The 144,179-nt window shown below is 38.0% G+C and overlaps 2 protein-coding genes and 1 pseudogene across 4 annotated transcripts in view; 2 read left to right on the top strand and 1 right to left on the bottom strand.

Moving 5' to 3' along the window:
- ANO5 (anoctamin 5) overlaps positions 1-17,902 on the top strand; it is an 89,770-nt gene extending 71,868 nt beyond the window's left edge. Inside the window, exons 15-21 of the mRNA XM_049649224.1 lie at positions 1,186-1,355; positions 2,032-2,129; positions 5,607-5,737; positions 8,451-8,656; positions 11,005-11,183; positions 12,710-12,815; positions 15,773-17,902. Of these exons, the coding sequence (XP_049505181.1) occupies positions 1,186-1,355; positions 2,032-2,129; positions 5,607-5,737; positions 8,451-8,656; positions 11,005-11,183; positions 12,710-12,815; positions 15,773-15,994 (1,112 nt within the window). The 3' untranslated portion in view covers positions 15,995-17,902. The remainder of the gene's footprint in view (positions 1-1,185; positions 1,356-2,031; positions 2,130-5,606; positions 5,738-8,450; positions 8,657-11,004; positions 11,184-12,709; positions 12,816-15,772) is intronic.
- A 25,163-nt stretch (positions 17,903-43,065) lies between these two features.
- On the top strand, positions 43,066-83,244 carry SLC17A6 (solute carrier family 17 member 6). 3 transcript variants are annotated; one of them, XM_049649232.1, is made up of 12 exons: positions 43,066-43,191; positions 45,951-46,203; positions 47,717-47,835; positions 64,357-64,471; positions 65,419-65,506; positions 66,047-66,133; positions 68,857-68,999; positions 72,638-72,787; positions 79,130-79,262; positions 79,666-79,776; positions 80,313-80,440; positions 81,169-83,244. In XM_049649232.1, the coding sequence occupies exons 1-12, from the start codon at positions 43,106-43,108 to the stop codon at positions 81,502-81,504; spliced, it is 1,749 nt and encodes a 582-aa protein (XP_049505189.1). In that variant the 5' UTR covers positions 43,066-43,105; the 3' UTR covers positions 81,505-83,244. The 3 variants fall into 3 exon arrangements, with proteins under 3 accessions (XP_049505189.1, XP_049505192.1, XP_049505199.1); XM_049649235.1 differs by having other exon boundaries at positions 66,047-66,137; positions 68,861-68,999; XM_049649242.1 differs by lacking the exon at positions 72,638-72,787 and having other exon boundaries at positions 66,047-66,137; positions 68,861-68,999.
- A 2,659-nt stretch (positions 83,245-85,903) lies between these two features.
- Positions 85,904-132,701, bottom strand: LOC125929022 (60S ribosomal protein L14-like; annotated as a pseudogene).
- Positions 132,702-144,179: the final 11,478 nt, after the last annotated feature.

Below are 144,179 nucleotides of genomic sequence, written 5' to 3'. Positions count from 1 at the left end.
ATGGTAAAGGCGTCACAGGTGAAATGGAGATTTAGTCCAGAAGAGGAGTACAGAGCACAGTTGTTTCTGGTCTTGCCCCCCAGCAAGTTGGAAATGAGATCGGAGATCCCTCTCCAGACCTCAGCTTTTCCCCTGTGCACTCAGCTCCCTCCTCTAAGTCAGGACACCATCACTGTGCGCAGCAATAACCAGAAAGAGCACAGTATTCACCGAGCACCGGAGTACGCACTAGGAAGCAACTTTAATTAAATGCTATCCTCAAATTTGTAGTTCTTTCTCAATTTTACTGCTTTTTTTCTGCTAATAACAACAACAAAATATCTAGCAGATAGCACTTAAAAACAAAGCATCTAAAAAATCAGTTTTCAGTGAGAAAAATTACTTGTGTTCATATTAGAGATTTTTTAGCAATGCAGAGGAATTATCTGTGTCTTTAGAATAATATATGTTACTATTTCAGTATTATTGAAGCTGTCACCAATTTGGCTGGAACAGCTCATCCTGTTGGGAGATAATCAGCTCAGAAAAACATGCTCTCTGACTCTTTTACACCTACTGATGCTTCTCTGTGGTGTGAAGGGAATTTTATATTTATATATCTTTGGAATTCAGGATATATGATATATAAGGGGGCTTATGCTCGCCGTTCTGATAAGGGTTTAAATGCCATATGCTGACTGTGTGATTCCAGGCAAGTATTTTACCCATCTAAATAAAGTAATGACTGCTTCCTAGGCTTCTCCAGTGATTAGATTAATACAAAGTCTCTGATAGAAAGCTGAACACAAGGGGTGCCTGGGTGGCTCAGTCGGTTAAGTGTCAACTTTGGCCCAGGTCATGATCTCACGGTCCATGAGTTCGAGCCCTGTGTCGGGCTCTGTGCTGACAGCTCGAAGCCTGGAGCCTGCTTCAGATTCTGTGTCTCCCTCTCTCTCTGACCCTCCCCTGTTCATGCTCTGTCTCTCTCTGCCTCAAAAATAAATAAGTGTTAAAAAAAAAATTAAAAAAAAAAAAAGAAAGCCGAGCACAAATCTTGATATTGGTCTGTTAGAATGAAGAGTGGGTCACATTTCAACAGGTTCTCTGAATAATGTGACTAATAATATGACTTGAACCAGGGAATACAGAATTTAAAGAGAAACAGGAAGGCACATAATTTAACCTTGGTGTTTTATTTCTTAACAGAAATTCCTCGAACTTACCAGGAATATGAGAGCAGTCTTACCTTGAAAATGTTCCTGTTTCAGTTTGTAAATTTTTACTCGTCCTGCTTCTACGTAGCTTTCTTTAAAGGGAAGTTCGTGGGCTATCCCGGAAAATACACATATTTGTTTAATGTGTGGAGAAGTGAAGAGGTAGGGATTCTCTTGAGAGGTTTGTGGCTTTAGTAACTCAATAATTAACTACATACTTTTTGTGTGTCCAGCACTAACTCAGATTTTATCAGGATTGAAGAGAAGTCTAAGACACCAACTCTCTCCACAGAAAGTATTGGTCTCACAATCCTGTCATCTGATAGACTTTCCAATTCCTTTTGGGCAAGAAGTGATATTGTACCTATTGTTTAGTAGTAAATATGAGCTATAAAATGGGATAAGTATGTTTTATATTCCTGAAGATTTCCTGCAAAGGATGAATGACAGTGTTCCACAAGTATAGCAGAAATGGCTCCACCATGGGTTACAGAGTTAGACCAGTAGGTGGTTTCCATACATGGTTGTGTATCTAAATCATGTGGAGAAAATAACAACTTCCAGCCCCAATTCAAATATAAAGATTCAGATATAAATATATAAAGAATCTTCTAAGAGTAAGACCAGAAATCTGAATCTAATGCAGCTATCTCATAACTGGTTAATGAACATGCTTGAAACTGTTGAGCTAAATATCTCTTTATACCCCTTTAATATCCATTCCCATTAAAATCTTTAGGTTGTAGTCTTTTGGTTTGAGATTTTTTTTTTTTTTTTTTTTTTTTTCCCAAAGTCTATCTTTCATCATTCACTCTTTTTTCTTCTTGCCTCTGACTAGTGTGATCCTGGAGGCTGTCTAATAGAATTGACAACCCAGTTGACCATCATAATGACTGGGAAACAGATCTTTGGAAACATTAAAGAAGCCATTTATCCGTATGTATGACTTACAAGTTTTTCCTAAATAACCATAAGAGCTTTCTTCTGGAAGAAGATGGAATTCTTTGATTATCATGGTATCTTTGTTAACAAATGCTTAAGTCAACAACAACAACAACAAAAACTCACTTTTAATCAATAGTAATGCATTTAGGTAACACAGGCTTTTAAATATGGATTTTTATTGCTTGAGTGAAGTTGAGGGAAAGGTATTATCCCTCTCTCCTGTGGAGATTCATTTGGGAAATCTAAATATTGTATCCTCTGTATATTATTCTATATGTCACATATTATTTCTCAAGATTACTAAACGTTACACTCTGTTAAAAATATCCATGTGAGGGGCACCTGAGTGGCTCAGTCAGTTAAGTGTCCCACTCTTGATTTTTGCTCGGGTCATGATTTCATGGTTCATGAGTTCAAGCCTTATGTCGGGCTCTCTCTCTTTCCCTCTCTCTTTTCCCTCCCTCCCCCCCCCAAAATAAATAAATAAATTTTGTGACATGGACACACTTAGGCACAAAAATTGGTCATGAATGAAGTTTTAGTATATGAAGGAATTGCTCCCTGGTCCAAAAGCATAGCAATAATGAATACATTATCAAAAGAGAAAACCAGAATGACAGTTGATCTCAAATATAAGTTGAAAATTTCCATGGATAAAAAGAGAAAGAAACATAAGCCTGTAATCTTGCAGGTCTCCCAGTTAGGAAATGACAGTGCCAAGGTTAACACCTATAGTGTCAAGTGGACTAAAGTGCCCCACTTAGGACTAGGGCTTGGCCAGTGTAACTGTACTTGATGTTAGGGATTGGGTTTATTCTCACTTCTTATATGAAAAAGTTGAAAACACCCTCCCCTTCTGCTCCTACTTCTCCCTACAGTTCTGTAGCACTCCTGGGGTTCTATTTCATGTGCTGACAAAGGAAGAACATAGACTTATCTTTTCAAACAGTATTTGATGCACTGCATCCCAATTGCCCCAGGGAAATAACTCTAAGCTGCTCTTTTAAGTCCTAGCTGTAAACTGAGATCTGGAGGGCAGAATGGGGATAACCCCTAAACCAAACACAAGAGGAGAATAAATACAGAGAGGAAAGGAGACAGACACACAAGGAAGTAAAAGAAAAAATAAACAAGTAAAATTAAACCTACAGAAACCAAAATTCCATAACTTATGATAAAATTTAATGCTACAGAGACTGCTAACAAAATCAAGTTTTAGAAAGTGAACTTACTCTAGCTAGAAGCTTCTGGCAAAGCCTAAAAGCATAAAAGGAAGTGATACTGTCATTTAGAAGGATCAGGAAAGAATTTAAATAAAAACATATAAATGAAATAAAAATAAATTGACAGTAAAAAGAATCAATTATACATAAATGAAAAAAAAATTGTACTTTAAATAAAGAGTACAATAGGTGACATCAATTGCAGACTGGACACAATTGAAGAGTGAATTAATGAATTGGAAAATAGTACTGAGACACTCCCACGTTATACAAATGGCAATAGAGTGGCAATGAGATTAAAAAAATAAAGTGACAGGAGACTATATTAGGAGGCTTCCACATCAACTTAGTAGTAGTTCCAGAAAAAAGAGAATGGGTAAATGGTGGGAGGGAAAAATTCTTTGACTAGGTAATTGCTGATAATTTTCCAAAACTGAAGGAAAACATGAGTTTCAGAAATGAAAACAAATTCGGAGTATGAAGTAAGATAAATAAAATTAAATTCACACCCAGACATGCTATGGTGGAACTCCAGAACATGAGAGGTAAACAATCTTAAAATCTTCCAGAAGAAAAAAGAGTATCATCTACACTGACAACAGATTTTTTACTCATAGCACTGGATACAGAGGACGGTAGAGTCGTTTCAAGATTTGGAGTAAAATTAATGCACACCTTAGATTTCTAGAACCAGTTTAACTGTTTTATAAAGTGCAGGTGAAATAAAGACACTTTTAGACATCAAAACAAGAATTTACATTTATAGACCTTCAATGGAAGAACTACTGAAAGGTGTAGTTGAGCAAGAAAAGAGCACAAAATCAAAGTATGGGAAGCAAAAATCATCGATCAGTACAGAAAGAGTAAGCACCAAAATAAAATGAAATAACTGGTACAAATTTTTAAAATATATGGGATTTATATGCTGAAAACTACAGATCCTGGTGGAAAAAAAATTATTTGGGGAGAAATGTGCTCACAGATTGGAAGACTCAAATTAGTAATGACGCCAGTTATCCCCAAATTGATATATAGATTTGTTATTCCAATCAGAATATCAGCAGAATTTCTATAGTTATAGACAAGCAGATTCTAAAATTGACATAGAGGGCAAAGGAACTAAAACAGGCCAAACAATTCTGATAAAAAATAAAGTTGGAAGAATTGCACCCACTCGATTTTAAGGATTATTATGAAACTATATTAATCAAGATGGTGAGATTGGTGAAGGAATGCATGTATGGATCAGTGGAACTGAGTAGAGATTGCAGAAATAAATCCATGCAAATGTAGCCATTTAATTTTTGACAAAGGTGCAAAAGCAGTTCATTGAAGAAGCTGCTGGAACAATGTAGACCTTACACCTCATTTAAAAATAAAAAAGATATTGTCGTATCTTTATCCCTTTATCAGAGAAGCCATATGCATATCCTCTCCTATTCAGTAGGCTGTCTTTTGGTTTGTTAGTTGTTTCCTTTGCTGTGACTTTCCCTTATTCAGGATGATGTTCACCCCAGGATTTTGGTAGATGCTTTTGATCCAATTGAAGTAATTTCCTTCTTTTCCTACTTTTATGTCATATAGAGGTTTTAATAGGTGCTTGAAATGTATCAAATGAATTTTTCTGCATTTGTCAACGTGATTTTATCTTTTTCTACTTAAATCTGCTAATGTGACTTATTACATTGATTGATTTTCTAATAAAAAAGCCCTTTTGTTCCTTAAAGTAATCTAACATCATAATATATTATTTTGTAAATAATATGGAATTTAGTTAGGCAATATTTTGTTTGGGATTATTGCATTTATTTTCACATATTAGATAAGCCTCTTTGTTTCCTTTGTCATATATTTTCTCTTGTAACCAATTTCTCATTTCCTTGAGCATTCTTCATGACAACATAAAGGTTAATAAATTAAATAGAAAAAAAAAAAAGGTGCTATGGTGACCCTCTTGTCCACATGCTCTTTAACAGAACTGTCTCTGAGTAAATATATCTTCATAGGGGAGAGTCAGGGTTGTCTTATTTTCTTTATCATCCCAATAAAGAACTTTGACCGCAGCCTGTGTTATGAAAAGAACTCTAGATTTTTATTTCAACTTTAGCTATAGTCATCTCTCCTTGCTCTGTGATCTTAAGTTACCTACCCTGTCTTACTGCCAATTTCTAGATCTAACCCCCTTATTCTCTGACCCCTTACTTTTAAATTCTAATCATGTATTTACTTTTATCACTTCCAACAGTATGGTTCTGAATTGGTGGAGACGTCGAAAAGCTCGGACCAATTCCGAAAAGCTATACAGTCGATGGGAGCAGGATCATGACCTTGAAACTTTTGGATCTCTTGGGCTGTTCTATGAGTACTTAGAAACAGGTAATTTTTAACCACTGTCTTGAAACATAGAGTCAGGTTGAGTAGAGTAAGTGTTTTTCCAACTCTTTATATTTCTTCCTGCCTTGCACATGGTAGGTGTCCAATAAATTATTGGATGGTAGGTTAAAAGACACATGGATGGATATGGAAAAGATTGGTTCAGTATTTATATCCTTACCAAATAGAATGCAGAATGAAGTTTAATTTCAAAACACCAATGGTAGAGATGTTTTTCCTATCAATTGAACATTAAGATTGTTGAACCACATAAAGTACGGATTACTTTTAAATTCCTATCTCAGGGGCGCCTGGGTGGCTTAGTCGGTTGAGTGGCCGACTTCGGCTCAGGTCACGATCTCGCAGTCCATGAGTTCGAGCCCTGCGTCGGGCTCTGGGCTGATGGCTCGGAGCCTGGAGCCTGCTTCCAATTTTGTGTCTCCCGCTCTCTCTGACCCTCCCCCGTTCATGCTCTGTCTCTCTCTGTCTCAAAAATAAATAAACGTTAAAAAAAAAAATTTTAAATTCCTATCTCAGATTAGCTTGCATGGCTGTCCTGTTTGCCACACCGACAGCCCAGAGAGAGAATAAGTTGAAAGATGTTTCCAGAGTCTGGCATACATTTAGGTAAGTTCTTTATTTCAGGCTGAAAAGAAGCAGGCTAAAAACAGTTGTGCAAGGGAAGCTCACATTGAATACAAGAATGCATAAAAATGCTAAGGATTGAACAGAGAAGAGATTTTGAGGTGAAATTTTAGGAAGGATGATTGCTGAGGACTACTTATAAAGTCTACTTGAGTGTTTCCCCTCTTTTTTTTTAAATATATGAAGTTTATTGTCAAATTGGTTTCCATACAACACCCAGTGTTCATCCCAACAGGTGCCCTCCTCAATACCCATCACCCACCCTCCCCTCCCTCCCACCTCCCATCAGCCCTCAGTTTGTTCTCAGTTTTTAAGAGTCTCTTATGCTTTGGCTCTCTCCCACTCTAACCTCTGAGTGTTTCCTCTCAAGTTACCCTCTCTGCTTCTCTGGTGGAATAATATTCTTCACTTACTCTCTAATCCCATAATGATAGAATGAAAAAATGACCTGAAATTGTTATTGATTCTCCACTGTGATACATACACATGATACCTGGGTTGAAATAGGTAAATTTAAGACAAATTGAGAGAAGTCTGTTTCATATAGCTGACTGTAAAATTGGGCAGTCCTTGCTTTAGGGGTGATGAGGCTGTAATTTTTAATTAAATTTGTAAGTATCAAATGCATTTGTGCATAGATGCGTTAGGGATTATCACTGAAATTTAAAAAAAATGAAATCAAGGTGTCATAAGAAAATTAATTACCATTTATTGAGACACAGCTAAGAGTTAGTTTATTCTGGTTGTTTAATGAACATTATCCCTAATCTTGAAACGTTCTGCAGAGGAGTCATTATTCACTGCATTTTGTTTTAGAGGATACCGAAATTTGGATAGGATAATTTGTGTTATGGGCTGAAAGATTTTAGGTAAAAACCTGGGATTTGAACCCAGAAAATTCAAGCTGTTTCTACATAACACTTCCTCTGAATTTTCTGTCTCTTAGTTCAGTAGAGGTGTTCAGTAGATTTAGTAAATGGCAAGACTGATTATTTTGAGAATTTTTTGTGATAAAAGTTGAAATTCAGAAACACTTGGGATTCATCTAAAAATAGAGGACTCGTAGAAGAGTCTTTTTTTTTTTCCCTTTAGTGGAAAGCCATTCCTGTTCTCTTATTACATTTTTCACTCACGGGAAGCCCAAACTGCCAGTTGAATGGATTCTTGTACCTTAATCGTTGTTGGAAGCAAACAAAAATAGGAAGAGAAGCTAACTTACATAGATGCTAAGTCTTAAGACTTAGAAAAGAGAAGAGAATAAAATTTATTTAGAAAGATGTCAAGATAGTATAGAGGATCAGGACCTTAACCAACCTTAAATAATGTATTCATTCATAAGGCTTATTATAGTTGAGTATGTTTTTTTTTTTTAATTTTTTTTCAACGTTTTTTATTTATTTTTGGGACAGAGAGAGACAGAGCGTGAACGGGGGAGGGGCAGAGAGAGAGGGAGACACAGAATCGGAAACAGGCTCCAGGCTCCGAGCCATCAGCCCAGAGCCCGACGCGGGGCTCGAACTCACAGACTGCAAGATCGTGACCTGGCTGAAGTCGGACGCTTAACCGACTGCGCCACCCAGGCGCCCCTGAGTATGTTTATATACCCAACACATGCTGGCTCTTGGAAGCGTATAAATGAATCAGTCCTTATCCCTGATCTCACAGATTTAGCAAGATAGAAAAACTTGATTACCCCACTAATGTGCCAATACCAGTGTAAAGCCTGGGCCAGCATAGGCATAAACATAGCCCAAAATAAAAGGCTATGTTTAAAAAGAATAAAGAGAATCTCTTATCTGACAAGAGGAGATGCTTTCTTCAGAGAAGCAGATGTCAAAAGAAACAGCCAGGAAAGAACTGAGTTGTACATGCTCAGTTTCTCCTTTCTATTCTAGTAAGCAAACAAGTCACTAGGCTTCCAATGAGGAGGAAGGAGTAGGCAGATGGAAAGAGGCCTGGAGGGTTTTGCTGGTGTAGATCCCTCTAAAAGGAGGGAGTTGGAGGTGTTGGGCAGAATGTTCCCCTTTTTCTCTTTCATAATAATGACTTCACTATTTTTTTTTCCCTACAGTTATCCAATTTGGATTTGTCACATTATTTGTGGCCTCTTTTCCTTTGGCTCCTCTTCTTGCTCTCTTGAATAATATTATAGAGATCCGAGTAGATGCCTGGAAACTTACAACTCAGTACAGGAGACCGGTAGCTGCTAAAGCTCATAGCATAGGTGTTTGGCAAGACATTCTTTATGGAATGGCTGTCCTTTCTGTTGCAACTAATGTAAGTGGACCCATTTTGGTTGGACGGCTTCGTATTTTATTTCGTTTTCTTGGGGTTGGGGAGATGTGAATGATGCTTAACTCAATATGTATTTATGTTGCTTTCATCATGGTGACAGTCCATAATGATAAACCATCCCCACACTTTTATGCACTGAACAACATAGAGAAATTTATGACATGCAAACTCTTAGAAATACAAAGAAAATTGTAAAACCACTGTCCTTAAAATACCATGATATAGTTTCATAACATGTGACAGAGTAGACAGAAAATATGTAATGGCATAAAAGATTTGAATAACACAATTAAAGCTTAATTATACAAGGAGTTGTCTACTACAAATAGAGAATATAAAACATTAATGTGTTTTGCTTATGGAGCACTTATTAAAAAATGATAATGAGGGGCTCCTGTGTGGCCCAGTCGGTTGTTTCCAACTTCAGCTCAGGTCATGATCTCACGATTCGCAAGTTCAACCCCTGCATGGGGCTCTGTGCTGACAGCTCAGAGCCTGGAGCCTGCTTCATATTCTGTCTCCTTCTCTCTCTGCCCTTCCCCCACTCATACTCTGTCTCTCAAAAATAAATAAACATTAAAAACATTTTTTAAATGATAATGAAACTAAATTCTCCAAAGCAGAAATTTTATAACACTTATTTGTATATAATAATGTTATAAAAATTGAAGTCGATAATAAAGATAATTTTTAAAAATCTACCTAACATTCACACTCCCAAGTAAACTTTATTGTATAAAATGGAGGCAAAATTCAAATTATAGAGAGCTTAATTAAAATGAAACCCTATAGGAATTAGCTAAAACTATAGTTACAGAAAAATTCATAGCAATAAATGCTTTTGTTATTTTTTTAAGTTTATTTTGAGAGAGAGAGATTGAAAGAATATGTGTGTGAGCAGGGGAGGGGCAGAGAGAGATTGGAAGAAAGAGAGAATCCCAAGCAGACTCTGTGCTGTCAGTGTGCAGCCCAATGTCAGGCTCAGTCTCTAGAACCATGAGACCATGACCTGAGCCAAAGTCAAGAGTCAGACACTTAACTGCCTGAGCCACCCAGGTACCCCTGAATGCTTTTATTATTAAAAAAGAAGACTTGAAAGCATAAGCTGAGCACATAAATTCAGAAGCTAAAGAAAAACATAAAACTAATCAACAAAAAGTAATAGGAAAGAGTTTATAGAGATGCAATCAGAAATAATCAAAATAGAAAATAAATTAAAAAAGCAATATAATTCCTATGTGAATCAAGAGCTGGTTCATTGAAAAGACATATAAAACTCTGACAATCTCAAACAAGAAAAAAGTTATACAGGTAAGAAAATTGTGAAATGGTTATATATGTGCCTTTATTCAAATAAATTATAAAATCTATTTGAAATTGTCACCTTTTTAGAAAATAAAAACTGCCAAAGTTTATTCAGTAAGTGGTAGAAAACCTGAATGGACCAGTAGCTATAGAAGTAATATTAAAAGTTTTTAGGGGCACCTGGGTGGCTCAGTTGACAGACTTGGGCTCAGGTCATGATCTCTTGGTTCATGAATTCGAGCCCCACATCAGGCTCTGTGCTGACAGCTCAGAGCCTGGAGCCTGCTTCACATTTTGTGTCTCCCTCTCTCTTTGCCCTCCACTTGTGCTTTGTCTCTCTCTCTCTCTCTCTCTCTCAAAAATAAATAAACATAAGTAACTAGCTAACTAACTAACTAACTAACTAAAGTTTTTTTAAGCATCTACACTAACAATGTAGATGGCAGAGCCAGATGGTTTTAAATGGACTTACCTAACCTAAAAGAAACAGGAATTCCAGAGCTTAGGTAAGAATGGGAAAATACCATTCCTATAGAATTAAATACTAAGATTAATTACCCTGAACTTTGGGCAATTTACCATCACATGGTCTTCTATCTCTCCTTTGCTTCCCACCAGCCACCAATAGTGCACACATGTGTGCAAACTCACACCGATGCAGGCACGCACACTGTCCTAGCTTACAGAGTTGATTCAGCCAAATGAATTTGGTTAGGGACAGTAGAACTATGCTGTGAAATAAATGGAAGAAATAACAAGGCATTGTGGAAAGAGCATGGTTTTTGGAGCTAGATGCATTTAGGTTCACTTTTCACCTTAGCCACTTTCTAGCTGTGAAATCTTGGAATACTAATCATATGCTTTAAAAGGCCTATTTCACGTTTTAGGCCAAAGACTCATTTATTAACATGATTTGTAATGGCATTTTAATCATTTGTATCCATATAGAACTGAGACATATGCAAATTAGATATTCTTAAAATGAAATTGTTAGCTCAAAATCTCCCTCTTACTTTGTTCTTTAGGCTTTTATTGTTGCATTTACCTCGGACATCATTCCCCGTTTAGTTTACTACTATGCCTACTCAAAGGATGCCACTGCACCCATGAAAGGATATGTCAATGACAGCCTGTCAACATTCCTGATAGCTGATTTTCCAAACCACACTGCACCTTGGGAGAAACGAGACTTCACCACTTGCAGGTTCCTTCTTACGTTCTTAGCTTTTAATTTTGCTTTTTAAATGTATTTTTTAAATTCTCCATTTTCTTCCTGTCTTACAATGTGAAGGATTTATTTGGGGCAATAAAAATCCTGGGTAAAGTGCGTCAATTTTGGAATTCACTCATCATATGAATCTGGTTTGGAAAAGTAGAATGTCCAAAAGTAAAAGAATATCATGGGTAAAGATATCAATTTTGAATTGTTTCTTATTTTTTAAATTTATTGGAAAGACTTCTGACCAACAAATACATCTTGGTCCCAAAATGTAGTATCTATAGATCATACAGCATGATCATATTATATATGCATTTAACCTACTTGAATTTAACTATGTGTCCTTAAAAAGAGAGTGAGAAAGGGAGAAATATGATAAGTTCGCCATCCATCCCACTTTAAGGGTTTCTTCCGTGTAGGAAGCATGAAATTAGATTTGTGAATGTATTTCCACATTCAGTGTCTCATGTACTGTGAGGGTCTTTTTACCCTATGACTTAAAGATTATATATAATAAATATATATGACATAAATGTATGTATATATAAATATATATGTATACATATGTATATATGTATATATATATATGTATACATATGTATATATGTATACATATGTATATATACATATATATGTGTATATATATAACGTATACATATATATGTATATAATATATACATATATATACACATATATATACGTATACATACACACACACACACACACACACACACACACACACACACCCCACTTAACTTAAACCTTAAGCCAGCTACTTCATCTGGGATTCCAACAAAGAAACAGCAAAATGTTGATAGACCAGTAGACAAAACCATTGTTATATTTTAGATTTGCATATAGAGGAATCATAGTATACTGTTTAAGAGCATAGATGTGGGTCAGTTTTCTTCATTTCATCACTTCCTAGTTGGACTAAATCTTTGAAGAACATCAATCTCTAGCAACTTTGTAGAAAACAATGAGCCCCCAAGGTTGAGCACTAAGAAAAGTCCAGAAGAATAGTAACAAAAACAAAAACAATGCAGTGTCAAATAAGCCAAAAGAAAATAGAGTTTCAAAAAATAGAAATGGTCAACAATGTCAAGTCCTACCGTCTAAAGATCAAAAAAGATGAGGATTAGCGTGTTTCTTCAGTTTAAGGATAGGAGACAATGCATTTCAGGGAAGTGGTGCATAGAACTGCATTAAAGAGTAGGAAGAGGGGGAACAGAGACAGCATCATTTTGGTAACTCTTTTGAGAAATTTGACTTTGAAAGTCAGGTGAGAAGCTTCACTTGTGTCTTCTGCTACACCAAACTAGATACAAGTAATATGTGGCCATGATTTTTATCTGTGCTAAAAAGAAACATTTCATAACAGGAGTTATCTTCCTATGACTTGACTTTTGTAGTCAGTTAAAAATGTCTCTTAAGAGAAATAGTAAGAATTTATGCTAGGTCTCCATTGGAAATCATACCTAATTTTTTTGGCATTTACTTCTGTTTTTCAGGTACAGGGATTACAGATATCCACCTGATCATGACCAGAAATATTTTCATAATATGCAGTACTGGCACGTCCTTGCTGCCAAGATGACTTTCATCATTGTTATGGAAGTAAGCCTTTCTTAACTTGCATTCCAGCTAGTCTGTCTTCTGCCTTCAGGTTTCTAAAGGTGTCTGCTCAGCAAAAAATTATCTCAGGAAATTATTTTGAAGGAAGTATTTGTTGTCCTAAAAAGCAACTTAGGGATATTTTCAGTACAATGGGTTGCCCTATTATTCACCTACTATTGTTGAAGATATCAAGGTGACATAAAAGAAAAAAAGAAAAAATATGCCCTCTTCTCTCAAGGTCGATAAAAGGACACAGAACTCATTGATGTTACTGAGTTTCTATTATATAGTGATTCCAGACACTATAATAATAACCCTGTAAGTTAGACTTTATTAGTGACTCTTGAGAAATAAATCTGAGACTCAGCAGAATTAGCAGTGGTTTTAAAGATAATCAGCTAATATTGGAGCTGAGTTTCATTGCCAGCTATATCACTCCCAAGCATCTGCTCTGTCCACTGTATTATGTTTCCCCCTTTGTGGATTATCCATTCTTGTTATGGATATAAGGCATGCGTTCAAAGAGAACAAATACAGAGGGGGGATTTGGGTAAGTTACATATTGAGTGTTCTACATCATAAGATGTGAAGGCCAATAAGAGAGAGAAATAAAGGTGAGGCACTTTTTCACTCTGCTGTGAAATCTAATAACACACAAGTCTAATGCAAGCAGACACAGATTCTACATGATAAAAAAGAGAGCAGTCTTATGTGTATCCCTCCCCATGTTTTTCTTCTCTTTCTCTCAGTTCTTTATGACTTTATCACTGTTTCATTCCCATATTTTACATCATCAGTTTAGCTCACCATTCAGTCTGGTCATTTGCACCAGGATTTTTTTTCATTTTTGAGTTTTGTTTATTATTCTTATTAATGTTTTTAATCATCCAGCTCTGATGACCAGTTTTTAATCTGGTGAGCTCTGACTCACCATCATCCTGGGACTTCTTTTCACCTTCTCTTGTATTGAATTCTATATGCTACATTATCTGCAGTCTATGTTTCTCCCATTCTTGGTTTACTAGCTTATTTAGGTGAAGTACATTTTTCAGTAATTTTCTGAGGAAAATTATGGGTGGTCAATTTTTGAGACCTTGAATATTGAAAATTTCTTTTCTTTCCACACAGATGACTAAGTGGTATAGAATTGAAGACTGAAAGTTAGTTCCCTGAAAAATTTTCAACCAACTTTATTTAGGTATTCCTGACACTTTTTAAAAGATTTATTTATTATTTGAGAAAGAGAAAGAGAGAGCACGCACGTATGGGAGGTGCAGAGAAAGAGGGAGAGAGAGAATCCCAAGCAGGCTGTGCTGTCACACCATGAAGCCTGACGTGGGGCTCTATCTCATGACCATGATTGTGACTGAGCCGAAACCAAGAGGTGACTGCTTAACCAACTGAGCCACCCAGGCACCCCGGGTATTCCTGACATTTTTGGAGACATTGCACCATTTTCTGTCAGCTTCAATGTCAGCATTCCAATTCCCCAGTCTTTGTTTCTGATCTTTTATTAAATCAATAAGCTTTAAGGATTCTCCCACTAGTCCTCTTCTATGAAACATTACAAGACAGCTTCTTGTTATTGGACAGTATTCATTTTTCTGGACACTTTGCTGGACTTTATAAATCTGAAAACATACTTACCCTTCAGGGTGAGAAAATTTGCTTGTATGTATTATTATTATTTTTTATTCTTTCTTTCTTTTCTCTGTTCTGTCTTTCTGGAACTTCTGTTACTCAGGTGTTATGCTTTCTGTTTTAAAATTCTTATTATTTCTCTCCTATAAGTAGTTGGTCTCCTATTTTTTGTCTTTTTGTTCTGTTCTTTTGTTCCTTCATTATTTCTGTTGCCTCTTAGTTCCCATTTGTCTGTTTCAAACTTTTTCTTTTACATTAGAGACTTTCTTACATAATGGGTGATTCTTGCCAACCTGCTCATATTTAAGAGTGAATAAATGAAAGCTGATTATAAGCTTTGTGTGCATACAAGAAGAATGTCACTTGGTGGGTTTCACTATAGGGTGACGAGTTAGGGAGGGGGACCTTTTCATTTGAAGCCTACAAAATTTTGATATCAACCATTCTAATTTCACAGACTGGTTACCCTCCCCAAAGAAAAATCCTCTGAACTCTTTTCTGTTGAGCTATTTTATGGCTACCTGTATTCCGAGAGCTGAGCAAGACAGAAGAAGACTAGGGATCGTAGGATTCACTGAATTTCACTTAGTTGCCCTGTTTTCAGAATGCTGCCACTTCTCCATTCTCTGGTGTCTCTGGTGCTCCTGAGTTCACAGCTTTCTGTTTTGATTTCTACAGAAAGTAAATTACTCAACTGCTGCCAGGGTGAGGTTGGAGAGAAGTAGTACCTGGATGAAGGTGGGAGAGAGGTCCTGAAAATTCACCTGCTCCTCCTTATACCAAATTTTGGCTAGTCCTCTTGTTTTCAACTCCACCCACATGCATGCTTTCCAAGTTCATAAGACCATCTTTCCTGATATTTATTGAAGATCTAAAATAAAGTTGGTTTTTGTCTTCTTGGTTTTTACCATCACCATATCACCAATTGCAAGTTTAAGCACCAGCTTTCTTCCATCTCTGGAATCTATTCCTACTGTTTCCTCCTTTTTTTTTTTTTTTTTGGTCTTTGTGAGTTACACCATTTTTCAAAATTCCTTTACAAATATGTATTGGGTTTTCAGGAGTGAGTATAGAAAAAAGTATATTCAATAACCATGATCAACTTAAATGTCTATAATTACACATTTTAGTATATATTCATTTGCTTAAGGTTTGTCTTTCTGGGAAAGTTCTGGGACAACGACCGTATCTTTTGCCTTTTCCTCATACTTCTGTGTTGAGCACAGTTTATTGAATGATTAAAGTGGTTTGTAAGAACTTCCTGCTGAACATTTGACAATTCTAATGTCCTTGATTTTCTTTTATTTTTCCTCCAGCACGTTGTGTTTTTAGTTAAATTTTTGTTGGCCTGGATGATTCCTGATGTTCCAAAAGATGTTCTGGAGAGAATCAAGAGAGAAAAGTTAATGACTATCAAGATTCTCCATGACTTTGAGCTTAACAAATTAAAAGAGAACTTGAGAGCTAATTCAAGTGAACTTGCCAAAGAAGTCCTGATTCAGGAAAACAAAACACAACTGGCTAAATCAACAGTATAATCAACATAATGAACAAGCCACTGGTTGCCTGTTAGGCTTCACAATTTTCTGTGGATTTTCAGGCCAGAGGCCAGAAGCCACATGTCAGTTTCACCCTGCCTCCTCCTCCTCCTTCTTCTTTTTTAACTGAGAGTTTTCTGTACCCTTTTACAGAGGCCAACTTTGTGAGGTTGGAAGAATACCACTTGTCTGCTTCCTTGCCTGAGCCCTCTGCAGATATTGTTTTCTGGAGTTCTAGAAATGATTGTTAAGAGTGCATATCAAATCAGAATAGTGGAAAATCATGGGATGTTGCAGTTTAGAATTAAACACCGGACTTGGGCTATCCCATCATGTTCCAGTGCATCTGCACATTTTCATGGTCTCCTATTGGGTTGTTTTATAACTTCTTCCCATCAAGAAAAATGTTGGGACATGGAGAAAAGAAGTGAAGAGGCCTACTGAGCCATCTATATCCTGCCATCTTCGACCATGTGAATGAAACCCCCAAATTAAACGACTTAAGAAAACTCACTTATTAAATGCGTTGAGTAAATATCATGGCAGGGATTTGTCCTTGAAATCATCCTGAATAAGGTAAACTTCCATCAGAATCCCAGATAGCCCTTCCAGGTCAATGCAGAATTGATTTTTCAAGAGACTGGACATTTGGGTTTCAGCAAAAGTCTAACATCTCAGTTCTTTAAAGACGACATTTTGGTAACGGCAATTTCAAGTGTGGATTGTTATCTGGAAAACAGCATTAAGTTGTTAGGTTGCTTCAGTTCTTCAAGTAAATGAAAGATATTGTAGAGAAGTAAATGTGTCTTCTTACTAGTTAACAAACACAAGACAATGAATATTGATTAATTTGTTGAGCTTAATCTAAAAATAATCGTTGAATTTTTAAAAATCATTTTTCTTCTACAATGTGTATTTTGCATCATGAAACCTGTTTGAGCATTAGCTCTTTGTATAAGTTAGGTACAAGTTGTTTATGAAATTTGATCTCTCTGTTTAAAGCGATCTCAAGTCTTTTAATGGGTTTACACTGTTTCCTATTGATGCATTCATTGCTCCATACAGTGCTCAGTGCCTTGTCCCTATGCCTTTGACACACAAGAAGTGGTTGTGCTGTTCATCTGATGTGATGTAACATCTCAAATGTTAGCTTCTTTTAGAGAAATTGTCAATTTAACATTAGTCACGGAGTTTAACACCAAAAGTAGATCAACCAAGGAAGAAGGGGGTGATGGATTTGATAGCTAAGTGAGAAAAAATTAACTGAATGATTTCTCTCATATGGAGGCCTATGGCACATGTACACCTGTTCTTCTTTCTCTTAAAAATACTTCATCCATATTTTTAACATTATGGAGTGAGAGATACAGTTCAGTTATATACTATTTGCGTCCGTAGCTTCAAATTACACTTCAGTTCCAATAAAATGGTGTTTTTTTTAATTGTATACAAAAGGAGAAACTTTATCACAAGATTTTTTTTAGGTAGTATTTCATTATTTGATCCTAATACATTTTTGTAGAATTGCCAATATTAAGTATATGGCAGGTGGTATTAACTGGTGTTCAGTATTAAGCATTTAGAAATGAGGATTATGAATTTTATAAAACCATGAGACAGTTACCCCAATATTGGCAGTAATGATTTGGCATCCACTGGGTATATTTTATAAAAAACATTTTTGTGTAATTTAAAATGATCTCATTATTGAAAAAAGGATTTCATATGAAGAGGAGACCTATTTTTTGCTTGAGAACACCAGTCAATGTTACTATGAAATAAGCCACAGATGCAGTATCTGTGGCTTGTGAAATCAAACTCTTTGTTACTACAGTGTTGTCCCTTGTGCACAGCTCATACATATTGCTTTCTTCCAGGTGCTAATAAAAATAAGGAAGAGTGTGGAAATTGGTTTCTTGGATATAAGTTTTAGTTTGTAGGGCTTAACAGTATTTATAGATTGAGAGTGTTAAATAAAGACAAATCAAACTCATAAAATTATCTGTACACTGCAATCTTAAAACAAAATCAACTCAAGTGTCAGGTTTCTAGAATGTATGGAGAAACTAGCAAGAGAGGAAATCATTTGAAGACAAGTGAATAGTTCCAATGATTGGTAGAATCATTGTGTTATTAATGGAGGGCTGAATTTAGAGACTACCAAGTGTAGGTTGAGATTTATCAGCATGGCTGATGTTTTCATCATCCAGTCAAACCCAAACTTTCTTTTTTTCCAGAAATGTTCCAGGAAACACTTGAGATTTTATTTGAAATAATTTTAAGTGCAAAAGCCAAAAAAATTACATAACTCTTTTCAAATGTCATCTCTAATCCTTGCCTTCATCAGTTTTTCTTTGCACACAAGAAGCAAAATCCACCTCAAAACATTTATTTTAGAGGAATCCATCAAGAAGGGAGTATCTTAATTAAATGGGCTGCTGTCTTATCTTTGTTGCATCTCACGATTTCTCTTGGCTTTAACATTCTTCTCTCAGCTAAGCCATTAAGCAGCTTATCAAGGAGAAGATGCAAAGAAGATGATAATGAAGAGGAGGGGCAGAGGAAGAAGGAGATAAAATAGTGTTCTCTCCTTGTGAAGCTGTGCATGCTTCCATGGGGAGAGGCGCAGTGAGGCAGGATGGTGCAGCTGTGGGTAGTGAGAGGAATGTCTCTCCTAAGCCATCTCAGTGAGGATGAGAGAAAAGCCAAAGAAGTTTCAAGCTGAAAACTACTAGGTGTCAAGAGTAAAACTTGGATTCCAAAGTGCCTGTGTAGCATCAGCTGCTATGGGTAGCCCTGGATCTCTGTTGATGGACTCCAGTTGAGGGTGAGGAGTTTGTATCACTCATTCAACAGGGGAGTCTGTTTTGAAAGAACCTCTCTATAATAGTTGTTTTTAATTAGCAATAGTTATTATGTTATCAAAGAATGTTAATAGGGAACAGAGCATTGCCAGAGTACCATTGACTAGACTTTGAAGTCTGCCACCGTCATTGACTATAACTATTACGTTATTTTTTTTCTGGACAGATTTTTACTCTTCTGCTTTATGTATGATAATTCGGGTATGTCAGCTATTCCAGCATTATGTAAAAATTCATGGGGATATTAAAAAGAATAGCAAAAATTCATGAGAATATTAAAAAGAATAGCATAGTTCAAAGTATATGAGATTCCAGCTTCAGCTCCCCCACCCCCATATTTGACTAGCATATCTTTCCTGTGAGTGATTCTGTGCCATGGTGTTAACCAAGAAAATGGGTACTCCTTTTTCTTTTCTTTTGTCTGTTTTCCCTCCCCCAGGAGGTGTGAATGGAGGTATACAGGGAAAGTTGCTCTTAAGTAACCTGTACATCAATCTCAAGAGATTCAAACTCATGCAGTGAATAAATACTTTGACATGAACTCAATTTATTCTTCCAGTAAAACATTGATATGATTCCTCTGAATTTGAGTACCCTAAGAGATTTTTAAGTCTTGTTTTTGTTTAGAAACCTTAAGATGCATTACATGTAAAGTGATTACTTCACAAAATTCCATGTTTGTCACATTTAGAGATGCAAATTCCTTAAACTAAGAGGCTGTTATGGTCCAGAAAATTTGGAGAAGGTGGTACTTTTTTTGTTTTGTCTCTTTATTTTTTTTCTCCTTTGGGAGGTGATAAAGGTGAAATCTCCCAAGTAATGTTTTGGTGGGTATAAGAATTGAGAATTTCCTAAGAATGCCAAATTCCTAGCCTAAAGCATTTTCATACTAACTCTCAAACTTATTTCAACCCATGAGGGAAGTATGTCAGGGCATGTGAACTCAGGATTTCCAAATGTGTAGAACTGTCCTAATTCTGCAGTGTGCAGAGGTAACTGAAATCTTATACCCTAAGAGCCCTAGACTTATAGTTTCTATTTAATTTTAAAAAAAAGAGAGAGAGTGAGAGAGAGATATTTGCCTTTACTAACATATTCAAGAAAACAAAAGTGCATGCTGGCCAGAGATTGAGATGAATACATCACATTCTGTATGTGAAAGACACATTCTAGGTTGAAAGAATAAACAGATTTTCAGGGTTTAATCAGGACAGCAAAACTATGAATATTGTAGAATAAAGGGTTTGTTATAGAAAATAGGCCTTTGAAACTGGAAGAAACTGGGAAGTCATGGTCTGGAAGGGCTGAAGGGTCAGAGAAAGGCACTATTCACCTCTCCTGAAACACTGCCATAGGTGGAAAACTGGAGAACATATGGATTTTCAAGGGCGGAAATGAGACTAGGCAGGAAGACTCATGAAGAAGTCTGTAGAAGGCCATTGCTTCTGTATAGCTACTTACTTCTGTGAGTTTGCAACCAAGTTTCACCGCTGGTCAGGAAGATCTGGAAATGAAGTGGAACAGAGTGAGGACAAGCCCAACTGGAGCCCCGTCTGTGTGTCCTTCATATATCTGGCTGCAAAGACCTCCACAGAGAATTAGCTGCTGCTTCACTTATGTTTGCCTCTTTTGCAAATAGAACCTGACACCCTGTAAGGAAAAAAGAAAATTTCTGGGAAATACAGCTCCAGCTTAACCAAAACTACCATATAAACAAAATTTTACAAAATTAATGAAACTATTGATCATTTGAACAATGTGATTAAAGAATAGAGTCAATTTGCCTTCATAAAATGTTGTATTCAATAACTAAGAATAGGAATCTTTTTTCAGGAACATTCTAAACTCTTACAAAATCTGACCAAATACAAGGACATTAAAATAAGAAATTTTCAAATAACTATGGATCCAAAAATTTATCAAAGTTGATTTTAGAAGATAATTCTAATTACATGGAACCAAAAGTACTGTGCAGCTCACATTTTGTGAGTACACTAAATACTTCTTGTGGGTTCTTTTTTTTTTTTTTAAGTTTATTTATTTATTTTGAGAGAGAGTGAAAAAACATGCACAAGCAGGGGAGGGGCAGGGAGAAGGAGAGAATCCCAAGCAGGCTTCCAGCCATCAGCACAGAGCCTGATGCAGGGCTTGAACTGATGAACTGTGAGATCATGACTTGAGTCAAGATCAAGAGTTGGACACTTAACCCACTGAGCCACCCAGGTGCCCCAATTCTTTTTTTTTTTTTTTAAGTTTAGTTCTGAGAGGGAGAGAGAGCACCAGGGGAGTGGGGGAGGGGCAGAGAGGTGGAGAGAAAGAGAATCCGAAGCAGGCTCAGCACTGTCAGCACAGAACCCAAAGCAGGCCTCCAATCCAGGAATCATGAGCTTAATGCATTGAGCCACCCAGGCTCCCGTTTTGTCGGTTGCTTTTAGGGGAAATGTATAGTCTTCATTTGGCTATTCAAAAAGAACAAAAGAATATAAGCTAAGCATCCAAAGTTAGACAATGGCAATATAAACAAAAAAGAAAGGAAAAGGTATTTAAGTGGAGAAATTAATGAAAAACTGAACAGAAAACATTTATTAATGGGAACATGTTAGACACCCCTTTTATATTCAGCAACAAGAAATTACACTTCCAGTAATAATAGCCTGGGTTTTGTTCAAGTCATTGAAACTCTGAGAACAACCAGAAAAATTGGGTAAAATGTTTAAAAAATTGAAAATACCAGAAAATTACAAAGCAAAGGGGGACTTGCAGCCTTCTAGAATCAGTATTTAGGAGACGTAAGCCTGCTTTTGTGGTGATTTTTCTCCTTGAGGAAATTTAAAAAATATCTGTAAATTAAACAACATAGTTCTCAATGCCATATGGATTAGGGGAAAAAAACTCAATGGATATTAGATAACATTTTTAAATGAAAATATTGACATTTCATGATTTGTGGGAGGCAGCTAAACCACTGCTTTAAGAAAAAAATATATGGATTGTAATGCATACATTAGACAAAATTATAAAAATCAATTAAACTTCTATCTCAAATATATAGGAAGAAAATAAGCAACATAAACCCAAAGAATGGAGGAAAGAGAAAATAACAAAAGTTAAATAGAAAGCAACCATACAATAGAGAAAACTAACAAAGACAAAAGTCTGTTCTTTGAAAAAGCTAACAAAATTGATAACTACCTTGCAAGAAATGATAAAGAAAAAAAAGAAATCACAAATTACCAAACTCAGGAGAGTATCTTCATGACTTGGGCTAGGCAAAACAATAACCATTAAAGAAATGATAGATACATTAACTTCTTCAAAATTAGGAAATTCTATTCAATAAAAGACAACATTAAGAGTGTGAAAACATATGCCACAGATAAAGAGAAAGTAGTTCCAAAATGACTCATACCCAGAATATATAAATAAGTTCTGTAAATGAAATTAAAACACAGCCCTATTTTAAAAGTGGGCAAAGCACTGTAAACAGACATTTTACAAAAGAAGTCCAAATTACCAATAAACTATAGAAAGGTGAACAGCATTGTTGGTCATAAGAGAAATTCCAGAAACGCTAGTATACCCATACCTGATGGCAAATATGAAATGACTGATAATACAAGTGTTAGAAAGGAGAGGAGCAAGTGGAATTCTCATCTATTGCTGATGGGACTGAAAATTATTACCAACACTTTGAAAATTGTTCAGCGTGAGCGATTAAATCTTATAAGCATTACGCTATGACTTACCCTATGACTGAACAATTTTTAAATACTTCTGTCCATCAAAAGACATGTAAAGAATGCCAACAGCAGCCTTATTCATTGTATTCCAAACTAGCTGTAATCTGAAAATCTACAATGCAATGGAGAATTAAACTATGCTATATTAATTAAGTAGAATACTAACAACAATGAAATAATGCAGTATCATTGATTAGATTTCACAGAGCTTAAAAGAAGCTTAACCGAAAGGAGCACACTTGCATGTCTAATGGACATGTTTTTGATGTATATAAAGTTTAAAAACATGGTAAAATGAACCTGTGATAGAAAGTTCAGAATAATGGTCACTTTTGGGGGGAGGTGTCATTTGGGAAGATGCATGAAGAAACTTCCGGTGCTACTGAAAATGTGTTCTATTTTCATTCGAGTTGTGGTTACACAGGTACGTACAGAGTACACCTGTGGTTGTAATTGTGGTTGCGGTTGTGGTTACACAAGTGTATACATAACTGTGAATTCATTAAGCTGCATATACTTGTTCACTGTATTCTATCAATATTATACATCAATAAAAAAAATTGAAATTGTAACCATGGAATGGGAAAAGATATTTACAACATACATTTCTGACAAAGACATATCCACAATATTTTGGGAAACTGCTACAAATTTATAAGAGAAAGACAGACAACCTGTTATTGAAAATGGTGAAGAGGCTTGAACACACAATATAAAAAGAATCTTCAAGTGGCCAATAAACACGTGGCAAAGTGCTCAACTTCATTATTATGCAGGAAAATTAGGATGCAAATTGTGTACACCACAACCAAGTGGGACTCGTCCCAGGAATGCCAGACTGGTTCAATCTTCACAAACAATTAGTTAATCCGTCACATCAGATCAACAGGCTAATGAAGAAAAATGACATAATCATATCAATAGATGCAGAAAAAGCATTTGATGAAATCCAATACCCGTTCATAATAAAAACTTTCAGAAAAACTTTTTCATCTTAAAATGGATGATATGGCATGATAATGATATTATTTCTATAATTTTGAGAGTATATATTCTTTAGAGAAATATCCTAAATATTTGTGGGTGAAATGACATAATGATTATATCCTTCAAAATAAGCCTTGATGGGGGAGGAGAAGTTGAATGGGAGGAGATATAAGTAAAACAGGATTGCCAGGTGTGAGAACATACATGTTTTGAGAGCTCTTCTTTCTGCTTTGGTATATGTCTGAAAATTTTTCACAATTAACAGTCAAAAACAACAAACTACAAACTGTCCAACCAGCAACTTAACTCTAGAAATTTATGTACAGAAATAACAAAACAAAAAAATTGTAAACTGCAGAGAGAGAAATTTTTTTCGAAAGTTGATAGTTCAAGAATATTCTTTTCACTGGGAAATATAATGTGATAATATAATTCACTGTTTATGAGAGGCAAAAATTAGAAATAACCTGAAAGTAGTTAGTAAAGATTAAATGAGTTAACATTATAGGATATAGCACAGTATTTATATTAAAATTAATATGGAGATTCTACACAACAGTATTTTCATTTTATACAGTTGAGTTCACAATTTGAGTCACATTAGAAGCTGAGATAAGCAACAAGAATATGGTTTTTGTCTGTAATTACTCTTAGCTTGATCGCCACCTGCTGATAGCAAGGAGAAATATAATTTTTAACCAGTATCCGGTTTCCAAGTTAGTTGGATCCAAAGAAGTAAACAGTACCTTTAGGTGAGTCTCAGTAATTCCTGGATAAAAATGCTCAGCCTCTCAGGGAGCCTGTCTTCCCTCTTATTTCTACAGCAAAGATGGTGTCCCAGTTTGTTCATGGAAGGAAATGTGGCATGGGAGAAGTGTCTCTGGTCTCACACTGATTTTGGAGTGTGTGTGCTGCTCTCTACTGTCTTTTGGCAAATAAACCTCATAGGTCTGGGCCCTGGGAGCACTGGTGGCATCCTGTGGCAAGTAAACCTGTGATATCGGCTTGTATAATACACCTCAGGAGGAGCAGCTATCTTACACTTGCCAGCTCTGTTTGCTCTCAGGTTTTGCTGGCTAACTGCCTCTCAGTTTCTGTCATAGTGCCCTCTAGATCCTGGCCCAGGGGCCCACTAACCTCTGCTGGATAGTGCTCTCAGTCTTCCAGGTGCACTACATGCCAGCTTCACAGATTCTCAGCTTAGGATCCACTATACATAACAACTGAGGAGGCTTGAGGAGGACAGCTGTCTGATCACGCTCATCCACTCTTGGTTATTATGTTGGGCTGGTCCACATTAGGGCAGAGTCCACTATATAACTTCCTAGTTTCCTCCTGGAGACTCTAACTGGCTATCGGGGCAAGCACTTCCTGCTTTCAGTGTTCCCCTGCTTATTGCAGAGAATGCAATAAGGATTTGGGTGACGTACTGTCTTTAGGATGTGATTCGAGGGAGTGAGATGATAAGACTGGGGATAAAGCATATGTTTATCAGTGGGCTACCATTATGAGAAACCAGAGTTCAGACTCACTGAGAATCCTCAGAGAGACTGTTGAAAACAAAGCTCAGAATTGTTACACTGAGGGAGGGACGAGATGGGGTCTTTCTCTACCAACTCCCATCGCTCGTTGATTAAAGGTTACTTCTAGAAATAACTCTTACGAAGTTCTACCTGCCCCTGCAAGCCGAGAACACTCCCGCAGCTAGGAAAATCATTCCGCAAGAAGTAAAGAGATGCAGGCATTGGGGGTGCGATGCCAACAATATGGAAATTGTCCACTGAAGCTGCAGGTAAACTCTGAGTGAGGAACAGTGGGTGGGGTACCAGCGCATCTCCTTGCATCCCTTCACCTTATTAGGATACATTTTCCTCTCTGAACTGAAGCCTAGGAAGAGGAAATTGAAATTCATGTCTGATTTATATGCTTTCCTCCTTCTGATTTCGTCCTCTTGTCACGATCCTCCAAAGCAGTGAGATTTCCCACTTGTCATACCTTGCCTTTCCCCAGTTCTAAATCCATTCTTGTCGAAGATTTTTTAAAATAGCAAACAGAGACTTTTTTCTTTGCACTAGAAGAACTCTATGGGTGGCACCTCTAAGCTTAGCTCTTGGTTTGCCGATGAAGACAAATGTGCTTATTTTTTTTAAAAAAACAGTTTTATTGAAACATAAATGTATAGTATACAACTCGTTTAAGTGTGCAGTTCGGTGGTTTTTAGTACATTCACAGATATATGATGACTGAATAATTTGCTAAATGTTGAATTATTGCCACTGCAAACTGAAAGGTGGGCAGGTGAGGGAGAACAGTAGCTATCAACACCACCATTCATGACTTTATGCTAGAAGACTCACACATGTGAGTATTAAATTCCAGTGTAATACTCACATATAATTAAGACCCTATGAGGTGCACTTCTGCTTCTGGCAGATCAGAGTAACTGGTCCTTGACTTGTCTGCAAACAGTAAACAACGAGACTTCACTGGCTTGGGCTTCTTGAGAGAAGGGGAAGGAATAGAGACAACCCTCCTATCACTTGGGCTGTCCACCCGGAGGCACTTACACAGCTGAATAATAGGAAAAGGAAGCCCAAGCAGGGCCTGGCTTATTGAGTGGAGGCAACAGATGGGTCCAGGGAGCTTGGGAGGCTGATATTTGTAGGATGTAATACTGGAAATGAAGGATTTATGTAGGAGAAAGAGTTTCAGAAATCTGTACCGGAACTCGCTTGATTCTGTTGCCAACTTCAAAATTGTGTGTGAGATCAGGCAAATAATTACCAGACAACTGCAAACTGAACAGTTCTCAAAGCTCATGTTGGCATGAGAGATAGCAGAGTTCTGTGTAGGGTGGAAAGAATTTGTGAACACCTGTGGCAATCAGCAGAGATCCTAGGATGCCTTAGAGCTGTCTCCTGTGAGACAGATTTAAATTAGCCCTAGATTATAGGCTACTCTTAAGCCAACTTAACAATGCTTAAAAATAAGTCATGAAAGAATCACATGGATTTATAATAACTGCATTTCAAAGACACTTTATAAAGGAAGAAAGAAGAATCTAGACATTCAACAGTGTAACATTTACAAAGCTCAGCATGTAATAAAAAATGATCAGACATGTAATGAAGTGGGAAACTATGATCCATAACAAAAGTCAACCTAGTCAACAGAAACAGATGCAGAAATGATGCAGATGATTAAATTATTGGTTATTGACCTTATAATGGCTAATATCTCTAGTATCTATCCATCCATCTCTCTCTCTCTTTATCTATCTATATCTATCCATCTATCATTAATCTATCTATCTATCTATCTATCCATCCATCCATCCGAGGACTTAAAGGAGAGTCTGCTTCCAACTCATTATGAGGCCAACGTTACTCTGATACCAAAATCAAAAGGCAATATTACAAGAAAGTAAAAGCACAAGCGTATATTCTTCATGAAGCTAAACACAAAAATCTTTAAATTGATGTTAGACCAAATGGGGTTTATCCCAAAGAGGCAAAGCAAATTTGGTTTCATATTCGATACTTAAAATAATGGGTCTCATTTAAATAATAAAGGAGAAAAATCAGGCAATCATGTTATTTAAAATTTTGGAGGGGAAAAAAGTGACAATTCAATATGTATTCATGACAAAAACACTCGGCACACTGGTAACAAAAGAGAATTTTTACAACTTGATAAAGGGAATCAACAAAAAACTACACTAACATCAAACTTGGGAAAAATTTTGGGAACAAAACCAGGGTTTTTGCTTTAATCTACTTCTATTCAACGTTGTGCTGAAGATCCTAATCAGTGTATAAGGCAATCAAAAAGAAATAAAGAAAATAGAGATTGGAAAGCAAATAATAAAACTGTATTTATTTGTCAGTGGCATGATTGTGTATGTAGAACAACTTAGTGAATATGCAAAAAAGTCAACAAATTAATACTTGAATTTAGCGAGGTCATTTAAAGTCAGAACATAAAAATACATTTTAATGAATGGTTGGAAAATGACTAAACAATCTTCAAGTTCTAAAATTACATTTCTCAGCAAAAAGAATTGTCATTGTTTCAGCTTCCTCTATTTAAGGAAATATAAATGACTTCAGCCATCAAACTGTCAGCCCCTAAAAAGTAGATTTAAAACCTGTGTGATTCATGACTCACTTAAAAAAAAAAAAAAAGTGACATTTCCATCAGAGTTTTAAACCAGGCCAGTCTGATGGCAAAGCTGTACCACTAAATTGTCTCTACTGCTGTAAAGGCAAGGCAAAAATAATACTGCATACTCTTCAATGGGCATATCCATTGAGGAATGCCAATTTCTTCTTAGGGTAGTGACTACTCTTATTTAAAACTTTAAAGCTGCCTTTTTACATTCACACAGCATTGTTGTTGTTTTCCTAGACTATAGAGAAGCACATTAAAAGCTGCAAAGTCCTGATGGGTTTCTGTTCCTCCTTACTCTCCCTTCACCTGATAAGGAACTAGGCTTTAGGCTTGCTTTACCCTGAGTTTTCACTGCCCTTCCAGAGGCCTTGCTCCACCTCCAAAAGACCACCCTAGGGCTAGAAAGAAATTGGATTCTCTGAACATTTTTTTTTTAATTCTGGTTCTAAATGGGATTGTGAAGGCTATAAGAGAGGAAATTATTTGAGGGCAGTGATGTTAGGCAGCCCTTCCCTTGGGCTTTCTAGCTCCGTTGGTTAGAGAAAATCTCTAATGAAGACAAGGTCACTGGAAACTATTGAATTGCCACACTATTCTGTGGCACAGATTGTATTCCTAGATTTGATGAATAACTTGGCTCATGGCTCATTCTTTCATTTAACTAAATGCCAGAAGCTGAAAAAACAAAATACTGATTAGCAATTTTTAAGCACCTAGCATGTAAACTATGTGTTTTACATACAGCATCTCATTGAAACCTCACAACAACAATTACTTGAGGTGATTCATGTTGTTAAAGTCATTTCATGTGAGGAAACACTTGGGCAGATGGAAGAGCTTGGCCAAGAAGGAAGAGTTAAGGGGCCAGATCTTTATCCCAGGCAATCTGAGGCCCCATCAAACTAGACAGAGTTCTTGTCTCTGTGGAGCATATACCTCCAAGGGGAGCCAGCTATCAAATGTTAATTCCCTGAAGTGCATTCAACTATTGTTTGTAATAGTCAATCATTATAAGATTGTAATAAGGTCTGAGAAAAGGGGGGCTATTGAATTCCATTGAGGATGTTAGAGGTTGCCACCCCATGGAAGTAAACCTTAAGCTGAGACACGAGTGTTTAGAAGTTAGGTAGAAAGTGGCAAGGTGGTTGAGCCTTCCAGGCAGAGACACGCCCTGTAAAACTAAAAGAATAAATCAGTAAAATAAGAAGCAAACATTTATTGATTGATTAATGACAACCAGATTGTATTAAGCCCTTTGTAAGGATTCTTTATTTTACTTCACACAGAAACTCTTTAATATAGATATTATTATTATCCTCATTTCACTTATATAGAAAATGAGACTTGGCATAGCTAAGTAATGTAACCAAAGCCACATATCCCATAAAGGACAGGGCCTGTGCCAATGCAGTGTAGTTCTAAAATTTGTTATAAAAAAGAATGAGACTGGAACATACTTGTGATGGATTGAATAGTGTCTCCTCTGAATTCAAGTCTACCTGAACCTCAGACTGTGACCTTATTTGGGCCTTAAGATGAATCAATCTGACTTCAGGGTAGGCCCTAAATCCAATGACCAAAGTCCTCGTGAGAAGAGAGGACACAGAGACATAGAGAAGAAAGCACTGTGAAGACAGAGGCAGAGATTGGAGTGACCCATCTACAGGCTAAGAAAGTACAAGGATTGCCACCAACGACTAGAAGCTAGGAGACAGACACGAGATGATTTCTCCCTCACAGAAGGATCCAATCCTGTTGACACCTTGAATTTGGACTTCTAGCTTCCTAAACTGTAAGAGAATAAATTTCTGTAATTTTAAGCCCCTCAGTATGTGGTACTTTGTTATGACAGCCCTAGGAAACTAATATAGTACCTTTGCCACAAGCAGAACCTAGTAATAAAGTTTAGGAGTATATGTTTATTCAACCTTGTCTACTGTTTGCCTGTGTGGCAAAAGTTATGGAAAATACATATAATGCAAATATGAGCTCCATTTTCAAAAGACTGCAGGGTTGAAAATGACATTTCATATAAGAGTTTTAGATATATCATCATCATCAACAACATCATCATCATATTAATAAATACTTTCATGTGCCAGGTGCTGTGAGAGATGGCTTACATGAATTATTTAATTTCACTTGCAAAAGGCAGGTATAGCTCATTCCATTTGAAATATAACGAAACCGAGGCTTGATGAGTTTTTTTTTTTTTTTTTAGTATTTATTTATTCTTGAGAGAGAGAGACAGAGTGCAAGCGGGGGAGGGGCAGAGAGAGAGGAAGACACAAAATCTGAAGCAGGTTCCAGGCTCTGAGCTGTCAGCACAGAGCCCGATGTGGGGCTCGAACTCACAGACTGCGAGATCGCCCAATGTGGGGCTCGATCTCACAGAGTGAGAGATCATGACCTGAGCCAAAGTCGGATGCTTAACTGACTGAGTCACCCAGGCACCCCAAGGCTTGATGAGTTTAAATTGTCTTCTCCGAGGTTGTTCATTTCTTCCAATGACAGGGTTGGATCTCACTTTCCAGTTAGGGGAGAAAGGAAGAACTTCATTAAAAAGCATGCATTTGATCTGGGTGTGGAATGATGAACCATGCTGGGCACTGGTGAATGGAGACAAGGGAAATGGCATTATGAGTGAGTGGGAGTGAGCATATAGCCAGAAGAGCAGGCAGTGGGGCTCTTGTGGGTAATAGCGGGCTTCAATTTGTTGGAGTGTGTAGAACACTAAAAAGGAAAAGTGGGAAATCAGTTTGGAAATCAGATTCAGACCAGCTATTGACTAATGAGCAAATTTCAGGAGGAACTATGAAATGATTTTTAAAAGAAATTAAAGTTCTGAAAGATTTTGCTAAAACAGGTGGAAAGCTCTGAGTGTTGCTTCAGGCAGGTAAGTCCCAAAAGAGTGTGAAAAATGGAGTGGAGACCGGTAAAGAATAGTGACCAAGGATCTATTTAGGAGCCATGTTATAAGAGAGGGCAGAATCCATTCACATTCCTCAGAAAACAACTCTAAGTTCAAACACCATTTACTCACTTATTCAAAAATACTGGCTGAATCTTTCTGTGCTATCCAAACAGCACTCTGTCTATATGGCAAAGTCCTGGGTTTCCGTCCCTACTTAAAGGGAAATGTTCACAATGTGTGGAGCCCAGATAGCTTATGAGTGAAGAAGGATGTCCTCAAATTTCTTGCAGCAGGAGCCCACTCCAGTGGCACCAATGTTGACTTCCAATAACCATACATCTATGGAAAGAAATTCATGACGTGATGTGATGGTATCTATATCATAAATCTGAAAAGGACCTGGAAACAGGTCTGCTGATGGCTCATGCCATTGTTGCCATTGAAAATCCGGCTGATGTTGGTGTCACATCCTCCAGGAATACTGGCCAGGGGGATGGGCTGAAGTTTGCTGCTGCTACCGCAGCCACTCTACTGTTGGCTGCTTGGCTTCTGGAACCTCACAAACCAGATCTAGGCAGCCTCCCAGGAGATAAGTCGTCTTGATGGTTACTGATCCCAGGGATGACCACCACTTTCTCAAAGACATGTGTATGCCAACCTGTCTACATCACTCTATGCAACATAGACGACCCTCTGCACTATGTGGACATGCCATTCTGTGCAACAACAGAAGTTCTGATGTGGTGAATGCTGACCCAGGAAATTCCAAGTGCGTGTACTTGGAGAATAGGTTCTCCCTGTGAGAACCCATGGGAGGTCATGCCTGATCCCTACTTCTACATGTATCCTGAAGAGATTGAAAAGGAAGATCAAGTTGTTGCTAAAAAGGCTATGCCCAAGGAGGAAGTTCAGGGTGAGTGTGCTTCTCCAGCTCCTGAGTTTACTACTATTCAACCCAAGGTCTAAAGGCATCCAGGTGCCCTCTATGCCTATCTAGCAGTTCCCTGGTGAGGACTGGAGTGTTCAGCCTGCCACTGGGGACTGGTCTGTAGGCCACTGAATGGATATGGACAGCAATGTGTGGTCTTAAGCTGTTCTTCCATAGGCTCTAATGCAGAAAAATAAAAATGTGGTTGACTGAATATATTGTTTTTTTTTTCCTTTCTCTTTATTTATTTATTTATTTATTTATTTATTGTTTTAAATTTACATCCAAGTTAGTTAGCATATAGTGCAACAATGATTTCAGGAGTAGATTCCTTAATGCCCCTTACCCATTTAGCCCATCTCCCCTCCCCAACCCCTCCAGTAACCCTCTGTTTGTTCTCCATATTTAAAAGTCTCTTATATTCTGTCCCCCCTCTCTGTTTTTGTATTATTTTTGTTTCCCTTCCCTTGTGTTCATCTGCTTTGTATCTTAAAGTCCTCAGATGAGTGAAGTTATATATTTTTCTTTCTCTAATTTCATTTAGCATAATACCCTCTAGTTCCATCCACGTAGCTGCACATGGCAAGATTTCATTCTTTTTGATTGCCAAGTATTACTCCATTGTGTGTGTGTGTATACACATAATATATATATTATTATATTATGCACATTATATTATACACATATATTATACACACATATATACACACACATATACACATATATATATATTATATTATACACATATATATACACATAATACACAATGGAGTATTACTCATATATATATATATATATATGTGTGTGTGTGTGTGTGTGTATTACTCATATATATACCACATCTTTATCCATTCCATCCATCGATGGACATATGGGGTCTTTCCATACTTTGGCTATTGTTGATAGTGCTGCTATAAACATTGGTGTGCATGTGCCCTTTCGAAACAGCATTCCTGTATCCCTTGGATAAATGCCTAGTAGTGCAATTGCTGGGTCGTAGGGTGGTTCTGTTTTTAGTTTTCTGAGAAACCTCCATACTGTTTTCCAGAGTGGCTGCACCAGCTTGCATTCCCACCAACAATGCAAAAGAGATCCTCTTTCTCCGCATCCTCGCCAACTAAACATGTTTTTTAAAAACAATGGATAACAAGAACAACAAAAAAACCTATTGAGGACCTTCTTTGTGGCAGGAGTATTTTGGTTGCCAGGAATAGAAGTGAAAATAAAATAGGCACAGTTTCTGCCATTTAGGAGTTTTCTCTAGCTGGCTTAGAAAGGTACAACAAAACACAAAACAAAGAACCAGTGGATACTATGACAGGCCAGTTGAAAGATGTTCTTGTCAAAACCCACAGAACTTGTTAATATGTTTTCTTCTAGAAGCTAGAGAAGACAAGGAATGCCTTCTCCCCTATAGTGTCCAGAAGAATGCCGCTCTCCTAACACCTTGAGTTTGGCTTAGTGAAACCTGTGTCAGACTTCCAGCTACAGATCTCTAAGATAATAAATGTGTGCTGTTGTAAGCCACTAAGCTTATGGTCACTTGTTACAGTGGTAATAGGGAACTAAAAAAACAGAGAGTAAACAGAAAATTAAGTAAGATAGCTTTTTGTAGTGATATGATCAGGAATGAAGAGAATTTTTAAAAAAGATAATATGATAGTAAGCCAGTGAATAGTCCCTAAGACAAAAACGCACTTATGTAACTTGTGTTACACTGTGTTCATGGTGCATATAGAACAAGAATGAGATTAGTTAAGATGAAGGTTGAGAGACAGGCTTCACTGGGGAGGATTCAGCTAATCTTGATCAGAATGGTATAAGTTGAAATATTAGAGTTTTTTCCATGATAAATATGTTCTGTTTTTTCTATTCCTGAACCAGAGAAACATGAGACCTGCTTCAAGGTTTACACTATAGTCTCTTTTAAAAAAATTAAGACCTATTTTTTTTTAAGAGAAGTTTAAGGTTCATAGCAAAATTGAGGAAAAACACAGAGATCTCGTATATGCCCCCATTCCCCACAGCGGATACCAACAACCCCAACTAGAGGAGTGCATTTGTTATAACTGACCTACATGGACACCTCATAATCCCCCAAAGTCTGTAGTTGATGTTAGAGTTGACTCTTGCTCTTGCACATTCTGTGCGTTTAGACAAATGTGTAATGACATGTATCCATCAGTGTGGTATCATATTTCCACTGCCGGAAAAATCTTCCACGACCCACCTATTCATCCTTCCCCTCCCCGCCCTGCACCCCCCCACAACCCCTGACAACCACTGATCTTTTCACTCTCTTCATAATTTGGCCTTTTCCAGAATGTCATATAATTGGAATCATATAGCATGTGGTTTTTCCAGACTGGCTTCTTTCACTTAGTAATATGCATTTAAAGTGCCCCCATGTCTTTTCACGGCTTGATAGTTCATTTCTTTTGTAAGTTCTGAATAATACTCTGTTGTCTGAATGTATCACAGTTTGGTAATCCATTCACCCACTACAGGCATCTCAGTTGCTTCCAAGTTTGGGCAATTATAAATTGCGCTGCAATAAACATCCATGTGTAGGTTTTTGTGTGGACATAAGTTTCCAATTGTCTATAAAATAGACACTGATTTCCATTTAAGTCTAGATGGTTGAACATATAGCTTATGTCCACTTTTTCCTAGGGTTTCTCTGAAATGATAGTAAAGCATTTTTTTAAAGGTGTCCAAGTAGAAGGAGAAGGAAACATGAAATTCTGATAGTTAGGGGATATTAACAAGATTTTAGAAGATGGAAAGCTGATGGACAATTGGAAAGTGGTCCAGATAGTGGGGAAAGATGAAGTTTAAATGCCTTTCCCTGGGAAGCCAACAGGAGGCAAACCCTGGAAAAAACTTGGGAATTGGAGTGACCAGGTAACCCTGAAAGCAGGATTTTGGGCCTAGGGTTAAAAATAGATGGTTTGCTGCAATTCCATATAAAGAGGATTTAGACCTACTGCAGCCTGTACAGATAGGCAAATATACCTCACCTGTTCAGAATATGGAAATTTATCTCTGCAGTATGAATTGTGCCTCAGTGAAGGCAGGCACAGCTGAGATCTGAGGTGAAATGTCTTACAAAAATCAGGAGGAAGATGAAAGTTTGCATACTGAATAACAAGACTCTATATCTGTCTCCTTTGTCTACTCAGCTTCTAGAATACTGGTTGCCAGATGTGTAATCTTCTTTAGGAAAAATATTGGAGGACTCCTATATAGAGAAGCTCATGGAAGCAAGAAAAAAGGTATATTGTTGCTATCCAGAACCCACAACTGAAGGGGGGAGTTTTTGTGTGAACTCAGTTGGTAAGCCCCATACCCACAGTGCCTTACTCTTGGATACAAGTGCACCACTGGTGACCCTTAGCTGTTTAAGGAAAGAGTCTAAAAGAGTCTAAAACAGAGTGAAAAAGAGGAAATTAACAGAAAAACAAGGGCAAAGAGAAAACTAAAAATAGTAACAGCCTTCTGAAAGTATTAATATTAGCTGCTATTATTTTTAGTAACAGCTGGATCATGCTTTGGGAAAAAAAAGACTAATTTTTATAATATTTCACCAGATACACTATTGCAATATTGTTTTCTGAACTGAGAATGCTACCTGCATCTTCCCTCCACAGCTTACCACGTCATTGCCTGATTAAACTTCTAGGAATGTTACCCTGGTTATTTATAAGAAAAAAACCACAAATTTTTAAATTAAAATCTGAGTTCTCTGAGAGCAAGATCTGTGTATTATTTTTCCACTTCCCTGGTATCCAGCAAAAGACCTAGCACATAATCATAACTTAGAAATATTGAATACAAATGTAATGGAATTAACTTGAAACGCGAAACTTTTTTGTCTTATCCTATTCTGCCTTTCTAGTAACCACATGCGAAGTAACCGCTTGAGCTAAAGCCGACCCTATTCTGCCTTTCTAATATGTTGTTCTCTAATTACTTTTATATGACCCCTTTCTCATTCCAGTGTTTTTAATTTATATTCTAGACCTCAAACCTATCTATTCATCCTTTTTTTTTTCCTATTCATCTATTTATCTATCTATGAAGTACTTTTAAGGTGATAAATCTTAAACTATATTCTCTCAGTTACAAGTAATGAAAACCCCAATTCAAACTGGTTTAAATATTAATTAAAAGGAACTCAGTGGCTCCAAATTTTGGAAAGTCGGTCTACATAGAGAGTAGGCTTCAGATGTGGTTTGATCAGATCTCTGACTCTGTTTCTCTACAATGAATGAGCAAAAGGATAGGCACTCAATATCCAAAGTGTCAGCAAATGACCGTAGCCTCTTCTTTTTACACAATAAGATCTACTCACCACCGTCCTCACCACAGCATAATGGTGTCTTTACCATTACCATATTTCCATAGGCTGACATAAAAATGTTGTTTAAGTTGTGACACAATTTTTCAGTGCTAGCTAATCGGTGCCATTTTACTCTTTGTACTAGGGAAAACCCCCACACAAATACTATTAATGTTATTTAAGACATGTTTACCGGCTGATTTTAAAATAATTTAAATCAGCATGCTTTAGGTTAGCCTTTTTAACTCAAAGAAATCATTTTCTTTTTCACCACTAGAGGGCAGAGCTTAGAAAAATAGCCCCCACTGTATTTCTTTACATTTCTGTTGCTATTGTTATTGCTGTTGTTTTTACTTCTCCAAACTTGTGATAGGGTATGCTTACAACAATGAAATATTCTGTATTTTAAATATTCTGTCCTATTAAAAACTATGTACTCATATCCTTATTTTGGAAAATGTCACTCTACATATTCTAGAAGTGAAATTACCCTACCTTCTGCCTCTGCTAGCTTAAGTCACTTAGAAAATATGAATAATTTAAAAACAAAATATCTAGATGTTTGAAGCCACGTGGAAGATATCAATAATGTTAGATGCTTTCCTTGAAGGAAGATAATATTCCACAATCTAGAATGACAAACATATGGTATTCAAAGGGAGGGAATCAGTAACCTAGGCTGATGATCCCTACAGGATCCAAAGAGAGAGGAAGACATTTCAATTAGGTAAGATTTCATCAGACTCTAAGAATGTTACATATCACTCATCTCTTAATCTCTTTATTTATCTGTAAAATATCTTGAGTCATGGTGATCTCTGCCTTGGTCTTCTTTATATTGAAGTGCTTATTTCCTTTATTCTCTTTACAAGTTGCATTTCTTTTCTGTCCTAATTTCTCCCAATATTCCTTTATACAATCACACTTTTACTTTAAGAAAATATTTTTGAGAGTTTAAAGAGAGTTAAAAGCCCTTCTATAATTTATCACATTACTCTAGATCTAGAGTATGGGATTCAAAATTAGAAATACTTTTGGGGCATTAGACTAACAGTACTTGGTCTCCAATTACTTTAAGCTTGGATTTCCCTAAGACATAATGATGTGTAGTGAATAAGAATTGTTTTCTCTGAGTACAGAAAGAAAGGACTGGAAAAGATGTATAAATCTTTCTAATGGTAGATTATACAGGGTAAAATGCACACAAAAAGAAGAACACATTGCATCAATGATTATACACATACATTTTTGGTAGTTAAAATCTATATTTAAGATTACAAGTTGTTTTATTTAAAACTTACAGCTTCTAGTTTTTTAATCAAACAGATCATAGGGAAATCAAAAGATGTTTTATACTAGGCCACTAAATATAGCAGTGCAACATATTGGGTTATGCACACAGATGTGGATAAGACAAACTAAATTATATCTTCTATCTCTGGCACTCAAGAAATTGTATAATCATAATTTCTTGGAAATATCTTTGAGGCTAACACTGCAAAGTAAAGTCAAATAAAGCTGAACAAAACACTGTCCACTTAAGAAGCCTTGATAAGAAACAAGTCACAGATGAATCCTAGAGCTTATTTGTATAGCCTCAACCTGAAAGATGTGTGTAATTATTAGAATGAATGTTGATTTAGGAATTCAAGTCAAATAATAAGTGATACTGTAAAAAAAAAAAAAGAAAAAACCTTTTCAAAGCACCTTTTTTCTTCATATATACTCCCTATGTCTATTATAAAAACCATAATACTTCATTGGGTTACATATTGCAGAAAAGGGCCTAGCCCACCAGACATGCAAATTATCTGTTAAATGAGTATTTGTAAAAAAATAAATAGAAAATGTTGTATTTAAAATAGCCTCAGAATTAGACACCTTGAAGAATTTTTTGAAATAAAATTGTCTTGAAAGTGCTCTAGCAAAATTTATGAATAGCATTAAATATGATGCCTCTAAAATATATTTTTTTGGTAATGGAGAAGGAAACTTATCAAACTTATATTACTATTCCAAAATATTTATAAGATTATCACAATTAATTCTAGGGATTAGAATATTAACTCATTTACCCCCTGTGTGATTACCATACCATATATAAATCTTAATAGAGTTAAATTTCCTTATAATAACTCTTTGGTTAACTGATTCTTACATAATCAACTTATTTCTAAAGACATGTATACTTGCTCAGGCAATTGTAAGTATATTGGGCACAAACGTGACTTCATATTTTTAGTTGTAGATATTAATTTAACAAGTACTGAAAAGAGAGGGAGAGAGAGAGAATTGAGAGAAAGAGAGATTGAGAGAAAGAAAGGAAATAGTAGTTTTAATGACATAATTAAGGACAATTGCTTCTAAAATAATTGTATATCCTTCCACCAGAGGGCAACATTTGCAAGTCATTTAAAGGATCTCTCAAATGTATTTCCTCACAAGGATATAAACAAATGCAAACCTATCACATTGTTATTGGGTAATATCTTCTATAAATTTTAAAGAATACTACAAAGACAATTATTTAAACAATTGCATATAAAACTCAATAACCAGTCATAGTAAAATAAGCAATAAATTTATTCTTCTTTCAATATGTAAGAAGATACAACTTTCAGAAAGAAGTAGGGTTTTCTATAGTATTGGCATTTTTCTCTTTTCATTATTAACCATTTAGCTCAAATACAATAGAACAATCTTATGGTGGAATAAACAAGGGAATTGTGGCTTTACATCAATGAATAAATTAACAAAAAAAGTCATAAAATTTTACAAGTAGAAGGTATAATAGAAACCACTTACTATAAACCTTCATTTACACAATTAAGGAACCGAAATTTATTGAATTAAATGATTGATTAAAAATTATAAGGATGAGGGGCACCTGGCTGGCTCAGTCGGTTAAGTGTTTGACTTCAGCTCAGGTCATGATCTCGTGGTTTGTGAGTTGGAGCCCCACGTCGGGCTCTGTGCTCAGAGCCTGGAGCCTGCTTTAGATTGTGTGTGTGTGTGTGTGTGTGTGTGTGTGCGTGTGTGTCTGCCCCTCCCCTGCTTGTGCATTCGCTTTCTCTCTCTCTCTCTCTCTCTCTCTCTCTCTCTCTCTCTCTCTTTCTCTCTCTCAAAAATAAACATTAAAAAAAAAGTTACAAGGATGATAATCCACAAAATCAAGACCCAAACCCAGGTCAGCACATTTCACCTTTCATACTCTACACTGTCAATAGTCAAAGTGTGATTTATGAGCAAGTAGTCTTGAAAACTTGTTAAAACTGCTGAATCTTGGGCTCCACTTTAGACCTATTGAATCAGAATCTGTGTTTTCTTAAATTGCGAGAAACTACACTAACTCATGCTCCTTCTTCATCACTGTTTGCATGTCTTCAGGCAATTCATTAAATCTAATTTTTCTTCTCAATAAATGGGAATAAAATTAGTCTGAAGAATACAAGGAATAAATGAGATCATGTAAATCAAAGTCATTCATAATTTGTAATATGCTACACACATTAAATAAATTCAAAGAAATCTTTTATTTTTAATAATTTTTCATAGCTTATATATTTTGAGGGGGAGGTAGGATCAGAAAGAAGGAGAGAGAGAGAGAATCCCAAGCAAGCTGTGCACTGTCAGCACAGAACACAATGTGGGGCTCAAACTCAGGAACCGTGAGATCATGACCTGAGCCAAAAACCAAGAGTTGGATGCTTAACCGACTGAGCCACCCAGGCACCCCGAAAGCTTTTATTTTTAAGAGTGCTTGGGTAGAGGGGACAATTCCTCTATAAGAAGACTTGTCTAATAATTCCATTTAAAGCACTGTTAAAATTGGCTGGAAGAAGATGGAAGAGGTAAGGGAGGTAAGGGAGTAAGGAGGTAAGGGAGGTGTCCACAAAAAGGAAGTCTTTTCCATATGACTAAATTAATACCATATGTGTAACTACTACTATTTTTGCATAAAGAGAAATCTGGTGATATTAAGGTCACAAAAGTACATGTTCAGTGTTTGAATTTGGGGATCACACATGAAGAGAATCTATTAGATATGTAAATAGTGCCTGAATATTTGTCTCTTATATTGGGAGCTATTAATTCAAGAAAAGCCTACATGGCATTCTTTGGTCTCAGGTGGCCTAGTAACAATTCTTGTAATTTTCCACATACAATATTTTTCCCTTGTTTATGACTTTGCTCAAGATGTCCCCTCAGGCTGGGATGCTCTCCAAGTATCACCACCCCTCCTCACCCAATTCCACTAGGCTACCATCACCTTCTTGGAGCTAAGTTTCTCTTAAAGTATTAAGACAGACAAGGAAACATCATTTCCTAGTTTCTCTTCCATATACTTTCACTCCCAGGCTGGGTCATCTTCTTGTCCAATTTCATCCATAATTATTTGTAATTGTATTTATGTGTCTATTTCCCATAGCTTGTGAGATCTTTCTGGGAATATTCTCAGAATCTAGTACAATTCTTGGCACTAAATGAGTATTTTTAGAATGAATAAATCAATATTAGCAATAATTCTGATTCAAGTACTTGCCCTGTTATCAAGAGAATGGAGGAACCAGATGACATTAATTTCAATAAGGTGAATGTAATTACTTTACTCTAGAAACAATGTTTTCATGTTGGATTTATATTGCTTGGTGCCCCACAGATAATCTATAGTGCAGAGTTAGCAATTAAGTTTATTGGTGGTTTAGATCTCTAGTTATTTGAGGTGAAATGTAAGCAGGAGTGCTGAGGAGAATCAGTTTTATATCACCTTCCTAGCTTCACAGATATTTATTTAACTTCTATTTTTTGCATCACTTCTCAGAATTTCAAAATCATGGATATCCCTAAATGAATTTGGTCTATTGAACTTGTTCACTAAAGATTTGAAAAACATACATATTTTGAAAAGCACCCTAGATGAGTAAGGTCCTAATTAACTTGAATCTTTTATTTGGAAGGAGGTAGATTAGTGGGTTTTTTTTTCCCCTTCTTATACTTGATCATCTTTGGGGATAGATACTATCTTGAGGCATTCTGGAGTTTAAGAAAAATCTGGTCCACTGTTTTATAGGGATATATATTTTAATACATGTTTATAAAAATGAGAGAAAGATGCCTCTAATATTCTTTTCATCATTATAATTCATAATGAAATATAATATGACAACTATCAAATTTAATAATGACAGATGGTTTTAGCTACTTTTGATAATCTTTTTTTTTTTGGCTATCCATTCAGTGTATACACATCCATAGTATAATTTGTCCTATTCAGGGAACATTCTTACATGATTCTCTATTTAGATCCATACTTTTGAGATTTGGTCCCAAAATCCCTAAGAAAAATCTACTCCCCCTGTTGGCCTAAATAAAATCCAAGGATTTTGACCTTGGCAATGTGACTCAAGGGCAATCAGTTTTGTAATCATTTGGCTGAATTGCATCTAAGAGGTTTGTGATTCATGTTAAATGCATTAATAATTAACATTAAGCTAGCATAGCTTTTTGGCTTTGCTTAATGAAATAGATTCATTGATGCTGTACCTATGTATGTGAAAACAAATGTCTTACATGAATGTCTCTCTATAATTCTGTTTTAGGGGAAGATGGTACAAGGAAAAAAATCACATTTTAAAGAAATGTAAGCAATTTCAAATAAATCATGAAAATATTAATGATAATTTGTTGACAAGCACAAGATACAGCCACAAATTTTGTCAGTATATTGATATTTCCATCGTGTGCTGCAAATTAGTTAAGCAAAGAATCAAAAAAATTCCAAGGAATTTATATTAAACTGCCTATATTTTATTTAACCAAGGGCAATGAGGTTGCAGCTTGTCTTTTCTTTCTTTCTCTCCCCTCCTCCTTCCCTTTCTGCTTTCCTCCTCTCTTTTTCTTTCCTTTCTTTTCTTTCTGTTTTTCTTTCTCTTTTCCTTCCTTCCTTCCTTCCTTCCTTCTTTCCTTCCTTCTTCCCTTCTTATCAGGAATTAAAACAAAACACAACACATGAACAATGTAATTATGCATTCTGTGTGCATATGTTTTATATCCAAGAGAGCCCAAATGCCCCAGAATTCCACAAACATAAATGAAACATGTACTCTTCCTTCCCTGCAACATTGTCAGAGCTGGCGGTAGTGTGCTGGGCAAAACGTAGGAAACTAGAAGTAACTTGTCAATTTTTAATTAAGTCTTCCTCCCTTGAAGAGTCAAATGCACCATTCTCCCTGCAAACTCTGGAGATGATGACATATTTCCACTTGGTTCCCATAGCATCCATTCCTGAAGATCCCCAGAATGGTCTTTGGTCAGGGCGACCACCCAGCTTCCCAAAAAGTTGGCAACCTGGCCAGCCAAAAGCAGCTTTCCCTTTTCCGGAAACTTACTCTGTCCGTGGTGCTGAACAATTCTGCCGAGACGCGCCCTGAGGAGCGCTGTCAGCCGCGCTGAAAAAATCTTCCCTGACGCTGCCCAAATCAGAACTGTGTATCTGTTATTTACTCACGTCCTCAAAGAGCAGCAAGCTTTCTCCATCTTAATTCGACACTACCGCAGAGCAGAGTTGCGCCGGCGTGATAGGAGGAGATCATAGGCAAGGAGGAAAAACTAACATCAGCATTGCTCACCTGAGACCTCAGATGCTCCCATGAGTTTGGAAGTGCTCTGCTCCCTACAGCAAAGACACCATTAAAAAAAATACTATTCTTCTGACTTTGCTTTTACACAAAGGTTCTGTGGTATTTCCGCCTTTCGTTTAAAAGCCAGAAGATTTGGCAGCAATAAGGTTTTCAAAATCGGGAATTTGCATTGTTTTTCAGTGGACTGACTTCCAGGACAAGGACTCATCTGCACCCGCCCAAATACCATGGCACTGCGTGCGCCCTTTGCCACCGGATCCTCCCCTTCCAATGAGACTTTCTGATTGTGTCTACCAACTCTCCTATTAGGAAACCCGTGGGTTGCATGCAGCTATTCTGTTGTATTCTCTTTCTCACTCCCTCCCCTCTCTCACTCACACTCTTGCTGGAGGCACACCAATACCGTTCTGCTGAGAAGAAAAAGCCCACAACTACCTTAAGCGATTAAGACAATATGCGCAACTCTCGCCTTTCATAGCGATCACTATACAAATCTGGCAAGAGCCAACACCAGTCTTTGCAAGAATGGAGTCGGTAAAACAAAGGATTTTGACCCCAGGAAAAGAGGGGCTAAAGAATTTTGCTGGAAAATCCCTTGGCCAGATCTACAGGTAAGAGAAACCCATATTTGCCTGGGCAAACCCATATTTGCCTGGGGCTCAGCATGAAAAAATCTGCAGGGCTATTTCCGTAAACCCTGCTTGCTTTGAGAGGTTGTAATATGATCGGAAAGTCTTTTTTTTGTTGGTTGCTGCTATTGCTCAAGCAGGGCTGCTCTGGAAACCTGCTTATTAATTCAGGAATGTTGCACTAAATGAACCTGTGTGCTGTGTGTGTGTGTGTGTGTGTGTGTGGTTTTTGTTTTGGTACCTGCAGATTCTCATCCTTTCCTACCCGGGATTTACCCTCTTTACAATTGAGAAATGACCAGCACCTGTTCAAAGAATCTTTCTTTCGGTGCTCATAGTGACAACAAATTCCTTTAATGCAGACACATGAATTTAGAAAATACAACCCTCAAAGAAATCAACCAAGAAACTCCAAAGAGTAATGGCAGAAAGAAATTTAGACCTCAGCTTTAAAACAACTCAAGTAGATAATCTCCCAGTGGAATCTTCCTTCTGTGCTGAAGGAGGAAGAATCAAAATATATCAATAATTAATAGCTGAAGCATTTCCTCTATCCAAATCCAAAACAATATATATGTGCTTTAATTATTTGACTTTTCTGAGAAGTCTATGTCTTGCATGGCAAATGTCAGTGTTTATAAGAAAAAGCATAATGACTTTGAAAGTACTGGCAATGATTTAATTTTTTATCGTCCCTGTAGTCAATGTACTAATTATGCTGAAAATTTTACAACTTTAAATTATTTTAAGAATATTATATGAGTACACTTTCCTTAATAATATGAGCAAAATCAATAAGAGAGGGCAGAAACAGCAGGATAAACGATTCCAAGAGAGCGCTAATTTTCACATTTGGGAAAATGAAGCCCTTAGAAGTGTAGAGAAAATGTACACAAAATGACCAATGCACTTCCTGATTTTCCAAATCTCTTTGGATCTGGTGGGCTTCATGTAGGCACCCCATCATGCACCTATGCGGCAATAGATACTGCAAGGGCCCTGCAGTCCTGCAGCTGCCCTGGAAAAAAGCTCTTCTTTCCCAGCTCAATTGCCATCAGATGGGGAGTTCAGGTGCATAGTCCAACTTTGCATATAACAGCCTAGGAAGCCAATGTAAAAAAAAAAAAATTGAAAAGAAAGAAAGAAAGAAAGAAATCACATTAGTTGAATTTTTTCTCCCAGAATAAATTGCCATGTGTTCTGACTTTGGGATTGAACTTTAAAAATACGAATTAACATAGCTGCAAAAACCTTTATGACTTATTCCCCAGGTGGTATTTTGTAAAATTTGGAAGTCTGACATTTTTTTTTTTCTGGTAGCCTCAAATTGTTTGGCAGTCAGCTCCTAACCTGTGCATTCTTGGAATTGATCTTAAAATTTCATTTGCTTTACTCCCATGTATGAAAATAATTGTGCGTGAATATATCACTTAAAAGGGCACACAGAAAAATGAACTATACAGTGGATTGAAAAACATCTGCAAACTGTAAACGGAGAGGTTCTTTGTTTAAATATCGAAGTATCCATCCCAAGAGTCCACAGTAATTGTACTGTTCACATTCATTCTCTCTCTCTCTTTTTAATAGACATTTCACAGATATATCGTGGACTAGCATAACAGCCTCAGCTTTTAGCAAAACCATTCCATCACTCCCCATTCCCCTTCTCCCTTCCTCCTCCCCTCAAGGACGAAAACCTTAAAGGAACTGAATTTTAAGGGTGAAATCTTGTGAAATACTGTGCAGATTAAAAAACACAAAACAAAGCAAAAATTTGAGATCTACTGTGGTGTGGGACATCTTACCAGAGTTGATTTGGGGGACGTCCGTGTATCTGGAAGTCGCATTTTACGTCTTTGGAAATGTGCCCAAGCCATTTTTCGGTGTTTGTAACCGAGATAGTAATGACGCAAGATTGTGAATAATTAATTATTCATGTTCTGGCAGTAGGAAGCTTAGGTGTCGGCCATATGCTGCGGAGGCCTTTGTTTCAAACTCGAGTAACAAGGAGAAGAAAGTAAGATGTGTAACGGGAGAGTAAACGGTGAACAGGCACCCTGGGACTGGAGGAATGGGCAATAGAATGCGTGCGTGACACTCTCAGAGAGCGCTCACAAGACCTTCTCGGCGTGGGCGCCGGTCAGGAGCGGCCTTAGTCCCTGGGGGTCCCCGCGCTCAGCTAGGAGGCAGGATCGCGTGTCTTTAACCCAGAAGGTTCAACTTAGCTGTGAAGGAAGGGGTAGCGCGGGTGCAGGTCTGAGCTGGGCTGGCCTGCAGAGCACCGGCCCTCAAGAAGCTAGTGGCTGGATAAAACCGACCATCGCCGGGGGTAAAGCACTGCAGGTGGGAGAAGTCTACACGGTTGCTGACGAGGCGCCGCTCCAGTAACCCACTCCCTCCCAAACCACAGACCCTCAGAGAAAGTTAGGCCCCAATTGCCTGTGTCTGTTAATCCAACCCGCTGCGGGGTGGATCCCGAGGGAATGCGGGCTGGGTGCCACGGGCCAGACGGCATTAAAGTTGAAGAGATGCTGCGGCAGGGAGGGGGGCTAGCAGGAGGCTGGAGAGCCGGGGAGGTCCCGAAGCCTGGTGGCGCCCTAGCACCCTAACTCCTGAAGGAGTCGAGCGAGGCAGCGCCCCTCCCCGCCCCCAGCCCTGACGGGTCCTGGGAACTGGGATGGGTCGGCGTCGGGGGTGCCTAACCCGCCGCGTCCTTGCCTTTCCCCTGCTCTGCCACGCAGGGTGCTGGAGAAGAAGCAAGACACTGGGGAGACCATCGAGCTGACGGAGGATGGGAAGCCCCTGGAGGTGCCCGAGAAAAAGGCTCCACTGTGCGATTGCACCTGCTTCGGCCTGCCGCGCCGCTACATCATCGCCATCATGAGCGGCCTGGGCTTCTGCATCTCCTTCGGCATCCGCTGCAACCTGGGCGTGGCCATCGTGGACATGGTCAACAACAGCACCATCCACCGAGGGGGCAAGGTCATCAAGGAGGTGGGCAGCCGCTGGCCGTGTGGGTTCGCAAAGCCGCCTCACCTATTTGAGCTCCATTCCCCCCCATGAAAGAGGAAGGCCTGAATGCTCGCCAGCCCCCTGCTAGCGGTGCGCTTCTAGAATAGGAATAGACCGCGATAGCCCTTAAGGCCTCCCTTTTCGCTTCCGCTCTCTGGGCCTTCCTTTTCTCACCTGCACTAGCTTCTTGTCAAGAGTGACTCCATACCAGAAGTTGGTGCTTACTAATGTACGCTAAATTTAAATCGAAATATTTTTCTTTCACTCGGAGGAAGGAGTAAGGCAGCATATCAGTGATAATGTCTCCCTGATTTCCTCCAATTCCTGCCAAACAGTCTTAATAATAAAAATGAAACAAAACCGAAATCAGATCAACTGTGAGCATATGGGCAGTTTCCACCCAAGGGCCTTTAGGAGTTGTCCACTTAACTGGTGGAGAGAAAAGCCAAGCTCAGCAGTGCCTTGAAGTCACCGGTCATCCAGTCCGGTAATCTCCTGAAGGGTGTGTTGGGGTGATGGGTAGGGAGAGGAAGGTCAATGTCAAAGTCACTGAAACCTGTGGGTCTAGACGTCCAGTTCAGGGATCTGAGCGACAATTAACAAGGCAGAGCCGGGGTAGTGGGGAGAGAAATTCGGGAACTCACTGTGGATGCGAAGCTGTGAGTGCCGCTGGTCCCCGGGTATTCCCAGAGACCCCGCAAAGCAGATTTAGTTTCAAAATACTACTCAAAGAGACGAAAAGGAGCCTCTATTCCTCAGGAGGTATAAGCCCTCCTCCGCCTTTCCGATGCAGATACTTAAAGGTTCACCCAGGCTGGCGAGGGCGGAGTTAGGCCTTGACCTTCACACACACCCCTCTCCAGCTTTTCTGACCACCCCTGAGGAAATCCTCCTCTCCACTGACCGCCCCCACCCATTCCCCAGGCTACTCCAAATCTTGCCCGCCTACGCCCATCCCATTTTGCCTGGAGGATCCTTTCCTCTAGCTCCTCCGACCTCCTCACCTTCCATCCCAAATTCCCCACCTTCCTTCCTCAGAATTTCCCTGGTTGGATTTCATTCTGGAAGAGACCCCACTACTGCTTTAGTACTGGCTGGCATCGGTTAAACGGACCCCGGTCAGGGGTCTCTGTCCCCAGCCAGCAAATGGAATCTCTTCCTGAGGAGTTCTAATTTTCAAAACTGGAGCCCGGAGGACTCCTCATTCATCGAGGTGATCAGATCTGGCTGACAGTAGTTGGGGAGCAAAGCCAGGGCGTCCAGCTTCGCCATTAACTGCAATACATTTCAAACGAACAGTTTTTCAGTTAAAAGAAGCATTTCTTCTCCATAAGAAGGTATAGATTCAATTTTGTTAGAAAACGAAAATTCAGCCATCTCCAACCCCAGAATGCAGGGAGCACCCGGGGGATTGAGGGCTCCTGAGCGTGAGTCTGCAGCCCAAACACTGACTCTCCTCTTTCCCTCCACCCCGTTTCCCCTGTACCCCCCATAGAAGGCCAAATTCAACTGGGACCCAGAAACCGTGGGGATGATCCACGGTTCCTTCTTTTGGGGCTACATCATCACCCAGATTCCGGGCGGCTACATCGCGTCTCGGCTGGCAGCCAACAGGTAACGCGTCCCCAGGGCGGGGGGTAATGGGGCTTGTACCCTCACAAGGGGCATCAGAGGCTGGGGGCAGGGACCACAGCCCCGCGGGGACTGGAACTCTTGGGCGAGGTCTTCTGGTCCGCCGGCACCCCATCTCTCCGGGCTGGAACTGTTCGTGCCTCGTTCCAGAATTAGGCACCCAAGAGGATTTGGGATCGCCAGGCAGGGCCCTAGTTGCCGCTTTCTCTCTGCCTTGGCTGAGCCAGCTTTTCGCCAAATGGTCTTCGTGCCTTAAGGCCTGTAAGAGCTGAGGCCAGGCGGGGTGTGGCCGGGCCGGGACTGAGCGGCTGGGTGCACAAAGGCGAGTGTGTTGGGGGGCGTCACGTGCTGCGCTCTCGTCAGGGCGTCCCTCGGGTGCCCCGGCTCCCTGTGGTGCTGACCTCCCGGCAGGGCGAATCGAACGCCGGGCCACCGAGCTCGCCCAGATGGTGCTCTGGGTCTGAAGGATTTGTTTCTATGGAGGCAGGCGGGATTTCAGGCGCCGGGGGTGCGATTCCACCTGTTAATGAGCTCCAGCGAACAGGGGCGGGGGTGGGGAGGGCGCTCAGCTGAGTCCCGCGGCCTCCAGCAATGCAGCGGTGGCTGCAGTCGAGCTCCTAGCACCAGCTCTGGGAATGCCGTCGGGGTCAGCTGCAGAGACACCCCAAAATATGGGGCATAAGGACTGATAAGGTTTGGGATACCAAGGAGCACAGCCTGGCCACTGGAGGGTGAAAGGCAGGTTTATTTGTTTCCTTGTGTATATTAAGATGAATAAAACCAAGTGCTCCCTAAGTCTGAATTGGAAAACTGACAACGCAAGCACTCACGTTTTCAGGTATTGCTTCGTCGAGACTCCAAGTAAAGACTTCCGGTCTTTCTTCAGACCTTGTATCTATGACTTCACCTTTCTCCCTCCCCTCCAAACTCAGATTTTCTGAGGAAGAAATCTTGAACGGGGCACCTCTCCAGTCTTGATCTCTTCTTTGCTTTTGTAAACTGGTCCCTCCTCATTTCTCAGTAAAATCTCCCACGCCTCTTCTAGTGGCTTTTGTCACCTCCAATTCCATTCACCAGCTGTGACTTCCTGCCCAAGACTTTTCAGTCTGCTCCAGAGCCTAGGGAAGAATTCTTGGAAATTTATTTTAGGTTTAACAATCCTTGGACCAGAATTTTTGAACATTTTTTCAAACTGTCAAAAGAAGAGGGCAAAAGATTAGGAATAGTACCTTTTGAATATCATCTTTACCTTGACACCACGATGGTTAGTACTCAGACCCAACAGGAGACAAACCAGTCTTTTAAAAAAGGGATCAGTGTAAAATTAAAATCATTAACTATTTACAAAACCCAATTCTATAGATGAGATAAATCGAATTGAAGAAAATATGTCATTAAATAGTACTGGTAATGTAGTAATGAGCATGTTACATTTTTGGCTTTCGTATCCCTAATGTATAATGTCTTGAATCTTTTTTCCCCTAAAATTTTTTTTAAAACAATATAAACTTCCCAGAAAGATAATCCAAACATACATATATAAGTATTTTCACTTGAGGGGAAAAACAACCGAAAATTCACACACACACACACACACACACACACACAAATGATACAGCAAACTCAATGTAATGTGAAGTGAAACTATATTATGACTGTGCCTTTAAGTTTTTTTTAGAGTCAAAACCTTCAGCTTGCCAATTGTTAAAATGCTAACATTTTCCTGCCAGGAAAAAACACCAGGGATGCCCCAGCTTTCCCTCTTTGTAACACTGGGAGGTCAGTAAACAGGTTTTTCTGGTTAACAAAAAAAACCAAACCAAACAAAACAAAACAAAACAAAAAACAAAAAAACAAGCTCATTGCTATCATTTGTGTTATGTGTATTAAAGACTAATGCTAACGCAGGTTCTAATTGACTTGGTAGATTTTCCTTAAAGGAAACAATAGTGAACTTTAGAAGTCCTATTTGGATCTGAAATGGATATTCAAGGAAGAGAAACTTAATATTTTCAATGTCTTATGTCCTCCAAGACTGAGAAAATGAAGTTAAAATTTATTGTAAAATACTACAAACATATGGAAAATATAGAGTAACTTCCTTATCAGATCTTAGGATTTTGACATATTTGCTTCATTTAAAAAATATAACAAAACATTACAAATACAGTGGAAATTTTCTGTGAAAACAGGTCTAAAAGATATATAACATTTTCTTTTCTGATGAGAAAACTACTGTATAATAGGTAATGAAAATATATAAAAAATAAAATGTAATAAAAATCATAAATAATTTAATCACACCGAGACCCTATTGTTAATATGGTGGTAAATGTCCACGTAGTCCTATATATGCTACATGGAATTTTATTTTGGAAAAATTTTTTTTAAACATAAAATCTGAAAGACTTTTATAATTGTTTTGAAAGATGTACATTTCCTATGATGTTACCTTTTCAAAAACAGTAAAAACAACCCAGCGAGACCAGTTTTCCACCTACAGATATCATGTGCCCATTCAAATAAGCCTCTCCCTATAGATCATCTAATAGTAGAACAAGATTTCCCTTGGGGGGGGTGGGTACGGGGATAGAGTCCTGTCTGTCTGTTTGTCATCACAGTCATGGGCAGGACTAGAGTAGAGGAACTGAGGTATGTGGAGACTGCTCCTCTAGAGAGAAGAGCTCCTGGCTATGCCCCCTGGCAAATTTCTCAATGAAAAACCCACAGCAGTGATTTTGCCTCTCCATTTTGTGCTTTAAACAAAAGCAGCAACACCCTTGGTCAGAATACAGATACTTGGTCCCTTTCTGGTCAAATTTCAAGTATTCCTGTTTTCCTCCTCATTGAGAGACAAAGCCAGGGGAGTCAAGGGGAGAGAAAGGACTCTTGCATCATTTTTTCCTTTGTCGTTGTCTTAAAGGGCTATTGCACATTGTGGGCAGGAAAATTTGGTCACCTCCATGGAGGGCTTTGGGGTGAGGAAGCCAAGGAGGAATCCTTACAAAATCTGTGGTGTTTTTAGATGAGAACATACTTACTACACGGATAAAAATGCATCGGGGACAAATTCATTTTACCTTTAAACAGTCCAAGACATGGTCTTGCAGTAATCCGGATAATTACAAATGTGGAATTGCTAAGGGTTATTTTTTATCTTGCATATATGGACTGGTGAGGAACCTAGTCAAGTACTTAACAGGAGAAACAACAGAATTTTGACCAAAGACATAACCAAAGATGGCCAGATTTACCAAAGAATATTTGGTCAACGTTATGTTTTTCATGGCCGATATTGTCTTCACAAAGGCTATCCTTTCTGTCTAGGGGCAATATTATTTAAACCTATTTAAAAATTTTCCCTCTCCTGCTCCTGTCCTCTTGATCTTCCAATGCTGATTTGGTTCTTTACAGAGCACTTATTGCCAGCGGTCATACAGGTATTTTACTTATCTGTTTTCTCCATTAAAATGTAAGCTCCATGACAGCAGGCTGTTGTGTCCATGTAGTTCTTCCTGCTATATCCCTAGCATTTCAAGAGTGCCTGGCCCATGACAGACACTTGTTGAATAAAAGTGTTTGGGATTAAAAATTTTTTTAAAGGCAGTATGGTATAGTGGTTAAGATACAGGTTCTAAGCACAAACCATGTGGGTTTAGACTCCTGAATGTACTATTTAATAACTGAATGACATAAAACATTATTCAACAACTCTGAGCTTCAGCTTATATTTCTGTAAAAGGGGATTAATCAAACTACTTACCTGATATGAGTATCATGACCGCTAAGTAAGAGAATCCGTGTAATGTTCTTAGAAGTGCCTGGCCCGCGGTAATTGTTGGCTGTTACCATTTATTATTAATAACGTCCTGACTTCAGAAGAAAATGAAAGAATAAATAATGTCTTATGGCCATTCAGTATTATTCGTGTTTAAATCTGTCTTAAGCACCTTTAAAATTATTTTTCCATACACATTATTTACAGCTAAAGTTATTGTTCACTGAAAATGCCTTACATCTCATTTGAAGGACTCTCTTAAAAGAGCTTTTCGGCCAATGGTATAGACAGTGCTAGTAATTCAGCGCATTCAGTCTTTGAATTCTAGTCAGGCATTATAAATACACTTAGAGAAATCCATTTAAGTTTGAGGGTAGACTTCTCTGTTGATAGTTACAATTTATTTCCCCCTACGCCTATCCTTTATTTAAATAGTGTCTGATTCTGGTGCAACACTGTCTTTTCAGGTATTTCCTGGGTTTCTAGCCTGACTTTTGCTAAGGAAAAAAAAAAAAGCTCTTTATTTGAATTAAGAGATTGAACAGTGGACTTTGGCTAACAGAAAGAGCCCATAGTAAAGCAGAATAAGGGTCATCTAATCCAATCTTCTCATTTAGAGACCAGGAAAGGAAACAGAGAATCAGGGATCACAAGATCACCAAGAGTTTGGGACTAAAACTCAGGTGTCCAGGAATGCATGACCTCAGTCTATCTTTACACTGAAATTTAACATCTCTGCCTGATACCTTGTGCTTCACCACAAAGTTCACTTTCAGCAGCAAGCTGAGCCATCTGCTCTCTCAGTGAGTGCCTACAATCTATCATGCCCCAAATCCAGGACAGAAATCCAAGAATTAGAAGGAGAAGTCTTTAGCAAGCCCAAGGGATCCTTAGATTTTGGTGGTAGGAAAAACATACTGTATTTGTGTGTGTGTGTGTGTGTGTGTGTGTGTGTACAGACTCCCGAATCCATATGAATGATTCTGTTCTTTTCTTTGCCAAAGACAAAACCCAAACTTGGTAACGACTTAAACAAATGACTTGTGATAGTCTATAGGAAAAAGCAGTATTTAAAACTTTTTCTCCCTACCTAGCCCTTTGGCAGTGTGGGCTCCTGCAAGATTATAGAGGTTTGAGCATGACTGGGGGTGGGGGGAGAGGTGGGGTACTTTAGACCTTTTGTCTGCAAAAAAGAAGGGATTTTTCCTTGGGATTTTGACTGATACAACTTAATTCATACCAAAAGAGAGACTGGTTTATACTGAAAAAATCTACAAATTCAAATGCATGGATTTTAAAACTGTTACCTAATGTTGAATTTGCAATTATAAAAATGAAATCTGGTATACTTTAGGTAAATATTCTGACTGACCTGATTCTGAAAAATTCTCATGTGTGAGGGATTTTCAGAAAAAGAGGAGTGAAGATATTTTAAACTCAACATCTTCATGTTTTAAGCCCAGAAAGGAACAATTTACAGGTGTTATTCTTTTTCTTTCACAGAAATAAAACACTGAACATGTACTTTATTTACTGGAATAAGCATTGGAAATGAATTCTTAAGCATCATTACCAAGCACATATACAAACGTTCTCTGTCTACCTATCATCCATTACCATTTTTTCTTCTCTACTTACCTGTCCATTGCTACCTCTATTGCAAGCAGGGGTTCATGAACCCTTCCAGTGAGAAACATTTGCAAATTCCTTTTGTGTAAGAAAATAATTCAGACTGTGAACATAAAGCTGCTGCAAGAAACCACCATCCTACTGCGGTGGAAATGGTTTATCATCATCCAGTCCTTTAGGGCCAGAGGTGACTCTATTTCACTCATTTAGCAGCCTATCAAGCATCTCACCACCTTCTTATTGTGGGTTCTCTAGGTTATGTGTCTGGGACAACACGGAAGAGACCTTCCTTTTTCTGACAAAAGAAAATACCCTTTGCACAAGACAAATAGATGGATTGAGAGGGGGAGGGGTCCCTAAGGGCTTGCACGTGGTTTGCTGGCTTGAGCTTCTCTTTCCTTCTATTCTCTCCTCTCACCCTTTCTAGCTCTGGCTTCCCCTGCTGCTGCCACATGCAACCTACTGCAGTGCAGAGGCAGCCTCTAGAGGGGAGGGACGTGATTTTGAGGGAGGAGAGAGTCAGGTGGGCAGCTGGTAGAATGATTCTCCCGCTGCCATATGCCACTGTTGGGGCTGTCTCATTTCTCTGTCATGAGTGATGAAGTCATTTTTACAACTTAATGATGTACCAAGGGACCCAGAGGGCTGGCTTGTGCTTGTGTATTCCTTTTTAAATATGGGACCGGGGCATCAGATGTGACAAAGGGAGGCGCCTGAGCCCTGATTTGATTATATTAAATAGATTAAACAGCCTGAATCAGTCTATTCTTACAGACCCTCTAGGAAAGGATTAGTGCCACACCTGGGGTGAGGAACACTAGTTCCCTGTTAAGGGACAAGCCACTGCCCAAATGGAAATGGATTGATTGATTCCGGGAAAATGGATAGCATCTGTAGGAGTGACAGGTCACCAGTGTTCCTGTCATCTCTTCCAGGAAAATCCTTGTGGGGTGGGCTTGGTAGGTGAGGGTGTTTGTGGCTGGGGGGCAGAGAGAATAATATGACTGAGGATTTCACAGCTAACTCACTCTGGACCACACTGAATGTTAATCATCAGACAGCGGGTGATGCACGTTTTCAGCAAATGCATTTGCTTTTCCAAACATTTCTGTATCGGGGTACTATATGCTTTTAAATTTGGGGAATCTGTTTAGTAATGCAGAGCCTCCTACCACACATACATACACACATGTATGTGCTCACAGGTGCACACACATGTATGCACACACACCAGTGTTCTTAAAATTATTCTGTGTAAGAGAATATGATCATTTCACACTGGAAGACAAAGAAATGTGTGTGTGTGTGTGTGTGTGTGTGTGTGTGTGTTGTAACAAGTAGAGGAAAAACAAGTAGAAATTAGGTTTTAACTTGAAAATAGACAAATTAAATTCATTTTAGTGTGTCATTTGCTGCAGGAGAAATGGTGAGGAAAACAACAATTTTAAGTAGCTTTCAAGTAGTTTATCATTTTTAAAAGCAATCTTTTTTTTAATGTTTATTTATTTTTGAAAGAGAGAGACAGAGAGAGAGGCAGAGCACGAGTGGGGGAGGAGCAGAGAGAAAGGGAGACGCAGAATGCCAAACAGGCTCCAGGCTCTGAGCTGTCAGCACAGAGCCCAATGCGGGGCTCCAACTCACAAACCATGAGATTATGACCTGAGCCGAAGCTGGACGCTCAACCGACTGAGCTACCCAGACGCCCCTAAAAACAATCTTAATAAGCAAATGGCCCTTATTTTATTTCACAGAGCTTATAAAGATGTTCTGTGAGAAATGGAGAGCACCCATCAGTTTCTAATCCTGTTCTTAAGGCATTGAAATGTTCAGATTTTTCATTTCTTTGCCTTTTTTTTCTTGGCCCAGTTACTGACACCCATCTCTGACTTATATTCACACTTGAGTGGGTTTTTCAGGTAGGACTTTGTCCATTATAAGGAGAAGGACTTTAGGCAAAATGAAATATGCTAGTTGAGATTCAACCTACTGTTTGGAATTGAAAGTTCGGCAATACTTATCTACTTAATAACTCTATGGCTTGATTATTTGTTAAGTGAAATAAATGGTTTAGTTTGTTGCAGAAAATTTTTTTGTAATTTGCCAGAATTTTCAATGATGATTTAGTTTTTAGGTGTAGTACTGACATGAATATATTGCCTGAGATTACATATATTGATATAGATACTACATGATATTCTATAGAACCTAGATTTATAATTCAGAAAGTAAAATAATATATTAAACATGGAAAATGTTTATTTGGGGAAATTTATTTCTATAAATTGTTTTTTTGATGTGAAGTATAATATTTATTTGCCTATACATTATTCACCTTTACTTGGAATAAGTGGTGCATCAGACCTTAAGTGAATTTCTTGACTGACATGGATTATAAAGCAAACAACAAAACAAAACAAACCTGACAATATAAATCAGAAGTCAGCTTACTTTTACAAATGTGTAATTGGTTACCTATATTGAATAGAGTCTTACATTTCTATTCTGTAATCGCCATTCGTTAAAACATTCTCAAATAAACTACGTTACTATTTGATGTCATTAAATTTAGCACTTAACCTATTGAGAAACATTGAAAATGTCCCTGAAAAAACCCACAATGAAATTTCAAAAGACAAAAAAAAATTGTAAAAATGAACCTGGAAAGCAGCATAGGCCTACTGAGGTCAAGCAGTAACACGATCGCTTAATTTATATGATGGAGTAGAGGACAGCCTTCTCCTTCCCTGTAAAGAGAGTCTAGAAATCTAGCTTTTAGAATAATGTGGGGAAAAATAAAACCAGCCCAACTGAAAGGAAATATGGAAGAGACACTCTAACCATGTACAATGGACAGGTCTGAGTGAATATCAGAAAAGCTTTTCCATCAATGTGAAGTAGATCATTCAGGGATAAAGTTTCAACCTCTCCCTAAATAGTACATTTGTATTGGGGTAGGAAGAGAGAGGATATGAGTTATTAATTGTTTTTGTAATTGCCTTAGTTCCCCATTTCAGGAGGCAGATGAAATTGAAATTGAATAGAATACTAAATACATGTGTCACTAAACTTTTTATATACATGATCTTTCTTCCTCATAGAGACTCTGGAAGGCAGACATTCTTAACACTTGTTTTACTGGTGAGAGAACTGAACACAGTATAGCTATTATTTCCTCAAATATTACTAGCTGGTAAGAGGAAGAGCTGGGGTATCAACCCCAGTATGTCTAATTTCAAAGGATGTGCTTCTTTTCTAAACACATTTCTCCTGTTAAATACCTTTGCCTTGTGTTCCTTAAAACATTTTTTTAACAGTGTCTTAAAAAATTTCACTGTATTACTTAGTGCTGGGCTAGGTCCATAGGAAAGAACATGGCTGTGGAATAATTTACAGCTTTTTTTTTTTTTTTTTTTTTTTTTTTGCATGAGTTTGGTTTTTACACAAGTCTTCTAATCAGAGGGTAAATCTGGAAAGCCTATTATGGTGGAAACTGCTTTCAGGGCAGCAGTACTATGAGATGCAATTATGTGTCAAAGTTGAAACCAGTGCTAGAGATCATGAAACTCACATGAGTATTACGTGTATAGATTTCCTTCTGTTGAGATACCAAAAATATATTCAATGCTTATGTTTGTTCTTGGAACATCAAGCCAAACAAACCAATGATTATCAAGCACCATACAATATACACAACTATATTAAATATTGAAAAATGGTAGGATTCTTCAAGAGGACAATATGTCATCTCTGAAACATCACCATCTAATTTAGTTATGAAAGCAGAGCTTTAGAAAGAGTGGTTTCAAAGGCTGATGAGGATGCTGTAATAAACAAAGTATAATGGCAGTTGGTTTCAGGAGATTCTACAGTGTCGTTTAGAAGACTTAAGGATGAGGCCAGGCTGGGCCACATACTTGAACTCAGCAACTATCTCAAGTGAGGATTTATCCACAGGAATACTCTAAATTCTAGTCCATAGCTGCCATCCTACAGTTATTCTGTGAGAGTAACTCAGCTTCCTAGGATTATTAAGATACCAAGAACAGCAGTTCATTCCTACTAAAAGCTCAAGAACATACAAATGGTCAATTGATTGAAAAGGATATTGGGATAACAAAGGTTCAAAGAAGAATCTGTTATCACACACATCTCAGGAAGGGAAGTTATCATTGCCTTCTCTTTACAGTCTTTCTACAAAAGTAACTGAATGGTTATTTCTTAAGAGCATGTCATCTACAAAGCATTCTGCTAGCATCATAGGGGTTGAAGAAGTGAGATAAGGACCCTGACTGTGTTCTCCAAGAGACACAAATAATGCAGGGGGTAAGGGAACATGTGATCTCTTGAGTTAAGTCTTATAAAAGCAATCTACAGTGCTTGAGAAATATCTGAGAGGAGATTAGCTGAAAAAAGAGGTGTGTGTGTGTGTGTGTGTGTGTGTGTGTGTGTGTGTTGGGTGGTTACTAGGGATAGGGTGGAGGGATACTAAGACAGGTATAATTCATTTAGACAATGCTGTACATTAAAAAAATGTTTTGTTTCCTGACAGATATTTTAGATGCTCTACTGAGGCACAGACTGAGCGGCTGATGCAGTTCAATCAATTCTGTATGTCTTCAGAAGGGGAGAGGGAATTTTCAGTATATGTCTTCATACACTTTAAGCTGCTAGAATTTCAAGATGACACGGAACAACTCTGGGTCCGTTGTTATAGAAATAATACTATTTAACTAGGGCAAAAACATTCTGGAAAAAAAAGGCAAAGAATAACAATTCTCTGGAAACTCTATTGAATGTTGGGAAATTCCTGTGTAATGATAGATGATATTTATAAACCATACACACGCTATGAACCAGGCACTGTCCTCTTTCATAATTGACTTATCTAATCTCCATGATAGTCCTTTGAAGTGTGAAAACTTATTATTTCCATTTTACAAATGGAAAAAGTAAGGCTTAGAGAATTTAAGTAATAACTTGTCCAAAGTTATAACTAGAAAGAAATTAGAGTTGGAATTTGAAATCACACACCGTAACTGCAGCTTTTATTCTCAGTATTATGTTGTGCTGTTTTTATGTCCCCAAGAAAAATATGGCAGCTGCTCAGTCAATTTGGTCAGTGAGGGCAGTCAAAATTAGGCCAGAGAACCTCACTTTTGGTCTTGACCCACCATCAAATTACAATTTATATTTTGTAAGTGATATCATTTCTATCAGCAGATGTTTCCATTCCATTCTTGCCACTCCCCTCTATCGTCAAAGGCAACCCCCCCTTTTCTACTTATGTCTACCTCTGTCCATTTTAGGCCTGTCCCCCCACCTCTGCCCCAGATGTGTCCTTTTTGTGATGTCTTCAGGGAATAGCTAGCATAGTCCTGCTAAACCAAAGATTCTCAAGACAGGAAAAGTAACATCAGCATCACCTGGGAACTAGTTAGAAATGCAAATTCTCAGGACCCGCATATACCTACTGAACCAGAAGCTGTGGCACCCAGCAATCTGTGTTTTAACAAGCCATCTAAGGTGATGATCATGAATGATGAAATCTGAAAATCACTATTTTATACTCTGGAACTTGTATTCCATACTTACTTCTATTTCTTCCATTTCTCTGTTAAAACCTAGACTTTGCTCATAGGAAGACAAAACCCTCTCTAAATAAGCTTCTCAATTTAATGACTTTGGAAAATAGGACAGGAGTAGAATCCTTTTTTCCTCCTCACTGCTGCTATCATCCATTATTCAGCAAGTTTTTGTCCTTCAAAGTTGTTGTTATTTTATCTGGTGCTGCCAGAACAGTGTAAGTATTAGTTATGCTGCTGTTAGAGTACGTAGAACTTAGCAGTTAAGTATCTAGGATCTACAACCAGACTGAGTAAATATAAACCATAATTCTCCGCTTATATCTATGTGACTGTAGCAAGTTATTTAAATTCACTTGCACGTAGTTATTCTATTGTGAAATAAGGATAACGGTGGCAGCTTTCTGATATTATTGTTAGCTTAAAATGAGAATCTGGAACACTGACTGACATACACTAACAATTCAATAACCATTGGCTATTTATTATTATTTCTACTTGACTGACTCATATTTATGGATTTATTATTATGTTCCAGGCACCAGCCTAAGCCTTTTAAGTGCATTATTTTTAGTCTGACAGCAGTCCTATGACATGTAATTTATTAATAGTTCTTTGTACGTTTCTTAACACCCCTTAAATGCTTATGATATGCCAGACATTCTTCTGGGTGCTTTACTTGTAATAATACATAGGTTCTGTTAATGTCCCCATTTTGTAGACCAGGAATGAAGCATAGTTAGTTAAGTAAACAGCTCAAGATCACTAAGTAATAAATGACAGAAATAAACCTCAAACCCAGGCCTTAGAATCTGTGCTCTTGACCGTTACACAGCTCTGCCCTTTTTTATAGACAAGGAATCAGACACCAATAGAAGTTACATAACTTTCCAGTTACATAGTTATTAAATGACAAAGCTGGAGTCATAAAAATTCCTGTACCATGTTTATGTCACTATTTCTCCTATCACCATTAGTGACTTTGGCACGTTGCTCCTCTGCAATCCATCATCTTGCCTAAATTTACATGGATCCTGATCACGTTATGTCTCCCTGGCCTTAACAATCCCTTGCCCCTTAATTCTGATCAGCTTTTGTGTTTACTGCACTTTAAGGGCTTGATCATCAATTATCTTCTCTAATCACTCTAAGCTACATTATGTCCAAGATGTCATGGACTTACAGACTCTGCTCTTCCCCTCCTTGTTCAATCTGCATTTCCTCACACCCTCTGTACTAATTCCTTGCTCATAATCTCACCCTTGATGTTCTTACTTCTCTTACTCAGCCTATAGGGTACCACCATGTCCAGCCATTTTAAATAGTTTCTAGTTTCTGATATATAATGAAATCTCTTCCATGTTTTTGAACCTTTGCTGATCCATTTCCTCTTTTTGGAATTTCTCCCTCCTCCTCCACCTTCTTCCTCTTCTTCTTCCTCTCCTTCTCCTTTTCCTTGTCCTTTCTCCCTTCTTCCTTTTTCCTTCTTCCTTCTTCCTTCAACAATTCATCTTCCAAGGCCCAACCTGAGAGTATCCCTACGAAGGGCTTGCTTCTTGGTCACCCCAGCTGGAATGGTATTTTCCTTCTTTTGCTTTTCATTTGTACACCTGTTATGAACTTTGGCTTAAGCTGTCTCTTGCTACTTGTCTCGTTCTTTCTCTTACTACACCAAGGGCCATTCTTATATTTTCTCCTGAGTGCATAGTAGCACCATATTGGTGAAAGAGCATTGCTTTTCATGTCAGAGAGCCCTAGATTCCAATCTCCACTCTACTGCTTGCTTTTATCTTACACAATTCTTGTCTCCATTTTCCTATTTGTAAAATGAGAAGAAAGTGTGACTCAGAGAGGTAAGGATTACATGAATTAATGTAGGTGGAGAGTATAGTAATTGTTCTGTAAGGTTTAGCTTCCTTTCCCTCCTCAGCACAGTACCCTACTCTAAATACAGTCTCACAAAGAATTGGAGTGTGAATGCATAAATGAATGTTGAGTGAAGTGGCTGCTTTAATTTTGGCTGTGTGTAGCACAGGAAGAGAAGGTGTGAAAGCTTCTCATACTGGGCAAGAATTTTGATAGATTTGTAAGTACTTGGATATTGATTTGGATAACAACTATATAAAATTTTAAAAAGAAGATGAGGTTCTGAAAAGTCTGATGGATTTCATTTTTAAATAGAAAAAAAGTCAATGTGTTTTCATGATCCAATAGCAACTATAATGAAAAAGGGATAGTTAAAAGAATCTGGGAACTTGCAAGTGGGAAGCATTTAAACATGCCACATGATTATATTATTACAAACACTCTTCAGGGTGAGAGTGAGAAGTAAACTTTGAAAATGATCTATTGGTGTTTTATTTCAGGAATAGTAGAGTGAGTTCAAGTAGGTTTGTGAAGATTACTACTTAAATTTACAGTTAGAATCCTGAAACACATTACTGACTACATGTATGCATAATCAGATGAAAACCCTAGTGGTAAAACCTACTGGCTTTGGAATCAGACAGACTAGATTTGAACCAGGGTTCTTCTACTTGGAACTGATTAGTGACTTGTGCCAATGATCTCACTTATCTGAGGCTTAGTTTCGTCATCTCTAAAACGGGTATATTAATAATATCCATGTCATTGGGTTGTTAAGTGGCTATGGATTTTATGGCATGTGAAGTGTTAGCCTGGGGTTTAGCAAGGTGAAGAAGCATTTATTAGATTTAGGTCTAACTATAATGGATGCTTAATGAACAGTTCATAATTGATTCAGTTCTACTAGTGGGTGATTTTGTCCCCCAAGGGACATTTTGCAATTTTTGTAGACATTTTTGGTTGCTACAACTTGGGGACAAACGCTACTGCACCTAGTGCATAAAGGCCATGGGTGCTGCTAAACATGACACAATGCACAGACGGTGTCCCACAACAAAGAAGCATCCGTCCTGAAATATCAATAGTGTGGAGGTTGAGAAATCCTGAGCTATAGAATGGGTAAAAGTCATCTCTCCTGACATTTCTAGAGACAGCCATATTTTAAAACACTTCATGGGGCTCCTGAGTGGCTTGGTTGGTTGAGCGTCCAACTTCAGCTCAGGTCATGATCCCATGGTTTGTGGGTTCGAGCCCTGTGTCAGGCTCTGTGCTGACTGCTTGCTCAGAGCCTGGAGGCTGCTTCAGATTCCCTGTCTCCTTCTCTCTCTGTCCCTCCCCAGCTTGCGTTTCTGTCTCACTCTGTCTTTCAAAAATAAATAAATGTGAAAAAAAACACTTCAAATGGGGAGAAAGTGATGGTTGAAAGTTATATTCATAAAAAGTAAACTTCATGCATCATACTTTCAAAAAATTATTGGAAAAGAAGACACACATATTAGATAAGCCTGGATATATACCTTATGGTGGTTTTTGTTTGTTTGTTTGTTTGTTTGTTTGTTTTTTGGCAAACCTTAGCATGCAAAATTATCACCTGGATTTCTTATTAAAACACAGATTTTCAGGCTTCACTCCCAGCATAGTCTGATTTGGCAACTCTGGTGTGAAAAATCTGCATTTTTAATAAGCATTTTAATAATATGCATTTTTAAATCTGCAGCTGGTTCATGGACAACAGTTTGAAAGGATTCTTTTGAAGGGCTGAATGGGGTAGATGCATAACTCATACAAACACCTTCAAAAGTGCCGTCGCATTATGTATCTCTGGTTCTCATTATCCTTAAAGCCTGCAGCAGGGTCAGTCTCTTTAGTGTGGAGGATAATAAGCAAAGTGAGATACAGCTACAGGATACAGCAGAGTGAGTTTGGCAGGACCTAGACAGCCTACCCACATGACCAAGACTTCAGTGTCTTTTGCCCTTCCTGCCTTCATCCTGTTACACAGGTAAAACATTAATACTTCCAGAACAGTAGAAACATGTGCATCACACTGGCCTTTGGAAACAGACACCATTTACCACTAGGTCCAGGAAACATGCCCTATACCTTTTCTCTTGCTTCCTATCAGTCTTAAAGGAAGCCTCCAAAATGTCCTGGGGTTTGCACACAGCCACGTTCGGATTGCATTTTTAAGAGAGGTTGAAATTCTTTCAGCTGGAAGGTAATAATCAATGACAATACATTTTAAATCAATTTTTGTACCAATTTTGGACTCTTATTTTATAAAGGCAGGTCATTGGAATTTTGCATTTCTTTTCTGAAAAAATAAATCCATGTTTGGCAGAAGTTTAATGTCACTGGATGGGTGGCATTTTAATGAGAGTAATCATTTTTAGAAATAGAAAGTTCCTCTTTTGTGACAGACATTTAGGAAATAAGTCATTCTTTGACTCAAACCTAAAGATACCTATTCAGCAAACAGCAAAGAGGAAGAATGGAACAGGATATTTACCTCCTGAGAAGCCACTGAGGACAGGCAGATATTAGGTTACATGAAGTAAACAAAAGTATTTGACCTGATCTATGATTCATAGAAAAACAGCTGATCCACTTTAGCCTTTCATAAAGTCATTTCTCAAATTTCAGTAGCTGATTAATAATGACCAAGGTCCCTTTCAGAAACTCCAGGCTTTAACTCTTACACTTAAATGTGCCCCATGGAAGAATCAGAGCTTCTATGAGGCAACAATCTTCAATGAATTCAAGGCTCAGTGGTCGACTTGAGAAAACTTGCACAGGATGCACAAATTAGCTCATTAGAGATAGTGTGTTCCCATACTTCTCTGCAAGAGAATATTTCTAAAGCTACCCAGTTAAGGGAATATCTTTCTTACTTAGTATGAACATTGTGGAAGATATTTTGAAAACAAAGTGGAATTTTTCCTTATAGATAGATGAAGGTGTGAGTACCATAGCTAAAGCAATTCTTTTCTGACGTATTGTGTGTATGCACACAGCTAGAGGTGTGCCTCAGACACTATCCCCACTCACCCAAAAAAGAAAGAAAAAAATATGTATTAAGTAATAGTTACTTTCACTATAAATACATGTGCTGCTGGATCCGATCATGAGATTTCTTGGGGTATTTAAAATATAATTCTGTTCATAACATTTTTATGTATATGCAGCTTTTAAGAAAGTTGAAAATAGTTGTATAATGTGAGACATAAGCCCATTTAGGCATTTATGATTTTTTTGACAACTTTTCAGTGAATATCTACTATGTGTCAGGCACTGTGCTGTATTGGGGATATAACAGTATACCTGAAAAAAAAAAATCCTCTTGCCCGTAAGCAGCTGACATCGTAGACTGAGATATAAACCAAAAACATGTACAATGATTTGTCAAATATTTGCAATTTGTGCTTAGATCTATGAAGAAAATAAATACAAGTAAATATAACTGGATTTCTTGAGTCTTTCTTTTATTTCTTGTGCTTTAATAATATAACATTTCAAGATGGTCAAGGTCTTTATTTGTAGTGGCTAGTCAATCAAGTCCAGAACACATTTTATTCTTATTACCTTAAAATTGCTTTTAATTAACTTGACCTGAGATATTTAGATCTGCTAACTCCTTTTCTTTTTCAGGGTTTTTGGAGCTGCCATACTTCTTACCTCTACTCTGAATATGCTAATCCCATCGGCAGCCAGAGTGCATTATGGGTGTGTCATCTTTGTTAGGATATTGCAGGGACTTGTTGAGGTATGGAACCGCAGGATGACATCATCTTAAGGTTGGCATGTTAATCAGAACCAGCAGGCTATCTTTGTCTTGATCTACAAATAAACATTTTATAAGGTTGTGTCTACACAGTATGCTTAAAAATTGGAAAATTGGGCAATCAGATATTTTGTGTTTAAATAATGCTAAAGTACAACTGTGACTGCTCGTCTCCTCTTCTTGAGAATTGAGTGGTATTAAAGAAATGTTTAATGACTATTTAACTTAAAAAAATAAAAAGGACAAACACTTTTGTTAATGTGCTATGATAAGAATTTTTGAGTCCATCCTTTCCTGGTGATAACCTGAATTAATACATTTTGGGAGTTTTATACCAAGTTCCCGTTGGACTCGAATCATGATTTGAGTTTTCACTAAAACGTTTCATTGACTATATTCTTTGGGAATTCAGAATTCTCCTGAAGTATAGTGAGAGTAGGTAAATCAGATAAGTATTAAGGCCCTTCTCTCCAAAAAAGAAAGATAAACTTGATAGGATCAAAATAACACAAAATGGATAATTATTTTAAAGATCTTAAGTTCTAGATACTACTTTTAGGAAGTGTGAGCTTCAAGGATCTAAGCTTTACCTTCTTCTGTATGGATTCCTTATATTTGGGAATCAGTGTATTTAATGCCTCAAGAAAAGGCCTCCCACATTCCTCGAGCTGTTCAGAGTTGCAGATGAATGGAGTAATACCTGAGGGTTGGGGAGAATTTGGACAGGTCACTAAAAAGCCATGTCTTACTTGATCTGGGCTGAAAGTTTTTAAGGTGAAATTTCAGGGAATTAGCAAAGAGCTGTGAGTAGCAGCTTTCTCTAATACCTTGGGCCCATTTGAAAGAGATAGCCTCAGAGAAGGGAATGAGCTTATTTTTCAGTTACCCTGCATCCTAAATGGTGATATATATATCTTCCCCCATCACAGGGTGTCACCTACCCAGCATGTCATGGGATATGGAGCAAATGGGCTCCTCCTCTAGAGAGGAGTAGATTGGCAACCACCTCCTTTTGTGGTGAGTACCACATGCAGATGGAATTATGGTAGGTAAAAGTTTAGGAACAACTTGGATAAGAACCGAAAGTCGATAAAGCACATCTCTAAAACCATTTGGGGTGTGTGTGTGTGTGTGTGTGCATGAGGAAAGGTTTTTGACCACCAGTTCAATTTCTTTAATTCTTATCGGTCTCCTTAAATCCTCTATCTCTTCTGCATTTTGTATTTTTCTAGGAGTTGATGATCCATTTCATCTAAGTTTTCAAATATATTCATAAATAATTTTATCATAGTCTTTTTACTTTATTTTTTTATTATAGTCTTATTATTTTTATACCTTTTTTGTGTCTTAGGGAAGTAGGTCAGATACACTTGTGTAGTCCTGTATCACTGGCTGTGTATGTAGACATATATATGTATTTGTAGGTACAGGGGTACAAGTGTGCATGTACCTAAGTGTGCAAGTATGTGTTAGTGGGAGCCAACCAATAAACGTGAGATGAAGTCAGAATTTGTATTTATTTCACTTACCTTCCTCCCATTCTCCCTTCTACTTTAGGTTCATATGCTGGAGCTGTGATTGCAATGCCTTTAGCTGGCATTCTTGTACAGTATACTGGTTGGTCCTCAGTATTCTATGTCTATGGTATGTTGCATTTCTCTACAATAAAGTTATAAGAAATGTATGTAAACTAAAACAAAGTGATAGATCACTGAATAGACTCCTGCATTTACTCACGTTTCCCCCATTAATAATCCTTTGTTCATATTTTGGGAAGATCAAGGAAAATGTCTTATCTTTATGATTCTCCCTACCTTGGTATTTATTGTTTTTAAAAACAATTACATTGCTGGTGGCAACGTTGTGATGTATGACATATATTGTCCTTGAATATGAAAAAAAGTTAGCTCTTGATTCATAGCCAATTAAGAGGAAAGAGCTAGGCAGCACCCACTTTTCTTTCTTTGCTACTGCTTTCTTAGTTATTCTCCTGACCCTGCTTTTTCAAGGCTGAATAGGGGTAGAAAGCTGGAAAACAATAGTGGGGTTAATGCAGCAGTGCAGTTTTGTGATGAAATATTAACTGTCAGCTGCAGCAACAGACATTTTCGTCTTCATTATTCCAGAATTAAATGCGATGAAACCTTCAAATGGAAATAAAAAAGGACCCGAAACTCTAAGTCTGAAGTCCCTTTCTGTTCACTTTCTAACCAGAACCAGAAAGCTTACCCCTTCAAAGTACCCCTAATGTCTCTCTCTAGATTCTTTTTTTTTTTTGTAACAATCAGAAAAAGAGAAATATAAGAGAGCTGGATTCCAACTGATGTCACTGATTAATACCATCTTTGGATGTGGGCCGAGAATGTGAAATATTAATGAAGTCATGAGGTAGAACCGGACAGTATCTGGCTGCTTCCAAATTTGGCATGATCCATTTCCATTTCAGAATGTTCTCATCAGAGCAAATTCTTATATTTGCAGAATATTATTAAATATGCTTTATAGCAGGAGCTCTTATTCTGGTTCAAAAGCCATGGATGTGTTTTAGATTCATGAATGCCCAAAATTATAAGCCATACATGCATTTGTATATTTTTTCCTGGGGAGATATTTTTATCAGATTTTAATCCATATCTTTCATTAGATTTTCAAGAGTCCATAATTCTAAGAAATTTAAAGCACATGTGTATAGTTTAAAGCAAATGTAGTACAAGTTAGGATGGCCAGCCATTAAATCCTCTGATTTGTGCCTTCATTTAACCCATTACTTAATTGAAAATATGAGGTGACGGTAAAGGAAGAATATTAATTTCCACAAAGCACTCATGAAAATCAATCCCATTATGTAAGTTGTATCTCATTTAATATTTATCATTGAATGGCACAAAATTTAGATATTAGATACACTGAAAATATCACATTATAGCACTTGCCTACTGTGTGTAACAAAAATTAGGTCTTTGAGCCAGCCACACATTCACTATTAATAATTTAAAAATTAATAAGATATGAACTGAATAGTGGCTTACATTAAAACAGATGATGCATATATAGCAACTAGCTAAATGTCTGGCACTGCAGATGCATTCAGTTAGTGGTAATGATAATTACTACTGAATTACACGAGCTTTCATTTATTGAGTGCTTTTTTTGTGCCATCCACTGTGCTAGTTACTAGTTGCATTATCTCCTTTAACCCTTCTTTGCCACAGTCTTATAAAAAAAAAAAGAGTCATCTCATTTTATAGTGGAGGTTTACGGAGATTTCATCATTGATTAGAACATATATCTAATGAGTGACACAGCCAGGATTTGAATCTGGGAGACCCATATGCCACAACGACTACACTCTACCAAATGTTCACATACTATCTAACCCCCAGTTGTGTTCACTGTCATGTTTGGTAATGAAAAAAAAAAAGCATGGCATATCAAAATCTGTGGTATTAAGAAACAATTCTTAGAGATTGAACAAGCAGGAAAAAAGTATTAGAGAGATCAGGAGTATTTAGACTGTTACCCAAGGGATAAAGAACGGTAAGAGGCAAAAATAAATGACCATCCTCTGGGAAACCAGAATAAACCACTTGAAATTTTTTCTTTTATTAATTCCTTAGGTTTACATTGCACAATAAGGGCATGATTTAATAGTGAAAGTGCTAAAGAAAGGGATGGAGAAGAACTTGCAAACAGTTTATTGTATTTAACTTTCATCTGCCCAAAGAGTGATCCATAGGCAGCAGTGTGGTACTGAAAATGGCATGGTATAGAGTCATATAAAGTGTTAAATGTTACTACATTAATTAGAGAATTTTTTTAAATGAACGATAGCCACTTAGGCTAAAATAATCTAGATTTTATTTAATAGTCTGTTTACTAGACCTGGAGGTGCTAGTAGGAGAGTGAAAGGAGTATTTTTTTGTGTGTGGAAATACACTCACATATTCATATGGAAGGCAAATAAGAAAAGAACTCAACCTCTTTGAAGACAGGAATTTTGTCTTGTGCACCAAATACCTCTCACTTAGCAGAGTGCCTGGAATAGTAAGTGCTCAGTAAATGTTTGTTGGATGTATGAACATCTTCCAACCATGCCATTCAATAATTGTTCATTGTGAGTTTCCTGTGTATCACCGTTATTTAATAAAGAGATAAAACTACAGGACCAGCCTTCAGGAAGGTTGAAGTCTAGTGGCATAACACAAGCATAGATGGCTGAAGTCAGTTGGAGAAGCATAAACTCCAAATCACATTCTATAGAATGTGTCTGTCATGAGATTCCTATCATTTTATTCCAGCAAATGATGGTTAACTAAGGACATTTATGATAGATTTTTGCCTTTTTTCTTTTGAACTTTTGCTTGCAGGAAGCTTTGGAATGATCTGGTACATGTTTTGGCTTTTGGTGTCTTATGAGAGTCCTGCAAAGCATCCTACCATTACAGATGAAGAACGTAGGTACATTGAAGAAAGCATTGGAGAGAGTGCAAATCTTTTAGGTGCAATGGAAGTAAGAATTTTATTATGGTGTATATTCCTGTTCTTATTCCTCATCTCACCTCCCTTTGACCAACCAAACTACTTTCTGAGTCCCAATTCAACGAAACCAATTTGGTGTCAATCATGATTGTTTTCTTTCCTCCATCCATATTTTCTGAGTTAGGAATGGTCACTACTTCCTTTACCTATAACTTCTTTTTTTCTTTATCTTTTCTCAATCATCAAATTTTCCCTTGGCTGTAGCTAGGACTATAAACCTAAATAAGCTTTTATAAACAGTTCAATATGATCCATAATTTAAACAAATTCAACAAATATTTGTTAATTTCAGATCACAGGAAATGCCAGATCAGCTAACACAATCATGAAAAGGACTATTATTAGTGTATTGAATTGTCTAAATGTAGGTTTTACACATATCTATTTATGCTACATGTGGTTTAAGAAATCTTAAATTATTGGAATGTCAATAATAGCTGACATGAAAATATTCTTAGCATAATACAATCTTGCTATTGATAAAATCTTACAATTTTCAGGATTATTGTTATGAAGATAAAGTATTCATATAACATGAACCCCTTTCCTTATTCTGATTTGCTTTCTTGAATGGAATCTATGGAGACAGAAATGCATTCTGTGTCAATAATGCAAATATTTTAGTCCCCGTGACATCAATATATCATAAATATTAATTGGTAAATAGCCATCTGGTACTATTAAAAACTGGGGAACAAAACTCACGTATTTAGATAGGTGCAATAATTCAGCACCTGAACAGAAACTCAATTTCCTTATGCTGAGAGATAGAAGGCACCATGCATGGCTGAAGAACCAGGGTCTCTTAACATTATGCTTCTCTTTCTTTTAAAGGCTCCTCTCCTCATTTGAATTGTATTTTATTCCAGCAGATTCTCTACTTCATTTGTTAGAGAAGGCCTGTCTTTGACACCTCATCCTAGGTTCAAAGGTCTATCAGCCACTAGTGTTGAGGCCTTTAATGAATAGGAAAAATCCCATATTGGATATCATACAGAAGTGAAACTTCAGTACTTAAAAACAGTATTTTTATGGTAGTCCCATGAATGGGACAGACTGGCATTAGAACTTTCCCCTTCCTGTTTCCTTCTGTAAATGGCCTGATGGTTTCTAATGGTGGCTACTTAGGAAACAAGTGGTGATGTGGGGATAGCATGGGTGTTGGCAGTGCACTCTGGTGCCCACCAGCAGTGGTCGCTGTGCACAGAAGCTAAATATAGGCTGATCCATGGTGAGTTCAGAATTTAGCCTCAATTTCTACCCCAAAAATGATCTGATCGGCCTATATTTTCATTGTTTAATATACTTCTTTTACTTGCCAGTTCTTGAGAGATTGTGTGTCTAAATCAGACTTGTTTTTAAACAGTTAAAAATTTAGTCTAAGTGAAAACCAATTTCTGGAAATGACATTAAAAAGGGCAGCTAGTAGCTTGATAAAACAGCATAGATAATCTCAAACTCCGCATTTCCTTAACTTACTGCTTTTCTGAAAATAGTATTTACTTCTTATTGATGTTTTATACTTTCCTGAAGCTCCAAAAGAAAATTAAAAATGAGATTATATTCCAGGTATTGTACTTGGACTTTATTATTTTTAGCTTTTTATTGTGAACAAATTTAATATATAGCAAAGCAGAAAGAACAGCAACAGAAACATCCATGTCTCCACGGCATAGATGCAACAGTTGTTAACATCTTGCCTTATCTATTTCACTTTTCTTATTTCTGAATGATTTCAAAGTAAATGAGGTATTAAAACACTTGACCCACAAATACTTCATATGCCTCTCTAAAAAAATAAAAATACTCTTTCACAATTTAAGGGCTATTATTATACCTAAAACAATTAAAAATAATTCCCTGATAGTGCCTAATACCTAGATCGTATTCAAATTTCTAATACCCAGTCCCAATATGAATACCTGGTCTATATTCATATGCCCTGTGCAGCTATTTCTTTGGAATCTGCATCCAATTAAGGATCACACATTGCAGCTGACTGTATTGTCTTTTAAATCTTTTTTTTCCTTAAAAAATTAAATATAACATGTATACAGAAAAATGCATAAATCTTAAGCAAACAACTTGCTTAATTTTTGTAAACACACTTATGAAGCAAACAGCCAGGTCAGTAAGTACACTGTTATCAAAATGGTATAAGCCCTCCTACAACCCCTAACAATTTTTAAGGTATAAAATTAGATATATCTTACATTTGATGAAATATTTTACAACCTGAAGAAAAAAGTTCTTAGCAGAGATGTTCCAGGTCCGAATAATAGAAACACTTTCCCAGCAGGAAAAAGTTATTTACTTTTAATAATATTCTGAAGTTATTTCTCATACAAACATAATAGTACAATGCTGACATCCCTGTATTTGACAATTTTTATTACCTGTGAAATAAGCATATTTATCTGGCATTGTTTTCCCAGAGCATATTCAATTTTAAGAAATTCATCTATGATGTTGTCACTGGATATTTTTATTCAAAGCCACAGAATTCATATGTTATTAGGCTGTGTTTTTGTTTTTGTTTCTTTTTCTTTTTTGTCATATATATTTGTGATCACAAAATATAATTTCTTACTATATTACTTTTAAAGTGATCTTGAAAGGTTTAGTTAGAGTCACAATCAAGACTAGCAATTCTAAGGTTCTATATCCAGGAATAATTACCAAATCTGTGCAAAAAATGGTTGTCTCTTCTTTTACTAATTTGGTCGGTTCAAGGATCCCAACCTTGCGTTAAACAGAGTTATTTTAGGCTATTGTTTCTTCACCAAACTCTATTTTGACATTCAAAATAAGGTCATTGAGAAAGTGCTTGAGAATAGGAGAGATATTTTCAGGTCTGAAAATATTAGTCTTGAGGGGGAGAAGATAATTGCTTTATGTTTGGGCATATAGAGGATCTTTAGGAATATTAGGTATAATTTTTTAATGGTTATCATAAGAAAAACCAATCATGTTTAGGTTGTTAATTTTGAAATGTTTTCAATATCACAAATAACTAATTATCATGTGCCCATGGTGTGATGGGTGGCCACTTTAATCCAGCTGTATACCATATGAGTTTTACAGAACCTTGCACTTTAGCATCACAGAATTTATATTGAAATCCATTGTCTTTCAAGAGAATTTCTAGATCTGTAGTCGTATTATTGACTTTAGACAGGGTCTAGAATATTGCACTCTTAATTTTTCTTATTTTTCTTCTGACTATATTGGATTTTCAATGTTTTAGATAAGATATTTTGGATACTAACAAGGTCACTGATATGGCAATGATCTTTAGCTAAGTCATGATCTGTCATTGCAAAAAAACGTCTTAGCAACTAGGATTTGTGCTTTTGGAATTGTTTTCTATAAACATAGGATCTTACATATTCCTAAAATGTGAACTATCTAATCAGAAGAGGCTGATATCTTTTTTTTATTCCAATGATTATTCATGCAGCAAAGATTAATTAGACTTGGAATGAACTGTTCATTACCTCCTACTCATGCCCCAACATATACATCCTGAAAATGCAAAGCACTTATTATTCCCATTTAAGTTAGAACATATTTTAAATGGTCAGAATGGCTCTCTGTTTGGGATTTCAGAAATTCAAGACTCCATGGAGGAAATTTTTTACATCTATGCCTGTCTATGCAATAATTGTTGCAAACTTCTGCAGAAGCTGGACTTTTTACTTATTGCTTATTAGTCAGCCGGCATATTTTGAGGAAGTCTTTGGATTTGAAATCAGCAAGGTATGTAAAAATTATCCTGTTTAACTAGTGCATTATTTTTGTATTCAGCTGAATATTAAGTTTCTTTACCAACATTCTATCTTCTGAATTTTATAAGTTACTCATTTATGTGTCATCTATTTAACAAATAACTTCTGGGAAACAGACTAAGGTGTTTGAATGTCTGCTTCATTCAGCTGTCTGCTAGAAACTGCTCTTTGTTGATGGAAATACAGGCAAAATCAGCCTGGTCTCTGCCCTCATGGAGCTTATATCTCAGTTGGGGTGGGCAGCTCTGGAGCCTTTCCCCTATAAAGAAACATAACTTCCTTTAAGTCTCAGATCAGAGATAGTGTTACAGTGAACAAAAAATGCAATTGTATTTATACAATTACCAATCTCTTCTTCAATGCTTTCAAAAATCTGTCTGGCTCTCTTTTCCATGTAAAAGTTTATTTTGATTTGGTCCTGATTGATAGACAAATGGATAATGAAGATGTCATACATAACACACACGCATACATGCACACGTGCACACACAGTGGAATATTATGCGGCCACAAAAAGGATGAGATTGTGCCATTTGTGACAACATAGATGGACCTGGGGGTATTATATGAGATGAAATAAGTCAGACTTTGAGAAAGACAAATACCTTATGATTTCACTCATATGTGTAATCTAAAAAAAACCTAAATGAAGAAACAAACAAAAAGCAGAATCAGATGTGTAAATACAGAGAACAAATTGGGGGTTACCAGAAGGGTGGGGAATAAGGGATGGGCAAAATGAGTGAAGGGGAGCAGAAGATACAGGGTTCCAGTTATGGAATAAATAAGTCATTGGATTAAATGATGCAACGTAAGGAACACAGTCAATGATATTGTAATGCCATTGTGTGGTGACAGATGGTACCCACACTTGTGGTGAGTGTAGCAAAATATATAGACTTGTGGAAGCACTTTGTCATACACCTGAAATTAATGTAACATTGTGTGTTAACTACACTCAAGTAAAAGAAAAAAAATTTAAAAAATTCCTATAAACTTAAAAAAATCTGTCTGGCTAAAAGATTTGAGATAGCAAAAAAAAAAGCTGAAAACAATCTTATGTGCCATTTATTCAATTTATTCATTTAACAAGCTTTTGTTGAACATGAGATGTGTAGGATTCAGAGATAAAAACATGGTTCCTGTCCTCAAGAGTTCACAGCTTGGTGGTATAGACGAAAGCAATTAGTTACCAGTTACAGCACAGTATGCTAAATGCTACAGACATTCGTTCGTAGCTGTGAAAATGTAATCATTTTGAGACATTCCGTAAAGATAAAATGAAAATGAAAATACAACTTCATATTTATAAAAGGATTTGAAATTTACAAGGTCCTTTCATATTCATAAACAACCTTGTTTGGTTGACCAGCTGGATAAGGATCATCATTTCTATTGATGAGGAAACAAACTAGGGAAGGTATTTAAATTGCCTACGGCCAAGCTGGTAATATATGCCAGGATCGAGTTGAAGCCCTGATCCTTTAATTTATGTTTCATTTCCCTTTACTATGCTATTCAAATTCAGGTAGACCCTATGTTCATTTAAGCACTCAGCACAGTATCTGTTGAATACCATCTCTGCCAAGCCCTTTGCCGAGTACTGAATACACTTGTCTGTGCTGGCAATGGACTTGCCATTTCTCTTCATGTCATTACATACGTCCAGCTGGGCTCGCTATTCATATTATGTCTCTACTTGAAAGACTATCAGAGGCCTGGAATTGAAGAAAACCTGAGTTTAGGAGAAGCTATTCTAAGAGCTCTTTTGTAATCCCTGTTTCTAAGGAAACTGTTTCCTCCATTCCTGAGAAGAATGGCTGCTTTAGATAGGCCTCTTCTCTCTAGAGCTGATCAAACATTGCAGGGTAGCCTTTGGAAGCTCTGAGAGGTGTTATACTTCTCAACAAAGGCTGCTGGAGGTGTGAGTCCATTTTCATAATCTAGGACAAATATGACACTGAGACACTATTAATAAAGTCAGGTCTCATGGGGAAAAATTGAAGGAGCCAACTGATGTTAATGAAACTGTGTGGTCATTCTGGCCCTGTAGCTCCACTTAATTGAAAATGCTTGAGTAAAAGCAATGATATTTTGCAAAACCTAAATACAATAACCAGATGAGTTGATTTGATTCACTTACTATATTTTTAACTAAAATTGTAGGTAAATTCTACACACACACATTGGCTTGAAAATTTTCATTATACTGGCCTAAAATAAGTCACAGACTTCCTTGAAAAATGTGTAAAGGAGGTAGTAAAGTAAATAGAACATGGGTTTTGGATCCCGGCTGGCATGGCTCTGAATCCAAGCTGTACAATAAACAATTGATACATAACCTAGTGCTGATGTTTGAATGCTTGCCAGCCCCAATTTTCTCTTGTATGAATAATTCCATTAATATCCTCTTTCAGAACTCAGCAAAATGTAAGCAAACTAAAATATTTAAATGGAGAGGGCTCAGTTGGTTATGCTCTGGCTTTTGATTTCGGCTCAGGTTGTAATCCCATGGTTGGGGAGATCAAACTCCGTGTCAGACTCTGCTCACAGCATGGAGCCTGATTGGTATTCTCTCTCTTTCTCTCTCTCTCTCTCTCTCTCTCTCTCCCTCTCTTAAAATAAATAAATAAATAAATAAGTAAATAAGTAAATATTAAAATATATTTAAAAGGAGGATAATTTTCTCCAACCTTAGTTAAATTGAGTATCTTGCAGACTCAATGACAAGTATAATAGCTTAATCTTCAAGTAGACTGATTCAGGTAAAGCAGAAACATACACACACACACACATACACATACACACACACACATATGTATGTTGAAAATGGTATATCAAGGGAAGGCCAGTGCTTGGATTAACCAGTCCTTTGAGAGGTCAGGTTAAAAGAGATAACAAGTGACAGGAGACATTGATTCCTTTTGAGTTTCACATTTAGGGGCAGAGAAGAAGTGTTGAGTGGCTGCTCTTTGTTGCGTGGTAACCTGCCAATTTCTACAAGGACTGTGACACAGGTCGGGAGAGAGGAAATCCAGACTGTGAAGCACAAAGAGGAGAAGCACAAAGAGGAGGGTGCACAAAGTCTAATGACCTGGAGTTTCTATGAAGAACCAATCAGTTATAGTCTATATATACTGATAAAAAACTATATCTATATATAGATATAGCTATCTAAACTTTATCTATCTATCTATCTATCTATCAAGTATATGTATCTAACTATATTTAGATGTAAAAACATTTAGCCTTAAAATAATGAGCAAAGTACTGTGTGTTTATCATAAATAATGATACTCCCAAAAAGTCTTGATCATTCTGATAACATGTGATCGCAAATGATTAATTATGATAAGTCACCAAAAGCTGAGAAGATAGTTGAATAAGTTACACAGAGTTCTGCAACTTGGCCCTGATGAGGTCGCATACAGAATATATAAACATTGTCTAAGGAACTGGGAGATTCAGTACCTTCAAATATTAAGTCAGCGTGCTAAAATATTCTCAACTTCTGTCTCATTAACCTTGAGATTGTTAGCTTCTTGTACTTCCCACAGTGTTTTCCTGAAAGAATAAGTAATAATCATAGCTTTATTCTTTGTTTACCCAAAGGAATAAAATGCTTATTGAGTAGATAGTAAATAGCAAAGGGTGTTCAATTTGAGAACTTTTCAGATGTCTCAAACACTGGTCAAGATGCAGGCCAATTGTGTGGACTTCAGAAATGCAGGTCACTCTTAGGCTTTGTCTGCCTCTGAATATCAGACACATGACATACAATTCTACACAAATCCAGCATGGTGTATTTCAGCATGTTTTCTTGCCTGATGGTTTCTCTCTACACAGTGGTTGCTTTAAATATATCTACTGTAGTTAAGAATAAAGAACACTCTGCTTTTTTCAAGGTGCTATTCTGAAAAGCAATAATGTTTGCTTTAATGTCAATTTAGCTTATACTTTTACTTCGTTCACATTTGTGGAGCCTCTACTAAATGCCAGTTTTTTTTTTAATATGAAATTTATTGTCAAATTGGTTTCCATACAACACCCAGTGCTTATCCCAACAGGTGCCCTCCTCAATGCCCATCACCCACTTTTGCCTCCCTCCCACCCCCCATCAACCCTCAGTTTATTCTCAGTTTTTAAGAGTCTCTTGTGGTTTGCCTCCTTCCCTCTCTGTAACTTTTTTTCCCCCTTCCCCTCCCCCCTGGTCTTCTCTTACATTTCTCAGGATCTACATAAGAGTGAAAACATATGGTACCTGTCTTTCTCTGTATGACTTATTTCACTTAGCATAACACTCTCCTGTTCCACCCACATTGCTACAAAAGGCCATATTTCATTCTTTCTCATTGCCAAGTAGTATTCCATTGTATATATAAACCACAACTTCTTTATCCATTCATCAGTTGATGGACATTTAGGCTATTTCCATAATTTGGCTATTGTTGAAAGTGCTGCTATAAACATTGGGGTACCAAGTGCCCGTATGCATCAGCGCTCTTGCATCCCTTGGGTAAATTCCTAGCAGTGCTATTGCTGGGTCATAGGGTAGATCTATTTTTAATTTTTTGAGGAACCTCCGTACTGTTTTCCAGAGTGTCTGCACCAGTTTGCATTCCCAACAGTGCAAGAGGGTTCCCGTTTCTCCACATCCTCTCCAGCATCTATAGGCTCCTGATTTGTTCATTTTAGCCACTCTGACTGGCATGAGGTGATATCTCAGTGTGGTTTTTATTTGTGTTTCCCTGATGAGGAGTGATGTGGAGCATCTTTTCATGTGCCTGTTGGCCATCCTAAATGCCAGGTTTTGAACTGAACTAAAAGTATTCACACATGTTAACTGGTTTTATTTGATTTTTCTTTCTCAGATGGTTAATAGTACTAACCATAAATTGTTAAAAGCCCATTTTTTGACTCAGGTGAAAATGGCTCAATATTTGGTTCTGGAAATCACTTAGCCCTTTTAAATTACACTCTCTTCATCAATACGAGAGAATATAATAAACTTTCATCTGGATAAAAGAGATAGAATTAAATAACTCATATATTTAAGCTATTTAGGAGTTATTCACTATCTCAATTAATTATTGTAACAGCCTGACTCTGTGGTTGTGGTACAATACTTATGCCATTGTAAAATACAGCAATCTTTGTCTCAAACTTTCAATGATCTAACATGGAAGACATTTTTATACGCAAATAACAGGCTTTTTCTCAGTACTTATAATTTGCCAGGAACTGTACTTCAAATTATACTTAGGGAAAACACTTCCTTATATGTTTATATTCAAAATTTACTAAGTCCATGTATACAATTAAAATGCATTTTCTTCATACTTCCTGCCTTCATGATGCCTAGAGAAGAGTACCTCGCACATAATTACTGGCCAAAAAATGTGTGTTGAATTGATGCTTCTAGGTTAGATACGAGCCATTTCGTATGAAATTAATACAGAAACTATATACCACTGCAGGACAATGTGACCAAAAATTGACATTTGACATAGAAAATACCTAAAATTAAAGAACTTATTTTCATTTTCCAGGCTAAATTTAGCTTAGAAACTAACTATGAAACTCATAAGAGATACACATTTAAATTGCACTTAAGGTTTTTAGCCTTATTAAGAATTTAAAAAAATTTTTTTAAATGTAGCCTTTTCCAGCCTTATCCAATATGTTTCTTGTGCCTCTGAGTCTGTCTCTGTCTCTATCTCTCTCTCACTCACTAATGATGAAGTTTTCCAAACACATTTAAGAATATAATGGGGTGCCTGGGTGGCTCAGTCGGTTAAGCGTCTGACTTCAGCTCAGGTCACGATCTCGCAGTCCATGAGTTCGAGCCCCCGGTCGGGCTCTGGGCTGATGGCTCAGAGCCTGGAGCCTGCTTCCGATTCTGTGTCTCCGTCTCTCTCTGCCCCTCCCCCGTTCATGCTCTGTCTCTCTCTGTCTCAAAAATAAATAAAACGTTAAAAAAAATTAAACAAAAGAATATAATATGGGCACATAAATGTGAATCAGTCTGTGATAAGATTCAAGATAACTTATTCATAAACTCAAATTTTACTGATTCATCACACAGAAAAAAAGCATTCTCTTCCAAAAGACAAAAAGTAAATTTACTTAGCTTTTCTCACTTATTCTGTGGAAGTTATTGCTTATTCTAGGACTAAGTGGTCATTTGGAGACAGTATTTTATTTCCTTTCTTTTTCCATAAAGAGTTTATGATGGATTCAGAAAACCAAGACCATTAAGTTGCCCATATTACTTATGGTCACATATATGTCTCTTCTTTTTTTTCCCCTTCAGGTTGGCATGCTATCTGCTGTGCCACACTTGGTAATGACAATTATTGTACCCATTGGAGGGCAGATTGCAGATTTTCTAAGAAGCAAGCAAATTCTTTCAACAACTACAGTAAGAAAGATCATGAATTGTGGTGGTAAGTACATAAGTGATGTTAAGGACATGATTTTGGCTCACAAACTGCTGATCTACAGGAGTGAGTAAATTTTTCTGTGCGTATCAAATATGCAGCACAATTTGTGTCTTCGTTGTTCATTTATAATCATTTCTCTATCTTCAAATTTTCATAATTTCTAGTTTTAAGTAACCACATAACCAACTTTCCCTGCCCACCACTGAAACTGAAGATTGTCTTCAATGTTTTTATTAAAATGAAAGGCTTCAGTAATCCCTGTGCATATACTGTTCTTATTATTTTTAAAATAGACTTCCTGAAATGGTTTGCTATGTCAGATAGGCATGAACGTTTTTAGCAGTTTTAGCTCATTGGAAAAATTTACACAAATTTGTGAAGTGTTTCTATGTGTTTGTTTCTGAAGGTTTTGGCATGGAAGCAACACTGCTTCTGGTTGTTGGCTATTCTCATACTAGAGGTGTAGCTATCTCATTCTTGGTCCTTGCAGTGGGATTCAGTGGATTTGCTATTTCTGGTAAGATATGTTTTTAAATTTATAAATGTAACACCCTGATTTTTGCTGTTAATACACACACACACACACTTGCTGTTAACACACACACACACACACACACACACACTTTCCTTTCCTCTTTAATATTCTGGCTGTTGAAAAGTTACTCATAATATTTTCACTAGAAAATAAAAAGAATAAACATTTAGAAATAATTATTTGGATCTGTTACCACTAATTTCTCCCCTGCTTACCCTCCTCCTCCTCCTTCTTCTTCCTCTCCTTCTTCTTCTTGTCCTTCTTCTTCTTCTCCTTCTTCTCTTTCAGAGAAAATCTCTCTGTAGTGTGAGCATCACATTTTAAGTATTGTGTAAGAAATAATACCTCATACTCCCATTATATCCCTGAGCTAGATTATCAAAAAATACTTATTGAGCACAGGCTGTATACCTAGTATCTTCTAAAGAGGGCGATGAGTGTGGTAGAGAATATTCTACAGTCACCCACTTCTAAGAAGTTTAGGATTCTCTGAGTTTAAGCTTGTGTGTATGTTTCAGGTTTCAATGTTAACCACTTGGACATTGCTCCGAGATATGCAAGTATCTTAATGGGCATTTCAAATGGTGTTGGCACATTGTCAGGAATGGTTTGCCCTATCATTGTTGGTGCAATGACAAAGAATAAGGTAAGATGGAAGTGTTAGTTTTAGAATATTCTCTCTCATGGTAAAAAAAAGTTCCTGTGTTCTGTTTGACATTCTCTTTGTGGTCCTGTCACCAGACCTCTGAGTAAGGGAGATAAAGGAGGCTCAGAAGAAAATCTCTCTCGAGGAACTCTGAGGAAGGTTTCTTTCCCAACCAATAAACAATATGGTTTCCAACACCTTTTAATATTTCTTATATTTCTGGTTTGGCGAAACAACGAAAAAACTTTTTTCTCTTAGCTTATTAGAACATGAAAATAGAAGTCTTCTGAGCTTTATTTGGAAATGTCAATTCAGAATCCACAGGTATCAATGGAAGAATATTATTATCAGGTATTTGTCCTTATATGTAGAGCTTCAAAATTATGGTTCACCAAAAAGAAATAAACAAAAGAATTAGGAGGAAAAAATATATAAGTACATGAATGGAAATTAAAAGAGAGATTATGGGTATTTTAAAAATTAGCAGACCACAGATATATTTGGAGTTTTATTTCAGATCCTGAGATTTACAAAAAATGTTAGTTAATGAAAAGGCATAGGATTATGGAAAATTTCTATCACAGTATTTGCTTTATATAATCAGAAGAGGGGTTTCCCCTAAAGATAGCATTGTATGAAAAGCTTGATGGTGGTGCATTCAAAGAAGATGTTATGCATTTTTAAACACAGGGAGTTTGTTCTCACAATGCCAATTTTTGTCAATACAGTCACGTGAAGAGTGGCAGTATGTTTTCCTGATTGCTGCCCTGGTCCACTATGGCGGAGTTATATTTTACGCAATATTTGCCTCAGGAGAGAAACAACCCTGGGCAGATCCTGAAGAAACAAGTGAAGAAAAATGTGGATTTATCCATGAAGATGAGCTTGATGAAGAGACAGGGGACATTACTCAAAATTATATAAATTATGGTACCACCAAGTCTTATGGTGCCACAACACAGGCCAATGGAGGTTGGCCAAATGGCTGGGAAAAGAAAGAGGAATTCGTACAAGAAGAAGTACAAGACTCATACACCTATAAGGACCGAGATGATTATTCATAACAAAGCTAATTGCTGGATTTATTTTTAGTGTTTGTGATTAAATTAATTGTGATTGCACAAAAATTAAAAAAAAAAAGTGATGTAAACACATAAACATATCAACCAGGCAACTCTTGCTATAAAAATGAATCAAAAAGACAAACAAACAAAGAAAAAAACTCATGAAGTTTCCATCAAGTGCAATCTGTAGAAGTTGTGAAATGCCATCATTTCCATTCAGGTCATCCATTTTTGCGTTTGTGATTTAATGGTTGACTGGTCAAAATTGTAGAAGCAAGTAGTTACTCTTTGGATTCATGTGAGCTAAAACTCATCACCATTTAATAAAGCACAACTAAAACAGTTGGCACATCCCATCCTACACAGGTTAGGAAGCCAAAGCTACTTGATCATGCAAAATGCACTTATATATTTGTTACACTGTATTGCAAGGTATCATGCAGAAGTCCTGTTAAGAAAACTAAAGATGTCATGTTGGCTGCATCAGGTGTTGGCAACATTTATTGAATATAAATTATAGAGTTGATATATCTCTCAATTAGAGAAGAATATTGTGGGCTAGCAACTAGCAAGGTGTACTAAATAATTATTGTTATTACATAATGTGGAATATTTTGTTGGTTCTGAAAAGAAATATCTTGCAGTGTTTTATATGAAATGCTTGTGTGCATATACTTATATCTGTGAAAGAGAACTTGTAAAGTGGGGGGTATGCTTCATGTTCTTCCATTCATTTACCTAACAGTATAAAACACTTCACACTTCAACAAAATCTGATGTTTCATGTAGCATATCACATAACTTTTTTGCAAAAAAATATAAAAAGTAAATAGACTTTAATGTATTTTTTATTACAACTTTGTACTGGTTGTAACTTGCATTAGAAAAAAAAAAGATACACATGCCATAAAGAATCTAATAAGAAATTTACTACGGAGATATATCCCTTAAAATGCAATATTAACAACAAAAGAAATAGAAAATTGTTTAGATATTCTTCTTCCTTAATAATGAAATACTATATTAACCTTGTGCCACAGAGCTATATATAATATGAAAAGATAAACTTAATAGAGATACTGTAAGTAGACAATTTTATTATTTAAAGTCCCATTTAAAAGATCTTTGTCTTAAATATATAGGACAATAAATTATATTAAAAATTATATCTCTATATATATCTGTATATCTTATACATATCCATACACAAAAACATAATAAACAATCTTCACAAAAAACCAAAAATAGCATACACCTCATGTTGGGTTAGGGGACTGCAATTTCTACTTTCATAGAGTCATAGAATTTTAGATGGGGCAGAGGCATTTTGCTTGTCATTTCTTAATATAACTCAACAGGAATTGCAACATTTGTGTTCCAAGCAATAAGTGCAATGCATACAATTTCCTGTCTGTATATTATCTTCATTTTGCTTGTGGTAGCTGTCTGGGTGGTTGGAATGATTTTTTTTTTCTTTCAAAAGTTGACATCAGACCTCTTTATAATGTTCTAAATGATAATAACATATTTCCCAATTCAATGCAAAATATGATTGGTGTATTTAATTGTCTATTCTGGATATCTGATCTGTTCATTGGTTCATTGTACTGTGCTAGTGACTGGAAATCCCGCTACTGCAAATAGAAAACATAACATTTGTTTTAAAGATGCAAACCATCCCTGAACCTTGAGAAAATAAAAACAGCCTTTGCTTTGTGTCTCAAAGTGATATAATGTGATCATGGCTTTTGTTGTGTTGAATGAAAAGATGTGGACTATCATTTTGTTGCTGCAAAAAAAAAAAAAAAAGTTAATAAAATGCTCTATTTATCCTTTTGTAAAAATACAATACATTAATTTGGGTTTATTTTATTTAGTTTGTAACATTAATGCAAATTTAACTTTTGTGTGCTCCAATGAAGCCAAATCTAGGCTCAAGAATAATAATCTTTTTAGCTACTTGAGATTTAATGGAAAAACATGGCATTCTTTAGATTGTATGGGATGCGGTTCCCTAGACAGAGTTTTACATCAAGGAATAGGTCTCTGAGTCAAACTCTATCTTTCAGTGATGGACTTCTCATAACATTTGTGCTAAGCTTAAAAATTTTTAGGAAAAAATTCAAGTTGTCAGGTCAACGATGCTATACAGTTTGGATTGCATTTGTTGGTTGTGCTGGACACTGTCCTAACCATTCTACATAAAGTATCTCACAAAACTCCACAATGACCCACAGTAGTTACTCTTTTTATTCCCAGATTACAAAGGAAGAAACTGAAGCTTGTAAAGGTTGAATAAGTTTCCCAAGGTAAAACAGAGTAACAGCATCATAGGGTATAATGTGTCAGCCAAACCAGCAAGCGGTGAGAGATTTATCAAGGTAGCGGCCAATGGAATGTCTGTGTTACTGGAAAAGTGATCATTTTGCTCTGATTCCCAATGTTACAGACGTGTGGAAGGGGAAGACCATAATTATATAGCACTGGGATCTTAGAGTCATAGAACTTTACTACTCAACAGGACTTCTGGGATGATTTAGTTAACACTCCTTGTTTAACTAATGATGACACTGAGGGTCAATACATGAAACTGACTGGATCAAGGGACACAGAGCATGTTGTGGATGTGGAAAGAAGTAGCACAGTAAGCTGTGCTTGGTTTTTATTTTTATCTTCTTTTTTAGCCAGGACTTAATTTAAGAAATTAATTGGAGAATATTTATCAGTTCAACCACTACCCCGTATCCACGACTTACATAAGCTCAGTGTGTGTGTGGGAAGTGAAGGAATGTATTGTCTCTTCCTGAAATCCTCTGCACAAAGAAACAACAGCCAGACACCCAGACACCCAGACTAATTTTTATGGAGGCTGACATGCCATCTTTGCATATCTTTGGCAGGAATGAAAGTGTCTTGGCCCTAACACTCTATAATTTCCCCAATTCTGTAACACAAAAGTTTACAGTTCTGTAAGAGAAGCGTTCTATTGTCTCCAGATATTACCATGGGCCACCCTCATGTGCTTTTACCTCTTATCTTCCCTTTCTCTTCATTCTCCCCTTTTCCTCCTCATCCCAATGGCTATCCCCATGTGGAGTGTTATATGTTCCAGGTATGTTGTAATTTGCAAAATGCTTTCTTATGTGTTACCCCATTTCATCCACACATCTATCTGCCTTGTAAAATTGAAAGGCCACATATCAGTGTTAGTATTTGTATTTTCCAAGTAGGGGAACCAGGTGTAAGATGGCATAATTAACTTCCTAAAGATTCCCTAGAACGAGATACAGACTATTTGGCCACAGCAAAAGAGTGATTTATTTTTATCTTTAAATCACTTTATTACTCTTCTGATTATAAATGTAGTATAAGGGAGGGGAGCTTCATTAGGTAAAGGACAGTATTGAATACAACGAAAGTGAAGACAACTGAAAATCTCACTATCCAGAGATAAGCACTGTTAACATTTCTGGAATCTTTAAAAGAAAAATGGACAAAAAGGTTTTGCAATTTTCGAATTTGAAGTCATACTTGATCTATCGTTGCAAACCAATTTTTCCACTGAACAATATTGCATGCATAGTCTCCTATTTGAACAACAGAGTTCTAGAGTCTAATATTCTGTTACATAACATGAGCCATATTTAGTCTACGTAACCAGTATCTTATTTATGAAAATTTTAATTTTACATCTTTTTTTCCCTTTATCTTTCTGCTTGTGTGGATGATTTGGGGAAATGCAAAGTCACATATACACACTTATAACCTCTATAACCGTGATGGATATTTAAATTACTATCTGTAGCTTATTATTCCCGTGTTTGTTTACAGACAGTGCTCCTGACAATTGGCTTTTCTGTGGCTCATTTACTAATTTACGTATTCATTTAACAAAGGTTTATTAGCACCTACACTGTGCAAGTCACTGTCCATAGCGTGGTGAGAAATCAGCCCCTGCTCTCATGGATCCTTAAGTCCAATCTCCTCACTGAAGTGTCTGCAGCACGCCCGGATGCCCAGACAGGACACACAGAGGTGAGAGGAAAGGCTTTTGCACACCAGGACTTTGCTGAGAAAATATTTTTCTTAATCCCCCAAGTTCCCAAAGGTGGGCTGCCTTCAAGGTGCTCCCCATGACAATTTTTTTAAACATTTTAAAAAGTGTTTATTTATTTTTGAGAGAGAGAGAGAGAGAGAGAGATTGAGAATGAGAGCAGGGGAGGGGCAGCGCAAGGGGAGACACAGAATCTGCAGCAGGCTCCAGGCTCTAAACTGTCTGCACAGAGTCTGACACGGGGCTCGAACCCGTGAACCCTGAGATCATGACCTGAGCCAAAGTTGGACGCTTAACCAACTGAGCTACCAACCCTGGCACCATGTCAATTTTTTTTTTTTTTTTTTAAGTTTCAGGTGAGGAAGCTATTCTCAGCCTTAGAGATCTCCACGCTGCATGGGGTCCAGGCTGTGCAGGAAGATCCACATCAACCATCTCCAGGGTCTGAGTCTCCGCAGGAGAAGAGACGGATGGGCTGAACTTCTTACGCTCATTTTCCTGTTCTCCTTCACATTTCTTTCTGTTTGTTTTCCTCCCCTGGGTTTCTAATGACCTGTACATTTTCTCTTTCCATTTGTTCCCCCTGCATCCACATACTGCCTTGTCAGTTCTAATGACAAATAATGACGATTGAGATTTCATTCTTACTGTGGTGATATAATGAGCAGGGTTGTTTTTTTATCCTTTGCTCTCCATCCTCATGCAAGACCTCAAACCTGAATTTTCATTCAGCTGCTGTCAGAAACACTTTATTTGTGAAGGTGGCTCTGTGCAATACAGTCCCTTAAAATGCTCAAGCTTCTCCAAGCTTCTCCCATGAATATAGCCAGGCAGCTAAAAGCTGCATAATCTGGACTTATTACCCTGTCCCTTGTCCAAAGTCAGCCACTTTTGTTGAATGAAACCCTCAGATTTCACCAAGAGCAAACAAAATGAAGAAACCTCTCCAGTTTTGTTAAATCACATCGGAGGACACGTTTTATTACTTTGCTCAATATGCATTAGATGAAGATCCTTGCATTTCCAAGAGTTTGAGGAATGCTTTCCCTATGCATTAGTGCACTGTGGGCAATTAGAAATGAAAAGACATGGAGCTCCACCATGTCTCCTTTTCTTTGTCTCCTTCTCCAGAAGCTTAGAGACATGCTGTTTGACTCAGTGCTGTTTTTATCTTCATTCCTCATTTTCATTTAGTTTCTGTTTTTCTTTGTTTGTTTAGGTGTTATTACCTTTGATTACATTTTAAAGGAGGATGTGAGTAAGGGATCTGATGATGATGATGATGGTATTAATACTAGGAATCATTTATATGGGGCTTATAAAATTCCAGACACTATCTTGGGGTTTCATATATGCATACATAACTCATTTAATCTTCCAAATAACACTTTGTGGTAGATATTGTTGTCAACTCTGTTTTGTAAATGAGAGGATGTAGGCACAGAGAAGTGAAGTAACTTATCCAAGGTCATACAACTAATGGAGTAAAGTTAACAACATGAGAGCAAGCCATCTGGCTCTAGATCCTGTACTCATGATCGCTACAGTTGATTGCTTCTAAATAGCTGTATGATTTGGGGAAGTGACTTAATTTCTCTGAGGCTCAGTTGTTGTTTTTTCACCAATAATATGACACTCTAATCCCTAACTTGTAACTGGGATTGTGATGACATAAAATACCATATAAAGCGTGTAACACAGCATCTTGCACTCTAGTTTTTAACAAGGGTCATTTTGTTTGCACCTTTCCCCATTGTGCTAAGGAAATGCAAGGTGTTAATTCTTCAAGTATGACCTCAGTTTGGAAACTATCTTCAGATATTTTTATCTTTACCAAAACGAAATGGCTCAGGGTGATTACCTAAATTATTTTTCTATTTCTAGCTTATAGATTTTATGTGACAGAAAACAAGAGCAGATAATAGGCACTGTAGGATGCTATTTATGTAAATTATAATATACAGTTATCAGATGATATACTGTGTAGTAAGAGGATAAAGACATGGACAGGAAGGAAGCACATAAAAGAATTCATCGTGGTTACACCTGGAAAGGAAGGAGGAGAATAGATTTGGGAAAAACATAAGAGAAATTTCAAATTGTCATTTTTTAACTTGGAAAGATGATCTGAAGCGAATATAATAAAATTCCAATATTTGTTTACTCTGGGAATTTATATATGACTTTTTATTATATTTTTCAGACAATTTTCTGCATTGTAAAATACAAAATAAGCAAACCAGAAAAGATATTTTCCCGAGAGAACACAAGTCTCCATTTAATCTCAAAGATTAAAAAAGGGCTTTGGGGGGTTTTACCCACTTCCTTGACTGTAAAGAAAAAATCATAATATCCCAGAGTGTTTGACAGCTTTCAAAATAGCATTTAATGCAACAGCTTTCGGGGGATGATTTTATTTTATAAAGTCAAGATAAAGGTAGAATTATACACATTTGTGAATAGGTTTATGAATCCAAATGAAGTTCTTGGGTACAAAGCCAACAAAAGTGTGCATGAGAATAAATGTCAAAGATGAAAGCCTTCTTTCTAACAGATCTCCTCAGAGTCTATTGGACTGCTTCTCAAAGATTAAAAAAGGGCTTTGGGGGGGTGTACCTATCTCCTTGAATGCAAAGTAGAAATTAGTATATCACCATTAATCTAAAGGAATATTAATTCTCAATTCCAGTTGCAATGGGATAGTATAAAAATGAGAATTATCTGGATTGAACTCCTAAATCTGCCAAAATAAAGGAATTGGTTAGCCTTGATGGTTTCTAAAGATCCTCCTGGCTCTGAAGCTCTGAAGTTTTCTGACTTTATTCTCACTGACATATAGCTGAGTTCCTCAAGTCAACTTAAAGAAGTGTAATTGTTCTCAGAACCCCATTACATGTAAGACTAAAGTTTCTCTTTCTGTCTATATTCTTATCTGACATTTTTAAAATCCTGATGGTTACTGGAGGTTCGCTTCATCCTGGTGGGCTTCTTTCTGTGATGCTACTCTCTTCCTGACTCTTACAAAACTTAGGATTTAATTTAAGCTAGTCATTAACAGAAGGTAATGTTAGCCTACATCTTAGGATTCACAACAGAGCTTTTGAGCTAATTAAGAACCACTCTTTCACTCAGGAAGTTAGGCAGTGTGTCAAGCAATAAATATTGAGAATGTATTATGTGGCAGGTACTAGAAGTATGGTGGGGAAAATAGCTAAAATGATCCTGCCTTCATGGAACTCTTAATACATGGAGGTGACAGATAATAAAGAAATGAACAGAAAAATGAATTATGGTTGTGATAGATACTATGAAAGAGATGGATAGGTGCTTTGAGAAGTTCAAATGGAGGACTTGACCTAGTCTATGCGTGGAAGAGAATTTTCTCAAACTACCTAAATGTCGGTGAGTATACACACAGAACAAGTTAGATGTATTTAATATATAGAAATGTGGGGCACCTGGATGGCTCAGTCAGTTAAATGTCCAGCTCTTCTTGACTTCAGCTCAGGTCCTGATCTCACGGTTCATGGGTTTGAGCCCCAATTTGGGCTCTGTGCTGGCAGCGTGGAATTTTCTTGGGATCCTCTCTTTTCCTATCTCTCTGCCCCTCCCCTGCTTGTGTGTGTGCTCTCTCTCTTTCTCTCTCTCTCTCAAAATAATTAACTAAACGTTTAAAAAGAAGAAATATTAATCAGCTACGCTTAAATCTATCATACTAAAACATTTTTTCAAGAGTTACAGTATTTGCTCATTCATTACTTCATTCAACGTCTATTAAGCTATGTGCAGACCTATTACTAAACTATGGAGACAGAAAAATGAATTAGGCATATTGTCTGCTCTTGAGAAGCTCATGGTTTAGAAGAGAAGACAAATAGAAATAGAAATAACTGTAGAAAGAATGTTATCAGAGAAAAAAAAGAAAAAAAAAAGAAAGAACTTCGTGTATGTAGAACCTCTCGCATTTGGGTAGCAAATTCTGCATATCAGTCAATATTCACGATCATTCCTGACATAGGTACACCACTGTATAATTTCACTTTTATATATGATTTATCACAATTTGTAATTAGGCCTTTATTTGTTTGTTTATAACTATAACATTAACATATTTTTCCCACTAAACTGTGAATGCTATGAGGCATATCTTTTGCTCTCCATACTATATCCAAGGCCTAACATACACATTAGGAACTCAACAAATAATCAATGGGAGAATGCATGGTCATAGTTGAAATGCAAGCACGATATTATCCTCCTCATTAAATCAATTCTTCTTTTCAGAAGGGAAGTCTGAGACAGAGAGAAGATATTGAACTAGACTTTGAAAGCGGAATAGATGTTTGCCCACGTTCTAAGTGGAGGAAAGGCATAGCAGCAGAGGACCCATCACTGGCAGATCATGGAGGTGTTACTACTGTGGTGTGTTTGAAAGAGCCAGAAGGTGGTGAGAATATAATATCAAGTGTGCTTAGGAAGAGATATGAGACTAGATAGGATGATTAGCCTGGTTGTGCAGTGTCTTTGGTGCTAGACTATATTGTTCAGATGCTATTTTATATTTGAAAGAATTTTTAGTGGAGCCTGAGATGAGCATTTCTGTCTTACAGGATGTTGCATAGGAGAGGGAAGGGGCTGGTACAAGAGTGCCAAGGCAGACATGGTGTGGGGGAAGATGATGTACTCTGGGGATCGTAGTGTCTTTCCAGATGTTAAGATAAAAGCTTGTTTCCTTCATTGCATATACACCCACTCACAACCCAAGAACAGGATGTGGATAATCAAAATATATCGACAAATACATGATTCATGCTTTCCGCACCTTGCATAATGAGTCCAAGGCAGAGTGATCCACTTGTCCCTGGCTTTCACAACTCTAGACAGAAAGAACCAAGCACATTATTTATGAAATAATACTTCTCTCTTTTTCTTTCTTCCCTTTAAAAATCCTGTCTGGATCTCAAGGTTATACACAAGGACAAGACAAAGTGTCTCCAATTTTACTTTGTCTTCTCTCTCATATCTAGGAGCATATTTGTTTCAGAAGTAACCCCAAGTTGGTCTCTTTTTTCAAGGAAATGAATGCACTCAAGGAGCAACAGGCTCATCCAAATGGTAGATTCCAGTTAATCTTTGACCATACTCCATCATTTTTGGTGCTTTTTTATCATTGTGTTCCTTAATTTTTTTTCTTGATAGAGCATGGTTCTTTTATGATATGTCTGGAAACATAAATAAAAACTGGAAGTGTAACCAGAGGGCTTTTAAGGTCAAAATCCTAGTTCTTCATCAGTAATGGTGGACATTATAGTTGCCTGCCTTAAGAATTTATTTTTGAAAACATAGAAAGGAATGGGTGATCCAAAATATCACCCTTACTACGAGTTGCCAAAAGGAATGCTGGAGTTGGCTTCACACCATACCTCCAACCACTTAGGAGAAAATCATTTCGTTTCTCTGAGCTCAGTATCCTTATCTTCAAAATGGGCATAAAAATGCAGAGCTCACTAAATTGTGGTAATTTTTTAAAATGTTTATTTATTTATTTTTGAGAGAGACAGAGAGAGAGAGAGAGAGAGCATAAGTATGTCAGGGACAGAGAGAGAGGGAGACAGAGAATCACAAGCAGACTCCGTGCTAACAGCACAGAGCCCAATGTGGGGCTCAAACCCATGAACCGTGAGATCATGCCCTGAGTTGAAACCAAAGGTCTGACAGTAAACCAACTGAGTCAATCAGGCACCCCAAATTGTGGCATAAATTTAATTGGATGATTTGATTTGTGGAGTTTGTAAATCTTAATAAAGTGCTAAGCAAATGAAAGGATTTCAAGTTTCTCCATTTTAAGGAAGGTGGCAGCTATGCAAAAGGCTCAAAGTAAAAGGGAAGTATTTAACTGCATGTAAACATATTAGCAACTCTGAATATTTTATGATACATTATAGGTTTTCAAAATGCCTTTAGTCGGGGCACCCGTGTGGCTCAGTCGGTTAAGTATCTGACTTCAGCTCAGGTCATGATCTCGTGGTTTGTGAGTTCAAGCCCTGCATCAGGCTTTGTGCTGACAGCTCAGAGCCTGGAGCCTGCTTCAGATTCTGTGTCTCCCCTTCTCTCTGCCCCTCCCCTACTCATGCTCTGTCTCTGTTTCTCAATAATAAATAAACATTAAAAAAAATTTTTTTTAAATGCCTTTAGTCATTCTCCCTAAATTTGATTCTCACTCCAGTGCTATGAGAAGGGTCATTTTTTTCATGTTTTTCAAATAACAAAAAATTAAGACTCAGAGGTAGTCTTTGATTTGTTGAATGTTGGGCTAGAACCCAGGACTAGTACTAAGTCAGATATATCATGGCACCCGTTTCTGGGTGGGATAGGCCCAAGTAAAGTGAATCCTGGGAAGAGCTGCTCTCTAGGCAGAGTAGGTTCAATAGGGACATTCTTGGATGGGGGTGGGCAGGAGCAGCCACGTGACCCCATGAAGATCCTGTGTGGGATGAGGAGAAAGGGGCATAGAAAAGGAAAGGAATGGCTCCGGAAGGCTGGTATGCCATGTTTTGTTTTGCTCACTGACAAGTTACTTTTATTTTCAGGTAACCTTTATTATTATTGTTTTATTATTTGTGCTTCCCCAGCAAACTTACTGAAGGAAGGAGCCCTGTTTTATTCTCTTCATGTTTTCCCACAGTCCCCAAGCTATGCCTCTCACCTAATACAGAATAGAGTGGAGAGAAACTCAAAACATCTCCGTGTTGGTTTCCTAGGGTGTCATGATAAAGTATCACAACGTGGATGGCTTAGAACAACAAAAATTTATTGTATCACAGTTCTAGAGATCAGAAATGTGAAATCAAGGTGTCAGTGAGGCCATGCTCTTGCTAAAGTTGCTAGGAAATGATCTGTTCCAGGCCTCTCTCCTAGTTTTGGTTAGTTTCTTGGTTTATGGCAGAATAACTTTAATCTTCACATGACATTTTTCTCCCTGTGAGTCTGTTTGTCTCTTCACATGGGATTCTTTTTATAAAGCTACCAGTTGTACTGGATTAAGGACTCTTCCTAGTTTAGTATGACATTATCTTCACTCAGCTAGTTATACCTATAAAGACCTGATCTCAAATAACGTCACATCATTTATATACCTATAAAGACCTGATCTCAAATAAAGTCCTCAGAGTTAGGATTAACCTGTGGGGGACATAATTATGGGAGGGAACATAATTCAAGCTATAACAACATCCCTCTGGGCTTAAGAGAACCTAAAAGTCTCTTAGTTTATCAGAGCTTGTTCAATTAGGGACCACAAAGCAGCTCTTCTTAATAATCTCTCCATTTCTTCCCTTTAGTATGGATAATAAAAGTCTTACAAAATATTCCAATACTTAGCTTATTGTGGGCATTAGTTGCCCTCATTCTCTCCAAGATGTACAAGAATGTGATTTTCTAACATGACCAGAAGTGGGAGAGTAAACATGCATCCTGGACAATGAGGAAGACATCACAGAGACAGTGCACGGCCATTCTGTTGACAAGGAGTCAGTCTGATAAGACACGTTGTCGATCCCCTCAAGAATCAGATGGCAGAAGTCTTAGATCAAAGGGCAAGAAATAAAATGAGCACTGGAGACAAGGGCATAAAACAAGTGTACTTGGTTGTGTGACTGGTATCCCAAATCATTCGTGAGTCTGATTTTTTTCCACTTGGCAGTTCATCTCAGGCAATACTTAACATTACTCAGAAAATTCAGTGGATCTATCCAATTCAATGTCAACGTCAGTCACTGCAGAAGGTAGAGCTGTTATTTGGAGTAAATATTCAAGATTCAACTGTATATATCTCACTGCGAGATCTGCAGAGTATGTGCAAATGAAAAGTTGCCTGAAAATCAAATAAAACCAGAATCCCTTTAGGTTGCTCTGGGTTCTAATGAGATCACACAGCAGTTAAACCTGAAGTGTCACTCCTGGCTTTGATGTTGAACTATCCTTTTTTGGCAAGCGTCCCTTGGGCTGCCCTTATTCATCTGAGTCACTTACTGGACTTCTGCTGAATTTGGTGCCAGAGAACTGATCCATCCGTGAGTTGCTGAAATGTTACCCCTGGAGTTTCCTGGGGCTCTTCCTGCTACCACAATGCTACCCTGAGTATTACTCTCTCAAGCCATAACTTCTACCTGTGGCCTGTTCTTTGCCAATGAATTACAAAGAGGAAGATTTGAACGGGACATCTTCCTTTCAGTTGTCAGGGTATGTTGTTGGTACAGAATTCTAGCTGCATTTCAGTCTCAGCGGTTCCTTCCACCCAGACCCGTTGCCCCTTTACCACTCCAGTCTTTCCTTTAGTTACAACAGCTCAAGACAAGCTGAAGATTCTACAAAGTTTGGTCCAAAAAAAGATCCAGAATAATAGAAGATGTTCAACTGGTCACTATTTAGGATCATAATTCAAAGGCCTACAGGGTTCAAGCATAATACACAAAGGAAGGAAGGCTAGTGGGGATGGGGGATGTGGTAACACAGAAAATTCACACCCCAGCAGAAAGGGGAAGCAGCCCCTCAGTTCCAGTTGGTTATGGCCACGTGGAAATGGTGGAATTTTTCCAAGAGGTAGAAAATGGAGATATTTATGTGGCATCACAGAATTTTGGTTTTTTTTTACTTTAAATGTTTTATTTATTTTTGAGAGAGAGTGCAAGCAAGGAAGGGGCAAAGAGAGAAGGGGACAGTGGATCCAAAGCAGGCTCCACACTGACAGCAATGAGCCCCATATGGGGCTCAAACTCACGAACCCTGAGAACATGATCTGAGCCGAAGTCAGACATTCAACCAAGAGAGCCACCCAGGTACCCTGGAATTTTGTTTTTAAATACTGGCAGATATAATGTCAAATTAACAAACAATGTGAACTAAACAGAATGTCTCCAGGCCAATTTGGCCCTTAGGCTTCACTTGGAAGTCTCCAGGCTGGCAGGTTTTTGCTTTTTTTTAATGTTTATTTTTATTTTTGAGAGGGAGAGAGAGAGCCAGAGCGAGAGGGAGAGAGAGAGAGAGAAAGAGAAACAGAGAGAGAGAGCGAGAGAGCACATGAGCACGCCGGGGGGGGGGGGTGCGGGGCAAAGAGGGGGGAAAGAGGATCTGAAGTGGGCTGTGTGCTGACAGCATAGAGCTCAGTGCAGAGCTCAAACTCATGAATTGTGAGATCATGACCTGAGCTAAAGTCAGTCGTTCAATGACTGAGCCACCCTGGTGCCTTGGGGCTGACAGTTTTAGAGGCTGTGTGACTTGGGAATTCCTCAAGCTTCTCTTACAGGATTCCTCACACTCATTACAGACCTGACTCCTGGCAAGATCTAGGAATAACTCCCTGACATGCTCTTAGCCTGTGTCCTAGTCGCATATATCACCTTTCCCCCTTTACCTGTGGTTATGCTCCTAAGCGTCTACCCCCCTCAGAGACCCGCCTTAAGAAATGTAAGTGCAGACAGAAATAAGCATTTTCCTCCTCAACCATTAAAGCCTGCATTCCATTCATTCCGCCAATACTGACTGTGTGACCAGGCACAGGCAGGTACTGTTCCAAGCATATGCATGTTTGTCATGCAGTTTATGATATGTCTAGAAGACAGATTTTTAAAAGTAAACAAATAAGTAATTTCAGAATGGAATGTGTTAGGGAAAAATAAAAGAGACTAATGGGATAGCAAATGTGGAAGGGTATAGTTCTACCTTACAGCTGGTTGTCAAGAAAGTCTCTCTGAGGCGGAACCTTACATAGAATTTCTTAGAAGCAGAGCTGAGATGAGGATTCGTTAGTAATTTATTGAATGTGTACTCTTACGAGGAGGGGAACTAGGGGAAAAAGAGGCCAGAGAAAGAATGCAAATCAGGGATGTGGTCTCAGATGCAGGGCCCTTAAGCCTAGTCCCACCAAGGACTTTAGAACATGAGTTACACCACACAATTGGTACCACCTTGAAGCAAGAGGGCTGGCCTTTTGTATCTCCCCTGTCAGTCAGTCACTGTCTCCATTACTCCCCTCGTGAGTGGAGCATACCTCTTAAGCTATAGGGCTGAAGGTAATTCTTTGGAAAAGGTGGCAGCTGTGAACTGTTAGTAACCAATGCACCCAACAGCTAGGGATGGGTGCAGCAGCATAACAATGGGGCTATGGGTAAGCACTAACCATACTCACTATCGGGGGCGATATTTGAGTTTGGCTCTGGAAGTAAGAAGCAGCAAGTTATGCAAATATCTGGAGGAAGTGTACTTCAGGTTGAAGGAAGAGCTCATGGGAACAAGCTTGGCCAATGTTTCTGGGGTTTAATGGGAAATGTGGAGCATGGATGATATGTAGCTAGAGGAGTAGATGGGGAACCAAAACCCGTATGAATTTTTCATAAGTGCTGTGGTAAACTCATTATAAGTTTTTAAGTGAGCAGTGACATGATATGCCTTAAATTTCAGAATAAGGTCTGAGGTCCCTTTGTGGAGGATAAATTATAGGGAAAGCATGAATAGAAGCAAGAGACCAGTTAGGTTACTGTAGTATCCAGTTAATAGACAGTGGGGCTTGGACTAGGATAGTAGCCATGAATATGATGAGAAGCTGTCAAAGTTGCAAAATATTCTGAAGACAAAGCTGATAAATCTTCTGATGGATTGGATTACGAGGTTAGGGGATCAGGGATGAGATATTTTGCATTGGGGTAGGTCATAGTGCTATTAACTACCTTGAGTTAACAGAATAGGCAGAAGATAGAAAAAGTTTCAAGTGGAGAAATGAATAATTCTATTTTGGATATGCTAAATATGAATACTTATTTGACATTCAAGTGCAGGTGTTGTATAAAATAGTTGGGAAAATGAAACTAAAGTTTAAGGTGCGGTCAGGGTTAAGACATAAATTTGAGAGTCCTTAACCAATAGATAATATTTAAAATTATGAGAGAAAGAGACATCAGCCAGGGAGAGGGTATAGAGAAGAGAATAAGGTCCAGGGTCAAGTTCTGGAGCATCCAATATTTACAGCTTGGATAGGGGAAGGGAGCCAGGAATGAACACTAAGATAGATTTGTGTGAAACAACAGGAGGCTATCTCACCAAAATTGTATTTGAGTAACCTTGTATCTGATTAACCGTCATCAATTTCTCCCTTTTTTCATGGTGCTGTAGTTGTAGAATTTGGGTGGGATTGTCTCCCCACCTGTAGAAAGTGCCCCAGTTAGTAATGATCTGTCAGGATAATCTCACTCCCCTTGACTCAGTAATTGGGTTAGTTGCTGTGGCTTAAGTCAAGTAGCGCATGACATTATTTTGACTATAAGATTCCATTCTAGTCTGTTCCAATCAATAAGAAACATGGGTTTTTATTTTTCCATAGTTAAAGCAAAGCTATCCATTCTTCCTGGGTATAAATGGGAAGCTATTAACCCTAGATGTGGCCAGAAGCTGTCGTATAAACATAAAGAGCACAGCTATGGATGAAGCTGACTCTTGGAGAAGGGCGGAGCTGAAAGAACTATATATAAATGGAGCCAGAACCTGGACTAAACTCTACCTGAAACCACCCTGTGCTACCTCTGAACTTTTCACATTTGTATAAACCAATCAATCCCTCTTCGTTTTTAAGCCAGATTTTGTAACATTGAGTCATGCAATTTAAGGCCTTCTAGTTGATGCAGAATTCAGAAGAGAAGAGTATTTCAGGAAGTAAGGAGTGACCACTGTGTTAAATGCTGTTGCATTATTTAAAGAAAAACAGAAATTGACGCTTAGATTTTACAACATGGAAATTGTTGGTGATGTTGACAAATGTTGTTCTCTTGTGACACCATAGTCCAAAGGAAGAACGTATGATGCCATGAGATATTTTGAAAACACATCCTTCTAAATCCATACTTGCAAATTAGATCGTCTCTAAGGAAACATCACATTCAGAGATGTAACTATGCCCGTCGTTAACAAACATTTATGTTAACACATCAGGCAGTTTAGCACCTTAATCCCACAACTTCTGAGACACCTCTATATCTGATTGTAATTTCTATAAAGCCCACTTAGGGCACCTGGGTGGCTCAGTTGGTTGAGCTGATTTGGGCTCAGGTGATGATCTCATAATTGGTGAGATCAAGCCCTGTGTCAGGCCCGCACTGACAGTGTGGAACCCACTTGGGATCTCTCTCTCTCCACTCTCTCTGCCTCGCCCCTGCTCATGTGCACTTTCTCTCTCTCTCAAAATAAATAAATAAACATTAAACAAAATTTCCTCAAAGCACTTGCATAAGTACATGACCCATTGGTATATTTTTCCAAGAACCAAGAAATGTTCTACCACAAAAGTATAAATTCCCATTTCTTGTGTCATCAGAAAATAATATGACAATTTCTCTATCAAGGTTTAAAGAATCTAAGGGGTAATATTAGCGAGATTTTAAGTAAGCTATCACCTGTTCCCCTTCATCTGGTAATCCATGTAAGAAGAAAACCCTTTCTAAGCCCATGACCCAAGAATGTATCTAAGAAGTAAGTTGATGGCAATGGAGAATCCATTTTGCCTTTCCACATATTTCTCTGGGGAATCACTGCTTTTCACCTGGGCAATTGGTAACTGATCTTCTTGCCAAGTCCACACTAAACCTTGCTCAGGTTGAGCTGGAACATTCTATTAAAGATATTTTTGTAACCTGAGACAGAAAACCTAATCTGTCTACAAAAATATAAGTGGCTATGTTGGTACTTTAGGAATATATCTGTGTTTTAACTGGTGAAGCTTACCTGGCTGTACTTACAAGGATACCATAGCAGATACTCAATCATCTTGGAATTAACTACTGAACAAGTTTGGAACTATCTTCTCTACAACAGACTTGTTCCAGTACTCTTCCTCTTTGATTTACTCTTTCAGTTTACTGATTTACTGAGTTGCTCAATTAGGATGCTTTTATTTATAAAAATTTGTTCATTTTTGGGGTGCCTGGGTGGCTCAGTCGGTTGAGCATCCGACTTCAGCTCAGGTCACGATCTCGCGGTCCGTGGGTTCGAGCCCCACATTGGGCTCTGGGCTGATGGCTCGGAGCCTGGAGCCTGCTTTGGATTCTGTCTCTCCCTCTCTCTCTGCCCCTCCCCTGTTCATGCTCTCTCTGTCTCTGTCTCAAAAATAAATAAACGTTAAAAAAAATTAAAAAAAATTGTTCATTTTTGATATGTTCTGCTGTTTCCTAGATTCTGCTTTGTTTTCTTTTTCTGGAGCAGTGTCTCCTTGAATTGATGAAACTGAATTACTCCCTGCTTGTTTCTATATTTATTAGTAGTCAGGACTCTGTCAAAAGAGACAGAAGCCTAATCCAAATTGTTTTGGATGTCTTCTGCTTTGCTTTCTCCTAAGTTTCAGCCACGCTCACACAGACTTTCCTTTGCTTGAAATAACTGTTTGGAGAGGCAAATAAGATGTTTTAATTAAGCAGACACAGGTTTAATCCCTGACTCCGGGCTGGAGTCAGTTTCGTTTAAAGTACATGATTTGAGAGCAGTAGAGGGGATGATTTCCTGAAGAAAATAGGGAACTATTAACAGCCCCCCAAAAAGTGAGTAGTTGACAGGTTCCAAATATCCCTTTTGCTTCCTGTTCTTCCAAATGCATATCAGCTTTTGGAGCTAATCAGTTCCTGTGACCTCAGATTTATAGTGGAAAATTTCTCACTAACATCATTGTGAGATGTTAAAAGAAGAGAGAACAGGACCAAGAAATGGATAGAAAGAGAAAATGGAATTTTAATGAGATACTTCCACAAACAGAAGTGAAAACTGGAGTATATAGTTAGCAATTTGAGAACCAGGGATATGACTATTTACAGTAGGCAGGAGCTATCTATGCAATCATTTAGTTAATTTTCCAAGAATATTTATTCACATGAGAAAATACTATGTTGTATAGATAAAGTGGATGCTCATCAAGAGTGACCTTTCCTTCCTCAGCTCACAGCTAAATTGCACTTCCCAGTCTCTTTATTTAAATGTTCTTAAATGTCTGATTTTCAGTCAATAGAATGTAAGCAGAAGCCTAAGACCTGAAATCTTCCATGAGCTCCTCCATGCCTCCATGCTAACTCTTATCTCTTTGCCAGATCCAGAGAATGCAGTACAGGACTTTGAAGACCCAAAGATGGCATAGCCACTAGAGGGAAAAGCTTGGGTCTCTGCATGATTAAATGGAGTAAATGTTCCAGATGAACCATATTCAGCTAATATTTAAGTGAGAGACACACCTTTGTTATGTTAACCATTGCAACTGGAGTTGTTACAGCAATTGGCATACTCTAATACATATAACGTAGAGTTCAGTTAGTTTTTTTTTAATGTTCATTTATTTTTGAGAGAGAGACACACACATACAGAGCATGAGTGGAGGAGGGGCAGCGAGAGAGGGAGACTGAATCTGAAGCAGGCTCCAGGCTCTGAGGTGTCAACAGAGCCTGATGCGGGGCTCGAACTCACGAACCCACAAGATCATGACCCGAGCCAAAGCTGGATGCTTAACCGACTGAGCCACTCAGGTGCCCCTAAATGTGAAAATTTAAATGTGAAATTTAAATTCAGTTAGTTTTTAAATGTGAGATTTATTTTAAAAAATAACAAATAAAATAGGGCAATATCGACCAAATACTAAATGTCAGTGGAATGGTAAACTCTGGGTGCTGGGCTTATTGACAATTTTAAATTATCTTTTCCAAGCATCAACACAATTTTCTAAAATACAAACAAACTAATGTTGTTACTGTAAACAAAGTTTTAAGACAAGCTAAATGCGAAGGATGTTGGGAAAGTGTTAAAGTTTTTTGTTCTTCCTTATTGGTTTGACTTTGTGTGCTATACAGGTTATGGAGCATGAACAGGGTGATAGAGTTTAAAGGTCAGGGGTGGTCCAGACAAATATTTCCTGGAGAATCTCCATCTGCACACTCAGGAAACTTTGATACCTACAAGGTGCTCTTCTGTAGGGCTATGAAAACAAAGAAATATGACTTCCCGTGTACGTAGCAGATTACAGTGGGTGCATTGGAATGAAGAAAATCTTGTTTAAATTTGGCTGATGGCAATTCCAAAACCCATACTTCAGACAATTACAAACCAAGACCTCTAGTCAATAGTAGACATCCTGGTGTACGGAGCGACCAAGAAGTGAAAAACGGGGTGGAACATGAGTAGAGTACAGTAGTTAGAATGTGGGCTTGCTTACTGTAATCAGAAGACTCTAAAACACAGTGGCTTCAATGGTTTAAACAAGTTCAAAGTTATTTTTCTCTCATCCCTGAGAAAGGAGTCCAAGACTGGTGGGGTGACTTGACAGTACAGAAGGGCAAGGTCTGTTCATTTTATTGCTCTTAAACCTGAGAATGCTGCCTTTATGACATGTTCGTGGATGGCCCTCCTCTACTTTTATAGGCCAGTGTATAGGAAGAGGCATGATACAGACGTTAAACACATTGCTCTGATCAAATTCCATTGGCCCAAACCTAATCACATGGCCATGCATGTCTGCAAGGAGGGCTGGAAAATGTAGTCTTTATCTGGGTAACCACGTATATAGCTAAAATTTCTCTTAAAAAGGGGGGGGGGGGAAGAATGGGTACTAGCAGTTAACTCACATTAGACACGACACATAGAAAGATCCTGAGCAATTAAAGAAGAGAAAGAATCAGATAGGACCAGAACTAATAGTAGTGGGAAAGGAAGAAAATTTTAAATTAAATCCAGACTGTGTAGTATTTACAGTTTATTAGATATAGCAATGTTGAAATTGCCTTTATTGATTAAAAAGCTCATGAGTGGATTGGATGAGTTTGAAAGTCTTGAGTGAGTAAAGGAACTCTTCAGAATAGTGGTCTACATTGATAAATGGAGCTGGTTGGACCACATTGACTCTTGTTATGAATTTTAGGCCTGTTACTAACTAGGCAAAAGGAGCTTTGGGTAGAGGCAGGAGCCGACTTGGCTGTGGTCAAAGTATCTGAGAGAAAAGTATTTAGCTACGAGATTCAGAGACATATAGTACAAAAAGTAACTAGGAAAGGTAAAACAAGGGGAAGACACCTATGCCAAGACTGCTTCTTGCCAGCCTCCTTATTCAAAGCCTCACATCCTGTTAAGATGCTGTTCACCCAGACAAGAACTTGTCTGATAAGTGGCAGATAGGACTTAATATGGAGGAATCGGACACTTTTCAGGCAGAATCTTTTCCTAGACTCTAAGAAAACCTTGTTTGGAGAGACTGTGCTTTGGACCTGTCCGTTTCATAAACATGGGCATTTATAGGAATTAGATTACTTTCCACCTTACATTCATCAACCTTGACTGTCCCCCACTGATGAAAATGTCTTCCCGCTGGGTCTGCTTTTTCCCTTTGCTACAAATCTCCACTCCTCTCCCTTACCATTTCTCACCTCTTCCACTTATAATTTATCTTGGTGTGACCTTTTGATAAGCTTAAAAACCACAGCAACATGTGCTCTTTAAATGCTAGAGAGGAGCACATATTTAAAAGAAAGTTTTGATTAAGACAGACAAAGTTTAACCATTTTTCGAACCCACTTGATGTGAATGGTATCACCTGTAAAATCATTATCAAGAGAAATTTCACAATTAGTCCTTTGGCTTACAAGATGCTTTGGCTTTTTTTTTTTTTTTTTTTTTTTGCAAAAGCAACTGGAATAAAGAAGAGAAATCAGGCCCCATTGGAAAAGAGAATCTTTTCTGGCTAAGAGTTTCCACACATTTTTCATTAGGATTAAAATCTATGTATTAGGGGTGCCTGGGTGGCTCGGTCAGTTGAGTGCCCGACTTCAGCTCGAGTCATGATCTCTTAGTCTGTGAGTTTGAGCCCCGCGACAGGCTCTGTGCTGACAGTTCGGAGCCTGGAGCCTGCTTGGGATTCTGTGTCTCCCTCTCTCTCTGCCCCTCCCCTGCTCATGCTCTGTCTCTCTCTGTCTCGAAAATAAATCAAACATTAAAAAAAAAAATTTTTTTAATCTATGTATTAATGGGGCTCCTGGATGGCTCAATGGCTCAGTCATTTAAAAGTGTCCAATTTCGGCTCAGGTCCCAATCTCATGTTTTGTGAGCTCGAGACCTGCATTGGGCTCTGTGCTGACAGCTCAGAGCCCGGAGCCTGCTTTGGATTCTGTGTCTCCCTCTCTCTGCCCCTCTCCCACTTATGCGTGCGCACACGCACTCTCTCTTCCCCTCCCACTCTCTCAAAAATAAATAAATAAAACATTTTTAAAAATTAAAAAAAATAAAGTCTATGTATTAAACATGTGTGCACTGGACACCTTCTAACGACCGCAAGACAATGCAGAACTTAGGTGCACCATCTCTCATATTAAGTAGACCTGTGCTCCTTTACCAAAGCTGTGTAGTTTGAGCAAAACAACCTCCTTCGTGTTTCAGAAACCTCATTCATGAACTGCGGTAATCAGAGTAGCTGCATGATAGTGGTTGGGAAGATTAAATGTGAGAGAATGCACCATAAGGATTTAGATCAGGGACTGGTATATAGTAAGTACTCAATGGACAACCTATTAGCCTACATAGAATGCTGTTGTCTATTTTTCATAAAAATATTCTTATCACTACAAACCATTATATTACAAATTATTTATTTATTTTCGATCTCCCTTTTCTGACCGCAACTCCATGTGGGCACGATATTTTCTGTTCAGTCTATGGATGTAACCTTAGTGCTTACTTAGAATACCTAAAACATACTTGGTGCTCGATTAGCATTTAAAGACTGATGGATCTCTCTCTTTTTACTAATATGACCAACTTTTGCTTATTTATGACCTCATTCAATCAACAATCATCTATGAGCTTAATGTGTACAGCATACCATGCTGCGTTTTGAATTGTCATGGCCTTAGTTGACCAAGTCTTTTTCTGTTCTCCCATCTTCTGTGATCAATATTGAAATAATACTTCTCCAATTCTATCTCACAACACAGTTTCTGGTGTTCACTTAGTATGTCAAAGATGCCATAATAGTCCACCTGTCATCACTCCTTTTACGAAAATTTACCCCAACCACAGGACGTTAAGAAAGAGGGCACTTGAGTAGCCATATTTGAACTACCTGGCTTTACTTCACTGGACATAATTAAACGGGCCAGAGTCGATACCTTGCCTTGGGGAAATCCAAACATATGATTCATTTTCTCCATCTTTGTCTCTATTTCCCTGTCTCCCTTTCTTTCTCTCATTCCACATGTAGATAAAGCAGTTTAGTCATTTATATGGTGACAATCACTAACATTAACAGGTCACTGAGACTTATGTTTACAGTTTTTACCATTGCTAACAGAGCCCCCAAAGACACATGCACGCATGCACACACACACACACACACACACAAAAGAGCCTGACAGAGGGAACAGTTCTTTAAAGAAAATAAAGTGGCAGATTGGTGCAGAGAGAATTGGAGAATATAGAGTATTGGGGCCCAATAAGAGATGAAGAGTGTATTAAATGATCTGACCATATTTTTAACGTTTCGTTGCTGGCAGCTTTCAAGCACCCTCCTTTCTCTTCTGCTCCACATCTCAGTGAGCTGGTAAGAAAGCCTGGGCACTCCCTCCCTCAGCACTGGTGGGAAGTCCAAACCATGCAAGACCTTGTTTGAGAACCCTCACCTGAGCCCACCCCCTAACTACAATAAATTCCAACTCCAATTGCTCATCATGTCACTGGAACTGAAATGGTGCAGCCCTCCTGGGGAAACATGGTAGAGTCATTCTTTTGGTTGTCAGAGTTGCTGTTAATTTTGTCTGCAATTGCCAGCAAAGTGCAGGAAGATGTATGAGAATGAATTATTGATTTTCACTTGCATTCTGGTTAGAGCAGGTTTGCAGCTTATTTCCAAGTAACTCTTTTCATCTTCATGGCAATAAATACAAACATCAATTTAATTTATCTCTTTGCGTTAGTACCTTTCATGATAAATTGAATTTATAAAACAACTAACCCTTTCCTTATTGTAATCAGCAAATGAAAAGCTACAGCTGAACAGATTGTTCCGTCATACCAAAATTCAGAAATAGCAACTTTCAGTGTAAAAAAAAAAAAAAAAAGATTCATGGAAGGTGAACACAGCTCATAGAAGATTTTAAACACAGTAAGACATATAGGCTTGAGTACGAAAAAGCATCCTGTAGAAAATAGTTTTGACAGTGATTGAGAAATATGTTCTTTTAGTCAAACTCTATTCCCCGCGTTATGAGAGCATTCGTTTAATTATATTAACCCTCAGTGTTTCTGTCTTCTTCCGTTCTCCCATCCCCCATCCTGCAAGAAGAAAGGCGACATCTTGCATGTTCCGGAGCTAAGCTGCACTACTCTGAAAGCACTCACACTACATTTCTTTTTGTTTGCTGTGTCCTCTATACTGCTGAAGAGCTCTTGTCCCCTTCCTTCCATTTGTTTAGGAGACAATGCTTTCAAAGAGCAACTTGGATGGCTATTGGCCACAAAGTAGACCCCTCACTGCTTAGCAGCTCTTTGAAAGCTTCTGGTCCCAACCTGCATGAGGATTTGATCTTTCAGGATTTTATTTAATGAGGATGGCAACAGATTCACAGCTTCAGAGTAGTTCACCTGTCCAAAATAGGCACAGTTTCCCAGAAGTCCTAATAATTCAAAACCATTTCAGTATGGTCCCTACAAAAAGACATGCTGTCTTCTCTATCAAGCTGAGACATGAGGCTCACCAAATCAAAAAAAGAAAAAAATCTCATATCTGATAGCTCATTTTAGCATCAATTCCAATTGGTCTTCCTTTTCTTGAGATCATTTCTGGGTAGAAAAGTTTAATAAGGGGCAGACCATGTTCATTAAAAATTTATCTTCTTAAATATTATTCTTTCAACTTTTTTCATTATGATTGATTCAACTTTGAAGAATCTTTAATAGCATTGTAATTATTTTAGATTTAATTATTAGATTAAATATTAGATTAATAATTAGATTTAATTATTTTATTTAAAACTTACATTCTCTTTCTCTGTGTGTGAGTGTGTAGGTATGCATGCTGCTCTGTTTATGCATATATTTCCTTGGATGCCAAGAAAAAATATGAAAGCCAGAATATTTTTGACATTCTGAAGTAAAACTTAATGAAAAACCATAGCTTCTATTCCTGGAGATTATAAAGCAGCATGGCTGAATTTAAAGCCAGAAATTTTATGAACATTATTAGCCCAAGACACATTTTCCTGTCCTGTAGAACTGCCATACGATAGCTCAGAGTATTTAAATTGTCTTTATTTGCTATTTTCACTCTCACCTCCCAATTAGAACAGAGCTGCAAAGCTGCAGGGAAATGGGGAGGAGGTGTAGAAGAGGGTGCTGTTAAGCAAAAAGATGATTTGTATTATTTTCTAAGATAAGAGCATCTAGCTCAGGAAGAGAAGTTTCTGACTGCAGGCCTGATCTTCTGTATGAGAAAGTGGGTGCCTTTCTTAGTTGTGTGATTTTGGAGATATGGAGAACCCCTTTTTTCCTCCTATAAATATACCTTTTACTCATTCAATTCCAAGTACATGTATAAAGGGTCTACTTTATGCCAGGGGCTATGCCTGGCAGGAGATACAAAGATAGAAACAAGACCCCTCTTACATTTAGACAGTTTACGGTATAGTGGAGCATACAGAAAGGAAGAGAGACATTCAGGATACAAGGTGATAAATACTATGATAAAGGGAAGTGTAGAAGTTATGGAGCATAGAATGAAAACCTTTATTTGTTACTTAGAGTTAGGAGAAACTTCCTAAAGGAACTATAGGCTGGTACCTGAAGGACAAGAGAAGTTAGGTGAAGGGAGAGAGGAGAACAGAAAGAAAAAGCAAGAACATGATGGAGGGAAGGGAGAAGCAGGAATAAATACTTGGAAGCAGGATCATACTGCATCCTGGTTCAACCTTTCATCAGTGGTTTGACCTTGAGCAACCACTTACTGAAACTCAGCTTCCTTATCTGTAAAATGTAAATAATATTCACCTTTACTGAAATGTAAATGAGATGATATATTTTTAAGTTCTGCCATTGTTACCAAGAGATCAAAGTTCAGCTTCAACTAATTTAAGTATAAAGGGTTGGAAGGTTGTTGGGATATGGTGTAGAACAAGAAAATCTTATAGAATGCAGGGATATGGCTGTATCTCAGAACCAACTGTAAACAGAATTTCAAATGTCATTAAGACACCATTGCATGTTGTCCTTCCCTTCCACTAAACACCAGCTTTTTATTCATAGTAGATGATCATGGCTGCCCAAGAAGTCAGCTTTTGAGTCAGCTTTCTGTCATCTTTGGCAGAAGTTATTCAAGGAGAGTCTGCTTCTCAATTCTAGTTCCAAAATTATTGGGAAAGGACTGATCAGATGCCCACCTCAAAATCATCAACTATGGTCAGGGAGTGAGGTCATAATGTATTCACATGGTGGCCCCTGAAATGACATCGATGGTGAGGGCAGAGCTTCCAGAGGAGGAAGGGAGTTGGAGAGGCAGCTCAGTGCCTGTTGGTGCACATCTACCCTGTGTTATGCACCATGTAGCAAACTTTAGATGAAATATATAATTAAATGTTAACCTAATGAAGTAGTTACTAGTATTATTTCCATATCACAGATGAATAAACTAAGTTATAATGAAGGGGTCACTTGTTCAGTCTTTATACAATTAGTAAGGTAAAAAGCCAAGACACCAAAGCCTGCCTGGCTCAGAGTTTGAATTATTGACTGCTATGGACATTTAATTTTATAAATGTCTCTTTTCAGCCACAGACCAGACCTCCACTTCCCTTCAGTGAGCAGAAGAATTCTGAACCCTGGTGTGGTGGGGAACAGCCCGTTCCTCTCTTTCCCCAGTGTTGAGGGTCAGCTAGAGATTGCAAGCCATGAACAAGAAAGCCAGAGCAGAACTCAAAGACAGGAATTCTTTAGATGTTATAGATCACACAACTTTGAAGTGATGCTGTTACCTATGTCTATATCATTTTCTCTTTCCAACAGAGAAAATGTCACACCTCTCACGCTAAAAGTGACTTTCACATATGGAGGCTGATTTTTTTCATAAACTTTGTGGCATCAGTCGTCACCTAGAGCTCTTGATCTCACTAAAAATTAAAGAGAAGTGATTCTGTGATTCCAAAAATAGATGTGCAGAAATTCTGATAGAAATTTTTAAAAGACAGATGCATCCAGGGCCAGTAAGTTGATTAAGGTTAAGGAGGAGACTAAGTCTGAGCTGATTCAGGGTGTTTCCATTCCCATAGAACATATTGCCCAGTGACATTATTGGACATTCTGGGTGCATCAGAATATTCATCTCGTTTCTTCACTCAGATCTGTAGGGTATGTTTATTTGTTGGTGTTGTCTAGCCTAGAGGGTGGAAGCACTATGGCTTTGCTGAGAAGGAGAGAAGAGAAAATATTATTGCAACTGGATTTGCTTATTAGTTCAGTTATTTATTTATTCTACCAGTAATTATGGAGGTAGAGAGAAATGTAACCAAGGAGGGAATACAATGGTTGTTTAATTTTTAACTGTAATATTTTGTTTTAAAGATCTGAAGTAAATATAGCAAAATATTTAGATTTGTTTAAGGCTTACCATAGGTCCAGTGATATTTGTGTCAAAGCTGAGTATCTTGAATATAATGTACGACATTTGTTTGGGAATAAAGAGCAACAGAAAAGGAAATATGTTTTAAAATCCATAAGGACAGAGGGGACTCCTGGGTGGCTCAGTTGGTTGAGTGTCCAACTTCGACTCAGGTCACGATCTTGTGGTTCATGAGTTCGAGCCCCACATTGGGCTCTATGCTGACAGCTGAGAACCTGGAGCCTGCTTCAGATTCTATGTCTGTGTCTCTCTCTGCTCCTCCCCTACTCATGCTCTGTCTCTCTTTCTCAAAAATACATACACATTAAAAAAATAATAAAACCCATAAATACTAAAAGCATTCCATTTTGCTTCAGTTTTTTTTAAATGCACTATTACCATTTTTTGACCAGAAATCCTAGTATGCCAGCACCATGTGGGTTTCAAGCCTTTGATTACATGGCGCGTTGTTTCTCTATGTTCTATTCGGTTAGCAGTGGTGGTGGTACACTTTGGATCTAGAAATTAAAAAGGTACATCAAGGGGCGCCTGGGTGGCGCAGTCGGTTAAGCGTCCGACTTCAGCCAGGTCACGATCTCGCGGTCCGTGAGTTCGAGCCCCGCGTCGGGCTCTGGGCTGATGGCTCGGAGCCTGGAGCCTGTTTCCGATTCTGTGTCTCCCTCTCTCTCTGCCCCTCCCCCGTTCATGCTCTGTCTCTCTCTGTCCCAAAAATAAATAAAAAACGTTGAAAAAAAAATTTAAAAAAAATAAAAAAATAAAAAGGTACATCAAATTGTAAGGCATAGACCTCTCAGAATTGCCTCTCTTCAATCGAAAATAGAAACTTCCTGTGTGAAATGTTACCTAATATACTTACATAAGGCACCTTAAGTCTTAAGCATAACGTATAATTTATTCTAGAATTTTACATTGTCCAATCTTGAGCTTTAAGGCATGAGGCACGTCACTCTTTTAAATCTCAATTCCCTCCTAGGTCAGGTGGGAAAAATAAAAATAACAGTACCTATCTCACAGATTGTTGTAAAGAGAGAAGGATTGGGGTGCCTGGGTGGCTCAGTTGGTTAAGCATCCAACTTTGGCTCAGTTCATGATCTCATGGTTCCTGAGCTGGAGCCCGGCTTTGGGCTCTGTGCGGACAACTCAGAGCCTGGAGCCTGCTTCGGATTCTGTGTCACCCTCTCTCTCTGCCCCTCCCCTGCTCATGTTCTGTCTTAAAAAATAAAATAAACATTAAAAAAAAAAGAGAGAGATGGATTTACCACGACATTAACAAAGGGTACGTTGCAAGGCTTCATTTATGGAGATTTTCTCCAAATTCAGTATCTAATTTTGTATTTCTAATTTTATATTGCTTTCCTTAAAAAGAACCTTCCAAATAGACTACTTTTAAGCCTAATAATATCTGGATCTGCATCTGGTTGCAGAGATTACATGAGATATTAAGTAAATATAAAGCTTTCGGAAAGTGCCTAATATAGAGAAGAAAGAGAGCACAGTGGGAGGAGGAAAGATGGAAATTTGAAGGAATGGGCTCACATGATTGTGGAGGCTGGCAAATCAAAATCTGTGAGGCAGGACAGCAGCCTGCAAACTCAGAAAAGAGTCGGTTGCAATCTTCAGTCTAAAGTGTGTGGGTCAGAAATTTAGGGAGGCTAGAAATTCAGGGAGGACTTCTATGTTAAAATCTTGAGACAGAATCCCTTCTTTGCTGGTTAACCTCAGTTTTTGCTCTTAAGGCTTTAACTGATTGGATGAGGCCCTCTCATATTATCAAGGATGATTGCTTTTTTTATTTTATTTTACAAATTTATTTTATTAATTATTTTGAGAGGGGAGGGGCAGAGAGAGAGAGAGAAGGAGAGGCAGAGGGAATCTCAAGCAGGCTCTGCACTGGTCAGGGTGAACCATGAGATCATGATCTGAGCTGAAATCAAGAGGCAGATGCTTAACTTACTGAGTCACCCTGGCGCCCCACAGGGATGATCTTTTAAATATTAAATGATAGCTACAGAACACCTTCACAGCAACATCTGGACTAGTGTTTGATCAAACAACTGGACACTATAGCCTAGCGAAGTTGACACATAAAATTAACTACCACATAGAGTAAGTGCACAACAAAACAAAGTACTCTGCAAGGTCCTAATTAATTTCTGTCCTCCTCTTACTCCTTCTCCTCCTCCTCCTCCTCCTTTGCCTTATTATATTTGCCTCCTGTAATTGGAAAGGTTCTCAAAAAAATCTTTTGGGAGAATGGATGTGTCAAGAAATGCAAGAATGAATGAATGAATAAATAAAAATGTAGTTGCCAGAAAACAGCTGATATATGGACCATTCAAGATGGTTAGCATAGTTAAGTCCAATGAGTTTTGCTGGATGTCATGCCAGACAATGACAAATAGTGTACATTCTGTGTTTTCGCCCTGGTCTATGATGTCAGGTCTTAACATGTGTTTATGAAGTCAAGTTGGAAATCTAAGGAATAAGTGATAAACACTATAGTCTCTGTTTTACTTGCTCAAGGCATAAATAACCTTTGCATATCCAACATTTATACCTTCTTAATTACTGTCCCCTGATGTTGTTAAAATGAAGCTGGACTTGACGTAGATAACAAATATTTTCCTTCTAGTCTGGACAGTCTAAAATATAAGGCAGCATTCAGTCATACATCCTCTTCTTAATTTTTCTAACTTTTATTCCCTGTTCAAAAAAGTCAGTCTAATTTTCACCCTTTTCTCATTCTTCCCTATCTCTCAATTCAAAGAGTGTTCATTCTTCATGAGAGAGTCACAGATGGGATGTGGCAGGTGGAAGAATTATGTCCTGAAATTCAAAAAATACTTCTCTCTTATGCATGGGAAACCAGTAGGCTTGCCTTTTAGAGGATAAGACAAAAAGGATTAAAACAAATCCACTTTCCCTTCTTTCCATGATTCCACTGTAGTGCCCGTGCTAGCACCAGAAATCAAATCATTCTGTTTTCCTACACTCTTAATAAATCAAGCTTCTCTAGAGGTCAAAGATGAAAGTGGTGTCTATTTGCATCTCAGTTTCAATCTCTACTCGGTAACTTGCTTCAAAATGGTTCTTCCTGGGAATATGTGTATCCTGATCAAAATGCCAATTACATTTGTTCCTTCAGCATTATCAGACAAGACTTCTTGCCCCCATATTGTGAGTGCTTTGTGTATCTGACTTGTAATTTACACCTATCAGACACCCGCTCACTGGTAGCCCCCTGGAGTGTGAAGTCTCATTAGTGACTGACACAAGGCAAACTCTTCACATACATCTGGGCCAAGTTTCCCCTCTCAATGTATTTTTCACCATTTGAATGGGACATGGTTAAGGAAAATCAGCTAAGATCTGAAAACCAAAGCTGCCATTGGAGATAGATTCTCCACTCCTCTGTAAGTTGAACTTAAGGATCTTGAGAGGTAAATGCATTCTGAGGAATTTGTCCATTTCTTTATTTGTTCATTTTTTTCCCTGAGAACTCTACTGTGCTCTTACCCACACACACATGCACAATCATTTGATAATATGTAACCACAACCCCTCGCCATACATGTTTGAGTAGAGGCAAGTATTTGACCCAATTTGGGTAAATCATATTTTCTTGATAGGAATTTGGAATTTCTTTCTCAGACACTAGTTTACTGTCTTTTGGTCATTAGAGCTATGCACAATAGAAAGCCAGGGTTGGGATAGCTGTTGCTTAAAACACTAGAAAGATCTGAACTGCAGAGACAGAATGATCCAGACAAAAATGTATGCTACCACCGAAGAAATAGCTATGGTATGTAATAATTTTCTACTTCTCAGTTCCAAGATCCAGGGAGGTCATGGCTATACTTTCTGTATATCTATAAGATGACACCTTTGCCCTTATTATGATTATTCTTTTATATGTAAGTTGGTATAAATGGATTTATGTTACTTGTTACCAAAAATATCTTGACTGAAATACCCTATGGAATCCATACTGACCACTTATTATAGAATCATTGCTTTGATACAAAAAATTATTATTATATGCATACTATTTCTAGAAACTGCTACGTGCCAAGGGAAAAAGATGAAAAAATACCCATTTTCAGTTGTGAGGAAAGAGATGAACAACACTTATTGAGGGACTACAATGTACTAGAGTGTTTAATATACATTTTAAAACTTCTCACAGAGGCACCAGGGTGGCTCTGTCAGTTGAGCATCCGACTTCAGCTCAGGTCATGATCTCGTGGTTCATGAGTTCGAGCCTCACGTCAGCCTCAGTGTCAGAGTGGAGCCCACTTTGGATCCTCTGTCCCCCTCTCTCTGCCCTTCCCCCCTTGTGCCCTCTCAAAAATAAATGAAACAGTACAAAAGTTGTTAAAAAACTTCTCACAGAAAGCAGGTAATGTAAAATAGTTATTCTTCTTTTAGGTATTTATTTAATGCCTACTATTTATCATACTTTTTCCTGGAAGCTGGGAATAAAGCAGTGAACAAAACAGATATGTCAGCAATTGAGGATTTTATATTTTAGTGGAAGAGATATAAACAAAAAATCTCAAGTAATACAAACACTGTGAGAAAGAAACAGGGTGATGTGACGGAGAGTGAGCAGGGGTGTGTATAGTTATGTATGAGGAGGACGTAGAGGGGAAGTGACATTAGAAAGGATGGCCAGGTGATATCTGAGATGAGACCGGATTGATGATAATGCCTCACCACATGAACAGCATCCTATGTGGAGAAAATAGGAAGTGCCAAAGCCACTGAGGCAGGAATAGGCCTTGTGTGTTCAAGCAATAGAACTTGGGCCTGAGTAGCTGAGGCATAAGAATACAGAGAAGAGTAATGTCAGGTGAGGCTGAGGAGGAGGCAGACAGGGTCCATATCAGGGCCTTGCAAACAACCATTAGGAGTTTGTATTTAATTCTGTGTGTAGTGAAAACCCATTAGAAAATGTCAAGCAGAGGAGCAACATGATCATTCGTGTTCTGGAAAGATTCCAGCAGCTGCATAGAGAGAGTAGACACAACAGTCCAAGAGAAGGAGCAGGGAGAGCAGTTAAGAAGACATTGCAGGTGATGAGGGGTGATGGTAGCCTGGCAAGGGTAGTGGAAGCAGAGATCTAAAAAAGCATGTGCATTTGAAATAGATTTTTGGTATCTGACAAGACTTGCTAATGGATTGATGAGGAGGGCTAGCAAGAAAGAGGAAACAAGAGTGACTCCCACTTACGGGCTTGAGCAACATTAAGTGCCATTAGAAATGGAGGAAAACCGGGAGAGAGAAACGAGGTTTGTGTGCTGCAGGATGAGGGTGAAGAAACAAACAGAATCAAATGTTCTGTTTGGGCATGTTATGTTCGAGCTGCCTAGCAGACATCTAAGTGAGATGACAGGACGCAGCTGGGTATATGAGGAGGAAGCACAAGAAGTAGATTAAGCCTGAAGAAATGGATTTGAAAGGCATCTATCTAGAAGGAAGGCAAAGACTGTGCTATCAGCTGCAGGAGAGTTGTTGTCAGCAAGAGAAGGAAACACCCTTGTGATTCTCTGATTCTCTCTCTTTCTCCATGTGTGTATTTATGTGCTGGATACTAGGAAGTAAGATTATCTCTAGGACAATATCAAAATGAATTAATCAGAAAAATAATGTGGGACTAATAAGTAATACTCAGTGCCCCGATGGGATTTGTAGTCATGAATTACAAGTGAATGCATCTAGCCTGTTTGGATGATATTCTTCAGTAATATAAATTACTCCAATATAGGACAGGATAGGCAGATTGTTAGCTCTGACCACAGTTTTGATTTTTTTCCAATTGAGTGTTTTGGAGGGAGGATTAGGAAGAGAGTTGATAATGTGTAGAAATGAATGTAGTGGTAGAACATGGAATCCAATTGGTTAACAAGGGTGTGATATGTTTTTGTAGTAATGTCCCCCAATTTGTCCAGGCCTCCCTGCATCCATGCCCTTTTGTGATCTCCTCCACACTGATAATGGCTCCACACTTGAAAAGCGTTGGAGCACTGGGTCTTGACTTATTGGTGCTATTGGGATACTGCCATCACCACAATATGAATAATTTTTCTACTGGGAGGATGAAATTACATGATTTAGTCATTCTTGTCACACCTGCCAACAACCAACCTATGGCTAGACATATGAGTAAGGCCATCCAAGACCAGCCAAGCCCCAGTCAACTAACCAGTTGAACCAAACTCAGAAACAAGATCATTTGAGCCCAGACTCGATCAGAAGAACCACCTTGCAGAATTGTGAGCCCAATAAATGGCCTGTTACATAGTAACAGATAATTCAAGTGACGGATGGTGAGAAAAGGTAAATGGATGAAGGTCTGAGAAAAAGGGAAGGATTGGTCAAGTGGGAGTACAAAAGTAAATGCCTTGAGAAGATGAAAACATTTCCAAAGATGGATGGTGGTGATTGTCATACAACAACATGAATGTACTCAATGACAATGAACTGTACACTTAAAAATGATCAAAATGGTGGAGTACCTAGGTGGCTGAGCTGGTTGAGTGTCTGACTTTGGCTCAGGTCACCATCTCACAGTCAGTGGGTTTGAGTCCTGCACCAGGCTGTCTGCTGTCAGCGCAGTGTCTGTTTTACATCCTCTATCCCGCCCCCCTGCACTTCTCCCACTCACTCTCTTTCTCAAAAATAAATATTTAGAAAAAAATGGTTAAAATGATAAATTTTGTGTTTATACATATTACCATAATTAAAAAATACAATTAGGGGCGCCTGGGCAGCTCAGTCAGTTAAAGCATCTGACTCTTGATTTCGGCTCAGGTCATGATCTCACAGGTCATGGGATTGGGCCCTACCTCAGGTTTCACGCTGTCGGTGGGGAGCCTGCTTGGGTTCTTGCTCCTCCGATCCTCCTCTGCTCATGCTTTCTCTCTAAAATAATGAACTTAAAAAATTTTAAATAAAATTAAAAAAATAAATCAGTTGGAAGAGAGATTTTTATTATTTTTTTCTATTAAAGAAATTGAGCTTCAATGTAGAGAATAATTTGTCCAAAGTTACACAAACAGGAAATGGAGGAACAGAAATAGCAACAAGACTTGTCTTCTCTGACATTTGTGGCAGAGCAGAAAGAACATCAGATCTAACTGAGCATTCATAAATTTTATTCTAGTTGGTATAAATTTTCAAGACCATCTAGTGTATCCTCTCATTTTATAAATGAAGTGACACATATGTTTGTGTCATTGCATGTCACTTAAACATTGGTTTATTAAATACTTACTGGGCACCCTCTCTGTGCCTGGCATGTGTTAGTCAATGTGGAGCCTCATGGAGCTTTCCCTTGTGACAACAGATTTTAAACCAAAACATCACAAAAAACAAGTGCATAATGGGGCGCCTGGGTGGCTCAGTCAGTTAAGCCTCCAACTCTTAATTTCAGCTCAGGTCATCGTCTCACAGTTCGTGGGATCAAGCCCCATGTGGGTCTCCGTGCTGACAGCCTGAAACCTGCTTGGTATTCTCTTGCTCCCTCTCTCTCTGCTCCTCCCCTGCTCTCTGTCTCTCTCTGTCTCTCTTTCTCAAAATAACTAAATAAACATTAAAACAACAACAACAGCTGCATGCTTATAAGTTATGTTAAACAGTATGAAGGAAAAATACAGAGGAATTTGTAAGTCTATATCAAGGAGGCATCATTTTTGGTGGTGGCAGGAATCAGAGAAAGCTTCCCCAAGGAATGACTTAGGCTGAGACTGGAAGGATTAGTAGGGGTTATGGAGGAGAAATCTCTCTGTGCCTCAATTTCCTCATCTGTAATATGAGGGAGTTGGACTAACTTCTCTTCCAGATCTAAAATGAATTATTCACTAAATTTAGAGATAGGGGATTTAAGTTTGACTGGAAAACAGATGTGACCATGATTCAGGAAGTTGCTGGTTTTTACATTCATGTGGATTGTTTATTATATAGTTCAGTAAGAAAAGATACTTAAAACTGGTATTTGGGCACCCAATCTTTTTTCAATATGCTCAAATCAAATCCTCTACCTTGGACTGCACTCTCATGGGATTTTCATGGTATCTTTTAATCAAAACTTAAGCATAAACTATATAATGGCTCCAGACTTCTTTTTCAATATACACAGAGGGACCACAGGAGTTATTTCCTTTTCCATATAAAATCATCTCTCCAATGGAAAATATGTTTCAAATTAGGCACCGAGTCCATGAATGAGTGCAGTGTGAATGTTCTATGTGGAATGTAAAAAATTGTTAGAAATGAGAAATGTACATTTTATATATTTATGCTAAACTCTGGATTCATTTTCTTTGGAAATATTAGAATCTCAATCCCCATTTGAGTAAAACCACCCTATTTTAACTTGCAGTTCATTTTAAGGAAAAATATAGGGGGAACAGTTGCTTTAGAGGCTGGTCTTGAGAATGTGAGCACAGAGGTTTTGAAACGACGCTGGTATGGAGATCAGGAGCTCCTTGAACTAAGCTGGAGCATTCTGTTTCCAAAGTGAGCAGCGATTTTCTGAGACAAGTATTGGCTCGAATTTTAAAATTTCTTCCATATATATTTCTTGATAGTTGATACTTTCTACAGCTTGTCTTTAAAGAAAGGAATGATTGAGGAACAAGCCTGTAGGAAAACTGAGAAATGGAAATTCATGCTTGCTTAGACTGCTTGTCTGCCCACATTCCCAACCTTAGGACACCCATGGTTGTGACTTTATAGCAGACATCTAATAAAGTAAAAAATATATCTAGTTCATATGACATAATTTAATATATAAACATTCTGTGCATTAGACACATATGCACATGACACGCTAAAATCCCATCAAGATTTCCTGGTATTCACTCAAATGAAACAGGAGAAAACCATCATTTTAAGCAAATGGGGGCCTTTTCAATTCTAGTGTAACTCTTCACAAACAAAAGTTGATCTAGGTATCCACTTTTAAAGTAGATAGCTGTTCTTATAGTCAATTTTACAGAGAGTGATGTTAAGACATGAAAGAGAACTGTCTTGTCTGTGCCCACGCACAGAAGTTCAAAGTAAGGATTAGAATTCAGGAAATGCTGAGAACAGTTTCTCCCCCAAACAAAATTCACCGTTAATTCAAATGTCCACTGGGTCCCTATCATAAAGGTCTGGTCATATATTTTTGATGATAAGGAGGAATAACAAACTTGTCAAAATTTTGCCTGTCTAATCCCTCTACCCTGCCATTCTCCCTGGAGGATGCTGGGGAGTAGCCCAGGAAAAGAAAAGTCCACTGGGAGCTGGAGTAGAGTCCCCACCATAGGCAATGGGGAATGGTAAAAATTAAGGAGGTGCTCCAGCCCATAACATCCTGATCACTGTAGTCCTAAATGAGGGACAGAGTCTAAAAGGTTATATAATGTGAGAAGGCAAGATAGGATATCAGGTCAGGATATCAAGCCAAGAATGGGACATAGATGATAAAAATAGGACAGGTAAATTGGGAAGAATACATAGGCAGGAGATCATTGGCTTGGCCTCCTTCAAGCATGAGTTCTTGCCCAGGACAAATTTAATATTGGTGACATACTTTTCAAGGTCAGTGCATCAGTGTGACAGTATCAGAAGATTAATAAGATATCCCGAAAATTACTGAATATAGTCTCTACAGTTGCTTCCAAAATGAGTTTTTATTTAAAAATTTTTAAATATTTATTTATTTTTGTGAGACAGAGAGAGAAACAGAGTGTGAGCAAGGGAGGGGCAGAGAGAGAGAGGGAGACGCAGAATCCAGAGCAGGCTCCAGGCTCTGAGCTGTCAGCACAGAGCCTGACATGGGGCTCGAACTCACTGACTGCAAGATCATGACCTGAGCTGAAGCTGGATGCTTAACTGACTGAGCCAACCAGGTACCCACAAAATAAGCTTTTTAGAAATACTGTTGGATTGGGGTGCCTGGGTGGCTCAGTCGGTTAAGTGTCCAACTTCAGCTCAGGTCATGATCTCACAGTTTGTGAGTTCTAGCCCTGCATCCGGCTCTGTGCTGGAATCTCAGAGCCTGGAGACTGCTTCAGATTCTGTGTCTCCCTCTCTCTCTGCTCCTCCCCCGCTCATGCTCTGCCTCTATCAAAAATAAATAAACATTAAAAAAATTAAAACAGGGGCGTCTGGGAGGCTCAGTCGGTTGAGCATCCAGCTTGGGCTCAGGTCATGATGTCACAATCTCGCGATCTCGCAGTCCGTGAGTTGGAGCCCCGCATTGGGCTCTGTGCTGACAGCTCAGCCTAGAGCCTGCTGCAGATTCCGTGTCTTGCTCTCTCTCTGCCCCTCCCACACTCATGCTCTGTCTCTCAAAAAGGAATAAATGTTAACAAAAATTTTTTTAATTAAAATAAATAAAAAAAACATTAAAATATTAAAAAAAAGAAATACTGTTGGATTAATATTTGGAACAACAACAGTGACACCACTATATAGTAAGTTCGTTGGCATTTGACACACTAACCAGATCTCTTTATTAAATGATGTTGAAGCATAATAATATCCAAAATTTCATTAAAAAAAAGTAAATTATGTTTAGCGGGGCTTTCATATATCTCATAATATCATGGTTCTTTGATAATATTTATGTTATAGAGAATCTTTCAAGCAAATTATTTGTTTAACCAGAACATCCTCCCATACACTGAACTGGATTTATCAGATTTCAGGAAAAAATGTTTTAGTTTTCAAACACTTGAATGATCGATGGTTTTATTCATTAATAGGCATTGATTGGGTACTTCATATTTTCCAGGAACTGGGTAGGGACTGAAAGTTAAAGACAAATAGGTACAGTTTTTAGACCCAAGTAATGTGTCCTGTAGTGGTCAAAAAAAGTGAGTCGCCAATGTAATACAGATTGAAATGCCCTGTGTCAGAGGTAGACACAGGATACTTCAGAAGTCTGTAAGACAGGAAATGTTGAGATCATTCACTGTTAGGGTCTAATTAAGAGAAGGCTGACCTGAGCCATTTTCCTTGAAATGATTAGGCAAAAATTGGGGCACCAAAAATTGGGAAGGGTATTTTGAGCAGAGAGAAAAGTATATGTAAACTTCAATAAACATGGCATATAAATAATTCACGGTATTTGGAATGTATTGGGGTGCAGAGAAGAAGAGGTGAGTCTAAGAAGTAAGTTAGGAACAGATTAAATAATTCTAATATTCCTAGAAAATGTGGTGCTCCTTAGGGGGGGTGTGCACATACACGTGTGTGTGAAAATGTAAAAAATGTCCCTCACCATGTTGATCTAATAGAAAGTTAATATTTTATTAGTATGGCTGAATCTATATTTCTTCTTGCTTCAGTTTTGATTGAGAGCTTTCATCTCAGAATGCTGAAAGAGCAAGCATTATATGCTACGTGAAGAGAAAGCATGGCCTTTGGAATCAGAGGATCTGCGTTTGAATTTCATTTCATTTATTTGTTGGCTCTGTAACCTTGAGGAAACCACTAAATTGTTCGAAGTTGAAATACAAGGCTGTTATGAATTGTAAGTAAAATAAAACAGATTTTACCCTAAGGTTTGCAGTGTGTATTAATTGTGAATTATGCATTGTTTACATGTGAGTCTTTTATCTTCAAATACTGCACTTTTTTTTATTTTGTAATTTTGTCAGGTTTTTTGTTTTTTGGTTTTTTTTGGCGTGTCCAAAAGAACCTTTATTACTTATTTATAATAGCCTCTTATGCTTTTGTGTTTTCTTGCCAGATGCCTTCAGAGCACATGCTTTCTGGACTGGAGCTTTTGGACCCTTCCTTCTGAGCCTTTGGAGGCATTGCATTCTGGCCTGCAGCTCTCCGGGCAGGAACCTTCTGGGGTGGAGCCTTCTTGCCCGCAGTTGCCATCTTTTTTTTTTTTTTTTTTTTTTATGTTTATTTACTTATTTTGAGAGAGGAAGAAAGAGAGGGTGCATACCAGTAGGGGAGGGGCAGTGAGAACCCCAAGCAGGCTCCACGCTGTCAGCATGGAGCCTGACACGGGACTTGATCTCATGAACCATGAGATCATCACCTGAGCCAAAATCAATAGATGGAGGCTTAACTGACTGAGCCACCCAGGCACCTGGATACTGGCCATCTTTTTTGCTGGAACCTTTGCAACAGCGGCTGCAGTTACATCCTTAGCAGCAGGTGCTTTTTGGGGGGAGAGACTTTCAGGAGAGCTGCTTTTTGCAGCTTCCTAACATCAAGCTTGATTATTCTATTCCCCACTCTCTTTGCCTTCATGACTTTATAACAATCAAAATCTGTCAACTTGGCTTTTCTTTCTCTGGTTTTAATCTACTTGGTGCATCTTGTGGCTGCCCATTTTATACTGATACCTGCCTTCCACCAGGTGTGTTGGACATACTTCTGCTGGGGACTGTGTGGGAACTTGAGGATGAAGTCAGTGAGCTGCATGGATTTGAAAGGCATAGCCTGTATCCTTAGCTGAGTGCAGGGTCCAGCAACCAAAGCCTTGTTCTGATCAATAACATCTACAGTCCAAGCCCGCTTCCCCCGTATGAGGCCCAAAGGAGACGTAGGTCACTCTACGTCCAGCCAACCTCAATGAAGCACCTGAACACCACGTTGGCAGGTGAGAAGGAAGAAAGCACTCCATACCATGTGTATATCTATTTTGTAATTTTCTTAGTTTTCACTTTATTTTCTAAATTTTTAAATTTAAATTCCAGTTAGTAACATGAAGTGTAATGTTAGTTTCAGGTGTACAATGTAGTGATTCAACACTTCCATACATCACCAGGGATTCACCACAAGCGCACTCCCTAATCCTCATCACCTATTTAATCCTTCCACCCACCTGCCTCTGGTAACCATCAGTTTGTTCCCTGTAGTTAAGAGTCTGTTTCTTGGTTTGCCTCTCTCTATATTCTTTTTTTTCCATTTATTTATTTGTTTTGTTTCTTAAATTTCACATAGGAGTGAAATCATACAGTATTTATCTTTCTCTCAGACGTATTTCATAATGCTCTTTAGTTCAACCCACATTGTTGCAAATGGCAAGATCTCGTTCTTTTTCATGGCTGAGTAATACTCCACTATGTATATGTAACACATCTTCTAAATTTTTTTAACGTTTATTCATTTATTGATAGAGAGACTGAGCATGAGTGTGGGAGGGGCAGAGAGAGAGGGAGACACAGAATCGGAAGCAGGCTCCAGGCTCTGAGCTATCAGCACAGAGCCCAACATGGGCTTTGAACCCATGAACCGCCAGATCATGACCTGAGCTGAAGTCAGATGCTTAACCACTGAGCCACCCAGGTGTCCCGACATCTTCTTTATCCATTCATCAATTGATGGATACTTAAACTCTTTCCATAATTTGTCTATTGCAGATAATGCTACTATAAACATCAGGGTGCATGTATTCCTCTGAATTTGTACTTTTGTATTCTTTGGGTAAATATCTAGTAGTGTAATTGCTGGACCATAGAGTTCTATTTTTAACTTTTTGAGGAACTTCCTTACTGTTTTCTAGCGTGGCTGCACCAGTTTGCACTCCCACCAACGGCACATAAGGGTTCCCCTTTCTCCATATCCTTGCCAACATGTGTTGTTTCTTGTGTTGTTGATTTTAGCCATTCTGACAGGTGTGAGGTGATATCTTATTGTAGTTTTGATTTACATTCCCGTGATTATGTGCAATATTGTGCATCTTTTCATGTGTCTGTTGGCCATTTGTATGTGTTCTTTGGAAAAATGTCTATTCATGTCTTCTGCCCATTTTTTAATTGGATTATTTGGTTTTTTGGATGTTGAGTTTTATAAGTTCTTTATATTTTTTTGGATACTAACCCTTCATTAGACATGTAATTTGCAAATATCTTCTCCCATTCAGAAGGTTGCCTTCTAGTTTTGTGTATTGTTTCCTTTGCTATGCAGAAGCTTATTATTTATTTATTTAAAAAATATTTTTTAATGTTTATTTTTTGAGAGAGAGGCAGAGCACGAACAGGGGAGGGGCAGAGAAAGAGAGGGAGACACAGAATCCAAAGCAGGCTCCAGGCTCTGAGTTGTCAGCACAGAGCCCAACATTGGACTCGAACTCAAGAACCATAAGATCATGACCTGAGTTTAAGTTGGATACTCAACTAACTGATCCACCCATGCCCCAGAAACTTTATAATTTGATGTAGTTTGAAAAGTTTATTTTTTATTTTATTTCCCTTGACTCGGGGACCTATCAAAAAGAAGTTGCTATGGCTGATGTCAAAGAAGTTACCACCTGTGTTTTCTTCTAGGATTTTTATGGTTTCAGGTCTCATAATTAGGTCTTCAATCCATTTTGAGCTTATTTGTGTATATGGTGTAAGAAAGTGGTCCAGTTTCATTCTTTTGCATGTTGCTGTCCAGTTTTCCCAACACTGTTTCTTGAAGAGACTGTCTCTTTCCCATTGCATATCTATCCTGCTTTGTCAAAGATTGACTGACATTAGAGCTATGGGTTCATTTTTAAGTTTTCTGTTCTGTTCCAGGGATCTATGTGTCTATTTTTGTGCCAATGCCATACTGTATTGACTATTGCAACTTAGTAATATAAGTCTGGAATTGTGATGCCTCAAGCTTTCCTTTTTTTTTCCTTTTTCTTTTTCAAAGTTGCTCTGGCTATTCAGGGTCTTTTGTGGCTCATTAAAAATTTTAGGATTGTTTTCTCTAGTTCTCTGAAAAATGCTATCGGTATTTTGATAGGGATTGCATTAAATCTGTAGATTGCTTTGGTTAGTATAGATATTTTAGTAATATTTTTTTTCTTCCAATTCATGAGTATGGAATGTCTTTCCATGTGTTTGTGTCATCTTCAATTTCTTTCATTAGTATTTCATAGTTTTGAGAGTACAGGTCTTTCCCCTTGTTGTTTAGGCTTATTCCTAGGTATCTTTCATTGTTTTTAGTGCAACTGTAAATGGGATTGATTCCTTAATTTCTCTTTCTGCTGATTCATTATTAGTGTATAGAAATGCAACAGATTTCTGTATATTGATTTTGTATCCTGCAGCTTTACTGAATTCATTAATCAGTTCTAGTATTTTTGTGTGTGGGGAGTATTTTTGGTTTTCTATATATAGTATCATGTCATCTGCAAATAGTGAGGGTTTTGCCTCTTCCTTGCAGATTTGGAGGCCTCTTATTTCTTTTAGTTGTCTGATTGCTGTGGCTAGAGCATTCAATACTATGTTGAATAAAAGTGGTGAGAATGGACATCCCTGTCTTATTCCTGAGCATGGAGGAAAAGGTCTCATTTTTTCCCCATTTAGGATATGAGTTGTGGGTTTTTCATATATGGCCTTTATAATGTTGAGGCATGTTCCCTCTAAATCTATTTTTTTGAGAGTTTTTATCACGAATGGATGTTGTACTTCATCAAATGTTTTTTCTGCATCTATTGAAATGATCAGATGGTCCTTATCCTTTCTTTTATTAATGAGATGTATCATGTTGATTGATTTGTGACTATCAAAACACCCTTGCAACCCAGGAATAAACCCCACTTGTTTGTGGTGAATAATTTTTTCAATATATTGTTGGATTTGGTTTGCTAGTATTTTATCGAGAGTTTTTGAATCCATGCTTACCAGAGATATCAGCCTGTAATTCTCTCAATTAGCGGTGTCTTTATCTGGTTTTGGTATCAGGGTAATGCTGACCACATAGAATGAAATTGGAAGTTTTCCTTCCTTTTCTATTTTCTGGAATAGTTTGAGAAGAATAGATATTATCTCTTGTTTAAATGTTTGGCAAAATTAGCCTATGAATCCATCTGGTCCTGGACTTTTGTTTGTTGGAGTTGTTTTTTTTTTTTTTTTTTAGAGTTTATTTATTTTTGAGAGAGAGAGAGAGAGAGAGAGAGAGAGAGAGAGAGAAAGCATGAGCAGGGGAGGGGCAGAGAGAGAGGGAGACACAAAGTCCTAGGCAGGCTCCAGGCTTTGACCTGTCAGTACAGAGCCTGACGTGGGGCTCAAACTCACGAGCTGTGAGATCATGCCCTGAGCTGAAGTCGAACACTTAACCGACTGAGTCACCCAGGTGCCCCTGCTGGGAGTTTTTTGATTACTGACTCCATTTCTTTGCTGGTTATCTGTGTGTTCAAGTTTTCTATTTCTTCCTGTTTCAGTTGTGGTAGCTCATATGTTTGTAGGAATTTATCCATTTTTTCCAGGTTGTCCAATTTGTTCACATACAGTTTTTCATAATCAAACTGTTTGTATTTCTGTGGAACCAGTTGTTATTTCTCCATTCTCATTTGTGATTTTGTTTATTTGAGTCCTTTCTCTTTTCTTTTTAATAAGTCTGGCTAGAGGTTTATCAACTTGATTATTTTTTCAAAGAACAAGCCCCTAGTTTCATTGATCTCTTCTGTTGCATTTCTTTTTAGTTTCTATATCATATATTTCTGTTCTAATATTTATTATTTCCTTCCTTTTGCTAGCGTTAGCCTTTGTTTTGTTGTTCCTTTTCTTTTTCCTTTAGGTGTCAGGTTAAATTGTGTATTTGAGATTTTTCTTGCTTCTTGAGATAGACCTGTATTGCTATATACTTCCCTCTTTGAGCCACTTTTGCTGCATCCCAAAGGCTTTGGACATTGTGTTTTCATTTTTAGTTGTTCACATGTATTTTTTTTAAATTTCTTCTTTGATTTCCTGGTTGACCCATTCATTGTGTAGTAGTATGTTGTTTAACATCCATGTATTTGTGGTCTTTCCAGATTTTTTTCTTGTGGTTGACTTCTTATTTCATACCATTGTGGTCAGAAAAGGTGCATGGTCTGATTTCAATCTTTTTGTATTTGTTGAGGTCTGTTTTGTGACCTAATATGTGATTCTGGAGAATGTTCCATGTGTACTTGAAAAGAATGTGTATTCTGCTCTTTTAGAATGAAATGTTCCAAATGTATCTGTTAGGTCTATTTGGTCAAATCTGTCATTCAAAGCCATTGTTTTCTTATTTATTTTCTGTTTAGATGATCTGTCCAATGATGTAAGTGGGGTGTTAAATTCCCATACTATTATTGCATATCAATTCCTTATACTATAAAGAATCCATGCTTTTGTATGTCAATTCAAATTGCATTGTATATCAATTCTTTATACTATAAAGAATCCATGCAAAAGTATATAAATATACTATATTGTATATCAAGTTCTTTTTTTGTTTGTTATTAATTGTTTTATATATTTGGGTGCATAAATATTTATGGATGTTATATCTTCTTATTGGATCATCCCCCTTATGATTATATAGTGCCCCTCTTTTTCTGTTGTTATAGTCCTTGTTTTTAAGTTTAGTTTGTCCAATATATGTATTGCTACTCCAGTGTTTTTTTGACATCAATTTTTCATGATAGATGTTTCTCCATCCCCTCATTTTCTTTTTTTAAAATGTTTATTTAGTTGAGGGGGGCAGGAAGAGGGAGAGAGAATCGCAAGCAGGCTCTGCACTGTCAGCACAGAGCCTAAAATGTGGCTTGAACCCACAAACGGTGAGATCATGACCTGAGCCAAAATCAAAATTCAGATGCTTAACCGACTGAGCCACCCAGGCACCTCATCGATCCCCTCATTTTCAATCTGTAGGTGTCTTTAGGTCTAAAATGAGTCTCTTGTAGGCAGCATATAAATGGGTCATTCTGACACTGTCTTTTGATTGGAGCATTTAGTCCACTTACATTCAAAGTAATTATTGATAGATTTGTATTTATTGCTGTTTTATTATTTATCTTGTGGTTGTTTCTGGAGATTTTCTTTGATCATTTTTTTTTTGTCTTCCTTTAAAGTTTTGCTGATTTTCTTTAGTGATTTAGATTTTTTCTCTTTATTCTTTGCATGTTTATTAGTGGGTTTTGATAAATGGTTCCCATTATGTTAGTATATAATATCTGCTACAAGTAACAGTCTCTATTAAGTTGCTGGCCATTCAAGTTTGAACCCATTCTTTTCTCCTTTCCTCACCCACATTTTATGTATAAATTATTATATTTTGTGTCCTTTTTTGGTGTGAGTACCTTGAGTGATTTTTAGAGATATATTCATTTTACTGCTTTTGTGTTTCCTGTTTTTATATTGTCACTTTTGATCTCTCTTTTCTACTCAAAGAATTCCCTTCAATATTTCTTGCAAGGCTGGTTTAGTGGTCACAAACTCCCTTGGGTTTTGTTTAACTGGGAAAGTCTTTATCTTTCTCTATTCTGAATGATAGGTTTTTCCCATTCAGCACTTTGAATATATCATTCCATGCCCTCTGTCTTGCCAAGTTTCTATCAAAAAATCTCCAGCTAGCTTTGTGAATTTTCCCTTATAAGTTAGTGACTTCTTTTGTCTTGCTGCCTTTAAGATTTTTTCTTTAGCACTGTATTTTGCATATTTAATTAAAATATGTCTTGGTCTTGGCCTACTTTTGCTGATTTTGCTGGATCTGGATTTTAGTTTATTCCACTTGTTATTAGAAGTAATGGGGGGAGGTGCCTGAGTGACTCAGTCGGTTATGTGCTAATTGTTAATTTCAGCCCAGGTCACGATCTCATGATTCATGAGTTTGAGCCCCACACTGGGGTCTGTGCTGGTAGCATGGAACCTGCTTGGGATTCTGTCTCTCCCTCTCTCTGGCCCTCCCCTGCTTGTGCTCTCTCTCTCTCTTTCTCAAAATAAATAAATATTTTTTAAAAAGAACTAATGGGGTGGATAACAAATGATTTGCAAGACAGGAATAATAAACTTAGTGCTAGGTTTATGACTTCAGATAAATTCAGATTTATGACCAGTGGCAGAAAAACTTACCTCTTCTATGGATGACCATTACACATTCCACACCTCTGTCTCTAACCTTCCTACTATTTAATGTCCCATGCTGGTCTGAACATCTAAAATCTCACCCATGTGGTGCTTTATTGTTGCCTGTCCTCTTAAATAGCACTGTATTTGCAAGACTTAATCAACTCCTATCAAAACTAGTGGCCATTACTTTTTCTTGGTAAACTCAATGTTAAAGAGAATTGAAAATGTGTAATCCTTTACAGCTTAGATATATGCATTTTGACAGGAAGATTATATGAGTTAGATCTTGCTATGTTTCAAGCAATGGAAACCAGCTGTAGCTATTTTCGTTTGGGGATGGGGGAAATAAGAGCTTTATTGAGATCTAATTCATGTACCAAATAACCATGAAAGTACATAATTAAATGTTTTTTTAGTATATGCACAGAATTGTGCAACCATCATCAGAATCAATTTTAGAATCTGGCTGACTTTTTAAAAAAGGAGACTGTATTAGAAGGATATTAGGGATGCCAGAACCAGTTTGGAAGATGTCAAGACCCAAGATAGCATTATATGGTGAGGAGGTGCCTCACAACTGAGATATTCCGGTAGGCCACCAGTGCTGCAATAGTAGTCTCAAATGGGCCTTTTGGGTTCTTGCTTACTTACCTCAGATTCTGTGTCTTGGGGGGAAACTGGATGGTTGGGTCTGATAACGACCTGAATATCCTGAGGCTTCAAAAGTAGTCAGTTGGCAACTAATTTTACCATCCCACATAGACTACACACAATGTAGGAGAAAGTTGTTCCACAAAAGACAAGTAGTGTAGTTTCATGGCAAGACACTAGGTATTGAGACCCAAATGACAAATTCTTACTATCAAGATTGTCGGATATTATTTTAAAAACCCAAAAATATAAAGTAATGGTGAAATTTCAGAATAAGTGAGATTTTTGTTTTTTAAGAGACACCTCATTGCACTTGAAACATTGTTTATTTGACCACTAAGTGAGACCAACCGTCTTGAGGATTGAGTTTCCCAATATAATTCCAATGAAAATCACAGGCTGTAGCCAATGTTTGATTCCCCCCTTTCCCTTTTTGGTTTTCATTATGAGCCCTATTGAAATAGCTACCTCTGTGGCAAAATCCCAAGAAAATTGCAACCTGGTTTGTAAGTCGGTTTCACCATTATAGAGGAAAGGAGGCCATAATCCAAAAGATGTCTTCTTGTTACCAGAGATGTTCAACCCTTTTTCATGGTTATTGCTAGATAGCGCCCCACCTGGACGGGAGTTATCATTGAATGCTTCCACGGCCCCTTCAATCTTAATGTTCTATGATTTCTAAACTTTTCAGTGAATTGTTACATGAAAAGAGAATACTCCACAAGGAGTCACTAGATATCTATGAGAACTTTTCAAAACTTCAAAAAGAACTCATAGTTTAAAATGCAGTAGCACTATAACATGAGCCAAATTTTTCCATGATGGTCAAATGAACCTCTACATAGCCAAACGTCCATATGTATAATTTGATTGTATGAAACATTTTAGGTAAAATTGGTTTTATTTTCCTCCAAACGAGTGGATAAGAGGCTCCTGGGGATTTTGACACTTCTTTTCAAAGCACTTGTTTTTGGTATCTGTGAGGATATCCTACCTTCCTCAAGATATGTGGTTACACAAAAACTTAGAAGCCCAAAGCAAAGTTCAAACCAGACCCTTAAAGTGAATCAACGGTAAGTTTATTTTCATCTTATGTGTTTATTTATTCCCAGGTTTGTTCCAAAAGAGATTTGAGAGAGCTTAACAAAAATGCAGGCACTGCAGAAAGATGGTGCAGATAGTAAGAAGGATTCAAACAGAAATATGTCTCTATGTGAGTGAAACTAGCAAGAATAATGTTTTACTATCCAAGAACATTGAAATGGATAGACAATGAGTTTCATGCTTGTCTTGGTGAATCTTCTGAGATAGGAGAAGTGTGAACTGCCCAAAGTAGACAGACCTGGGTATATTTTTAGGTTGCTGACTACATAGCTTCATCAAGGTGTGTACCTTTTTGGCCACATCCTGAGCCCAAGTTCTCTATCAGACTTAGCCACCCTGTCTCCCACCTCAAAAGGGGCCCTCTTTCCTAACAAAACAGCTGGCAAATAGCCAAAATTAATACCTGATAGTATCTTGAGAGGCTCTTTTGATATTCTCCCTTCCCTTTGCAAGGATAGGTTCACATTTAACATTTAAGAGCCCATCAAAGATTGCACTTTTGGAGCACAGTTAGCATTTCTCTTGTCCCCTAGCTACCAGTCCAGTGTTCACCTACATAGCACCAACTCTAAGGGACAGGTGGTGGCTCTCATGGTGGGACATTGAAGACCTTAGTTTTAGGCAAGCAGAACTGTATAGTACTCCTCATAATCATTCATACGTACATTAATTATTAAGAACTTCTTATGTGTCAGATGCTATGTGGGGCACTGGAGGTATAAAGATTAACAGAGATTTACACCCTGGCTTTGAAGAGCTAGCAAATTGGTGGTAGAAGCAGGTAAATAAATATGCCTCACAGCAGTGTGTTAAGCACCATAACCGAGGTCCTCATGGGGGCATAGAGGAAAATCCTTTAGTCTGCTTGAGATGATTGAGGAGACTTTGCAAAGGAGATATATTGCCTCTGTGATTTGAAAGGAGTGTGAATTTGGCTAAGTGGAAGACTCTCCACACAGGGAAGAGCTGGGCTAAGGCAGAGATTAATTGAAGCTAATGACTTCTTTGGTGAACTATTTATCTGGGTGGTAATATCACAGTTAAGAGCTAGAACAGGCTTCCTGGGTTCATAATCTAATGCTTATTATCATGGGAGATATGGATGATGAAATTACTTAAACTCTCTGTGCCTCAGTTTCTTCATCTAGAAAATACCCTATAGGTTTGCTGGCAGAATCAGAACAACGTCCAGTACATCGTAAGATTCCAGTTGTGTTAGCTGTCGTAGTCTCCCTATGGCTGGGCACAGGGCACATGGGAAAGCTACAGTGGGGCTTGAGGCTCTGGTGTGTGTGTGGGGGGGGGGGGGGGCCGAGCAGGCAGCAAAGGCTTTTTAAGCCTGAAAAACTTGGCCATGCATCCTGAAAGATTAGCCTTTATGGATTTTCCATCAGAGAGTCATGTGGTCAACCATTTCTCCATTTATAAATGATAGGTTTATGGAATATCAAACTGGAATAGAGTGCACATATGGACAAAAGAGTGTATAGATGTGCTTACTTGGGGCCTGGGTAATCTTTAGTTTAATTTAATCTTTTCAGTGTTGTAAACAGATGTCCTTAGGTGAATGGTGTCTTATCTGCTCTAACAATTAGGTGGGAGAGAAAGACAGGGTCCAGAACTTTAGTTCAGATAAACAGAAGTGAGTAATGTGACCCAAGTGATGTATCATCCTTTCATTGCTAACAAAATGTATGCTTTGAAAGTGTTTCCAGGTGCCTACAAAACGCATACCTGAAAAGTCACCAGAACCTGTAGAACTGTGCCCTGGCTTCTAATAAAACATATGTTCTTCCATTAAAGCCTTACTAATAATTACTTAATCACTAATAGCTTATTATTAATGGATTTATTAGAGATGATAAAAGAAAAAGAAACAAAACTGGAAATCCATAAGTTTTTAGCTTAAATTTTCAATTTTGTATGTAATACATTAAACATTATGTGTAACATATTTTATAAAGACTGGATTACATTGCATGGTCTATATTTAACATGTCTTTCTTTTCTCTTAACCCTGCAGTGTGAGCACTGTCCTGCATCATCAAATATTCTTCTCCATTTTTAATTTTAACAGCTGCAGGCAGTTTCATCATCCATCTATAATATAATTTCTCTGATTCCCGGACATTTATGTGGATTCCCAAATTTTACTGTTATAAACTAGTATAAAGACAAACATTCTTATAGCTCTATCTCTGCCCAGGTCTATACCTTGTTTTCTTCAGGATAATTCAAAGGGAGAAGTTCTTAAGCCTTCGTGAGGCCTGATTTCATTGCAGCCATTGGGTCCGGGTTCTTCCCGAGCCTTCCTCAGAAATGAGGTGCCTTGAGGTTATTGTTGGGAGGTTTGCCACAAACTACCTCACAACAGCCAGGATCACTCTCACCAGAGTGGGAAGAGAGCAGTTTCCCTAAAAGATCAACCTGTCATGTGTGAATGAGGTGACAGTCCATTCCCTACTATCCCAGAGTCTGGGTGCAGGGACCATAGAGGAGGTGGTTTGGCAGAATTCCATTTGGAGAAGTCTGGCACTGAAGTCTGTCCTCTCACCATTACTCATAAATTTCCACTTTAAACCAACAACTGCTTTTCAATTTGTAATTCTACAGCCAGAGAATGAGAACAAAATGAAAGTTAATGAAGGTTTATGACACTATAATGTTTTTGAGTGTATTCCTTAATATCATTATGTTTTCAATGGACACCCATTTTTGCTTCCTTTGGTGGATGTAAAGAATTAAAGAAATATTTCCTTTCCAAACCAAATGTAAGTACTTGGGCAACTGAAGGGAAAAACCAAATGATCAGAGTGATTGATCCAGAGCTCTTTTCTATTAAAATTTTCACTTTCCTTTGAGGAAAATATATTTATTTAATTATAATCTATGGGGAAATAGATTATAATTATGTTATTATAAATATGTATATTTATTTTTAAAAAACCCGTTGGACCTGTTGACACAATTAAAAAAAAACACACGTTTTTGAATTTTTTAATTGTTATAGAAAATAATGCTTATCACTGTCAAAGAAAGAACAAGAAACAAGATACAGTCATTTGTAATTCTACCACCCAGAGATAATCATTGTTAACATTTTCCTTGTTAAATACATTAAGAGAAAATAAAAATAGTATCAAATTTATCACTATTTAATATCTACTTTTCACTTAGCTATAAATCATTAAAATTATCTTTCAAGAAATTAAGTATTCTTTCATTTTATTTTAAAAAGATACACTGTATATCATTGTATTGATTTATCCATTCCTCTATGCTACATTTAGCTGGATTTAAAAAAAAAAACAAAAACAACTATAAGCATTCCTGCTATGAGCGATTTTGTAGCTGTATTTTGTTCAAATCTCTTAATTATTTCTTGAAAAAATTGTCTCCAAGAAGATTGTACCAATTTACTCACTCACCAGCCACATGAATGCTTTGTCACACCCTTGTCAGCATTGGCTATTATTAAAAACAAACAAAATGCTCACTAAACAGCATACCTTTGCTATTTTAATTTACATTTCTTTGATTGTTAATGAGCACACACAATTTTGTCCTTTGGGGTCATTATTTGCAATTACTCACAATTGAAAGGAATAATTGTTTGATCAATTTACTTCCCTGAATGCCATTTCACTGGGCATACTGATAAGTCATAGCCAGAGAGAATATTTCATCTTCACACATTAATTATAGGTGGGAGAGGGAGAGAAGGTAGTCATATAACTATCAATAGATAATAAATATACTGTATTTAATCATTAATGGTTTACATTTCTTAAAACGGAAGCCACCAAACGTTAAAATGGTTCCAAGGTTAGTGCCAGTAAATTAGGCTGGGAGCTGGTTCCTTCCACTCTACTCTGCAGCGCATCCCTGGAGGAGAATTCTCATTCACTGACATGCTTAGCTCAGGAGTGGTGGGGAGAACGTTTGAAACACACGCTCGGTTTTTCTAGCTTCAGGAAGCAGTCGGTTGCGCAAAGAACAATAGTTAGGAAACTAAGCCCTCGGAGGACCGCATTAACTAGTGCAGTAACAAGTTCAGGGACGCCCTGTGCCTCAGATGTTCAATAATAAGAGAGGGGGAGAAGAGACGGTTGCCATGGCGATGCCGTGTCGCACGTGTCGCGTAGTGGAGGGCTGTGCGGGGGGTGACCCTCTGCAGACTTAACTGAAGGCGTGGCGGGCGCCTGGCCTTGGCCTCGGGAAGGGCAGTGGTAAATACGGGTCGTCTGGGAGGCGCCTCCGCCGCGGCTGCAAGCGGACGCTCCCGGGCCGCGAGGGCTGGGGCGCACTGAGCCGCTTAGGGGAGGGCAGCCCACCCGGGGCCCGGAGCAGCGCCCCTCCCGGCAGCTAGATGCTGGCAGCCATTTTGGCGCAGCCGCGATTCCGCGCCCGCCTCCCCCACCGGGCCCCCGTAGGGCCCAGAACAGCCCACCGCCCGAGATAAGGGGGCGGGCGCGCCCCGCGGTACCGGTCACCCACGCGCGCCCTCGGCCCTGCAGTTCCCCGGGAGGGCTTGCTTTTTCTGGTTGTTTGCTGTTGAGAGGGAAGTTGAATTTCCAGCCGGCTGGGAAGCGATTTCACCTCTCGCTCTGGCTGGCGGATGCGCCACGGAACCGGAGGGAGACGCAGATGTGATACGAAAGCGAAGGCTGCTGTCTTGATGCACTTGGCAAGGGCCTTTTATTGCATATACCATTTGCATTTTCCGCAGTGATTTCCTCGGCAAAGCTGATGCGGACTTGCGTGAAATTGATCATTCAGCAGATTCTTAGGATGCCTAGTAAATACTCATTCGTGATTATTTGCAGGGAAAAAATACTCAGGCAGCACGTGTCTTTTAGTTTTCTATGCTGCTGTGGGGAGATGCAAAGCAGAGCCCCCACAATGGTTGCTTTACTGAATTTGGACCCATGGAGTGACAGGAAGCCATGTTATTTTGTTGTGGCATTTCGTTATGCCTGCTACATGGCATACGCTGTAGTCCAAGACTGGTCTGATTTTTGACAATTGGACGTAGTGACTTCTGTAATTAGAATGATGTAATCGAATGTTAAATTCTTTGGGGGGCAGGAGCTTAGGTGAAAAGATTATTAAAAACAGTGATGATTTGGGTCGGAGGTATGAAAAATACGACAAAGCACAAACATTTCTACTGCCTTCGAACTAGGAGCAAAGCTCATTTATAATTCTCATAGTTACAGAATCTAAGAGCTAAAAAAAAAAAAAAGGTTCATCGAGATCATCTTGTTTAGCGCTGTTTTTTGCAAATGGTGAAATAAAGATTTGAAGACGTCAAGAATTCATTTCCCAGGTTCACATAAGCATAGGAGTACAGGCGTCCTTTTCTAGGTTGACCACACTAAGTCAAACAAGCAAGATATGGGATTTACTACTCCATTAAATCAATGGTTCTCAAACTTTTTATCTTACACCCATTTATAGTAAAAAAAAATTATTAAGGATGCCAAAGAGCTTTTGTTTTTGTGTACTATATCAATATTTACCATATTAGAATTTAAAACTAAGAGTAAAAATACTTATTCATCCATTTAAAAAGAGATATAAAAATGTGCATGTTAACAGTACATTTTTGTGAAAAAAGAAAAATTAGAAGGGCACAGTTTTACATTTTTTGAAAATTAGTGTCTGGCCTGCAGTTGAACTCATCGGCTTTTGCATTCAATCTGTTTTAATATGTTTTAGTTGACATATATGGAGAAAATGTGGCCTCTCACATTAAAAGGGGAGACTTGGTAGACCAAGTCTGGAATTCCCAAGTCTGGAAGAGTCTTGGGAATTCTCAGAAGTGTTGCACCCAACCCACCACGGAGGAAAGAGAAGCCCAATGTGCACCATTTGCCAGTTTTGCTGGTGTAAATATTCTTAACATGGCCGATACCACAGAGTTTGGAATAAATGCATAGCGAACACCACTATATAATATTTCTTCCGTGTAAATACAATCTATAGAAATAACCTTGAAAGCCTAGAAATAGTAAAATGTAGTAAGATATTTAGGCAATGATGGGTTTTGAGCATTTACTACCTTTATTTTAATAGAACGTGTTTAATTTATGTTTTTTAAATTAAAAAAAAAACATTTAATGTTTATTTATTTTTGAGAGACAGAGTGTGAGCAGGGGAGGGGCAGAGAGAGAGGGAGACACAGAATCGGTGCAGGCTGCAGTCTCCCGGCTGCATGGGGGCACAGAGCCCCATGTGGGGCTGGAACTTATGAACTGCGAGATCATGACCTGAGCCAAAGTCGGATGCTTAACCAACTGAGCCACCCAGGCACCCCTATGTTTTTATGATTTAATTTAAGTAATGGTTATATTTAACAAAGGAGTGCTAAAATTGTCAAAAACTTGACAGTTGGTGTGTGTGCTCCAGGACATCACAACTCTGGGAGTCCTTGGACTATACTTTGGGAATCACTGTATCAGATTAATTCAACAAAATTTATTAAGCAATTATTTTGTGCTAGTATCTGAATATAACATAGATTGAAATTCAGAAATGAATATTATCAAGGTAAGGGAAAATAGTTAACAAGTGCATTAATTGGGATAATTTTAAACCTTGTATTAATAACTCCCTCAATTTAAGTATCTGGCTTCTTTAATATCTTCCTCACCCCACCAAATGATAATGTGTTTGAATTTCTTCAGGAAGAGGTAGGTGTTACGGTTTTATATTTTGTAGTTGGACTGTATGCTAAGCCACCATTTTCTTCTGACAGCTGTGATGTGGATATAAGATCTCTCTGAAGGTAAAGTATCATCTTTACCAACAGAAGTATATGGAAACATCCATGATTTACAAATTTAACCTTCTCTGCTGCAGACAGCAGGATTCGTTTGGTCTTCCATACGACCACAATGTTTCCAGGTTAGAGGAACCATACTCATGGTAAATGCATAAAATACATACTGACATTATGGAAAATTAGTCATTCAAAGGTTATTTATCAATCATCTGCTCTGTGCTAGAAGCTGGTAAGCTTACCACTCTAAGTAACCACTCAACGCTTCAGAATAATATCGATCAAGGGAATTTTGCTGCGCACTGGGCTTGTGTCAGAGAAGTATGTATGACCTTGAGCACTATTAGGGCAAAGCGTAGGAGGCACGGCCTCTTTTTATGTTATTCGCCAACTACCCAGCTATGTTACCTGTGAACACACATATGAACATATTCTTGAGTGACAGTTTCAGTCACATTTGCTTTGCAGCATATGAAATGATTTACTAATGGAGTGTTTTTGTTGTTGGTTTAAGTGTCATACGTCAAGGAAAAGTAATTAAATCACAAGACAGACCTGGCAAGGGCCTTTCCACGGGGCCTTATTCTCCAAAGACTTGCAGTCTGTGCCTCTAGCAAGTGCTGGAATTGCCAGAATGTACTCCCACTTCAGACGCTGCAATCTTTGATATTGTGGGGCCTGCCTGGTGTGGCTGGGGGTCATTCATCAAGGCACACCTCTAAAAGCTGTGTGACCTAGTTGTCAGCTATGGAAAAATTTTTGCTGTGGTCAGAAAATTAAAGCCCTCAACTTAGGAGGCCAGCCCTCTGGTTTTTGTGGGGTTTTTTTGTTTGTTTCTGTTTTTGTTTTGTTCCTTTCTTCACTATCTGGGGTTTTAGAAAAGAAAGAACTGGGCATGAGGTAGGAGAAATGAAAACTGCTTCATGTGATGTCTATGGCATTGCTTCCGCATCTATTGCCCTAATGGGTATGGATGGAAGCTCCGGGGCTGTTTCTCAGCTACGTGAATAACTGACTGTGGCCCTAGCTAAGTCTACGAGAAGATGGACTAAATACTCTCTGAGGTGCCTTAGAATTCTAAAATGACTTCACATCGGGGCGCTTGGCTGGCTCAGTCGTGGACTCTTGATCTCAGGGTTGTGAGTTCAAGCCCCATGCTGGGAGTAGAGCTTACTTAAAAAATAATAAAACAAATAATAAACGAAATAAATGTAAAAATCTTTAGAAAATAAAATAAAATGATTTCACATCAAACTTAAGGTGCTCTAAGAGTTCACCAAGGCTGAAAGTCCTTTGATGTTAAAACTAGATGTGGATATGGCAAGACCACTTCCACAGCCTCACTGCAGAGGCAGTTTGGTGGAGTGATTCAATTAAGAGATCAGCTTCAGGGGCGCCTGGGTGGCTCAGTCTGTCCAGCGTCCGACTTCAGCTCTGGTCATGATCTCTCAGTCCGTGGGTTCGAGCCCCGCATCGGGCTCTGTGCTGGCATCTTGGAGCCTGGAGCCTGCTTCGGATTCTGTGTCTCCTCTCTCTGGCTCTTCCCCTCTTGAGCTCTGTCTCTCTCTGTCTCTCAAAAGTAGGTAAACATTAAAAAAAAAAGAAAAGAAAAGTTTATAAAAAAAAAAGGAGATCAGCTTCAAAATTTTACAGAGCTTAATTTGAATCCCTTTTAGCTACTTACTAGATCTGTGACCTTGGGTACATAACTTTAAGGCTTTTTTTTTTAATGTTTATTTATTTTGAGAGAGAGCGAGAGAGCATGCAAGGGTGGGGAAAAGGCAGAAAGAGAAGGAGAGAGAGAATCCCAAGCAGGCTCCAACTGTCAGTACAGAGCCCAACGTTGGGCTTGAACTCATGAACTGTGAGATCATGACCTGAGCAGAAATCCAGAGTCAGATGCTTAACCAATTGAGCCACCCCGGTGATGCTATAATTTTAGGTCTTCAAGACTAAGTTTCTTCATCTTTCAAATAGGGATTCTTTCACGCAACCAAATATTTATTGAGCACCTAGTATGTACCCCTCTTTTTGGCATAGAAGACATCAATAACAAGCCAGAGTTAGATCCTCCTCTCATGGCTAACTACCTGATGGATGGGTATAGACAATGAACAATAATTAAAAACATACAGCAGAATGGAAGCTGGTGATAAGAAGTGGTAACTTCTTAGAGGTTAATGGTAATGTAGAATTGGAAATCGTATCAATGAACTTTTCATACGCTGTTACGATAAAAGCCATCAGTCTAGCACTCTGAAAGGATCTATCATCTATTCATGATTTCGTAAAGTCGTGCATCACATTGATCATTTGGAAAACACTGGTTCACTGAGGTGAGTGCATGTCCCCGGTATGGGCATATTTCATTATATAATATGAAAACGCTCACATTTGTTGACAGTACTACAGCTCTCATCAGAGAAGTCTTAAGTATTTGAAAGCCATGAAGCTCCTGAAGGTGCAAATTTTCTCAAAGTCTCATTTTCCCAGAAATCTTACATTTGATTACTGGCAACAAATATTGTCAGTTTTCCTTACAGCGACAGGCTCACTTTTTCTTATTGTTTAAATATATTTGCTAAGTACTCAAGTTTCTCAGTTGTTCTTTTAAATGGAAATTCTGTTCCATGAAAAACGAAATAGTTAATTCTGTTCTCAATGTGGTCACACGAGTGCATTCCTTTGAGATTATCATTATATTGTGCGATGCATCAAAAGTGCTTTACAAGTACTTCCCATTTCATCACATAGAATGTTGAAAAAGTGTGTATTTAAGAGTAGAGGTTTAGGGGCTCCTGGGTGGCTCAGTTGGTTAAGCATCTGACTTCAGCTCAGGTCATGATACCATGGTTCATGAGTTCGAGCCCCGTATCAGGCTCTATGCTATCAGTGCTGAACCTGCTTTGGATCCTCTGCCCCTCCCCCTGTTGTGCGTGTGTGCTCTCTCTCTCTCTCTCTCTCTCTTAGAAATGAATAAACATTAAAAAAAAAAAGAGTAGAGGTTTAATAAAATTAATACATTTTACTGCTTTATTAATGATGTTCTTTTTTTAAATTTTTTTTAACATTTATTTGTTTTTGAGACAGAGAGAGACAGAGCATGAATGGGGGAGGATCAGAGAGAGAGGGAGACACAGAATCCGAAACAGGCTCCAGGCTCTGAGCAGTCAGCACAGAGCCCGACGCGGGGCTCGAACTCACGGACCGTGAGATCATGACCTGAGCCGAAGTCGGCTGCTTAACCGACTGAGCCACCTAGGCGCCCCATTAATGATGTTCTTAAGTGACTTTTTTGATTTTTTTGTTTTGATTTTGTGTTTGTGTGTCCTGTGACTGACTGCATGGTGTGGAAGAATACAATGACCATTAGTGCAGTTCGGTGTCAATGCCTTGATTCCTACCGAGGCACCGAAGATCTTATCTACCATTGGTTTTGCAGCATCAGTGCAAATGTCAATACAGCAGAGAAGGCAAATGACATCTTAGTATTATTATGAAAATATTTTCTCCTCGGGGAGCCCCTAAAAGGGTCTCAGAGGTCCCCATAAGACTGCAGAGTACCTTCTGAGAACTGCTACTATATGGAAAATAAGTCAAGAGGTAGTGGTAGAGAGTGACCGGGGTGAGGCAGACAGCAGCTTTAAGCTTCAATAGTCAAGAAAAGCCTCTCTGAGAAGATGAGATTTAAGCTGACACCTGAAAGATGAGAAAGAACCGGCCAAGCAGAGTCTTGCAGGGAAAAGAATTCAGATGAAAGAAACAGCTAGTTTCAAGAAGCTCTGAGACAGGGACTTCATGCACAGAACGAAGGTCGTGTGGCTGGGACAAAGGGGCAAAGGGAGATTTCAACAAGATGAGGTTGGCCAGTGAAAATAATTACAGAATCTAAAGTATAGAATTGGTATTTAAATAAAATAATGCTTGCAGAATGGTTAGCTTAATGTGTTTTCCCTTATTAGCACCAAAGAAATTGTAGCTGTGTTACTCAGGCATGTGGTGAATACGATGTGCTCTATAAACCTTGAAGTCTGTTTTTCCATTGCATGTACAGGCCTTGAGGTATTAAAAGCACAAGGTTGTTGTCCTCCTTTTTAGGAAAACACTGTCAAGGTTGCCATGAAACTCACAATATTCTCATATTCAGCTCCCTACATTTTTAGCTCAAATAGCTGAATTCAGGAATATGGTTATTCCCTATCCAAAAGAAAAAAACATAACATCTTTAGGTTTGTCATAAATGTTTTAGCAGAGTGGGTATGGGGATATTTGAGATCCCCAGAGGCTAGAAACTAGTAGAGGACATAAAATGAAATAGATTCCAGGAGGAAGAGGGATATTCTTTTCTCACTTGCTCAGTAGAGATTTTTGTGGGTTACACTTATCAGATAATGTGCTCTGTATGACTGCTTCAGATACTTTAGACATTAAGTAAGTAGTAAGTAGCCTACTGACCAGCATCATGTTATGGCAAGATCTGAACCTGATATCTTTGTTCATTTGATTATTAATTCATCTAACCACTATCTAAAATTTTTTTTTAATTTATTTATTTTTGAGAGACAGAGTGAGACAGAGCACAAGTTGGGGAGGGGCAGAGAGAGGGGGGTACACAGAATTCAAAACAGGCTTCCAGGCTCTGAGCTGTCAGTACAGAGCCTGACACAGGGCTCAAACTCACGGACCACGAGATCATGACCTGAGCCGAAGTTGGACGTTCAACCGACTGAGCCACCCAGCTGCCCCTCATCTAACCACTATTAATTGATGTCCATTATGGACTAAAGGTTATTCTAGAAGCTTGGGATACAAAGATGCAAGACATATTTGCATATCAAGGAACTCTCGTTCTGGAAGATGAGACAGGTAACCAAAAAGAAAAATGTTTTATTTGGCGTGTGTACCTACCAAATGTTGTGGAAGTTTAGAAGGAAGACAACCTAATACTTGCATGAGAAGGTAGCCCAAGGTAATTAGGACTTCCTAAACAACAGTGACATTTAAGCTGATTCTTGAAAGAATGTGTAACAGTTACCCCGTGTCAAAGCAAAAATTGGATCAAAGTTAAACAGGCAAAGATGACCATTCAAGAATGTAACAAAAAGGAGAGAGGACAGAACTCAGTCTGACCTCAACTCCAGTGGAACAAAGTCTGGCATAGGTTTTTAGGGCTGGGGGTAAGCTAGTGGAGAAATACTACATGACATTAGAGGCAAGACATAGGTCAGCTGTGCTTGCTAATTGGCTTTATCCAAAAGAAAAACAAACTTCTTGCATCTTTATGACAAGATGTGGTTTTGCAACTTGTAGCAAAGTGCTCACCAATGTTAGGCACCTACTGTCCGGCAGAGAATAGGAGGAACAATCAGAACTTTTTTCCAAAGTGACTGTATCATTTTATTTTCCCGCAGAGAGTTGTAGTTTCTCCATATCCTCACCAACACTTAGTACAGTCAGTCCTTAAGATTTTGGCATATTTTATGGGTGCATAATGATATACTCCTTCCTGTACCTATTGGCTATCCACATAATCTCCCTTGTAATGTATCTGTTCAGAGTCCTGTCTATTCCTCCATTGTTTTGTTTTGGTTTTTTTCTATCATCCTTGATATCAGTCCCTTGCCAGGTAGGTATCTTGGGAAAATCCTTTCCTAGGCAGGACTGGCTTTCATTAATACATCATTTGGTTGCTGATAAAGTCACTGTCTTCCACTAGGAGATGAGTTAACAAGAATATATCACATGTTTGAAGATAGACTTCAAAGTTTTTTGTTTGTTTGTTTGTTTGTTTTTTAAGCATTAACTTCTTTTCCTCTGAGTCTAGAATGGTTTTATGGTACAGGTGAGATGTATTACACTGTGTAGCCCTGGATATACCTTATTGGACCCACCTTTGCAGACATAATTTCTCAGTTGTTAATTGAAATTGACATCTCTTTTCTTAGGTCAACAGTATTTGTTGTTATTTGTCTGTTAGTTGTCATCACTTTATATGAGTTGTATTTTCTTACATAAAATATTCTAACCACTTGTTTATTTCCTCTATTTGCTATTTATGCAGCAGCATAGAAATTTCCAGCCAACATCTCTGTGAAAATTATTTGTGCCCAAAGAAATGCCAAAGATCTCAATATGTATATCTTACAAAGAATAAAAAAATTCCCTTTCAATCTTACCCTGATCATTGCCACCTTACTGTAGTAAAGAAAACACATTCTGGAAAAATCTTTCCATTTCTCTGTGTTAAAAATATAAAGCATTCTTTCTTTATCCTCTCAATCAGTTTTACAGGTATAATTTTCCCTTCAATTCTCTTTCGTAGCTACAGAAAAACGTTCTGTTGAAGAAAAAGTCCTTGCTCATCTCATATATTTAGACCCTTTATGAAACGATCTCCGGTTTCAGTAGGAGATCTCATTAGTAATATGGCACCGCTCATTTTTTGTTTGTGTTGAGACCCGAAGACGATCGCTCCGATTTCTTCCATTTCTATCAGGAGAACATGTTATTTCTCGACAGCGATTTTTTTTTCTTCAGGTCATATCAAAGGAGAAAATTGTATAGGACGAAAAAAAAGTATAGCTTCCTCATTCTTACATATTTTTAAGAACCGGGAACTTGGCAGTTCCTTGATTAAACCAAAAAAGACAGGAAACTCTTTGGTCTTTTCACTTATCTTTCTTGGCATTTTAGTGAAGTGATTCACACCTTGGCCCTCCCATCAATTGGAAATCAATACACTGGCTAGTGGAGCCCCAATTTAAGCAACTGACTTAGAGAACTGTACTTAGAAAATTGTTGAAATATGGGACACCAAACCTACATTGGAGTTGTTGGTCTGAAGCTTTTGCTTGAAGTGTTCAAAAACTCTGAATTTCATAAAAGTATTGTGGAATTTTGTGGGAGTGGGGAGCTAAAGATAGCAGACTCTAGCCAGGTATGTAGCAGTCTGAAGCTATGGCATGGACAGGCTCGGAGAGATTATTATGACTTCATTCACTTGGGCTTGGTTGAACACATGGCTATAAAGTGTCTGGAGCCTCTTGGGGATCCTCATTGTTCAGAGTTCATGTGCTCATTTGAGCTCTAAGACTCTCTCTAGTTGTTTGCCCAGCCATATCAAGGTAGTGCTACAAAAGTCAACTATAGGAACAAAATGCAGAAAGTTCATAGAGTCTCTTAAAGAAAAAAGGACATGGCAAATTAGAGACCTCATTTATTCATTGATTAAATATTTATTGACTCCCTATAATGTTCCATATGTCCCTGCTCATTGCTGGTGCACACATCTCATGTCTAGTGGAGAGTCATAAATGTACATGGTTAGTTACAATATTCTGGATAGTAGAAACAGAAATGTGTGCAGGGAACTATGGGCACTCATGGAAGATCTACCAACACGCATGGGTGTGTTAGTGTGTGTGTATATTTGTGTTACACGGGCTATCAGTGTCAGTTAGGGAATTTTCCTGGAAAACTTTACATCATCAGCTAGATTTTGAAAGGATGGGTAGAAATTAGCTAGGTCAGTAGTGTAGAAAGGGTCTTTATGGTCGAAGGGACAGCATTTGCAATGACAGAGAGACATGTGAGAACATGGAACATTTGAAGGTCAATATCTTAGTCTGAATTGAGTTTACAGTTCAGTGGGGAAGAATGGAGAGAGATTAAGCTGGAGATGTTTGACAGATCATGAAAGTTGCAAGATGTTATGCTAAGGAGTAATGATGGGTGGACTGTCAAAGAGCAGGGGAATGTCATAAGGTTTGGCTCTGAGGTTTAGAAATATCACTTTGACAAGGTAATGCATGGATCTAAAAGTGGCACTATAGGGGTAATACCAGAAAATATTTGGCTAGTGGTTGGTATGTGCCAACATTAGAACAATTTTGTGTGTTGATTAGTATTGGTATCCCTATAATATAGATGAAGATGTGGAGGAACAGAGCAGTAAAGTAACTTTCCCAGGCTCATTTGGATAATAAATGGCAGAATAAGAATTCAGACTCATCAGGCTAACTGTCCATGTCCTCACCACTCTGCTAGACTGCCTTTCAATAATCACAAACATTTACTGAGAGCTATTTCTATGCCAGGCGGTATTCCAGACCTGTTACCTGAGTCTGCTAGTGTGTTTAGAACCACCTTATGAGCAAGTATTCTTATTACCTTTGCTTTATGGATGATATAACTATAAGGAGTGAGATTAAATGGTTTATCCAATATAACCCAGAAAGTAAGGGACAGAGGTAGGATTAAAATGATTTGAGACTAGAAATGAGTATGAAATAAGAACCTGAGTTCTCCACCTCTGTGTCGTATGGATATGGGTAGATTGTTTATGAGAGTGTTGAAATAGTTCATGCAGAAACAATGGTGGCCTGAACATAAGAGAATGACATGGTTGGTACAGAATATAGATATCTCCAAGGCACAGCAAGGAAGTTGATTTTATGGGATTTTAAATGTTTCTTGAAAGAATGCTGGGGAGTGAGAGGAGGAAACTAAGGATGATCTGAGTAATGGTAGCACCATTTACTAAAGTGGAAAACATAGGAGAAAAACATATTTTTCAAGAAAGTTTATGAGTTTGGTTTTGGGCATTTT

This window comes from Panthera uncia, chromosome D1 (assembly GCF_023721935.1).
Source record: "Panthera uncia isolate 11264 chromosome D1, Puncia_PCG_1.0, whole genome shotgun sequence".
In the NCBI taxonomy this organism is placed as follows: domain Eukaryota; kingdom Metazoa; phylum Chordata; class Mammalia; order Carnivora; family Felidae; genus Panthera; species Panthera uncia.
Note: the sequence above shows the minus strand (reverse complement) of the source record. Positions and strands in the feature narration are given on the sequence as shown.

What these genes read in the sequence shown, in the direction of transcription:
- SLC17A6 (XM_049649232.1), top strand. Translation starts at nt 43,106, where the DNA reads ATGGAGTCGGTAAAACAAAGGATTTTGACCCCAGGAAAAGAGGGGCTA. An exon ending in TCTCGGCTGGCAGCCAACAG is followed by an intron (nt 47,836 to 64,356) that starts GTAACGCGTCCC and finishes TTTCTTTTTCAG; the next exon opens with GGTTTTTGGAGCTGCCATAC. An exon ending in TATTGCAGGGACTTGTTGAG is followed by an intron (nt 64,472 to 65,418) that starts GTATGGAACCGC and finishes CCCCCATCACAG; the next exon opens with GGTGTCACCTACCCAGCATG.